Raw genomic sequence first — 121,896 nt, 5'->3', positions numbered from 1 at the left:
CGGTCCTGTCTTTTTTCCAAGATTGATTATACAATGCATGCGTTTCTATTCGTCCTCACGATTGCTGTACACCTTTATAACATGTTAAAGATTGATTATGAAGTTAGTTTGACAAGTTTAATCGACATATAATATGTAAGTTCTACGTTTTGGTGCGCATCCACTTGACTTTTGGCTACATTTCAACCAAAATGTGTCGTGTTTGAGAACCGAAAGACACAGACTGCAAAACTAAACGCTGTTTTTGGTAAGTATAATTCCTTCCAGGTCTTCTGATGGAAGAACAGCAAAGGTAAGGGAATATTTATGTGGTAAATTTGGGTTTATGTGGACTCCAAGATAGAGGAGCCATAATGCTACTTTTTGAGCGCCGACTCATAGTATAGCCTACTGAACGAAACCTGTAACGTTAAAAATAAATGTAACACAGCGATTGCATTCAGAAGAAGTGTATCTAACTATATATATGTAGAACATGCATATTTAGTCAAAGTTTATGATGTGTATTCCTTGTTAGCTGACGTTATCTGCCGGAGCTATCGTCATTTCTCAGGACATTTGAGTAGCATTTTTTGAACGATGCATCATTGTAAACAGAGATTTATGGATATATATAGCATATTATTGAAAAAAACATAAATGTACTGTGTAACATGTTATATTACTGTCATCTGATGAAGATTTCAAAAGGTTAGTGCATTATTTTTCTTTTAATCCTGCGTTTGTTGATTGCATATTTTTTTCAACTTGGCTATGCAAATTAATATAATAATATATATAATAATAATATATGCCATTTAGCAGACGCTTTTATCCAAAGCGACTTACAGTCATGTGTGCATACATTCTACGTACGTAAATTAGCTGTGTCTTCGGTGGTGGTTTGACATAAATATGTGCTATGTTTTCGCCGTAAAACATTTTAGAAATCTGACTTGCTGGGTAGATAAACAAGGTGTTTATCTTTCATTTGAGCCATTGGACTTGTTAATGTGTGGAGGTTAAATATTTTTAGGAATATTTTTGCGTTCCATGCGCCACCTTCCAGCTGAACGTGGGGGGGGGGTGTTCCAAAATTGGAACCCTGGTCAAAGTAATTTAGCATTTTATTTGTGGGGAAAGATGACTGATGGCTGCATACTGATTGTATGGAGTTAAATCCCTTATGTGCTTGCAGCAAGATAGGCAACTGCCATTTCTGAGGTTGAATATAAGCCAAATCCCCAAAGAGATGATTTTATGTAATGGGTCAATCAAATGATCCATTGTGAGAGCAATGAGCTCCTTATTGGCCAACATTCATGCCCTGGGAACCCATTGTCAACGACATGCAGCAGAATGCTGACCTACTTGGGTTCATTATTATGTTCAAAATGTGTTTACGTATTACAGTATTCAATTAATCTTTGAATCAATAATAACTGACTATCATTAATGAATAACTACAAAATGGAACATTTCTTTTTACATCATATGAAAAAGTTATACACACACATTAGTTACAGTTGATGATACTGTAATGCCCCCATGTGGCAACAATCACTGATCCAATTAAGAATACTATGCTGATGCACACCCATTTTTTTGAAGAGGTGCTGACTAAAGTAACTAAACTGTATTGAAATAATTATAAATCTGAAGGAGGCACTGCGTGGTTATACCCATTAAATCGTTAGGAACATATTTAGAGTGTGCAACTTTATTATTTTTACAATCATTTTTTGCTGAGTTTATATGTTTTTATATATGTTTCAATACGACTTTTAGTAACACTGCTAGTATATTTTAGGTTAACTGTTTTGAACTCCAAGCACAGATAGGACACATGAAAATGAGTCTGCTTAAGCATTAAACATGCAAAAATAAATAATATATATATATATATATATATATAGCCACAGCATCAGTTTGAGTCAAACCTACGATCTGTTTTCTATCATTTGGAATTAGTCCACTGCACCAAAGCTGTTCATTTTAGTCTATTCAAATAGACCCCATTTCAAAGGAAACAAGCACTCATTAAGATCAGATGTGGCCAATTAGTAGGCACGGTTTTGTTGACGCTGAGAACAGAATGTATGTTTTTAAATAACATTCATAGAATGTTCTTTGAACCTTACTGTTTTCTTGTGGTCTTTATGGAAAGTTCTCTTAATGTTCTGAGAATATGACTTTAAATATAACCATGATGAAACCTGTAAAAAACGTTATGCTGAAGTACTGACATCCCCATCTAAGAAACATGGTTCTCAGAACATTGTGCTAGCTGGGAATTTGTTTATTTTTGACTGCGAACAATCGCAGTAAATGACTTGATTGTTACCCAGAAATGATTTGATACTGAGATAATGTCTGCATTGGGCCTTTATATAATCCACTAAATAATGCTAATATTAGCTTTTGCATTTTAACTTTTAATGTGGGAGATCTTTTTTTTAAAACTCAAAATATGTCACTAAACCAAGACTCAGGTACAAGCCAGTTTCATGGTACAGATAATGTTCTACAATATATTAAACCCATGACATTTTTGTAGAATGACCCATTTACAGAAGTTCTAGTAGCCTAATTTTCTCCAAAAGTTGGGTTTATAACGTTGGTCTCAAAATGTAAAATAGACAAGCATCAAAATTATCTAAATGACTTTTGATTCTGTAGCCTAAACCTGAATTGCAGAAGTTTGTTTACAACCCGAGTTCAAGTGAGTACAAGCTTAACTGAATGACAACAGAGACAGAAAACAATACGTCATTTTATTGAATAGTTTGGGGTAGGCCTTGTCTCCAAGAAATGCCCCTCAAAGCCAGCATTCCTCGAGGATGAGGCTTACCCCAAACTATTCAATCAAATTCCATATTCTATTCTGTTTTACCTCAATAAGCAATTAAATAAATATTTTGAAAGCGACTGTTTTCTGGATGATGTAAGATAAACAGTACCAGTCAAAAGTTTGGATACACCAACTCATTTAAGGGTTTTTCTTTATTTGTACTATTTTCTACATTGTAAAATAATAGTGAAGACATCAAAACTATGAAATAAAACATATGGAATCTAAAAACGTGTTAAACAAATACAAATATTGTTGCCCTGGGGCTTCATGCTGGCAAACCACCTGGTTTTTAAGAAGGTTCACTGGGCCATGGGCCTGGACTGCTGCAGGAACTGCTTAACAGGGGCCGCACCCATCACCAGGGAGACCCTGGAGTATTTCATGAGCCTTCGCCTCCCCTTGTATGAGCTGTATGGGATGAGTGAAAGCACCGGCCCTCACACCATCTCCTGGGAGAATAACTTCAAGATCATGAGGTCAGCAACTGGAAAACTAGGATGTCCACTGACAATTTTTAATGACTGTTTACATTCATTAATTTGTAGTTGACAAAGCTAGCACTGTGATAGCAAAACATGAATTGATACCAATAAGCCATCAGATATAAAAGTGACATTTAATACATTCTTGCTTTACGGTCTCACCGTAGAAAGAGTAGACAGCAAACTGTCAACAACAAATAATATCTTGATGTTGTCCTCAGCTGTGGAAAGGTGGTGAATGGCTGCCAAACAAAGTTGGACAAGCCAGACGAGGATAGGAATGGTGAGATCTGTTTCTGGGGGCGTCATGAGGCCTTGGACCTGGAGGGCTGGCTGCACTCTGGAGCAAGCACGAAAAGGACAACATCCTGTTCATCACAGGGAGGATAGAGGGTATAGTACTTATTTCTAGTTTGTTTTCTAGATGTACAGTACTGTATATAGCCATTACACAACATGGCTGCCAGTGTTGGGTGTTGATGTGAGAAAGATGCTGTTTCCTTTGTGTACCTTCCCCTAATCCTAAGTCTGTGCCTAAGGGTAACTCCTACCTTGAGCCTGGATATACAAGATAATCATCATTGAACATCATGTAGATCTATGATCTAAATATCTTGCTGAGTATAACATATCTTGTCCTGCAGAGCTGATCATAACAACAGGTGGAGAGAATATTCCACCTGTGCCCATTGAGGATGCAGTGAAAGCAGAGACCGCCATCATCAGCAACGCCATGTTGCTCGGAGACAAGCTCAAATTCCTCTCTATGATGCTCACACTCAAAGTAAGACCTCAAACATTAGTTGTGGACTGTATTGCCAACTCCTATGTTCATTGGCATACTTTAGAATTATTGCTTTAGAATTATTAAGCAATTCAAATAGAATTACACCGCACAAACAGATCTGGAACCAGGCTCTGTTCAGAAAGACTCCTGGATCACTCCTAACCTTGGGCCCCACTCTCCCTCCGTAGTGTGTAGTCGACGACAACGGTTATATGACGGACGAGCTGACCCCAGAGGCCTTGGCATTCTGCCAGCAGCGTGGTGTCATGGAAACCAAGGCCTCTGAGATTATAGCCAGTAAGGAGCCAGCTGTTTACAAGGCCATCCAGGAGGGCATAGAGCTAAGGCCAGGGCTCCGGAAGGCCGAGCGGAAATGGAGGAAAACTCGCCTCCCTGTGGACCTGGCATCCTTTCACTCCCTCCTCTCTACATTTTCCCCCTCTGTCTCTGCTGCTAAAGCCACTTTCTACCACTCTAAATTCCAAGCATCTGCCTCTAACCCTAGGAAGCTCTTTGCCACATTCTCCTCCCTCCTGAATCCTCCTCCCTCCCCCTCCTCCCTCTCTGCAGATGACTTCGTCAACCATTTTGAAAAGAAGATCGACGACATCCGATCCTCGTTTGCTAAGTCAAACAACACCGCTGGTTCTGCTCACTGCCCTACCCTGTGCTCTGACCTCTTTCTCCCCTCTCTCTCCAGATGAAATCTCGCGTCTTGTGACGGCCGGCCGCCCAACAACCTGCCCGCTCGACCCTATCCCCTCCTCTCTTCTCCAGACCATTTCCGGAGACCTTCTCCCTTACCTCACCTCGCTCATCAACTTATCCCTGACCGCTGGCTACGTCCCTTCCGTCTTCAAGAGAGCGAGAGTTGCACCCCTTCTGAAAAACCTACACTCGATCCCTCCGATGTCAACAACTACAGACCAGTATCCCTTCTTTCTTTTCTCTCCAAAACTCTTGAACGTGCCGTCCTTGGTCAGCTCTCCCGCTATCTCTCTCAGAATGACCTTCTTGATCCAAATCAAAGACTAGTCATTCAACTGAGACTGCTCTTCTCTGTATCACGGAGGCGCTCCGCACCGCTAAAGCTAACTCTCTCTCCTCTGCTCTCATCCTTCTAGACCTATCGGCTGCCTTCGATACTGTGAACCATCAGATCCTCCTCTCCACCCTCTCCGAGTGGGCATCTCCGGCGCGGCCCACGCTTGGATTGCGTCCTACCTGACAGGTCGCTCCTACCAGGTGGCGTGGCGAGAATCTGTCTCCTCACCACGCGCTCTCACCACTGGTGTCCCCCAGGGCTCTGTTCTAGGCCCTCTCCTATTCTCGCTATACACCAAGTCACTTGGCTCTGTCATAACCTCACATGGTCTCTCCTATCATTGCTATGCAGACGACACACAATTAATCTTCCTTTCCCCCTCTGATGACCAGGTGGCGATGCGCATCTCTGCATGTCTGGCAGACATATCAGTGTGGATGACGGATCACCACCTCAAGCTGAACTTCGGCAAGACGGAGCTGCTCTTCCTCCCGGGGAAGGACTGCCCGTATGATCTCGCCATCACGGTTGACAACTCCATTGTGTCCTCCTCCCAGAGCGCTAAGAACCTTGGCGTGATCCTGGACAACAAACTGTCGTTCTCAACTAACATCAAGGCGGTGGCCCGTTCCTGTAGGTTCATGCTCTACAACATCCGCAGAGTACGACCTTGCCTCACACAGGAAGCGGCGCAGGTCCTAATCCAGGCACTTGTCATCTCCCGTCTGGATTACTGCAACTCGCTGTTGGCTGGGCTCCCTGCCTGTGCCATTAAACCCCTACAACTCATCCAGAACGCCGCAGCCCGTCTAGTGTTCAACCTTCCCAAGTTCTCTCACGTCACCCCGCTCCTCCGCTCTCTCCACTGGCTTCCAGTTGAAGCTCGCATCCGCTACAAGACCATGGTGCTTGCCTACGGAGCTGTGAGGGGAACGGCACCTCAGTACCTCCAGGCTCTGATCAGGCCCTACACCCAAATAAGGGCACTTCCACCTCTGGCCTTCTGCCTCCCTACCACTGAGGAAGTACAGTTCCCGCTCAGCTCAGTCAAAACTGTTCGCTGTCTGGCTCCCCAATGGTGGAACAAACTCCCTCACGACGCCAGGACAGCGGAGTCAATCACCACCTTCCGGAGACACCTGAAACCCCACCTCTTTAAGGAATACCTAGGATAGGATAAAGTAATCCTTCTCACCCCTCCCCCTTAAAATATTTAGATGCACTATTGTAAAGTGGTTGTTCCACTGGATGTCATAAGGTGAATGCACCAATTTGTAAGTCGCTCTGGATAAGAGCGTCTGCTAAATGACTTAAATGTAATGTAAATGTAAACTCCAACGCCCAGAGGGTCCAGAAGTGGGTCATTTTGGACAGAGACTTCTCCATATCCGGGGGAGAACTGGGTGAGTCAGTCAGTGTGAGAAATATATACAGTACCAGTCAACAGTTTGGACACACCCACTCAATCAATGAATTTTTCTTCATTTGGGCTTTTTCTACATTATAGAATAATAGTGAAGACATCAAAACTATGAAATCACACATATGGAATTATGTAGTAACCAAAAAAGTGTCAAACAAATCACTTTATATTTTAGATTCTTGAAAGTAGCCACCCTTTGCCTTGATGACGGCTTTGCACACTCGTCTGAAGCTGTGAGCATATACTGGAAAATAGGACATAGCAAGTAGCTTAGTGGAGAGATTAAACATTGTGTTGCAATGAACAGTTGTGCTGATTGGATATAACGGGAAAAGATGGCACATGAGGATGCAACTCAGCATAGTAGTGCCTGACTCATGTGATTTGCCTAGTGTGTTACATGCTGACGCTAGGTCTATGAGGTGGAGGCCCACTAAAGATTCACCAATCATTATCCGTAAAGTAAAAAAACTATGAACTGTGGACTACTAGTCCGACAGTCTCCCCAAAGGTATAGGTAGCGTCTGTAGTAAACCCGTACTCAGAGCCAACTGTCTAACCCAAAATGAGATCTGAAATCAGGCACTATTGCAACACTACCATAGAAACTGTAGGAAGTGGCACTTGAATAAAAACATGTATGAAAAACTGAGTGCTACCAAACCCGTGCAGGTTCCAGATGAACCTTGCGTGCTAGCAGTAAAGGAAACAGCATGGTAAACCCATTGCTGGGTAGCCTTCATTTGCAACCAGAAGGTAGGAGTTTGCCAAAAGGCACCTAAAGCACAATATTCTCTGGTCTGATGAAACCAAGATTGAACACTTTGGCCTGAATGCCAAGCGTCACATCTGGAAGAAACCTGACACTGTACCTACGATGAAGCATGGTGGTAGCAGCATCATGCTGTGGGGATTGGGAGACCAGTCAGGATCAAGGGAAATATGAACGGATCAAAGTACAGAGAGATCGATGAAATCCTGCTCCAGAGTGCTCATGACCTCAGACTGGGGGCGAAGGTTCACCTTCCAACAGGACAACGACCCTAAGCACACAATGTCCTGAATGTCCTTGAGTGGCCCAGCCAGAACCCGGACTTGAACCCGGCCGAACATCTCTGGCGAGACCAGAAAATAGCTGTGCAGCGACGCTCCCCATCCAACCTGACAGAGCTTGAGAGGAATTGCAGAGAAGAATGGGAGAAATTCCCCAAATACAGGTGTGCCAAACATGTAGCTTCATAACCAAGAAGACGCAAGGCTGTAATCGCTGCCAAACGTGCTTCAACAAAGTACTGAGTAAAGGGCCTAAAATCTTATGTAAATGTTATATATCCGTTTTTATATTTGGAATACATTTGAAACAATGTCTAAAAACCTGTTTTTGCTTTGTCATTGTAGGGTATTGTGTGTAGATTGATGAGGGGGAAAAACGATTTAATCAGTTTTAGAATAAGGCTGCAACGTAACAAAATGTAGAAAGAATCAAGGGGTCTGAATACTTTCTGCACTGTATTTAGGTACATGAAGGATCCAACCTTACACAGGATAAAATACTTTTTACACAATATAATGAAGCTATTTTGACACAACCACAATGATGCTTTGCATGTCAGCCCCAATAACTATACAATAAAGTAGGTCTATTCCATGAATAATAATATGGTGATTATAGTTATAAGAAATCCCCAAAAACTTGATCAGCAACAACAGACATTAAAAGTAACACCTCATTCAAAGTAACCCTATGTTTTCATTTGCAACGTCAGTTATGTGAGCAGGACCATACACAATGAAGTAGGTCCTATTTACAGAACATTTACATACCATAGTATTGAATACTTGGAGAATGGACATGTTTGGTAAGTAGGGTAATGGTGGTTGATCTGTGGTGTCCAGCTGTAGTCCTGGGTCAGATACACAGAGGAGATGACTAGTGTGTTGAAGTCATCCAGGTAAAACCTGGCACCAGTTATCGGGATGCAGGTTTGCAGCAGGAAACCTAAAAAAAGGAAAGGTCACTGAACTGTAAGTAACCATCAGATCACAGTTTGAAAAGTTAACAAACATATTCAATCTCTCCATTTCCCACTCTGTTGTTCCAACTTGCTTTAAGTTATCCACCATTGTTCCTTAACCCAAGAAAGCGAAGGTAACTGAACTAAATTACTATCGCCCCGTAGTACTCAGGGCCCTGGCTCTGAACCCCTCCCTGTGAACATGTAGTTTAAGAGGTATGTGACAATACACAGCTTTACTGTTGCTGTCCAGTGTTGTCTGAGTCAGAGGACTTTCAACCTTAGCCTCTCCCGAGCCCGTACGGGAGTTGTAGCGATGAGACAAGATAGTAGCTACTAAACAATTGATACCACGAAATTGGGGAGAAAAAGGGGTAAAATTCACACAAAAGTTTTATTTTTATTTTTATGAATGTGTCGACTTTCCAAGATACAGATGCCAACCGAATTAAGTACCAACGCATGGTTGGATTACCTTAAAAATGGTTCAGTTTCCCACCTTTTGATGTCCCCAGAATCTCTGTTAACCAAGGGCTTTTCAATAGTCACATCGGTAGAGTAGAGGGAAAATTTGGAAAAGTATTTATGGGGGACATTGGCCTGTCTGGAGGTTTATGTCCCCCATAAATACTTTTCCAAATTTTCCCTCACTTTTGTGTGTATTTTACCCCTTTTTTCTCCCCAATTTCGTGGTATCAATTGTTATCAGATTCACATGGAATTGTTGTGCAATTTAAATGTTTAAATATGAAACTATTTGTGGAAAGAGGAAATTTAATTTTAGCTTCTTAAATGAGAACAATTTATCGTAGAGAAACTCTACTCTGCTCACGCAGACGTGAACAGACATGGGTTGTATAAGCTATGAAACGCACCCTTATTTCACCACTATATAAACCCGTTGACAAATGTAACTTCCTGTTCCAAGGATGTACAGACTGGCAGTCCCCACGTTGAAAGGACAAAGGCCACCTACAGAACATCGATGAATTTCGATTATGCCAGCCAGAATATAGCATGAGCTTAAAGTATGGCAACTTGGGGTATGAACTTTGAACTCTTATTCACTAAAGAAGTGCTACCCCCTCCAACCCTGCTAAACGTGGGCTAGGAGAGGACGGACAGAGTATGCATTCTACCACGCTCCAGTTCACCACTAGACAGTGACCAGAGATCCATGCTGGACCACCCTGCCTGCCACCTACGAACAAGCTACTGAAGAGCAGCTCAGAGTAAGTATTTATTGCATTCTCCTTTTTCAAATGGGCAGTTATTTAGAATGCATAAAAACCTTTTTTGCTCCTCAGTCTTCCCGCTCTTTCATTCTAACCCAACCCCCTCTCTTTGTGTAACCAGTCGTCTTATCTGTTCCGTCCGCTAGGGCCATTTTCCTTTATGACATTTGTAATCAATGTATGATACATTCTGTGTGTATGTGATTATTTAGTAAATAAGTAATTAAACAAAATGTTGTATTGCTGATTCAACTTGTTAGCCAGGGTTCGTGAAGATAACCAAGAATTTACAACACTCAGATGAGACTAAATAAAGTGACGGTTAAATATGAACTGCTACTGATGTAAAAGATTACTAGGTCTTTAAGAGTTTATTCGGAAGACAACAGCTCTATAAACATACCTTTCGTGGTGCCCTGACTTTCTAGTTAATAATTTACCTGATTAGCTTAATCAGGTAATATTAATTACAGAGAAATGATTTTATAGAATAGCATGTCATATCACTTAATCCGGCATAGCCAAAGACACAACACTGTGTTGGGTTGCGAACACAGCTGTCCACTTCTCCATCGGTGAGGCCAGTCCAGCCCCCTCCATCCGAGGCTCTCTTTGCAGGTTCAGACCCCCCACAGGAACTGCTTTGTCTAAAAGTGGTTCCCATCGGCACCTGCAACAAGTGAATAAGGGGACCATTACTCCTTAGATTTTTTTCATGCAGTGGCCTACATGACATTCCCCAATGGGCACAGACGTCAATTAAACTATTCATCTATTTCACGTTGATTCAACGTAATTTAATTGAAATTATGAAATTGATTTAACCAGTGTGTGCCCAGTGAATCAACTTTACTGTGCAGAAAAGGGCAACAATTGTCCCTCATGCTTTCCACTACTCTGAAGCTATGCATCTAATATTTGAGTGTGACATTGAAAACCATAATAAAACCATTAATATAAGCTTAGGATATCTGAAAGCAGTATTCTGTGTTCAGTGTGCTTGGAACAGGATGATATGGATATGTCTTTAACATGGGTAAACATCTGATCTCTACAGCTACAATAACACACTGCTATTTTCTCTGCTCAAAACATCATTGCCTGATTACACCAGCATGTCAGTTTTAAAGTACATTGCAATGGGAGAAACAAATCAACCTAACTATACCATCTGCATCTTTAAAGTAGCTTATTCATATCTTTATATTTGAAACTAGTAACTCCAGATCATTTCATTAATCAAAAACATAGCATGCATTCATTGTGAATTTGAGGTGACATTGACTGCTAATGTTCAGTGATGTACCACCATTTATTAATGATACAAAAGAAACTGGTAGTCACACAACATTTGTCCAACAACCTGCTGAGAACAACTATCCTCATTTTTTATACTCATATCTTTGATTATGACTTATTGAGAGTATCTATTCCAGGTGTGTCTCACCAGTTCCGAATGATGACTGGAGCAGAGACGGTTGGAATTATTTTTTGGGTTCCTACTCTGAGGATTATAGAATGAAAGTTTCTGCCAGGGAACAGCTGGAGAGCTAGAACCATTCGATATCGCAAGATAATCATCTTTCTCTGCTGACAGATTGACATCCAAGTCAGAATCCAATCAAATATTTGGTGTGGTTCTTGTAGCCCTATTCAGAGAGGCAAAGGGTCTGTTGACTGTTTTAAGATGTGTTTGAGTGAAGTGATGCTCGATGGTCAGATCATTATGAATTGTGTGGATGACAAGTGACCTTTTCCCCGTCAGTGATTTAGCAGACTACGTTTTGACATTCAACAGTCATGAATTGGAGACATTCATTAGAACAACATGTTTTACATAGCAATAAAGCCAGCTGGCTACCAAGTAGTGCCACACGAGAGTTGGGTTCAACAGGGTCTGGCTCCAGCGGATAAGTGGACTAGCTAGCTAGTGTTCTACTAGCAAGGGTGTACTAGCTAGCTAGTGTGCATGTAGTAATGCCAATGGGTGTCGTACTGTTACAAGTACCAGCGGGAACGGCATGTAGTTGGTGTGGTGTGTGCGGTTCTGTGTTATGAACTATAGCCCGTTACCATATCATATGTGATTGAATATTATCTGCTGTTGTCCTGTGTGGGTGTATGTGACTTGAGACATAGCTGACTTGAGACATTGTCAACAGTTTCAGGGCCATGGGCCTTTCTCGTGATGGAAAAATACAGAATAACATAAGAACAGGAACTGTACGGTCTTTTGTTAGATAACAGGAGCCAGGTGTGTGATAACTGTATCGAGAGTATGAGCGCATGGATATTCTACACAACTACAACGACTGACCACCGAAGCGCCTAGGGGGCTGCTCGTGTGCCAACAATCAACGATAGGCTGAGGGAGTTTAAACCACGCCCAGTCTCTACTCTGACAGGCCGGCTCGGAAGCAGGAACTACTACTGTCAGAGTATTGTCAGAAGATATCTTTAGGGTGTTGGCCAGTTCTCGGTTCTACCCTGCGTGGCGTTACAGCGGACCCGTATATAAGAAAATTGCATTTACCACTTATTGCTTAGCTAATAAAAAATACATAGTATACAATCGGTGACTCAGTGTCATATTTATCCTGATACCTGATTCGATTGACGCAAGCAACCCTTAACAGTAGTTACTGCAGTCCTCGGATATATATTATTGGGCTAGCGAGCCCAAATAACAAGATCAGTTACTATGGTGGCTAGCATCAGCAAAACGATTACTACTAGCTAGCATGCTAGCAACATTAGCTGAGTAAACAACACATTTTGCAACAATCACAAGTTCATCACAGTTTTGATTATATAGCTTCACATGTTTGTCTTTTTTAACATGTCATTTGTGGGGGATACTTGCCGATACAGACCAGAATTCAATTGACAGGAAAGCTTGATCAGATTAGTGTTTTGTTTTTTACTGCATTGGCTTCATGAGTAGTGAGGCCAGGAGGCTTAGCTTCACCTCATTGGATTCCTGGAGTAGCTGCACCCTCTACTGGACACTTAGTGACCCTAGCCAGACCTGTCAATTCACACTTTGTAACATCATTAACAAATCATACAAGCATAGCTAATTGCCTTCAACACACTATACATAATAATGAATACTCTATGCATCACATTGAAGAAATGTATAATTAGTGTGTGTATTTTGAAATAAACATTCACTCAGTAGCCTTCAAATTAGCAATAAAAAAGCCCCAGCCATAATCTTTGTAAAATAAACTGGTTTTGATAGTGTGTGGAACACAAGCATAACAAATACAATACCACACAGAGGTTATATCATAAAACCACAGCTAATTGCCTTCTGAGGTCAAGTGTTAAAAATAAAAAATATTTCAAAGAAAATTCCACCACTTTATAAGGTAACCAGTTATACTTTTACTCCCAGACTGTCAGAATAATTGTGTTTGCAACAATAACATCAAATATCTTAAACAGTCCAAAACAACTGTCAGTGGCATGTATTCATGGATGCCAAGGGAAGCCAGGCTTCCCCAAAACATTTACCAAGAAAAAAACTAAATCATTTATCATTCGTCTCTGTGTTTCATAATTTTCCTTCAATTCACAAGTCTGAATGTACAGTCGTGGCCAAAAGTTTTGAGAATGACACAAATATACATTTTCACAAAGTCTGCTGCCTCAGGTTCTTTAGATATTTTTGTCAGATGTTACTATGGAATACTGAAGTATAATTACAAGCATTTCATACGTGTCAAAGGCTTTTATGGACAAATACATTAAGTTGATGCAAAGAGTCAATATTTTCAGTGTTGACCCTTCTTTTCAAGACCTCTGCAATCCGCCCTGGCATGCTGTCAATTAACTTCTGGGCAACATCCTGACTGATGGCAGCCCATTCTTGCATAGTCAATGCTTGGAGTTTGTCAGAATTTGTGGGGTTGTGTTTGTCCACCTGCCTCTTGAGGATTGACTACAAGTTCTCAATGGGATTAAGGTCTGGGGAGTTTCCTGGCCATGGACCCAAAATATCGATGTTTTGTTCCCTGAACCACTTAGTTATTACTTTTGCCTTATGGCAAGGTGCTCCATCATGCTGGAAAAGGCATTGTTCGTCACCAAACTTTTCCTGGATGGTTGGGAGAAGTCGCTCTCGGAGGATGTGTTGGTACCATTCTTTATTCATGGCTGTGTTCTTAGGCAAAATTGTGAGTGAGCCCACTCCCTTGGCTGAGAAGCAACCCCACACATGAATAGTTTCAGGATGCTTTACTGTTGGCATGACACAGGACTGATGGTAGAGCTCACCTTGTCTTCTCCAGACAAACTTTTTTCCTGCTGCCCCAAACAATCGGAAAGAGAAAATCATCAGAGAAAATGACTTTACCCCAGTCCTCAGCAGTCCAATCCCTGTACCTTTTGCAGAATATCAGCCTGTCCCTGATGTTTTTCCTGGAAAGAAGTGGCTACTTTGCTCCCCTTCTTGACACCAGGCCATCCTCCAAAATTCTTCACCTCAATGTGCGTGCAGATGCACTCACACTTGCCTGCTGCCATTCCTGAGAAAGCTCTGTACTGGTGATGCCCCAATACCGCAGCTGAATCAACTTTAGGAGACGGTCCTGGTGCTTGCTAGACTTTCTTGGGCGCCCTGAAGCCTTCTTCACAACAATTGAACCACTCTCCTTGAAATTATTTTTGTGCAAAGCAATGATGATGGCACATGTTTCCTTGAAGGTAACCATGGTTGACAGAAGAAGAACAATGATTCCAAGCACCACCCTCCTTTTGAAGCTTTCAGTCTGTTATTCGACCTCAATCAGCATGACGGTGATCTCCAGCTTTGTCCTCGTCAACACTCACACTTGTTAACGAGAGAATCACTGACATGATGTCAGCTGGTCCTTTTGTGGCAGGGCTGAAATGCAGTGGATTTTCTTTTTGGGGAGGGGGGGGGATTCAGTTCATTTGCATGGCGGACTTTGCAATTAATTGCAATTCATCTGATCACTCATCATAACATTCTGGAGTATATGCAAATTGCCATCATACAAACTGAGACAGCAGACTTTGAAAATTAATATTTGTGTCATCTCAACTTTTGGCCACGACTGTATCTCACAAGGAGAAAGCATTTGAGTGAGCGAAACACTGCCCCTCTGTCTCTCTATGCGTAGCTCACCTATCCGATGCTGTCTGGTCAAAAAGAGTATGGAATTGTCGCCACCCTTAGCATTGAATGCAAGGAAAGCGAGTGAACACAGTGAACCTCCCTTGAAAAAAAAAATAGCCAATCAGCGTTGAGCTAAACTGTGAATGGTCCTGGCGCACCAAAAAAAGTGTAAAGGAAACCAGTTTAACATCAAGAGCCAAACATCATTGAGAGAATTTGTTTTGATTGCTGCATCTCGTGTTGTTATCCTTCGGTGGCTACTGTTAGCTAGCAAAAATTGGACGTTTTATGAATTAGCCATGGATGGAGATAGGGATTTGGACTCTGTACTGGCCGACGATCACAATGGTGATTCTGATCCAACCATAAATTCACACATTGTGCCCCTGGCTTGAGAGGATGGAAGTTCAAGTTCAAGTTTAACTAGCTGGCTCATCGTTGCCCATGAAAGGAAGTTAGGCTAGCGAGCAGACGTTTTAGCCAGGTAGCCTAGGACAACAAAAACTAGAAGTGAGTACTGTATGACAGTCCGCTTTACACACTCTTGGCATTCTCTCAACCAGCTTCATGAGGTAGTCACCTGGAATGCATTTCAATTAACAGGTGTGCCTTGTTAAAAGTTCATTTGTGGAATTTCCTTCCCTGTTTGAGCCAATCAGTTGTGTTGTGAGAAGTTTGGTGTGGTATACAGAAGATAGCCCTATTTGGTAAAAGACCAAGTCCGTAATATGGCAAGAACCACTGAATTAAGCAAAGAGAAACAACAGTCCATTATTACTTTAAGACATGAAGGTCAGTCAATCTGGAACATTTCAAGAACATTGAAAGGATGAGTTAACTGCACCTCAGATTGCAGCCCAAATAAATGCTTCACAGAGTTCAAGTAACATATATATCAACTGTTCAGAGGAGACTGAGCGAATCAGGCATTCACAGTCAAATTGCTACAAAGAAACCACTACTAAAGGACACCAGTAAGAAGAAAAGACTTGCTTGGGCCTAAAAACACGAGCACTGGATATTAGACCGGTGGAAATCTGTCCTTTGGTCTGATGAGTCCAGATTTGCGATTCTTTGTTTCAACCGCCGTGTCTTTGTGAGACACAGAGTAGGTGAACGGATGATCTCCGCATGTGTGGTTCCCACCGTGAAGCATGGAGGAGGAGGTGTGATGGTGCTGTGCTGGTGACACTGTCTATGATTTATTTAGAATTCAAGGCACACTTAACCAGCATGGCTACCACAGAATTCTGTAGCGATACGCCACCCCATCTGGTTTGCGCTTAGTGGGACTATCATTTGTTTTTCAAAAGGACAACGAGCCATAACACACCTCCAGGCTGTGTAAGAGTTATTTGACAAAGAAGCAGAGTGATGGAGTGCTGCATCAGATGACCTGGCCTCCACAATCACCCGACCTCAACCCAATTGAGATGGTTTGGGATGAGTTGGACCGCAGTGTGAAGGAAAAGCAGCCAACAAGTGCTCAGCATATGTGGGAACTCCTTCAAGACTTCAACTCCTTCAAGCTTAACTGGGTGGGGGATGTTGTTAAACCATGGGGGCTGTTTGAATTTCAAATTTGGGAGGTGTTAAACAATGGAGTGTTAATTAATTTACCTGCAAAAGTTATTACACAGTTGCACTTTGTGCTGGAGACAATAAAAGACCACTAAAATGTGCAGTTTTATGCGACAGATGTCTCAAGTTTTGAGGGAGCGTGTGCCGCTTCTCATACAAATGCTGTTTTATCTAAAATATCAGGTGTACGCCGACCCCAGCTAAGTAACTCATGCAAAGAGTTAAAGCGCAATTATATGTTTTATCTCCAGTACTTTGCCATGATTGTCAGTTATGTAGCTGCTCTACTTATAATCTCAGTGCGTCCTTGCTGGGATGACACAAATCTACTGCAGGAGAAGATCAACACCAAACACATTGGTTCACCGTTCCACGGGGGCGAACAGCACACAGCATACCATAATGTTCTGAATAATGGCCTCGTCCACTGACTGACTCTTCAAACATACCCAAGTCGCTATATGTGATCCCTGACTCTGCTTCTGGTACGCAAGCTGTTTTAATTAGTTCCCCGCATCCAGTGCAGGCAGGAGGGATTGTTCATTGCGCTACCGAACTGACCCTAACCAAAACAGCTTAACACATAAAATTAAACTTTTTTTTTTATTCAATCACTCTCGAGTCACCTGGGACCCAGGATAGACTGACTCTTCAAACATACCCAAGTCGCTATATGTGATCCCTGACTCTGCTTCTGGTACGCAAGCTGTTTTAATTAGTTCCCCGCATCCAGTGCAGGCAGGAGGGATTGTTCATTGCGCTACCGAACTGACCCTAATCAAAACAGCTTATCACATAAAATTAAACATTTTTTTATTCAATCACTCTCGAGTCACCTGGGACCCACAAGCTAAGCCTAAGGGACTACTAGGGGGGGGGGGCACTTCAACATTTGTAGTGTCATTCCAAAAAGTGATCAAATTCAACATCTACTCAGACTCCAACCTTGACTTCCTCTGCCTCTCAGAGACATGGCTCCATATGCTGCTTTGATTGTGATTGGCTACAATGTCTTCAGGAGAGACAGGATGGAAGGAAGAGGAGGAGGTGTGGTGATTTACATTAAAGAACATATCCGATGTAAACAAATTGAGTGGTCATGTGATAATGAACTAAAATGTATTGGCCTGAACGTTACACTGTCTCCCCAAATGTCTTTTACCCTTATTGGAATATATTGGCCACCTTCCATCAAAAGTGTGTTTTTTGATCAGTTTAAGGTTTAACCTCTCTACTGTTAGAAAGCCGGATCAACTAAGAATACTTAAGAGTGAATTCAACTATTTTGAAAACGCAATTAAGGGAATTAACTGGAATGATCTCTTGTCCTATACAGACGTGGAAGCTGGTAGTCAGGTTTTTCTATCCACAACCCAGACTACAATAAATGGTTTCCTAAAGAAAATCAAATCCAAACCTGGCCAAAAGAGCACTCTTCATTGGCTTAATGGAGAAATCTGGATATTGATGAAAGAACGAAAAAAAATAGCCCTAAAATCCAAATTAGAGCATGACAAACAGTAGGTTTACCATGTTGAGAAATAAGGTGATGAAATAAATCAGACAGGCCAAGGCAAACTTTTTTTATTAACATAATTGGTGAAGCAAAGGGAAATTCTAAATTGATCTGGGAGAATCTAAAAAAAGTTAACAGGGAAAGACCATAGTAACACTGTAAAAAGACTAGAAATCATGGTGTATAACAATCTAACACAGGATGCAGTCGAAATAGCAATAGCCTTCAATTCCTACTTTATTGACTCTGTCAGGGTACCGACACATAACCCCTCCACTCGTTTCATGGGCTCGGTGCTAGTGAATGACGCTTAACCTGTCTTCATCATAAGGGAGGTTTCTGAGTCAAAGGTGATTAGCTCACTAAAGAACTCTAAAGCCAAAGATGTGTTTGGGCTGGACTCTACCTTTCTTAAAAACTACAAAGAGTCACTCATTGGCCCCATTACTAAGGTCACTGTTAGATTAATTTAGTTCTTATGTGTTCATTAACCAATTCAATTAAAACACTCTGTCCGTTTCTAAGAATTTGTAAGGTTCTTATTTGCATAAAATGGACAGAGACCAGCCACCAAAATGAGCCAATAGCGTTTATTCTCGAGAGCTCTGGTCATAATACCATTGGTTTATATACCTCACATTTCATCATAAATGTCCCTCCTCTCAGATACAATAGTTCACAAGCCTTCTCACATTGTCTACCACCTGTTAAACAATCTACTACAAGCCCAAGGTCTCGCCCCTCCCTGGGTGGGGACAGAATGTCCTGTCAGGAACACAGTATTCCAGCCGTTCTGACGATAGCTCCATTTGTTTCCAACAAGGAACAGAAAGTCCTTGTTCTAATTCTTGACTAAAACTACACACATTATATTCAGTATTATGATTATATTAAGATTTATACATTCATACAGTAACATAGTAGTATTCTGTTTAGTTAAAGTTAAAAGTTAAATGTATACATAATTTCGTCATTATTCATAAAAATCCCATAACAGTCACCAACACATCTATTGGCCTCGGGGTGTTTCCAAGGGTATGGAAGTCGGTCATAATAAAGGCCATTTTTAAATCAGGCGACCCTGCTGACGTGAGTAACTACAGGCCCATTAGTATGCTACCTGTGGTGTCAAAGGTTGTTGAAAAGTGTGTAGCAGAACAACTGATTGCCCACCTCAACAACAGCCCCTTCACATTACACTCCATGCAGGAGTGTAACACTGTGGAGTGTTACAGAGCGAAACACTCCACAGAAACGACCAACTGCTTCCTTCTGGAAAATGTGAAGTCCAAGATGGACAAAGGCGTTGTTGGGGCTATATTTCTGGACCTAAGGAAGGCATTTGATACTGTTAACCATGAGATTCTCATCACAAAATTGTCCAAGTTCAACTTTTCCCCCCCGATGCCTTGAGATGGATGAAATCATACCTAGAAGGCAGAACTCAGTGTGTCAGATTGAGCAATGAACTGTCGCCCACTTAGCTATGATGTGGGCGTGCCCCAAGGGTAAATACTGGGGCCCCTCCTGTTCAGCCTGTACATTAATGATCTGCCTTCTGTCTGTACTGGGTCTGAAGTTCAAATGTATGCAGATGATAGTGATATATGTGCATGCAAAGAGCAAACCACAAGCTGCACAAGAACTCACTACTGTAGTGGTCCAGGTTACAAAGTGGCTCAGTGACTCGTGTTTGCATCTCAATGTGAATAAAACTGCATGTTCTTCACAAAGAGGGCAACGGATGCTACTGAGCCAGATGTCATTGTGTCAGGGAAGAATCTCCAGGTGGTATCTGATTTTTAAGTACATTGGCATCATACTTGATTCCAACCTCTCTTTTAAAAAGCATGTGAAAAAGGTAATTCAAATAACCAAATTCAACCTAGCTAATTTCGGATTTATACAAAATTGTTTCACTACATAGGTAGCAAAACTGTACTTAAAATCTATGATACTCCCCCACTTAACATACTGCTTGACTAGTTGGGCCCAAGCTTGCTGTACAACATTAAAATCTATTCAGTCTGTCTACAAACAGGCTCTCAAAGTGCTTGATAGGAAGCCAAATAGCCATCATCACTGTTACATCCTCAGAAAGCATGAGCTCGAGTTGGGAAAATCGTGTGCAATACACCGACACAGGTCTTGTATTCAAGATCCTAAATGGCCTGACTCCCCCTCCACTCAGTATTTTTGTTAAACAGAAAACACAAACATATGGCAGCAGATCCACAAGGTCTGCCATGAGAGGTGACTGTATAGTTCCCTTTTAGTAAATCCGCTTTCTCTGTGAGAGTTTCCCATGTCTGGAAATCCCTGCCATCAGACACACAACTGCACCACATGTCACACGTTCACAAAATGCATGAAGACATGGCTAAAGGTCAATCAGATTGGTGAACATAATCCCTAGCTGTGTATTGCTGCTTTCCATGTTGTCTGTTGTCTGTAGCTTGTGAGGTGTGGAAACACTTTGTTGCTTTTATGAATTTTTGTCTTGCTGCTTTTTGTTGTTCTATGTTGCTCTGTCTGTATGCTACGTCTTGCTTGTCCTATGTTGCGACCAGCCACCCAGATAGCTGATGAAACTGTGGGTTTGCACAACCAAAGAATTTCTGCACAAACTGTCAGGGAAGATCACCTGCGTGCTCGCTGTCCTCGCCAGGGTCTTGACCTGACTGAGCATTAAGATGCAAAGGAGATGCGTCATGCTGCATGAGGAACATTATGGTCACACCAGACTGGTTTTCTGATCCACGCCCCTACCTTTTTTCTTTCTTTAAAAGGTATCTGTGTCCTACAGATGCATATCTGTATTCCCAATCATGTGAACTCCATAGATTTGACTGATTTCCTTTCATGAACTGTAACTCAGTAAAATCTTTGAAATTGTTGCATGTAGCGTTTATATTGTTTTTGTTCAGTGTGGCTAGCCAGCTCATATAATTCCCAGAACATATCTGCCAACGTTATTGCGTTTAACTCTAGCCTACTTTTTATTCAACATATAATTAAAAAATGAACACATCACAAGTTAATCATTTACAAATGATTTACAAGAATGGCAAACTGATAGGTTTTTAAGTTAACTTTCCTGTTGGAGGAATTAGCTGTTACCCCTACCTCTTTCAGATATACCAAGAAACAGGCAAAAAGAAGCAGGCGTGGTACATTCATGGGATCTTGGTCTGTGTATGAAAGGGATTTTACAGTACAAGAGTTAGTCGACTGAATCCGCCAATAGTGTTTTCAGAGTTCAGTATATTCTCATATGATATATCAAATCAAATGTAATTTGTCACATACATGGTTAGCAGGTGTTATTGCGAGTGTAGCGAAATGCTTGTGCTTCTAGTTCCGACCGTGCAGTAATCTCTAACAAGTCATCTAACAATTTCACAACTACCTTATAGACACAAGTGTAAAGGGACGAATAAGAATATGTACGTAAAAATATATGGATGAGCGATGGCCGAACGGCATAGGCAAGGTGTAGTAGACGGTATAGAGTACAGTATATACATATGAGATGAGTAATGTAGGGTATGTAAACATAAAAAGTGGCATTGTTTAAAGTGACTAGTGATACATTTATTACATCCAATTTTGTATTATTAAAGTGGCTAGAGATGAGTGAGTTTGTTGGCAGCAGCCACTCAATGTTAGTGATGGCTGTTTAACAGTCTGATGGCCTTAATATAGAAGCTGTTTTTCAGTCTCGGTCCTCGCTTTGATGCACCTGTACTGACCTCTCCTTCTGGATGATTGCGGGGTGAACAGGCAGTGGCTCGGGTGGTTGTTGTCCTTGATGATCTTTTTGGCCTTCCTGTGACATCGGGTGGTGTAGGTGTCCTGGAGGGCAGGTAGTTTGCCCCCGGTGATGCGTTGTGCAGACCTCACTACCCTCTGGAGAGCCTTACGGTTGTGGGCTGAGCAGATGTTCTCGATTGTGCATCTGTAAAAGTTTGAGTATTTTTGGTGACAAGCCAAATTTCTTCAGCCTCCTGAGGTTGAAGAGGCACTGCTGCGGCGCCTTCTTCATCACGCTGTCTGTGTGGGTGGGCCAAATCAGTTTGTCCGTGATGTGTATGCCGAGGAACTTAAAACTTTCCACCTTCACCCCTACTGTCCCGTTGATGTGGATAGGGTATAAGCATTGGCTAAAACTAGTGCACTATTTAGGGAATAGAGTGCCATTTGAGATGCAGACATGGTCTTCTCTATATCCCCTTATATCCATATAACAGTCATTTGTTTAATGTTGTATTTGTTTTTCTTATAATTCCCTATTGTAAAGTCTTTGGATCTGAAAAAATGCTGCTAAAAATATGCTGTATTATTTCTGTGATTAGATCCTGGACCTGCTGTGGAGTGACCCCATGCCTCAGAATGGCTGCGTGCCCAGCGAGGTGTGGGGAGGAGGCTGCTCCTGGGGGCCAGATGTCACCCAGGTCTTCCTCAACAGACACAACATGCAGCTCATCAGCCGCTCCCATGAGTGCAAGCAGGATGGCCTGCCACAACCGCAGGGTGAGAACAGTCAGGCTACAGATGTCTAAGGGTTTACACAGGATGGGTAAGACCATGGCCCATTTTCAAAAAGTGTCTCTTCCAGGATGGGTAAGATCCAAAAGAGAGTTTGGATCTTGTATCTCTTCCCACCTGTCAAAATAATCTTTATTCGTTATGATCTAAAAGGCACAACTGATATCAGATCAGCACTACTCTGAGCCGAGCCCAAGAGTTTTTCCTGACCATGTGACCGGATCATGAAAGATTCTAGACCCTCGTTATAAGCTATAACATTGGCTCAGAGTTTGTCCTGGGTCGGTATCCAGAAAGCATCTCAGAGTAGGAGCGCTGATCTAGGATCTGTCCATATAATATTACTCACTATGATCGAAAAGGCAAAACTGATCCAAGATCAACACTCCTACTCTGAGAAACTGTGGATATGGGCCCTGGTCAGGTTACAGTATGTAGCCAGGAAGAACCTCCTGGCCTTGGTAATGGGTATTTTTAACACACTGAGCTAAATCTCTTTATGCACATAATGCTAATACGCCCACTGACTTGTCATGGCATAGGCCCACACTACGGTATTATCTCACTTGGCAGACGGGAGGAGTTGCAGAGTTAAGAGTTGCAAAGCTTATCACTTACCTGAGTCAACTTAAATGTGTCTGCTTTGGAAGTGCAGTAAGAGAGGTTTCTGGTACATGTGCAACAAACTAAAACACTGCTTTACACTGTATGGTAATTATGTATTGTTTACTTCTGAACAACATGTCCTCACCCCGTTCTCTGCCTCCAACTAGTATGAAGTGGGCAGCAACAGGGGGGGCCTACATGAAACTGGGACCAGGCCTTGTGCCTTAGTTGATTCAGTATCAGGCTAGCAGTATGACTTTGAGAACCCTGAGGAAACAGTAAGATGCAACAGACAATGGAAAACCACATTATCTAATAGTTTCCCTGAGAATGTTGCACTGTGATATTTCACATCCAAGACTGTAATTATATAGATATTGATATGGCACTACACGAGATAAAGCTTTGGTCTCTTTGTATTAAGGATTAGACAATAGCTTGTACACAACTACGCATTCATACATACAAAGTATTTAGATTATTCAATTGACAAGGAAAAAGTTTGACTGCTCTCCCTGTCTGGCTTACAGTGTGCGGAAGGTGGAAACATTCAGCCCTCAATGTCCCGCTGGAACAGTTGTTTTCACACAAGTCGGACCTCGTCAGTGCCTTTCAAGAGTTTGACAAAGACAAAAAAGGTGTCATAACCTCAGTATAGCCATGATCAAATATTATTCCAAAGGATTAAGAGTTTGTGGGTTATTCCAACCAACACCGGATTGTGCTCCTATTTCATAAGAAATAAACAGACTGTTCGTGACTTGTTTTGTACTGCTCCCATCTCTGTTATACACTCTATTGGCAGGATAGAACAGCAACCTCTGGTAAAACACGGGGTGGGGGCCTATGCATATATGTAAACAACAGCTGGTGCACGATATCTATAGAATTCTTGAGGTTTTGCTGCTCGCCTGAGGTAGAGTATCTCATGATAAGCTGTAGACCATTTATTTTTATTTACCCGTTATTTTACCAGGTAAGTTGACTGAGAACACGTTCTCATTTGCAGCAACGACCTGGGGAATCGTTACAGGGGAGAGGAGGGGGATTAATGAGTCAATTGTAAACTGGGGATTATTAGGTGACCGTGATGGTTTGTGGGCCAGATTGGGAATTTAGTCAGGACACCGGGGTTAACACCCCTACTCTTACGGTAAGTGTCATGGGATCTTTAATGACCTCAGAGAGGCTCAATGAGATGTATACCGCCATAAGCAAACAGGAAAACGCTCATCCAGAGGCGCCACTCCTAGTGGCCGGGAACTTTCATGCAGGTAAACTTAAATCAATTTTACCTAATTTATTTAAAAAATGTATTGTTTTTTTTTACCCCTTTTTCCTCCCCAATTTCGTGGTATCCAATTGTTTTAGTAGCTACTATCTTGTCTCATCGCTACAACTCCGGTACGGGCTCGGGAGAGGCTAAAGTTGAAAGTCATGCGTCCTCTGATACACAACCCAACCACACTGCTTCTTAACACAGCGCCATCCAACCCGGAAGCCAACCACACTAATGTGTCGGAGGAAACACAGTGCACCTGGCAAACTTGGTTAGCGCGCACTGCGCCCGGCCTGTCACAGGAGTCGCTAGAGTCTGGTGGCACAGCTGGCGCTGCAATACAGCGCCCTTAACCTTTGCGCCACCCAGGAGGCCCCAATTTTACCTAATTTCATTCAGCATATCAAATGTGCAACCAGAGGTAAAAATTCTAGACCACCTTTACTCCACACACAGAGACGCATACAAAGCTCGCCCTCCATTTGGCAAATCTGACCATAATTCTATCCTCCTGATTCCTGCTTACAAGCAAAAATTAAAGCAGGAAGCACCAGTGACCCGGTCAATAAAAAAGTGGTCAGATTAAGCAGATGCTAAACTACAGGACTGTTTTGCTAGCACAGACTGGAATATGTACCGGGATTCTTCAGATGGCATCAGTCACTGGCTTTATCAATAAGTGCATCGAGGACGTCGTCCCCACAGTGACTGCCCCCCCACCCTCTTCTACGCTGCTGCTACTTGCTGTTATTATCTACGCATAGTCACTTTAATAACTCTACCTACATGTACATATTACCTCAATTACCTCGACACCGGTGCCCCCACACATTGACTCTGTACCGGTACCCCCTGTATATCGCCCTGCTATTGTTATTTACTGCTGCTCTTTAATTATTTGTTATTCTTAGCTCTTACTTTTTTGGGGGTTATTTTTCTTAACTGCATTGTTGGTTAAGGGCTTGTAAGTAAGCATTTCACTGTTGTATTCGGCACGTGTGACAAATCAAATTTGATTAAATCCTAATGAATGCCCATACTCTCCCAGGCTAATTGTGTTTGTGTCCTGTCCAAGCATACTATGGTTATATAGCATTGAGGGAGCCCACCTATTATGTCATGACACACCTCTGTTTCAAAAACCTGATGCCATAGAAAATAGTGTGTCAGACATTTCTCCCCTTGTCTGCCCATTCAGCACGTCAAGCAGGGTTTGCTGGAGTCCCTGTACCGCCAACGTGCAACCTTGGAGACCATCTTCAGAATAGTAGACTTAAACAACTTTGGTAACAATAATGTTTTACTCCACTTTCAGTCCATGTATTGTTTCTTCAGGTGAACGTTTTGATCCCACAAGATGTGACGTCAACCACTTGTTACCTGTGTTGCCTCTGTTATTTGATTGGGATGTGTGGTTTGCATGCGTACACTCAGATGCCGTAGTTAGAAGACAATCACCCTGTAATCCGTCTGTGAGGTGTCAAAGCTAATGTCAGCAGCATGTGGTGGCTAACTCTCCAAGTTGAGAATTAACCCACTGATCTCCTAGTGTCACATCCAGCCAACCAAAACCATTCCTACTACCAATCTCTCCCCTCCTCCCACTGACTCTCCCTCTCTCCTCCCCCTCTCATATTCTCCCCCTTTCTCCTGCTTCTCCCTCCCTTCCTCCTCAACTCTGCCCCTCTTCCCTCCAGGGTTTATCACGATGGAGGGCTTCCGTCAGATGTGGGAGCTGCTGAGTGCCTACTTAAAGATGGAGATCACTGACGAGGCCATCTCGGACCTGTCCATCACCATAGACACCAATCGGGAAGGCAACACTGATGAGTTCAAGGAGGCCTTCCTGCTGACCGACAATAAGAGCCGGCTGGATAGGGTAACTTCATGGGGACCGCCACTGACCTGACAAAACTGGAGGGTGACCCCAATATGAGGGAGCAGTGGGGCTGGAGGGGGACCCCAATATATGAGGGAGCAGTGGGGCTGGAGGGGGACCCCAATAATGAGGGAGCAGTGGGGCTGGAGTGGGACCCCAATAATGAGGGAGCAGTGGGGCTGGAGGGGGACCCCAATATGAGGGAGCAGTGGGGCTGGAGGGGTGCACTAATATGAGGGAGTAGTGGGAATAAGTGAAAAAAAGCAGACACTCAAGACCCAATACACCCCAGACCAGGAACTACTACTAATGGGAGTAGTTCAGTATGGAGAGAGCGAGAGGATGGAAGAGACTGCTTGTTCATTACGTCAGGGACTAGGAATCGAGAACAAACAAAATCAACCAACAAGCTGCTTTGATCATTGACGCACATTGAGAGACTGACACTATGGAGTGTTACAGGCTAGAAGGTGAATAGAAGCCCATTCATCTCCTTGGTGGTGAGAGAGAAGACACCACAGAGGGATGTGGTTTGCATTCATTTAGTCCACATGCAGAGGCCAATGAGCAATGTACACGTCGTCATTCCAAGCAGAGTAACTTACGCATCATTTTAAACTTTCAAAAATCCAATTGATGCCAGACTCTCATAAAAACATCTGGACTAACTTATTGGTGCTTTAGTGATAACGCGGGGAAAGCCATCAATTTAGTGACTCTTATTAGTGTACGGACTGTACTGTCATTACCAACGGACACCGGTTCACTGGATGTTGCAGAAGGATTATATCTCCATGGGGACATCGGTCCTTTCTCACAAGAGCGGAACTCCAGCTCAGTGTCACCCTCTGGTTTACTGTGTTAACAAGTACAGGAGGATGACACAGAACCTGCCTCTCCAAATGTTTGCACCCATCACTGTAATTGTAACTGTAATCCTAACTTTTACTAAAGACCCATAATTCCTTCCATCATAAAGAAACTATTTTTAAAAATGCAATTGTTGGGCAACCTTTAACTTTGCCAGATGTTTGATTCACTTGTAATTACTGTAAGTTGCTGTTGATGCTGGAATGTTATTTGACATATCAGAAGGTAACATTGGGAATGCATTGGATGTAAACACAAGTGTCATTACTTTGAATTCATATTTTTAACCAAACATGTTAAGCTTGTGTGCGTATGGGTAATGAATCCAAGAATATCAGAGTGTTTCTGTATTTTATTTGTGTGTGTCACACAAAATCTTGATGACATGATAGCAAACTTGGTAATGTAACAGTGGAAGTTCTGGAAATCATTTTTAAAAAGTATGTTTGAAGCAACAATGAGTTTCTTTTTAGAGGTACAATAGAATACAGGCACTGGAGATCAATAGTTGCAAGTATTTGATCATAATATCGTATAATACATTCAAATAAAAATGTCAAATATCCAAAAGGAAAACATTGGTATTAGTAAATAATTAACACTGCAAGCCGCTCAATGCATTTACATTTAATTTTTTTAAAGATGTGAATACTGAGCTCTTTATACTAATAACCACCAGATGGCGCACATACACTACTTGTTCACGCAGATATATCCAATCAGACAGACAGTTCAGTACTCTTCCTTCATTTCCTTAATTATTACTGATAGGCCACACCTCTCACCTGTCATGTTCATTCATATCAGCCGCCAGGAAGGAAAGGGGACCATAAGACTTCAGATACAACCATGGGTAGAAGTGCACAATTTGCCCTACACTCCTCCTGCATGAGCCTTTCGTGATGAATCAATAGTTATATTGCTTGCATGTATGATTTCTGAAGAAAAAATATTAATGTTCATTGAATTCCTACATTTGAATTAAACTCAACAGGAATAAAAAAAGGACATGAGAACACTAAAAAAAGATAAGCTTACACCCAGGCATTGCAGACAATGTCCAAACATGCCTGAAATTCAGCATGGTGGTATGTCCATTTTCAAAACAACTATGGTAGAGGATATGGAAAAACATGCCATAAGTGTCCATTTTCAATGTATGTAGGAAGAATAGAATGGCCTATAGAAATTCTGAGCCTGAGGTCATGTTAGAAGAGGGACAAACAGCATTATTCTATGCTGGAAGCAAGGCAAGGTTTTTATGTTTTGAAACTGTGTTCCTTTGTTTCCCAGAATCCATATAAGGGCCTGTGGGGGTGGTGGCTGACTTCTACAGAGGTAACACACATGACACAGCCTGCCCGCCGACCCTATTCTCTGTCACAACCCCACAAAATTCTGCTATCTTTCCCTAAATTCCCTGGTTTTCCAGAAATCCTGATTGAAGGATATCAGATTTCCTGCTTATTTGCTCCCAATTCCAGGAATATTTTAACTGGGATTTCTGGAAAACCCAACATTTTTGGGAAAGCTAGAACAGTTTTGCAAGGTGTTACTAAGGAGGAAAACCGTACTATTTTGATAAGTTAAAGCTATAGTTTGTGACCATTTCTTATAGTTAGGATAAGCTGCACAAAGCTCTCCTAAATCCTCAATAACTGAAAGCAGATTCTAAACATACTATGTGAAGGCACCAATTAATACCATGAGCAGAACATAAAGTTTAACAACTAGTCTTAATTCAAAGTCTTAATTCATCAGGATGGTAAGTTGGTGGTTGAAGATTTCCCTCTAGTGGTGTGGGGGCTGTGCTTTGGCAAAGTGGGTGGGGTTATATCCTTCCTGTTTGGCCCTGTCCGGGGGTGTCCTCGGAAGTTAAAACAGTATTTCATGGTAATGTTGGTATCGTGTTAAAAGCAAAACACAGCCATCAACTGTATTCTTTGCTACTTTATTCTTTTTTGGCAAATACACTAAAAATGTTTACAAAAGCATTGTATAAACATTTGTGCAGTGTAAATTATCAAAACTAATGTATATTACATTTGAAATAGTTTTTCACCCAACATGACGATTGTCATTTTCAGCAGCAAAAAACTTAAACTCAGAAGTAACATTAAAATGTCTGTTAGATGGTGACTGAGACCTTTAGAAATGTACACAAAATGAAATGTGAAAATATATATACAGTTGCCACACTGCGTAACTAAATTGGTTACTTGAAAGCAATTTAAGGAAATAAAAGGATGGTATTACCATTTTTCCATGAAGGAGGGCTTCATTCATCTATGGGTTAGATTGCTTGTACACGACCCTTGTACCCATCCAGGCACTCTGGCAATCTACCTCCACATGCATACACATTATCAGCCTTCCAATTAAAAATCACTCCAGTTTGACAAAACAGTACATTGGCTGTACAAAAATGTCTACATAAGCTTATCATCCAACACACGCACGACCAACTAGGAATTCTCTCTAAGAACATTTGTGAGACAGAAAAATTCAATGTTCAACTGAAATGTGCTTGATGACCAAGTTGAATATTACTAAACAGAAGAAAAAAATTGAAGGAAATGAAAACGGGACCAAACAACAAAAAAACATACAAATTCAGAAAAACAAAGACAACATGGAACATATGGATACATAAATTGTGTCAGATTAAAAAAACATTTAATAAAATGTATTTTTACATAACATTATATTGTTGTGTCAATACATAAAACGTATTTTTTTATCCCGCACATTAGAGCAGCATTTGTGCATAACAAGCAATACAGATCGCCCCAGTCTCTTGATATTAACAATAGTTATGGAATTCTTGTCTTGTTGGGAAAAGACAACTCAAAACACTGTTGTAAATACACTGCAATTGGATCCTGGCACTGTTTTAGATGGCTTGCATCTGAAATGGCACCCTATTCCCTAAACCGTGCACTGCTTTTGGGCCCTGGCCTAAAATAGTGCACTGTATAAAAGGTATATGGTGCAATTACTATTAGGTAGGCGGTGGCACAACCGTTATCTCAGAGGAGAGTAGACAAGCTAGAACAGATCCATGTAGGTTATCTTTGGTCACGCACAGAGGAGCGAATGGACATGAATGATTGGGTACAAAGGTGAATGGGACTAGTCAGTCAGATAGTGTCTCAGGTAGGTGTGTGTGTGCGCGTGCATGCGCACTGTTAAGCATACAACACACATGGCTCTGGTTCAAGGTCTTATATGTTAAAGTTTTAAAAAAGGATAGTATGATATACTGTGATGATTATACAAGTACAGCCATGCTTGCACAATGCAATAATTGCCTGATAAGTACAGTAGGTTTCAAACTGAAAAGGCCTATTGTGAATTGGTTCTTGATATATAAAAGTCAGGACCAGTTTATCATAGTACAGCCCAAAGCCATGTCGGACAGACGTCCTTACTGGCACAACCAAACAAACTAATACTTGAACAACTCTCCTTCATTTGTTTACTAGAGTATCCATCTAGACCTCCAGAAATAGTTTCCAGTTTTAACAACCCAAGCCATCACCCACATAAACAAAATTCTCAATATGGACAATTCTTCAGCCACTGTCTGCCACAATGACAAGTGAGGTCAAGTCCTCATCAGTTAACATAAGTGGGGTTAAAAACCATTATACTTGATGTTACAATTTTGCTATCTATAGTTATCTGCTAATTCCAGTAAATGACAGCAAGTTTTGGCCATTGTATCCTGTGCTCAAATATTCTTAAACATTTAAGGAGTTCACAGACCAGACTTAACAATTCAGAAGAGTTGATCTCAGTTTGTTGGGACAACCCTAAACAGAATATGAGCATGGATGGTTTCTCCACAGAAAAATACAAGCCCATAGGTTATGGTAATTAATTGCAGCAATAATAGATAAAGAATAAAAATATTCTATCTACCTAAAAGCAAGTAACAAAGGCAAAGTGTCCATCTAGAATTACACCTCAGGAACCAATGAAAAACAACCCTGGGTCAAACCGCTGAAATACACCGAAGGACCATTGCACTTTACATAAGCCCAAAAAATACAGGGCAAGTTCTTTTTTTGGAAAGTGCAGGAATCACATTTTGAAGTTGACAGTATTATGGACTTAGTACATTTTTTCCAGAAGCGACTGCCAAAAGCCTTGACACGACAGAGACTAGTGACCGACGACAGCAACAACAAAAACACCACATCAAAACATACAGTAAGACAAATAGTGATTCAAGTGTCATGTTTGTCTGAATACCTGAAGCGCCTTGGCTAGCCAGTTGACTCTGTTCGACATAACATGCACAGCAGAAGCAGTGGGCAGGGCCTGACCGTTTATTCTAGAACTTAGTTGTTTTCTTTACAGGGCACCCATCGGTCTTCAAATCAAATCGTATACAAGCCCATTTGGCACATGTGACATGCGCCAAATACAACAGGTGTTGTATTACAGTGAAACGCCTACTTACGAGCCCTTTCCCAACAATGCAGTGTTAAAACACAAAACTCTAAATATAAGTACTATAATATGCTTCTAGCAGGGTACAGTCTATGTGAAGACCTGTTACCTTATAGAGGACTGTATTAGCAATCCAAATTGTGCTTATTCTAAGTATCAGTGCAGACCCACAACGTGGGTCGACACTCAAAATTAAAAAGTGTTTTAGGCACACCTTTGACTACTTGCTGGATGAGGTCAGAGGTAGCCTAACATTTCCCCATTACGCATGTACAACTAAGATATCCAGCTTTTTACCATATCCACATGAAGAATCAACACACTGAACAATTGTAAGGCAGAAAGTAGGTTCAAGTCTCCCTTGTAATGTAGGTTTTTCTTCCATTTTGAATATTAGATGAAGGTTTATGGTATATCTACTTCGGCTATAGGTACAATCCCCGAACACCACATAATGGGGAAAGCAGCTATCTACTAATGTCTTATCTTCTGAAGACTTTGACATGTCTTCAAAAAGGCTTCCAAAAATGTCAATGTAAAAAAAAAGAAAAGAAAAAAAAAGCTAAATCTCTCGGTTGTCATACTACACAGTGCCTGCATCAAGAAAAAGTAACGTATAGTCCAATCAAAACTGGACACTACAGTGTAAGACATGCACACACAGTCACAAATTCTGTTTGATGACAACTTGGGTATGATTGCTCAACATAATGAATAGTTTGGCTCAGTTCATTTCTTTTTTTCTTCTTTCCCTTCTATAGTTTTTTTTTCTACAAAACAGATATGGTAAGGAAGTACACAGTTTTGTTAGCAAACCCACATTCTGAGTCACTGAAAACCCAGTTACAGGGAGGGAGGGAATAGTACTGGTCATACTATTTAACTTAAGGAGCAAAGGTTTTAATCTGTTGGCTTGTTTCGGAGGTAACCTCACAAACACCGTTACAAAGAAATGTTAGAGGACCTTCTGATCTTCATTGTTCAGGTAAATACTACGGTCAGTCAGTGCTCTTTGCGCCCTGTTGGAAGGCTGATAGTGGTGCCTCAGTGGTTGTTAATCATTGAGAATACGGACTAATATTCTACTTCAAAGTGCAGAAAATACTCACAAAACCTATTGTCCTGGCTGAGATAACTAGTGTTGTGTCATGAAATCAGCGGTGAGCTCGACAGAAAAAAGACAAGTGACATTAGTAGTAGACCGGAGATGTTGTTTTGCACTATGGCAGGAAGAAAGGCCATGCTCAGCAGGAGAGTAGGACAGTCCCCAAAAGTGAAATCCCATGTCCGCACTGCAAAACCCTCCCTTGGTTATAATTCCGCGCCCAGGCTGCTCCACCTGCCCCTCCACACACTGCAGCCTCCATCAACACTTCTGGGCCTCCACAGGAGACATGGCGATGTAGGAGCCGTTCCTCATTGGCTGGTTGGTGTGGTTGTTTTCTGATGGTTCAACCTCTGGTTTGTCGCTGACTTGAGTGTAGGCAGTGTCGTCTTTTGCCGTCTGAAGAGGGAAAAACATTTTGTAAAGGTCATAATAATCCCACCATGAAAACAACAACCAGTTATATACTTATAACTAAATTGGAAATATTTTACACATGAAAATGAAATGTTTAATGCAATGTTATAGAATAAACTAATTGTGGATATATCATGAATTAATGTCACTGTACAAACCAACAAACCCAAAATATTTTTCAACTTAAAAGAACAAATATAATATGAAGCAGGAATGAGATAGATAGATATACACTGAACAAAAACAAATGCAACATGTAAAGTGTTGGTCCCATGTTTCATGAGCTGAAATAAAAGATCCCAGAAATGTTCCATACGCACAAAAAGCTTTTCTCTCAAATGTTGTGCTCAAATTTGTTTACGTCGCTGTTAATTAGCATTTCTCCTTCGCCAAGATAATCCATCCACCTGACAGGTGTGGCATATCAAGAAGCTGATTAAACAGCATCATTACACAGGTGCAGCTTGTGCTGGGGACAATAAAAGGCAGCTCTAAAATGTGCAGTTGTCACACAACACAATGCCACAGGTGACTGAAGTTGAGGGAGTGTGCAATTGGCATGCTGACTGCAGGAATGTCCACCAGGCTGTTGCCAGAGAATTGAATGTACATTTTTCTATCATAAACCACCTCCAATGTCATTTTAGAGAATTTGGCAGTATGTCCAACCAGCCTCACAACCATAGACCACATGTATGTTGTTGTGTGGGTGAGCGGTTTAATGATGTCAACGTTGTGAACAGAGTGGCCCATAGTGGTGTTATGGTACGAACACAACTGCATTTAATCAATGGCAATTTGAATGCACAGCGATACCATGACGAGATCCTGAGGCTCATTGTCATGCCATTCATCCACCACCATCACATGTTTCAGCATGATAATGCACGGCCCCATGTTGCAAGGATCTGTAGACAATTCCTGGAAACTGAAACCATCACAGTCCTTCCATGGCCAACATACACGTCAACTTGGCACAGCCATTGAAGAGGAGTGGGACAATATTCCACAGACCACAATTAGCAGCCTGAGCAACTCTATGCGAAGGAGATGTCGCGCTGCATGAAACAAAATTGTGGTCATCCCAGACAATGACTGGTTTTCTGATCCACACCCCTAACTTTTTAATTTTTTAAGTACTCTGATCAACAGATGCATCTGTAGACCGTCATGTGAAATCCATATTAAGGCATTATGTAATCATTTAAATTGACTGATTTCCTTATATGATCTGTAACAACTTGAAATTGTTGCAATTACTTAACAAAATTATAAATGCTAAATATAAACCATTTCTGTCATCTTTTATTTCAGCTCATGAAAAATGGGACCAACGCTTTACATTGTGTTGAGTTTATATTTTTGTTCAGTATATACACACACAAAGCATGTGGACACCCCCTCAAATTTGTGGATTGAGCTAAAATCAGCCACACCCGTTGCTGACAGGTATATAAAAATTGAGCACACAGCCATGCAAACCTCCATAGGCAAACATTAGCATAGAATGGGCTAACTAAAGAGCTCAGTGACTTTCAACGTGGCACCATCATAGGATGCCACCTTTCCAACAAGTCAAATTTCTGCCCTGCTGGAGCTGCCCCGGTCAACTGTAAGTGCGGTTATTGTGAAGTGGAAACATAGCGCACAAAAATAGTCTGTCCTCGATTGCAACACTCACTACACAGTTCCTAACTGCCTTCGGAAGCAACGTCAGCACAAGAACTGTTAGTCGGGAGCTTCAAATTAGTTTCCATGGCCGAGCAGCCTCACACAAGCCTACGATCACCATGAGCAATGCCAAGTGCTGGCTGGCGTGGTGTAAAGCTCACCGCCATTGGACTCTGGAGCAGAGGAAACACGTTCTCTGGAGTGATGAATCACACTTCACCATCTGGCAGTCCAACGGACAAATCTGGGTTCGGCAGATGCCAGGAAAACACTAGCTTCACGTGCTTCTACACCTGCATTGCTTGCTGTTTGGGGTTTTAGGCTGGGTTTCTGTACAGCACTTTGAGATATCAGCTGATGTACGAAGGGCTATATAAATACATTTGATTTGATTTAGCTGCCCCAATGCATAGTGCCAACTGTAAAGTTTGATGGAGGAGGAATAATGGTCTGGGACTGTCAGGGTTCGGGCCCCTTAGTTCCAGTGAAGGGAAATCTTAATGCTACAATGACATTCTAGACGATTCTGTGCGTCCAACTTTGTGGTAACAGTTTGGGGAAGGCCCTTTCCTGTTTCAGCATGACAACGCCCCCGTGCACAAAGCGATGTCCATTCAGAAATGGTTTGTCGAGATCGGTGTGGAATAACTTGACTGGCCTGCAGAGCCCTGACCTCAACCCCATGGAACACTTTTGGGATGAATTTTAATGCCGAATGTGAGCCAGGCCTAATCACCCAACATCAGTGCTCGACCTCACTAATGCTCGTGGCTGAATGGAAGTCCCCGCAGCAATGTTCCAACAGTGAAAAGGCTTCCCAGAAGAATGGAGGCTGTTTTATGGCAGCAAATGGGGGGGGGGGCCAACTCCATATAAATGACCATGATTTTGTAATGAGATGTTCGACGAACAGGTGTCCACATACTTGTGTGTAAAAATAATCCCTGAAGATAAGTTATAAGCAACAAGCAAGAATTGCTAACAACTCAAAGAAAATAGCAAACGAAGCAAAATTAAGACTTACAGTAAAAGAATGAAAAGCTTCAGTAAAATCAATACGTTTTACTTCATTCTAAAACAGAAAGGAAAAAAAGGGGGGGGGGTTACAGAAACGTTTTATCATAATACGTTAACTATACAGTTCTTTACAAAAGCTTTAATTGATAAAACAAGATTCATCTGAATACTTTAAAATACCAATTATGTCTGTTATGTGAACTCCTACTTTGTTCCTCAGCATGAACATGCCGGCAGGCCGATATCTGTTTTGTTGAACCACGTGGGGAAGATACTAAGATAACTCTTATCCGAGTCATGACTGATGGGTGGGGAATGGGGTCATGCACAAGGGGTCAGAACGACTAACCAAGACAAACACAGATAAGTGTTTAAAGTACACTGGCTAACCTACAGGATTACTAGAGTTCAGTGCCTGTACGTCACTGTAGACTGTCATCATTGTGACTTGTCTGCCAATGAGGAACTGCTCAATTCAGATGTATACTTCCTGTTCTGACCTCAGTGGTTTCAATTGTCAGAAAGGCCAGCCGGAATAACATTTGATACAGACATTACAGGAGGTAGGACATGCTGACCATGTGAGATTTATCATGTAAGTAGTTGGAGGTTACCCCCAGTCACCAGACCAGTGATGTTAATATAGAAGTATAAATGGTCTATAAACAGATAAACATTGAACAAAGCTAACATTAAACCTTTGTTGTGACATTACACCACTATAGACTAATAACCACTTATGGAATCCTTCACCACAACTGACATTGTGAGTGAAGTGCCCAATTGTAAATTAAAAATGTACAATTGACACTATATTTCAGAAGAAGCTAATGAATATTCTTGTTTGGGGTGTACTGGGAGTAAGTGCAGGGGTAGAGGGGAGGTCTTACCTTCTTCTGGCGAGACCTGCAGACCAGGAGGACGAAGACTACGAGCAGGATGGCGCCCATGCTCACGATGAGCAGAGGGAAGTTGGACACCAGGGTCACGATGAGCAGCAGGGTCCTCATCTGGGTAGCAGAGTCATCGTCGATAGTGGCCGTCTGGGGGAGGTCACTACGGTTATCAACCCGTCTTTACTATTTAATTAACTGGTGTGAGATGCTGCAAACCAGTTATTAACTACTCTTAATAATAGACCAGTAATAAAGGATTTTCTCAGGCAAAATTTTGAAACTTCATTTGACATTCCTAGGCTGCACGTGAGGCAGACTGAATTTCACAACATAATGGAGAGAGAGAGAGAGAGAGGGGAGGAGATATGTCTTACCTCATTGACAAACATGATAGGGAAAATTGTAACGTTTAGATGTTTGGTTTTGCTGAGGAAGAGAAAATGTAATGAGGACAAGGTTCAACAATGGGTCTTCTCATCCTTCATACGAATCGAGTGGGAAAAGAGCAGGCTTCAAAGTGTGTAAAACTGTTCTGGTCTTTACTTACGGAAAGCCTGGAACTCTGTTCAAAATTATATTGAGCTGGGCTCTCTTGCAGGCACGGATGGGGACCCCAGTGGTCTAGAAATACAAAATAAAATATTTAAAATGCAGTTACATCTTGTCCTTTCCGATATGGAGACAGCTTATTTTAATAATCCACGGGTACTTCATAAAACACACAAATGCAAAAAATGTCACATGGCTATTAAATACGGTCTATTTATAAATCCGATTGAGACCATGTAAACAGTATACACTCAGTGGCCAGTTTATTAGGTACACCAACCCGTTCATGAAAATGGTTCGCTCCTACACAGTGAGTCACATGGCCGTGGTTTGCTATGTAAAGCAGGCAGACAAGCATTCAGTTACTGTTTCGATTGAACGTTAGACTGGACAAAACGAGTAACCTAGGTGACTGAGCGTGGTATGGTCGTCGGTGCCAGGTGCACCAGTTCCAGTATCTCAGAAACGGACGGCCTCTTGGGGTTCTCACACACACGACAGTGTCTTGGGTTTACCGAGAATGGTGCAACAAGCAAAACACATCCAGTCAGCAGCAGTCCTGTGGGCAAAAACAGCTTGTTGATGAGAGAGGTCGAAGGAGAATGGCAAGAATCGTGTAAGCTAACAGGCGGGCCAAACAGGAACACAAATCCCAGTTCCTGTTGATGGTAAAGTCAGGATTTGGCGTAAGCAGCATGAGTCCATGGCCCCTTCCTGCCTAGTGTCAACGGTACAGACTGGTGGGAGTTGATGTGGGGAGTGTTCTCCTGGCACATGTTCGGTCCCTTGATACCAATTGAGCAAAGTTTGAACGCCACAGTGCATCTGAATATTGTTGCTGACCAGGTGCATCCCTTCATGGCTAAAAATGGGTCCGACCAGATACTAGATGGGTGTACCTAATAAACTGGCCACTGAGTTTAGGGACCATAACAAATCCCACATATTGGCCTTATGACATACATACATGTTAGATAAAATGTTTGACATACTGGATTAAGGTCAAGGTAAGTCTCATGCTCCTCCTTGTTGGGGCTCAGTCCTTCAACAGCATTAATGTACATGGCATCGGCCTGATAGAAGTGAGGGAATGACACCACGATAGGGGCACCTATGGAGAAGAGGAAGGAGATGGGGGAAAAACATGATTTAAAGGCCCAGTGCAGTCAAAAATGGTCTGTGTTTTATATACATCTCCACTCTGAGGTTGGAATAATACTATGAAATTGTGAAAATTATGATAATGCCCTTTAGTGTAAGAGCTGTCTGAAAAGAGCACCTGAAATTTCAGCCTGTTTTTGTTGGATGGAATTTTGGCCTGCCTGGTGACATCACCAGGTGCTAAATTTGTTAACAGACCAATAAGAGAGTTCCAAACCTCTCTACCAATAACAGCACCTTTTTTTTTCTTCTCCCCACTCAGACCACGACCAGACGGTCCTAGCAAAGAGGCTTTGCCAAGAGGCTATTTGTTTATTTTTTACCATTTTAATTTTTTTTTTAATCACAGTTATGTACTTAATTGTTACCCAGAAATGATTTGACATTGAGAAACTGCTGTATTGGACCTTAGAGTCAAAAATAAAACACGAGCAACCAATATGATAAAATAACCAATATCCTTCTCCTGGACTGCCATCAGGGAGGATTAAGCAAGTCAAATGTTTGAAAATTGGGGGTCTTAAAAGGAAATATCATGGACAGATGTGAGATATTGCTAATGTGTGCTATCTGGTATTATAACCCATGCATAGAGACAGCGGAACAGATAGCAAAAATATGTGTAGAGTTCTTCCTTGCCATTGGAAAGGCAGCCCATACCCGACAGGTTCTGATAAGCCATTGGAAAGGCAGCCCATACCCGACAGGTTCTGATAAGCCATTGGAAAGGCAGCCCATACCCGACAGGTTCTGATAAGCCATTGGAAAGGCAGCCCATACCCGACAGGTTCTGATAAGCCATTGGAAAGGCAGCCCATACCCGACAGGTTCTGATAAGCCATTGGAAAGACAGCCCATACCCGACAGGTTCTGATAAGCCATTGGAAAGGCAATGGCCACCCTCACTAAGGAATATGGAAACGACTCAAAACTGCAATATCTGACAAACTGAATTCAAACTGACAAAAGGAATTAACAAGGGCCGTAGTTCACTTCTAGGCCCGGAGATGACTCAGTCATAACAGCATCCAGGCTGTTGAACTTTCTCTGCTGCACCACACCGTGAATGCGGATGTTTAACACGCATACAGTACAGGACTTAAAAAGGCATCTACCCACGAGAATTAAGGGTTACAGCAGGGCATTTATATGCCATGTGTTTGTACATGGATTGTTTTAGGAGAGGAAATCATTTAGAGATTAGCCGTATCCTAACCCTGAAGTCCACAGCTATGCAGGCAATTCAAGTGTTTTATAGCCCTCATCCAGAGTTAATCATTCACCATCTACACCATTGTAAAATCTGGATAGTCAAACATGGGAAATTTCTGATATTTACTGCAGCTGGAAGCGCAGCTAGAACTGGACAGACTGGGGTATTCTTTTCAGTCCAAAACAATAGGTTATGTTGTTAGTCAACTCAAACAGTGGGTAAGTGGGGGGGGGGGGCGCACATGCTTTGTTATGCAAACCAGGGTTGCAACAGGGTGACGAATCGTCTCGTACCTTCTCGGCAAACACTGACTTTAAGCACCCCGGTGCCAAGGCAGTCCCCAGCTGGCACACAGAAGCCGGCGTTGGTAGGGTTCTCCTTAGGACTCTGCAGGACATCACGTGGAGGGGCGAAGCGGTAGGCTGGGATGCCCTTCACTTCCACATCCTCAACATAAGCCAGATGGATAGACCTAGAACACAGGGAGAAGTGGGGATAAGGATATGGACACAAGACGTGTAGTAGGACTTTCTCATTATGTCAAAATTATGGCAGGATTTTGAAACTCTTCATTCAGTTCTACATGTCATTTCCAGAGAAGAGTGTGAGGTCTCTGTGCTGAGCATTCGCTAACTATGAGAAGATAAAGTGCAACTGTTTTGACTGAGTCAAAGCTTCCTTTTCATATCATGTGCCGTTTTCCCAGTTTCTCCTCACGCATCGTGGTGTTGGTTGGGCCATGCTCAGCTCACACTTGTCACGCCCTGATCATGGGAAACGTCTTCTACAGTGGTTTATCAGTTTGATAGGGATACGAGTCTGTCGTTTCCAAGAATTCCTGGTTGTCACCTAAACCACAACCCCTCTTTGTACTTGCTACTTTGACTGTAAACAAAAAAATCATAGACTACCGATAATACAAGATTTGGAGATATGACTGTGACGTACCTGCAGAGGTCAGCAGCGAAGATGTACAGCAGCTCTTTCCTGGACAACAGAGGGTGGAACACACTGCCATCCGTGCCGTTTATCATGTTGCTCTGGTTAGAGGACCACCACGACATTTCACTGTTGATAGGGGAAAGGTAGGGGAAATGTTAGACATCAAGAGGACGCATTTGTCTACATAAGGTTATTCTAACATAACGGAACCAAATATTGATTCCATTTAAACTGCCTGGAAGCCATTAAACATTACATTTTGCAATCGGCTCTGTCATGACAGGGAGCAATTGGGAATAACCTTGGACTTTGAATACTTGAATTGGACAGATACCAAGTCATCCCTGTTCAATGAGTAAACCCAATGGCCGGGGCAAGGATCAAAAAAGCTAAATTATGACATGAGAAACTTTCTTGTTATCCATTAATCACAAGAGAAAAACAGAGGAAAAGGGTCCCTACGTCAGCCCGTTCCATGTGTCTATTCTGCCATATTCCATATAGTCCCGTTCGCCAGTCAGGAACACAAACTCTCCTTCGTCAGTTCCATTTTTCTGGGAGGATAGAGAGAGCAACAGTAGTTCAGTGAGACTGTCATATCAAAACAAATCCAACATCCAACAAACAGGGGGACAGCGGACAGGTACAGAATTAGAAACAGACAAACAAGCAGCGTTAAATTTAGAACATCTTCCTTTATTGCTGTTAAGTGAATTGGGAAGTCATTCCTGTGTTTAAAGTGGCTGGTTGTCGTTGTTGGAAATGTACTGATGAGGAATATTGTGCTCTAGAGGCTCAAATAAAAATGCCACTACTACTGTAGCCTGCCCATCCAGTTCTGTTTTCTCATAATACAGTTTTCTAGGGAGTAGGTTTGGGCGATGTACCGTTTATACCGGGGTATTTCTAAATACAGATGCTTTTCAATACCATTTTTAAAAAACGGGGCCGGGGGTGCTACGCCACTGCTTATAACTAGAATTATAACTATAAGAAATCTAAGATTTCTAAGTATGGAATGATTCACACCCGCATGTCAAATAAAATATATTCAGCTCAGGGCTCCAGTTTTGCATTTGATTTGCTAACTTGCTAGCTAAGTGGCTAGATGTCAAGATCAAGCTTCTTGGTTACAGCAGAGGCATTCTATCCCCTCCTGGATCAAGATCCCCATTGCCTAAATTGTTGTGTGCACTTCCAGTAATACCCCGGTATGGTAGAGAAACGATATGATAGTATGAAAATATGGATAGCGCCCAACCCTAATGGGCAACATTAAGACTCCGTAAGAGTGCCAAACTAATAAGAAGAAGTCCCTTCCAGATAAACGCGTTGAGATTTGAAAGTTTAGGTACAGGTCAAATTCTACTTGTCTACTTCTTTCTGGGATTTTCCAAATAATGCACTGAACTTGTTTATTAAATCGGACTGTTTGCTTTTTATTGCGTGAGGCAGAATAGCAGACAAGTCTCCAAAGCCCCAGAAAAAAAGAGGAACTAAGCAAGCTTCCTCAGCATATTGTCATTTTCACTCTCATCATGTGATGACCCCACAATACCTCATCCCCGTCTCTCAATCTCTACCAACAGCCGTCAGGTCCGATGACTACAGGATTTATCGAGCAATGTCAACACTTATATTAAAACCACAATTTCAAGACCGGCCATTAGCTAAGGCTATACCTTTAGTGAATGACTGGATTAACAAGGACCAGCTCTGAACTGTAATCTGAGTGAGCATATGGTTCATTACAGTATTTCAAGGTTTTTACTGAATACAAACAGTGCTTTACCTTCCACATCAGTCCAAACATCTCGTCCACCTCTGGCTTCATGGCGTGGATTTTGGAGAGCAGGGGATCCTTGAAGCCCCATAGCACCTCGTGAACGGTGCGGGTCATGAAGATTTCCACACCGATGGAGTTCATCCACATGGAGACGAAGGTGCGCAGCAGGAAAGAGTAGGAGTTCAGCTCGTTCATCACCGCCTGTCCAGGGAGAGGGGAGGAAACAGAGAAGGAGAGGGGGTTAGAGATCATAGGCACTATGCAACACAACCATCAGCAACATTTGTAAGTCCATAGCTTTTGTTGCCATCAGGTCTGGTCCTTGTCATTGGAAATTGGATGAAGTCCACAAAAATGTCTGTGATAAAGTAACAAGCTTATAGGAACAAGGAATACCTAGGATAGGATAAGTAATCCTTCTCACCCCCCCCCCCTTTTAAGATTTAGATGCACTATTGTAAAGTGACTGTTCCACTGGATGCCATAAGGTGAATGCACCAATTTGTAAGTCGCTCTGGATAAGAGCGTCTGCTAAATGACTTAAATGTAAATGTAGAATGTAAACAAGTCACCATGTCATAATACGGCGTTTAGCATAATGCTTGGAAAGTCTACTGGAATGATGCAGTAAAGCAGGGTTATCAAAATTTCATGGAGGCCCGAGTGTCTGGTTTTTGTTTTTTCCTTTAAATTAAGCCCTACACATCCTGGTGAGGGGAGTTCCTTTCTAATTAGTGACCTTAAGTCACCAATTAAGTACAAGGGAGGAGCGAAAACCCGCAAACACTCGGCCCTCAGTGGAATGAGTTTGATACTTCAGCAGTAAAGGAATGTCAGTACATTGTTATAGTGGCTATACTGAAACTCTCGAAAGGTTCAAGTTGACCAAAACAGCTGTGGAATGATTCACACCCTCATGTTTCTATGTGTTCTTAGAAAGGCGCTGCACCATAGTTTATAATAATGATTAGGTGGGTGTTTACATTTGTCCTATTTCACATACATACATGTGTGAATTGGAAATGTGTTTTTTGCATATCCCACTCTCCCCTTGAAGACCCTCTCGGAGAGTGGGGTCATGGCCAGGGATCAGCTATTATTGAATGCATCCCCAGAGACTTGCTCAAGGGCACACCGGCAGATTTGTTTTACCCAGTTGGCTCGGGATTCGAACCAGCAACCTTTCAGTTACTGACCCAGTGCTCTTAACCCCTAGTTAATCTGCGGCCCAACACACTGTATTGCGGATATACGATGTCAATGGCAGCTAAGATAAAGTGCATATGTGAAGACTACAAGTATGTAGAGGTAACAAGCAGAGACCAAGAGACACACACACTAACTCACCACAGCTGGGATGTTGACTGTCCTCAGAATGTCGACCTCTGGATTACCCCGGGACTTCTCTGGGACGAAGACAAAGCTTTTGGGGTTCAGGGCATAAACCTTGGTTCCGTTTTCGAGGAAAGTTACATTTTCCCTGGGTCTGTATTCCCTGTTATGGAAAGGTGTGAGTAGAAAGGTTGTCATTCCAAACAAATATCGTCCCCCCTCCCCCATATGACATTCCCAAGACTTGCGTCGCCAGCTTCCCATGATCAAACAAACCGATCATAAAACAAATACATAGTGGACCGAATCTGAACTTGAGATATACACACGAAAAACAAATATTAGCAATAACCTTTCATTGGTATCGATATAGGAGTTCCACTGAAGTCTGAGTTACGAGTGTTGATCTCAAGCCCTTTGTGAACTGAGGCCATCTCATTTGAAAGGAGAGCAGTGAGTGTGTTGTCAACCTACCTGTAAGTGTAAGGTCCAATCTGGGTGACAGCTGCTTTGCCCCCTGCTAAGAACACTTCAGGGTTGGTCACGTTGAAGAAGTAATACTCCATGTAGACTGGAGGCGGTGGGTTCTTCCACGACTCAAATACTCGGCTCGCCTCAGTCAAGGTCAATTCCTACAACAACAACAAAAAAAAAAAGAGAGCGAAATACAGTTAATGATGGAGGACAGACCAAAACAATGATATCTCCAAGCATAATTTGTTTACAGTAGTACATTCCAGAGGGATAGAAAGCTTTTTAGCCTAAAAATGCAATTTAAAACCATTTCATTTATTTCTAAACTAAGGATATTTCAAGCAATTACATTTTTGATTGCGGCAGCATCATCCACCAACAATCCTTCTCAGGTTATGCCAGGAGAGAGCACACACTGCAATTAATGTAGTGTACACCCTCTGCCAGCACACCAAAACAGGGTAAGGGGGGGGGGGTCCTTCACAGCTGAATAACTGTCAGTACAAGCAGAAAACCTGAGTGAAAACTGCCCAGGGGGAGTCTCTGTCGACTTCAGCAGGATGAGAAAGATTTGCATTTTGCTCAGGACAATCTTCAAAAAGCCTAAATTACTACCCACCATAGTGGCAGCATGACAGTTTGAATAGACAATATGGACTAGCATCACTGTCCTATTAGTCATCATCTGAATACAGGAAAGTGGTTAAAGTTAGCCATCATGCCTGGACTAGAAAAGACAGTAGCTTCAACAAGGTAATTCGACTGTAATTAAAACTAACGCAGTGACATTCAACACCTTGAATGAATGAAGCGTGTTGAAACATGGTTGTCAAATCTGAAAAGCAAATTACTGTTAAGCTGTCTGTTGATCCATAAAATACTGGTAAGTACTCGACGCCAAGAGCCTACCGTAAAGAGATATCTGTATTACTAACTTCAAGTGAGAAATTTCTCACTTCCCCCGTCCTTTATGTAAGGGGTTCCTGATTGCTTTCTCTGTCCTCTGAGTAAAGTGAGGTGTACTTGGGAAAGGCCTTTACCATTCACACAGCTCACTCAGCTGAAGTCTCAGAGAAGCTCAGCGAAGCTCGGTGATTGAAAGAGGATGTTTATTTTAAGGTGTGGCCCAACAGGGATGCACAAAAACTCTTGTTTCCTGTCAAGACTTTTGTGCAACCATGATATAAGATGGTAGAATGACTCATTACAATGGAGGTGCATACTCCCTATGGAGTCTTAAATGTTAGAACAGTATTTTGGCTCATACACACACATTCTGAGAAACACACACTATACAACTGGGCCAAAGGTCAGAACACCCTAGCTAGAGCATTGAACTGGGGGGCTTACTCCTCAGGGGCAAAACAGAAGCCTATTGCTTAATTTAGACTCCAGCCAGTTTTTAAACATGATCATAACTTCGAGCGGGCATATTGCAGCAGTGTAATAAGCTAGTTTCCAGCACAAGTCTTGTAAACGGGGTTCTAATAAAAAGTTAGGAGCACAACTAAGTATGCACGATATATTGGTGAACATATCGGAATCGGCTGATACGAGCTAAAAATGCCAACATCGGTATCGGCGCATCTAGTTTAACGCCGATGTTAAAAAACGATGTTAAAGCAACTGTGCATTCCTATATAAAGTAGGTACATGACGTAATGACGACGCGTAAAATGTTGCACTACATGTGCAGCACAGCATTCTTAACCGAGCCCACAATGTCTGCTGTGTGGATCAAGCAGTCAACAGTCATTTGAAAGAGTAATACTTTTTCAGCGAGACAACTTAAAGGTGAAATCCATTAATGCCAAGATAATGGAATTCATTGCCCTTGACAATCAACCGTTCTCTGTCGTGGGTGATGTTGGCTTTCACCGACTGGTCAAGCACCGGTAGTGTACACACACTACCAAGTGCTCTATTTTTCAGATGTTGCCCTACCGGAGTTACACAGTGAAAGCGTCACTGCTATTAGCTTCAAGACATACATACTATGGAACGCCATTTGGGTCTTTGGTGTCAAAAAGATACAGTGGCAGTCAAAGCTGTGCAAAAAAGTCGGCAATCAAGCAAACACCGGCTACGAATTATGAGTTTACAATACCGCGCTGGTAATAAAACATAATTTGTTTGACCACAACTTCTGTCGTAGCTATCTTTAGCTTGGTACCTAGCTAGCACCAATACAACCAGCCTGAAAACAAATGATCAGTAGAAACTGCAGTCATTTTCACTATTCTTATCAATGATTTAGGAATCATTGTGAGTAAGCATTAGCTAGGTTGTCACTTGTTGTTCGCCTATTGAAATTTAACTTAATTTAATTAAAAGAAATAGCCAGCTACTTAACCCTGTTGCCCAAAGCTAACGTTATAATCAGCCAGCTACCTTCATCTGGCTAGTGAAGCTCGACCGGACTGGGTTGTGTTGTGAAGCTAGCCACAATAAGGATTAGGCACAATAATGGAATTTGCGGTTTGCCTTCAAACTAAAAGTATGTCAATGACAGGTTTGCAAAAGAATACAAATAGTAGAATTATGTCATACATTTATTTTGAAGGCTAACTGCAAAGTCTACTATTGCGGCTAATACTTATTGTGGCTAGCTTCACATAGATAGGTCAGACCACCATTAATCAAATAAGAATAGTCTTATAAATTAGGGTTATTTTAGATGACGACACCTAGCTATAGAGTTAACTAGCTAATTTTTTTTAAATGAAATATTATATTTATATAAGTATTCAGACCCTTTACTCAGTACTTTGTTGATGCCTTTGGCAGCGATTACAGACTCAAGTCCTATTGGGTATGACGCTACAAGCTTGACACACCTGTATTTGAAGAGTTTCCTCCATTCTTCTCTGCAGATCCTCTCCAGCTCTGTCAGGTTGGTTGGGGAGCGTCGCTGCACAGCCATTTTCTGTTCTCTCCAGACAAGTTTGATCGGGTTCAAATCTGGGCTCTGGCTGGGCCACTCAAGGACATTCAGAGACTTGTCACGAAGCCACTTTTGTGTTGTCTTGGCTGTGTGCTTAGGGTCATTGTCCTGTTGGAAGGTGAACCTTCACCCCAGTCTGAGGTCCTGAGCGCTCTGGAGAAGGTTTTCGTCAAGGATCTCCTGACTAGTCTCCCCGTCCTTGCTGCTGAAAAACAGCCCCACAGCATGATGCTGCCACCACCATGCTTCACCGTAGGGATGGTGCCAGGTTTCTTTCAGAAGTGATTTAAACCAACAAGTTCAATCTTGGTTTCATCAGACCAGAGAATCTTGTTTCTCGTGGTCTGGGAGTCCTTTAGGTGCCTTTTGGCAAACTCCAAGCGGGCTGTCATGTGCCTTTTACTGAGGAGTGGCTTCCGTTTGGCCACTCACTGTACCATAAAATGCCTGATTGGTGGAGTGGTGGAGTGCTGCAGAGCTGGTTGTCCTTCTGGAAGGTTTTCCCCATCTCCACAGAGGAACTCTGGAGCTCTGTCAGAGTGACCATCAGGTTCTTGGTCACCTCGCTGACCAAGGCTCTTCCCCCCGATTGCCCAGTTTGGCCGGGCGGTCAGCTCTAGGAAGACTCTTGGTGGTTCTAAACTTCTTCAATTTAAGAATGATGGAGGTCACTGTGTGCTTGGTGACCTATACTGGAGACATTTTTTGGTACCCTTCCCTAGATCTGTGCCTCGACACAATCCTGTCTCGGCGCTCTACGGACAATTCTTTTGAACTCATGGCTTGGTTTTTCCTCTGACATGTAGTGTCAACTGTGAGACCTTATATGGATAGGTGTGTGCCTTTCCAAATCATGTCCAATCAATTAAATTTACCACAGGTGGACTCCAATCAAGTTGTAGTAACATCTCAAAGATGATCCATATAAACAGGTTGCACCCAAGCTCAATTTCAAATCTCATAGCAAAGGGTCTGAATACTTACGAAATTAAGTATTTGCAAAAAAAAATCTGAATCCGTTTTCGCTTAGTCATTATGGGGTATTGTGTGTAGATTGATTAGGGGGAAAAACTATAACCCATTTTAAAATAAGGCTGTATCATAACAAAATGTGTAAAAGGTCAAGGGGTCTGAATACTTCCCAAATGCACTGTATGTAGCATATTGGGTCTATATAAATTCTAGCTACTTTTTAAGCAAACGTTGTACTCTAGAAACTAATATTTAACCCTGTAGAAAAATTAGTTTACTATAAAAAGCTAAAATGTTGATACAAAAACAGGTCATTAAAATTAAAGTCATTTGTGGAATATCACATTTCTACATGGTGTAAAAGAGCAACCTATTGAGATTGATTACATTGAAAATTCTACACTGATGTTAACAGGGTAAAGTTTGAGTGACGACATGAGCTCTGTCATTCATTCAATGGTATTGTCATTAATCTTCTAAAGAAGCTATCCTTTTTGCTTTCCTTCTGTGCTGCCAAATGTTCAGATATACTGGTAAAGTAACCAGGTTGTTAGCTACAAAAGCTAGCTAATGAGGTAACATTACTGGACAAGTTGTAAACAAATGCCCATGAAGAACACTTGAGGTCTAGGGAAGAAAAAAAAAATCATATTTTGGAGGGTATTGTTGCCCTTTAAATTTCAATTGCACACCTCAAGAGGCTGGTGTTTGGCTGGCAGTGTTTCTGTACTGCATGCGCAATAGCAGAGTTTGTCAAACAAAAGACGACCCGATTGATACAGATCTTTATGATATAATCATTCAAAAAGGTAAGCCAACTTTGAAATTAACATTTAATTTGTTATGTTTTATGAGAAAGCCTTTAGAAATGACTGTTTCAGCATTGCTGAGGGGCTACACAAAGTGGCCAACAGAGGCATTCCCAAGCCATTACCCTCTTCAGAAAGTTACAAGAAATACAGTCAGTCTTTAATATCGAGGCTTTTGACTGAACAAATCTGCACTCACGTTTTTTTTTTCTCTCTAGGTCACTCAGAAACAACTGCACAGTGAAGCCTATCATTACAATAACTTTTATCTGGGGGGGTGGGGGGTCTTTCACTGGTACTCCCAAAATAAAACATCTCTGAGCATATATAACCAACATGGTCGCACTTTAGAGCCTTGAATGTGAATCAACTCTAATTGAATAATCAATGCTGTACAGCAAATTATGATTGCTATAGAGTCAAATATCACGTCGCATTAAGAAAAAATATCCAAGTTATTTAGGAACAAGCAACAAAGCCTATTTGATACTTTGAAGACATTTCCTTTTATTTTACAAGATCATTTGAGTCACCTGAATGGTGTGAATTAAAAAGTAAAGCCAAAGTAAGCTAGCTATTCCAATGCTGTGTGTTGATTGAATGCGTTTAAAGCCAAACACTGATTGCGTACAGGATATGAGAGAGTGAGGGAAACACTAACACCCAATTCAGTCATCAGCAGTGTTCTACCAAGTTTCCAAATTTCGCAATCAGTGAAGTTTGTTCTGTTTTCTAGATTAAACTGAGTCCCTTTCAAACAGATACAATTCAAGTGTGACAGTTTCTGTGTATACAACATTTGAACTAAAACCAAGGTCTAGATTAGAAGAATTCTTGTGTTTACCAACCTTGAAAAAGGAAGGCCACCTAAAGGCTTCCATAGACATCATGTCTACATCATTTATCTCTTAGAAATGCTTAAAGCCTTGATCTCACAAGCAAGCAGGGACAGAGGGTTGCGGTTGATCAATCTTATCATAAATCAAACTCACTATGTGCATGTAGTTGGTGGGTGGGTCACATGATGAGTGGTAAGGACATGAAAGCATAACAACTGTTAGGGTCACTCACAAATAAATTAAAATTTAAGCCAAAATATATGCAGGAGTTGTGGTTAGATAACTGTTCAAGATAATATAAAATTACATTCAGTGCCATATTTCTCTGGTTTTCCCCACCTATGAATTATGAAAGAAACCTGTTTGAATTAAAGTAAACAGGTTTGTCACCCATGAATTTGTTGTGAAGTTTTTTTTACTCTACCCTCCAAAATAGTTTGAGGAGCGGCAGAGGGTTTCTTCCTGGAAGAGCAGTCCTCTAGAAGAGCAGTCCTCTAGACCTAGATCAGGCCAGGGCTGAAACAACAAGTTAACAGATGACTGCTGTTTGACCAAAAAAATATCCAACCTCCAGGCCAAGGAGTCCGTCAGATTCCATACGTGAATTAAACACTCCTCTCCCATCCACGCCCTTTTACCAGAAGTCCTCTAGGTATGATACTGGGAAGTTGTTCTAAAAGTGCACCATGACATGAAACAACATCAGATCAGTTTTAGAAAAAGTACAGTTGTGGATGGACAGAACTTCTTTATTTCTTATTTCTCATTTATCTTTTCAGTCACCGGCAATGTCCACATACGACTCGGGCACTCTATTGAACGTAAAGCGCATGGTAGGCTGATATTTGATCATTTTTTGTTTGTTTCATTTCTTGATGTTATGTATTCTAGGTCTAGCATGCCACGACCATATCCGAAATAAACACAGAAGCGAATTTAACAACAGCAATTAAACTGTGGCAGGGAACATTGGGCTGTTTGTGTCTGTATACTCTCCCTGCCAGTTTGACATTTCTGCTGAGGTTCGCAGTTTCAGAAAAAGAAATTGAACCTGTTCAGATCTCCAGGACATTTTTGGGGGAGATTATTTTATAGTGTGGTATTCAACCTTGTCAGCAAATACGGGGAAGAATGAAATGCAAAGTATTCCAAAAGGAAGCTTGACTCCGAGCCTTCACGAGCTCTCTCCCTTCCCCCCACCAATGCGCACGCACGCACACGCCTCCCTGCCCTCCTCTGACGGGATTCCTACCCTACTACAACCCCTGACTGATAAACCCAATAAGCCACTTGGGAAGCTCATATAAAACTTTAAATCCCAAATCAATTATATTGTGAGACACACATGTAGATAAGATGAATACACTGCAGTTGAAGGTGCAGCAGTTCTAATTAAAATCGTCTGTATCGTGTATAATAAAGCTTGGCTAAGTATGATTTAAAAATGTTATTTATAGTGGGTTTATTGTACTGATGGAATAAAGCAGGTTGCTTGCTCTGAGAGCACCCATCCATGGTGATGGTCTTACCGCGACGCACTGTGACATGAGCATACCCCGCATTGTAAATCTGCCAGAGATTCCATCCCATATGCTACTACAATACACTGAGTTTACATGCAGAGCTGTTCAAGAGGTTTGAATCAATGTTGCGGATTATGAATGATAAAATGTTGCGATCCTACCACAAAAACCATCACTGGTTGGTGGTTAAAAAAATAATAATGCAGCACATAAATTGGCGACCTTGGAATGCATGGTGTTGCACTGACCCATGTTGGGTGGGCTAATGACTGGAGATGGGGATTGAGTGAACTCAATGCTGTAGCTAGCTAGCAAACATCACATTTAAAGTTCCAGCCTGGTCTCAGACTATACGTAACATAGTAAACCGGGACTCTGAAATTTGTATGATGTGTTACATTTGGTATGGTTACATAAGACAGAAGGTATAACTTCAATGTCTAGCAACCCAAAGGTTGCGTGTTCATATCTTATCACGAACAACTTTCCTACTACTTTTTAGCTACGTTGCAACTACTTGGAATGGGAGCAACCAAACTCCTAACCCCTAGCCTAGTTAACGTTAACCACCTTGACACCTAGCGAACATTAACCACAACAAACTAGAATTTGTAACATATACATTTTTGTACGAATTGTACGAATTGCAGTGTACCATATTGTACGAATTGCAATCCGTAACATATCGTACAAATTGTAATTCATAACATATCGTACAAATTGTAATTCATAACATATCGTACAAATTGTAATTCATAACATATCACACGAAATAATGATAAACTTCCATAAAGGCACGTTTACTATGTTACGTCTACTTCTGAGCCCAGGTTGAAAACTAGTAACGAGAAGGGATGGGAAATGTGACTCACCGTCTGCTGTTCAGTGCAAAGACAACAGACGTTAACAAGTTAAAGCCACCAGACAACAAAAAAAACTATAAAATGCATGTTTGAAGTGGGAAAAAGTTACAACTCACCTTTTTAAGCCGATTGTAAATCATTGTTTGGAAGACTTGAGCCACGACCAATGCGATGCCCACTATCAGTAGATGGGCGCAGAGAATTCCAGTAGCGTAAATTGCACATGATCTCCGAGTCATGATGCTGGCCAGCTATCAAACTAGCTAATTTGGCAAATTTGAAATTATTTATAACACTAACGATAATACTGTCTGTAGGTTCTGATCTTTATTTTGACTTTCTTTCCTCGAAGATAGCTGCTACTTCTCACTTTGCCTCATACTCACTACAGACAACGCTTGAAATTAATATAAAATTGCTCGTTGATATGTAGCTATCTACTCGCAAACTGTCTTCGATAATAAGAAATACTTCTACTTAGTGCTGTCAAAAAAACTGTTATTCTGCCCATACAGTCGGTGCCTAACGGAAATCGACTGTGTTGTTCTGAGGCAGCGGGAGAAATAGCAGCTCACAGTGCAGAGGACGGGCAGGAAGACCTCCACTCCCTCCTTACCAGATTCAAATTAACTCGAACAAGGCGTCGTTTTGGTCTCTGGTGGGTGTGTTAAAATCAATGACGGTATATGATGTTAAAATGTAGCGTGCTTTCCGTGTGGCTGAGGTCAGTGTTTTACTTTAAAGCACCATAATAAGACAGCACAAACTAAAACACGTTCGATATGTTTGCCGTTGGTTTTCTCTACATAGTTGGCTAATGATTTGTATTTGGATACGTTTCAACCATGCAATGATTTTAAAGTAAATTTAAGATTCTGACAACCAGTTCACTTTCATATGAAACTGCAAGTAATATTATGAAGTAGTGAGGCTAACAACGTGAATGTGCTGAAGGGAGCTTGTGAATGAATTGGCGTCGCATGCTAATTCACATATCACCAGCTAACTTTATAAACTGAGTGTTGAGTGTAGCCTAGGCCTACTAAAGCCACTGCTTAGCAGGGTGGCATATACTATTGCGACACTATGAAACATTTAAATAAATAAAAACAGTGCATCTGAATTGAGGAGTTACCCAAATGAATGTATACACGATACTGCCTTCATACATGTTTATGAGTAACCGACTGTTCCTTCTCAAAATTAAATTCCGCTATATCACCTCATCGTGTCTCTTTAAATAACTACAACATAAACATGAATAATGTGTTGTTCAGAGAACCAACGATAGTTGACGTGAACCGTTAGTTCACTGAGCAGTCAATACTATTGGCTAACAACCTCCCGGACCACCATCCTAAGACCACCCCCAGTGGGTTATGATTGGACAGACGAGGTTGAGTTGTTGCAGAATTTGATCGACTGATTTCGGGGCGGGGCTCGTTTAAAGGGGGAATGCAAAGTGAATCAGATGTGCTCAGAGAGCTGACTGGAAAGTCTCCAGACTACTCAGTCAAGCTAATGTCGAGAGGGAAAGAGAAAATGCTAAATAAGTACAGACACATATCTTGCAATAATTCCTACCTTCAGCAAATAGTTATCATCTGGTTCTCCCTTGTTAAATGTTATACAATTTCCCCCATCTGTACAATCTGTACTATGCTTCCCATTGATTATTGCCTCTGCACTAATGACAAAATGCAGATACATTTACACTACCGTTAAAAAGTTTGGGGTCACTTAGAAATGCCCTTGTATTTGAAAGATAAGCACATTTTCTATCCATTAAAATAAAATAAAATAGATCTGAAATACAGTGTAGACATTGTTAATGTTGTAAATGACTGTTGTAGCTGGAAACTTTTTGATTTGATTAGATTTTTTAAATGGAATATCTACATAGTTGCTGATAATTGGCCTCTGTAGCCTATCACTCCTGTGTTCCAAAGGCACGTTGTGTTAGCTAATCCAAGTTTATCATTTTAAAAGGCTAATTGATCATTAGAAAACACTTTTTCAATCATGTTCGCACAGCTGAAAACTGTTGTGCTTATTAAAGAAGCAATAAAACTGGCCTTTAGTTGAGTATCTGGAGCATCAGCGGGTTCAATTACAGGCTCAAAATGGTCAGAAACAAATACCTTTTTTCTGAAACTCATCAGTCTATTCTCGTTCTGAGAAATGATGGCTACTCCATGTGAGAAATTGCCAAGAAACAGAAGATCTCGTACAATGCTGTGTACTACTCCCTTCACAGAACAGTGCAAATTTGCTCTAACCAGAATAGAAAGAGGATTGGGAGGTCCCGGTGCACAACTGAGGAAGAGGACAAGTACATTAGTGTCTAGTTTGAGAAACAGACACTTCACAAGTCCTCAACTGGCAGCTTCATTAAATAGTACCCACAAAACACCTGTCTCAACGTCAACGGTGAAGAGACGACTCTGGGATGCTGGCCTTCTAGGCAGAGTTCCTTTGTCCAGTGTCTGTGTTCTTTTGCCCATCTTAGTCTTATTTTTATTGGCCAGTCTGAGATATGGCTTTTTCTTTGCAACTCTGCCTAGAAGGCCAGCATTCCGGAGTTGCACCTTCACTGTTGACGTTGAGACTGGTGTTTTGCGGGCACTATTTAATGAAGTTGAGGACTTGTGAGCTGTCTGTTTTTCCAGCTGCAATAGTAATTTACAACATTAATAATGTCTACACTGTATTTCGGATCAATTTGATATGATTTTAAGGGACAAAAAATGCTTTTCTTTAAAAAACAAGGACATTTCTAAGTAACCCCAAACTTTTGAACGGTAGTGTATGTCTATACTGTATAGTGCACTCCTCCCCAATGTAAACAATATTTTCACATGACCCTTCCCTTGTTCTGTAAAATAAATTGCATACCCTCTCCCCTCATGGAATTATATCAACATAGTGTTTATGACAAAAAAATAACAGTAACTGTAGAAGCCCTGTGTTTATAAATGGGGATATCGACTTTGCCAGTTCAGCATGTTTTTGTAGAAAAGTCAATGCCACGCAGGGTTACGAGCCAGAAGGTTGAGGGTTCACCTACCACCATGGACGAGCTCACTCTCCCTGCCTGTTTCATTACACTACGGTCAGAGCCAGCTGCAGACAATGATTCGCAAGGGGGGAAATCAAATTTTCAACATTTTGATTCCATATTTATGAATATATAAAAAAAACATGCAACAAATTTTCCACCAACAGCTTTCTGTGCCAATGCATCACACACCCAATAAACAAAGCATACCTACTTCAGGCACTTCAATATCATGGTTTGCGTTTTCAACACCACTATATAAAGACTATGTCAATCTTGACAAACATAAAATACATCCCTCCCTACCTTGTAGGCCTACCCAGCATCAAAGGCTTGGCATGACAATGTCTGAATGTCATTCAACTGTTTGGTGTTTTGCAATGATGTGTCCTTCCATTCATCAAATGGCCTTCTGCACAGTCTGGATTGATTTATTAATTTTATTTGCTGGATTGCATTGTGGTCCATATTTTCTTTACATAAATACATATACAATTACATACAGTTGAACTCAGAAGTTTACATACACCTTAGCCAAATACATTTACACTCAGTTTTTCACAATTCCTGACATTTAATCCAAGTAAAAATTCCCTGTTTTAGGTCACTTAAAATAAAGTGGTGATGAGTGTGAAAGAAGAAGAATGTGAAATGTCAGAATAATAATAGAGAGAATGATTTTTTCTGAGGTCTTGTCTGATTTCTTTTGATTTCCCCATGATGTCAAGCAAAGAGGCACTGAGTTTGTAGGTAGGCCTTGAAATACATCCACAGGTGCACCTCCAATTGACTCAAATTTCGTCAATTAGCCTATCAGAAGCTTCTAAAGCCATGACATAATTTTCTGGAATTTTCCAAGCTGTTACAAGGCAAAGTCAACTTAGTGTATGTAAACTTCTGACCCACTGGAATTGTGATACAGTTCATTATAAGTGATATAATCTGTCTGTAAACAATTGGAAAAATGACTTCCCAAAACTATAGTTTTTTAAACAAGAAATGTGTGGAGTAGTTGAAAAACAAGTTTTAATGACTCCAACCTAAGTGTATGTAAACTTCCGACTTCAAGTGTAGATAGATATAGACACATTACAGAGACAACAAATGCTTGACCTCCAGATGAGTGTGAGGGGGGAGTTTAAACACAATTTTTACAAGCTTGTTTGGCTGGTAGCTTATTCATTAGATGTTTGGGGCTGCTGGTGAACCATGATGTGCAGGTATAATCACAGTGAAACTGGACTAATGCACTTGCGAGAGTCTTTAGGATGTCTATAGCTAGGTTTTCATCCCATTGACTACAGATTTTCATGTGAATATTCTAAAATCTGAATTAAAAACAACATGCACATTTTCCCATAAGAGTTGTGTTTCCATCTAATTGACTTTTTTCAACTCTAGGCTTACAATTGATTTTGTCACGACAAATGTTGTAGCAAATGTGCCCACTTCCATATTGAGCGAGTCACTAGTACTTCCTGCTTTAGTTTTTGCGTAGGAAGCAGGAATCAGGAAGATCGAATTATGGTCAGATTTGCCAAATGGAGGGCGAGGTAGAGCTTTTTATGTGTCTCTGTGTGTGGAGTAAAGGTGGTCTCAAGTTTTTTTCCTCTGGTTGCACATGTGACATGCTGGTAGAAATGAGGTAAAATGGTAAAAAGTTTGCCTCCATTAAAGTGACCCGGCCACTAGGGGCGCCACTTCTGGATGAGCATTTTCTTGCTTGCTTATGGCCTTAAACAGCTCGTTCAGTATGATCTTAGTGCCAGCATCGGTTTTTATATCCTTCACGTCGGACTCATTAAAGAAAGAACTTTGTCCAGTTAGAGGTGAGTAATCGCTGTTCTTATATCCAGAAGCTCTTTTCGGTCATAAGAGATGGTAGCAGCAACATTATTTACAAAATAAGTTAAGAACAATGTGAAAAAACACACAAAATAGCACAGTTGGTTAGGAGCTCATAAACTGGCAGCCACCCCCTCCAGCGCCATTGTAAGAATGCATCTGGCCTCTCCGCTGCCTCTCAGCTATTGCTATTTGTTCTTGTGGATTCATATTGAAAATGTATGCAGCTTTGAATGATTTTATGTGTGATATGATTGCTAGTTAGCCTACTGCAGATCTGGACAAATGAGATGGAAGGATAGACAGTTAGACTGGTAGACTATATTGACCTGTGGTATAGTAAAAAAATTTGCGGAGAAAAGCGTAGTGCATAAGGAAAGTAACAAAACAGCTTGATATAGGGGAGGGGCAAGCAAGCAGATTAGGAAATTTGGCTAGGATGGAAGCAATTATATAGTACCTACGGAGTGAATTTAAACCAGGGAAAAAACGCACTACCCTCCCCTGTGCCCCCCCCCCACCAAAAAACATACAACCCTCTCCAAAGCAACAAAAAAAAAGTTTGACAACACTCCCCAATTTTGGAACCCTTGCATATGAGGGCCTTGCATAGCAGATAACCAGTATTCTATAGGGGACAGTTATCAAGCTTTTAGGTTCATTTGTTTCACAGTCACACAAGTTAACCTTCAGAAACGGATCACGCCATGTTGAGACTGGATGCCAGGGTGTCATAGCTCAAGCTCATTGCCACCATATGTGGTTTCAGGGACATTTTTTCAAACAACCTTTTGGATTATGTGTCATTCACAACTTGTGATGGACAGTTGGGTGAAATAGAACACGGGTGCTTTTCGAGCACATTGTGAGCATCCATCCTTATTTACAGATAACACCTGCTGCTTGACTCAAGGACATGTATTTACACAGAACTTCCATGGAGTGAATTAGCGGTCAGATAACAGGTTATGCATAGGGAAATGGATAAGTCGGCCAATAAAGTCTCTTATTTTCGTGGCCTGGAAAATTAGGCAAATATTTATAAAGAACAGTCATTGGGTGTTGGCCCTAAAGACTGCCAACACTTTGCATATCCGCCCTGAAATTATTGTTGGCAAAACAGTCAGCCACTCTTATTTTACTTATTTTACCGGCTCCTAAAATGTCATCTGTTTCCCATTGACTATTTAAAAATATATATATTTATATCTCGGGAAATCAGTTAACAACAAATTCTTATTTACAAAGACGGCCTACCCCGGCCAAACCTGTGCCAATTGTGTACCGTCCTGTGGGACTCCCAGTCACGGACGGTTGTTTTACAGCCTGGAATTGAACCGGGGTCTGTAGTGACACCTCTAGCACTGAGCTGCTGTGCCATGACTTCATTGTAATTTGGTTTGCCAATAGGTTACATCCTGCTAAAATGCTGTTTGAACAGTATTGGAGGCTACAGACTGAGCTAATATGATGTATAACTTTTCCCATGGACTATAATCAATGGGCATCTTTTGTCTGAATACAGGGAATGGCATGCAACAACCTTTTTCATATCATTCCCTGTATTCAGACAAAAGATGCCCATTGATTATAGTCCATGGGAAAAGTTATACATCATATTATTAGATGTTGCTTGTTAACAAAAAGGAACTTACTTGGGTGTACTCTAAAATGTTACAAAAAGTGTTAATTCAATGTACTAATAAGTAAGTACTATAACAATCGGGCCATGCTGGAGGGGGGTGGCATCTGTTCAAACAAGAGAAGCGAAAAAATACTGAAGCAAATCATCAGGGAAGAATGATAATAGGCAAGTAATGCAGCAACATTGTTTCTGGGGGGAAAAACCGGTTTGGTTTGTGAAGCGAAAACTGATTTTATTTGTATATGCTCCTAAGAGGGGATCCCGAGTAGCGCAGTGGTCTAAGGCACTGCACCTCAGTGCTAGAGGCGTAACTACAGACCCTGGTTTGATTCCTGGCTGTATCACAACCGGCCGTGATTGGGAGTCGCACAATTGGCCCAGCGTCATCTGGATTAGGGTTTGGCCGGGGTAGGCCGTCAATTGTAAATAAGAATTTGTTCTTAACTGACTTGGCTAGTTAAATAAATAAAAATTGACAGCCCATACACACAACACTATTTGATCATATTGGGAACAAAAACTTTTGGGTGCAAGGGACATATCCTTTGTGCACTCTAAAAGGGTCCAGTGTGCAAATAAGGCAACCATTCATACATACCAGGACAAGGAGACTTTTAATTAGAAGGTAAATCATTTTGAATCAATTCTTCTAATCTAACCTGTCTGGGTATCTGTTTTCCCCACATATCATTCATTGTTTTCTCACAAGTTCCTGTCCTAGAAGCAAGAAAGTGTGCCCATAGCGCTTGGTTTGCACTTTGGAGGCAGTACCTGTAGCACAACAGTGAAGTTTTTCTCAGACAAAACATGAGATGTCAAATGCAATTGAATGATAATGTCCCAGCAATTCTACAGTTGAAGTCGGAAGTTTACATACACCTTAGCCAAATACATTTAAACTCAGTTTTTCACAATTCCTGACATTTAATCAGAGTAAAAATTCCCTTTCTTAGGTCAGTTAGGATCACCACTTTCATTTTAAGAATGTGAAATGTCAGAATGATAGAGAGAATGATCTATTTCAAAATGTTTGGCTAAGGTGTATGTAAACTTCAGACTTCAACTGTAGATGTGGTCCTCGTATTCCCAACTTTGAGTGGAAACTTTGCAACAAGACTAAGAGGATGCAATGCAACTTTTTGAAGTGTAAACAGAAATGAAAATCCACTAATTGCAGATTATAACAATGTAAATAAAATACAAAACAGAAATGTCTTATATCTTCATCTTGTTGCACACAATTTGAGGAAAAGCCTGACAGTACCTCACCTTTTTAAAAATTGTTTTACTTCTCTGCAGATTTCTGAAATCTACGAATTGCAGATGATTATAAAGAAAAAAACGAATGTTGTCCTGTTGCTTTGGTTCCCAAGTTGTTGGGACATTTTTGGAAATGCACACTCGATTGTCAACACACAACATCAAATGGAACAAGATATACAATGGAATATATTACAAAATATGATTAGCCATAGAATAATAATTCCACACACACCCACTTAAGTTAGTTACAGAGTTTACATCATGCAAGGAGTACTAATGTTAAAGTACACTGACAACTCACTGACTTTGAAGTTCAAGTATGTCACGTGTCACAGTGCCAAAGTTTGTACGTGTAAAGAGTGTTTGTTTTTTGGGAGTATGTCGGACAAATAATCCTGAGATCCTTTTCGATTCCAAATATTTACTTCTCTTACGGATCTGCCAAATGGCAAGGCTCCAGGGAGAGTCGGACCATGGTCAACGCAACTATTTGGAGGCATCATCCAGGTGATCACAACTTCCAAACGTGTCATATTTCAGTCAATATAAATCCATGACACAAGTGATGAAATCGTTTCCCAACTAGAAATGCTTGAGATTACAACATAGGGAGAATTTATTTTATGCCTCTTCAAAACCTTAAAATCTGACAGTGACGGTTAACAAACCTCAGGGTTCAAACAAGCTCATTTCAAACTTATTTTCATATTTTGAATACATTAATACTTTTTCTAGTCCTTTCATATAATGTATACAGTACAGTCTTGGTAAGGTCTATTTATTATCAAGTGTTCTGAACCACATACCACATTTTCCAGAGGACAGTAACATGATGGTATGCTGGAAGATGGTAGAATAACCTAAAGATGGTACAATAACCTAAAGATGTCAAGGAAAGTAGGCAGGCTTTGTCAAAGGGAAAACTCCTTGTGAGATGGTCCTGGAGCCAAGAGGACATATTTGCCAAAGAAGTTAAAATATGTCAAATAAAATAAAATAAAATAAAATTGTATTGGTCACATAAACACGGTTAGCAAATGTTATTTTTATTGCAGCGAAATGCTTGTGCTCCTAGTTCCGACAGTGCAGCAATATCTAACAAGTAATATCTAACAATTCCACAACAAATACCTAATACACACAAATCTAAGTGAAGGAATGGAATAAAAATATATAAATATATGGATGAGCAATGTCAGAGCGGCATAGGATAAAATGCAATAGATAGTATATAATACCTATACATATGAGATGAGTAATGCAAGGTATGTAAACATTATTAAAGTGACTGGTGTTCCATTTATTCAAGTGGCCAATGATTTCAAGTTTGTACATAGGCAGCAGCCTCTCTGTGCTAGTGATGGCTGTTTAACAGTCTGATGGCCTTGAGATAGAAGCTGTTTTTCAGTCTCACGGTCCCAGCTTTGATGCACCTGTACTGATCTCACCTTCTGGATGGTAGAGGGGTGAACAGTCAGTGGTTCGGGTGGTTGTTGTCCCTGATGTTCTTTTTGGTCTTCCTGTGACATCAGGTGCTGTAGCTATCCTGGAGGGCAGGTAGTTTGCCCCCGGTGATGCGTTGTGCAGACCGCACCACCCTCTATTCTGGTAGTCTGGCTGAAACAAAGTTCATAACCTTTCTGTGACTGCTCCAACAGGCCTAAGCTGTTTCACAGTTGGCCGACAAGGTCAAAATGCTGTCAGAGGCATTTACTAAAGGCTGGGTCTTCCACGGTCCATAAATCCATGAAGTGGAATTTCACTGGCCTAACAAATGGTGCCTTGTTGATGTAATCGGATGCTGATGACACTGAGGATTTGTCATTCAAGAGGCTGTGATGTCGTTCAACAGTGTTGACCTCAGTCCTGTGACACAGCAGGAGGAATACATGGCGCAAGAAGGAATGAAAACTCTGAAGACCCAAAGTACACGACAGGCCAAACTTACAATGTTATACAATCCTTTCTTTTCCCACTGGGCACACAGTGGTTGTACAAACGTTGTTTCAACATAATGTCAATGAAATTACGTTGAACCAACGTGGAATAATGTTGAATTGACATCTGTGCCCAGTAAGTAAGCACTCTTTTGTCAGAATAATAAAAAATAAAAATAAATACCACAATCTAGTGGTCAAAACAGTAAGGCTGTATGTGATGACTTATTTTGTATGTGTTAAGGTTTAATTTGTCAATCCTGGTGTACAACATTGGAGTGCACAGTCCATATTTAAATATGGGCTAAATAAACAATGTACATATGTAAATATAACTAAATAACCAAATTAAGGGTCTCTGGATTTATATTTGTGACATCGCATAAGAACTGCCCGATTTAGCGCCAAAACACCGTTACCTTAGTATCCACATAACGAACAAACTTTCGATACTGGAATTATTAAAGGGTCGAAGGGCAAGACTCGTTTTACTGTTCAATACATGGACAAAACAAGGATACGTAAAGACTGAGAGAACATTTTTTTAAATGGACCAATGGAGATCAGAAAGATGATGCCTGCCTACCCTTGGTAATGTGGATGTGCTGCTAGCTTGCCGGTTACATCTCTCACACAAACATTAGCTAAAGATTGTCGGTCGACCATTAGAGTTAACGGTAGCCCTTAGACCGGCAGATGGCGACATTGCGTCGTTTCATTTGACCAATATGACTGACAATCTGACTCAATATCGCCAGCTGCCGGCCTTAGGGCTAAATTTACGGTTAAGTCCTTAGCCAATCCCACTTTAGCTAGCTAACGTTAAAAGACAGTACTGTGTTGCATTTGTTATAGTGATTACAGTCATACAGTCATATCTGGCTGACATATTTTGTCAGAAGTTTAATTGACTTAGTTGGCCCAGCGTTGTACGGGTTAGGGGAGGGTTTGACCGGGGTAGGCCGTAAATAAATTTACAAATAAAAATGTGTTTAATTGACAAATAATTGAAGACCTTCCACAACCCACTCTCGCTGGACCTTCCAAATGTGGGCAATGTGAAAGTAATCACCGTTTAGCTTTTACCCTACAGGGACAAGGAAAAATGTATTGAGATATTCAATGGGCTATCATCGTTAAGTAACATAGTAGATACAAAGCATTGAAGCGTTTAACTGCAGGGCACTCCCACATATGGAGGAATGTGACTACCTGATGTAGGGACACAGTGAACAGTTGGGAGATGGGGCCAATTTAATCGTAAAACGTTTCCTTGGTGTTAAATACAGTCTGTGAACAAATGTAAAAGTTATAGATTGATGGTTCGGATTACGGATGCCATATTCTGTTCCAGTTAAAGGGTTGTACAGATTTAGTTAGATCTGCGGACCATACTTTAATGGCTAGCTCAGAATTTGAGCATTCTAAAAGTTATTTCTGGAGATCAGTTATTTTGTGAGCCCAGATAATTAATTTATAAATCCCATCATTGGATGGTTCTGTAGTTGGGATGTCCTTACATCTCTCTCTGATAAAACACAAAAGGAAGTGCTTCTCAAAATAGCAGGCTTGCTTCTCTAAGCAGAATGCTCTGCAGCAGTGGAGCACAAACTCAAACAGCACCCTCTGGCTCTGTACCCACATTAAGAGCATGGCAAGCCCCCAGAGGTGAGTGGCAGGTAGATAACAAGACTAATTAGCCATGTCATCACATTGAAGATAAAAAGATGCCTCCTCCTTTTTGAAATAAGACATATTGAACACATTGAAAGGGTTTTAGTCCAACAGAATGCTTCATCTGTGTCCGAGAAACCAGACCCTAAAATATACATCAGATGGTCCACGCACACACAATTCTGAATGATAAAAGTAATCAACTCTTACGCTGTTGTTACGGCATGACTTTGTTTTGCTTACTTGTAACAACACAATTGAATGTACTACTTACGGTTTGTCCTTCGTCTGATAGTTGTTTGATCAGGTTGTCCTGGGGCCGGATGTGTGTGAACAGAGCTTCTAATTGACTTCACCAGACGACTGCACTGAGCTGTGTGAAACCATCATACAGGAATCCGAGTCAGAGGAGGAAGTGAGAGAGGGACCATCTGTCACTGCAATGTCATTTCCAGTGAAGTTTGTTTTGGGGCAAACTCTTCATTACTAGGGTATAAACTGTACATCTAGTGCAGGACCGGTTCCTGGCATAAGCGATTGCTTAGGGCGCCCGGCCACAAGGGGACCGGTCATGCCAAATAGTGTCCACCTGCCAAAGTGTCCCCCCTGCGTCACAGTGGGAATCCCATTGTGATGCAGTGGGGGACACTCTTTGGCAGGTATTATTTAGCATGACAGGCCCCTGACCAAAAATAACTCAGTCGGGATCTCGACTTACTATTGAGAGTAAGATTAGTCTTGCCAGCTATCTTAATGTGTAGACCAATATAGCAGTCTATTTTTTTTTCTTGTTTCCTGCCTATGTAAAAAATATAATATATATATATATATATATATATATATATATAATAATAATAATAATAATAATAATAATAATAATAATAATGCTCATGTTCAACAGAACAAACCAGGAACTAAAAGCCCCAAATATGGAGCATGATTCCTAGATGCTAAAACATGGAAGTAAAGAGATGCTGATGAACCATTACGAGACCCCAATATCATCCCTGAGGACATTGAGTTTCCACCAGAACCAAGTGAAATGGTGAGTCTTTGGTATAACTCGTCCTTGTTCTTTGTGGGTATTTATGAGACAATTGATTTTGAGAGACCATCAATCCCCCTTGACGTTTCAGGTAAAATGATCTGAAATTATATTAGATGCATGGGACTCAAGCGTTCATCATCAGCACGGGGCTGAGGGTAGGGTATGACAACATTGCTTCACGTTTACGTAGTGAGTGCTTCCCAGCACAGGCGCAATGCTTTTCCTGGGAAGATAGAGACCATATTAAATGGCAGATTATTATTAGATTCAAAAATATATATATTATATACAGATTTCTTGACTTTTTAACTTGGGACTTTTCTTCTATTATTCATTTTCTGAGTCTTCTCTTTGCAGAAGAGGAGCGAGACAATTGATCAAGGCCAGATGCAGCAGGCTCTGCTTCAACACGGAAAGGGAAATTGGTCCTTCAAGGCATGTTTCAATAGGCATTATGTAGGTCAGTTTCACAATAGTACACAAGAATAAGACACTATGCTGGTAAAAAAGAAAAAGTAGATCTTAATTTCACGTGTTTCCAGATCATGTTTAGAAAACATTGAGTCTGTCAATGCATGTACATCACAGATCATCCTCAGTTACCTTGAATAAATGACATATTTTATGAACAACAAGAGATCGTTTATCCTTCTGTCATCATATTTAGTGCCAATCTTGCTGTGTTGAAAGTAACATGCCATGGACATTGGCAATTTCAATTAATAATAAAAGACCATTCACAATCAGAGTGCCTTCATTTAAATACAAGTTTATTTTTGTTACACATGTAGACATTCACCCAGAGCCTTGCTTGTTATAAAGCCTCCCTTTGTCTTTGAACATCAACCTCCTCTCCTGACCCTTTATCATAGAGGACATGTCTGTAGAAAAAAAAGAGAAAAAAAAAGTTTCTCACAGAAAGTGAGTTTTATGTCAAATATCAAGAATAAGATGAAACAAGCCAATTGTGATTCCCCACATGGCAGTTTCTTGTCATTGTTGGTAGCCATCTGGCCATCCAGAATCAAAACAAGTCACGGACTTCTGCCCCATTGAAGCGTGTGCAACGTTTGTGACGTTGTCAGCATATAAACCATCTATTTATACAATCATGAAATTGACCTACCCAAGCCAATATCCTATTTTTTTCTGATTACATTCCTATTAAATATTTGTCTGCTACACGAGGCAGGGAAGGACAGACATAAGTCTGGATTCTCACAACTGTAGAGTGTGGACAACATTGGTATCTAGGCTAATTCAACACTAAATACAGATTCAGTTCTTTAGCACGGATGTCAGTCACCGACCACTGCACAACAGTCATATGAACTCAAAATGAACTCAAAAACCAGTGGCTTGGCTCAACAAACCTTGGTTCTTCATCTGCAAGTCCTCCACCATGTTTTGAAGGCTGTCCAGTTTTCCTTGCAAGTGCTTGCATGTTCGTCCTGTCAACTCAGCCTGCGGATTGGCCACTGGACAAACATTTCAAGTGAAACCACAAGTAACTCACTCAAAAAGGTCAACAGATTAGAGTTCAGAAATGCAAACATTATTATGACGACATACTGTAGTAACAGAGGAACTTCAAGCCCATTTAACTGGTGCAAAGAAGGCCTCGGTCATCTCCCACATTGGTTACACAACAGAGGTGTAATAACACTGAAGGCAGTTGGACTTACATGTGCACATGTCTGCAAGAGGGCTTTCTGCCTGAGGCAGAGGCCTGCTCGGTTGTAGATGCGTGGGGCTGTGATCAGTAGTCAGGAGTGAGTGTACAGGGGACGTGTGGCCCAGTGCCGTGGCTCGAGGTGACGATGTGTAGCAAGGCAGAGATGCAAGAAAAGAGAAGTCCCGGCCTGTAGAAATAGCAAACGATGTCTAAAGTGGAGGAAAGATTAACTGATCAAAATAGTGTGTTCCTTAATCATATTACGTTTGAGGGGACCACAGGGATGATAAAGGAGACTCGAAGAGTGATACGAAACGTGTGAAATAAGGGAAATTAAGCACATGCTTTGTTAACTGTGTATATGTGGTTGGTCGTACCAACAAAGACAAACTCACTCTCGCTTGAGAAGGTGCTGTTTAAATTCCGCTCATCCAGATCAGTTGTCCTAAGGAGGTGAGGCACACCACTACACATATTGCATACACAAACATGCATTAGAACGATCCCACAGACACTGCACATGCATGTGGCCTGAGTAGTAGACACAGGTAGGGGCTGGTTGCCAACTGCCATGCTCAGGCAGTCAGACACAAGAGGTTCAAGGATACATGCTCTTACCTGCTGTAGGTCCCCTTTGTCGTTTTGCCATCGTTTGTAAAACAATTGGTGACTTCATTGCTGTAAGATAAATATTGTATTGTCTTACATTTGAATAAGAGGCTGCACATTATTTTAGTTAATGGGTTGATTGAGAACCAAATAGAACACAATCTTTGTAAACATTTGCGTAAAAGGTCACTAGTGGTTGTGAAATAAACAGATTGGTGCACTATAAAATGTGGGGTGAAAACTAGTAACATCATGACCTCTAATGGTCACGTGATCTCTAATAGATGAGGCCATACTTACAGGGTGGTCCTGTGCACTCTCTCTGGAGCAGACGTCCTTTTGATAATGCTGGTGTGTGGTCCGGGGTTCTCAGAAATCACACGTCGCAGCTCTTTGACTAGAGAACGCAGCTCCATAGTGGGGCTTTCCAGCAGCCTCTGCGACTTCAACTGCAAGAGGGGTGAAGAGGTGCTGTGTAAAATACCATTATGGCCAATACCAATAAGGATTACAGTATATTCAACACATACATCTTTTGTTTACTATCTGGAATCCCTCCATGCTTTGAATAAATTGGCTTAAATCCGTCCGAGTCAAACGGTTGATGAGCGAGTCTGTCGTGCTACCACAGGAATGCAATCAGGGTGTGTTTTTAATTTTGGGGAAGTCAGATGTGCTGAGCTTGTATCTTTGTTTTCCACAGCTGAATAAACAGCGATAAAGCCAGGCCCTGGGAGGATTGGAGCCATTTTGTAGGAGATTTCTGTATTGATTTACCTCTAGCAGGCAGTTAGAGCAGTGCTGGGTTGAGGTTAGTGCATTCCAGGCTGTTGGGCTTGTAGGGGAAGAACGCTGAGCATTCCCTGTGTCTCGCAGGTTTTGACCCTGCAGCTCCTGCTGAAAAGACACAGCACTTGAAAATGCACACAGTAGAAAAGGTAGGGACAGAAACAACAAGACATAATATGCATTAGAGGCAAATGGACACCAGTCTTACTGAACTGTACCTGAGCATGCTGCAGCTTCAGCCGCACAAACGCCTGCTCTTGCAACTGGATGAAGTCTTGACAGTCAATAACACTCCCAGACATCTGAGGAACGTAGCAAGGGGATCAGTCAAAGCATATATATATATTCATACTGTGTGATGAAGTGAATTTACATACAAGGTAGTGCCACACCACCTTGTGTAGGGTCGCCTCCAGTTTGGCCACTTTCTCCCTGAGCAGTCTCTCCATGGAACGGACGGTCTCCAACTCAGTTGCCATCTGTCTCTTCTCCTCTGTGACTGAGGCCAGCTCCTGGAGCTGACGCTTACTCTCCAGACTCTGGTAATGCTTTTCCTGTGAAGAGAGAGACCACATTGAATGGCAGATTATTATACATTTAAGTAAACACTAGAATCCCTTGTTGTTTAAAACCCCTACATAATTAAGGACACGGGCCTTTTTTCTGTTGGAAGTCAGGGCACTTGTAATAGTGAGAGAATGGGGATTAACTCAGAATTTTGAGTTTTGCATCATAGAGCCCTAAAGCAGACTGTCAGGTGTTCCTACCTGGCTCAGTTTGTCCATGGTTTCCTCCAGTAGTTGGATTCGGCCCTGGAGAGAGTGAATCTGGTCTCGCTTAGTTTTTATCTGCTTCTGCATTCCCATGGCAACCTTCAGGCCTGGACAGAAAAGGTGATGCAGGGCAGAGAGGATGAGTCAATCAAGGTTCATCTACTCTCATCTCTTTCTGTCTCAATGGAGGGGGAGAATTAATTAAAGCCTACATTATACTGAAATTTTATTTACATCCAAATTGTCACACAAGCTATTAACAAAAGGTGTATGCCCAATACAAAAGTATAACAAACTCGTTGCAGCTCTGCCACAAAAATGGAAGAGGCAATTGCTAAAAAGAGACAGGAATGAATTTGTTGGCCTGCCTCCAAAGAAAATCCATGCATGGCTTAAAATGACTAGTATAAATTGTAAAATGTATCAGTTTTACTTAAGGTCGAGAGGTTTGACAACTATATCAAGGCATCGTGTTTATGAACTGATAGAGAACTTATTGACACATCAAAATACGTTCTTTTCAATTAAAACCATTATATAAAATTCTCGCCACAAAAATAAGGCTCAATATATTGGGGCATTGAACAGACTCTGCCACTAGGAAACAGAACCAATAGATCATCTCTTTTGGTTCTGTCCTTCGGGGGCTCACTTTTGGTGTCAGGTCCAGGACTGGTTGTTAAGTCACGATGTCTGTGTGGACCTACAAACAGTACTGTTAGAAGATCTGAAGAACCACGATCAAACAATGGAAAATATGATTATACTCTTAGGTAAACAATTTATTTTGGGGGGGGGCAATCTCGATAGAAATGGTACAAATAGAGAGGTTTAGACCTTCGTTAAGACACCACAGTAAAACAGATGCATATATTGCAAATCAAATAGTAAAATGGTAGTGTACTGGGAAAGATGGGTTAGTCTGGAAATATGTTGGTGGGATAAAAAAATAATTAAAAAATGTATTTCTTCCAGAGCTCTTTACTCATCCATTGCAATAGTCAGTTCTCTCAACTAAAAACCTCATGCCTAAACACAAGAGTATATTTCCCATAATCATACAAACACAAAATTCTCTACTATACTATAAATGTTTTCTGTGATGTTTGTCAGATGTGCAGTGCTGACCGTGTCCGTCCACCCCCTCTAGGGTCCTCCTGGCCTGGTCCATCTCAGCCCGGGTGGTCTTCAGCTGGGCTTTGAGACTCACCACCACACCCTCCTGCTCCTCACTCTTACTGCTGTGGAGCTTCTTCAACTCCTCATGCTCCTCTGGACAACAGACAGATGGACACACACACACAAACACACACAAAGCACAATGAAGGCTTGATGAACATGAAACGCATGCTGAAGTGTTTTTCCAACACAGTTTAGCAACTTCATCATTATTCTTGCCTTTTGCCACTAAAGACCTGTATTACCCCAAAGACTGGAGAAATGGAGGCCGTTATATCTAATCATTGAAAGGTCTTCAATATTACAGAATTAATAAAGATCATAATTCATAGAGAAACGTTAACAAATAACAGTTTGGTCACAGGAGTAAAACATTTAATTGGCTAAATCAAGGACACGACGTCAACACAATCGTTTATGTTGATTAGAAGGCCGGCCTCAAGACCGATAACCACAACATTATCCTGCTGATGAAAGAACGGACAGAGTGCACTGGGAATATTCTCATATGAAAGCCATCTATAATGACAGCTAGTGTACCTGTGAGGGTGACCAGTTGCATGCGTTGCATCTCTAGCTTAGCGGTGAGCTTCTGTTTCTCCAGCTTTAGCTCCTTGTCACAGTAGCTCTGTTCGGACAGGCCAGCCTGCTGCACTCGCCTCTCCTTCTCCAGCACTGCCAAACACTCCTCACGCTGCTCCAAGTCTGTCTGTACAGGGTCGGACACAGCAGGGTTTGAACATTATTGGTAGGATAGCTTTGAAAACACACCCAAAATGAAAACATTGGAGTATTATAATCCAAGACAAGGAACAATTCTTGGTGTTAACTGAGGATTCCCTTTAGCAGCATGTATGACCTCTGACCCAGAGGTGGAGGAAACGACCATCCATGAAATTAAAGTAGCATGATGCAAATAAACTATGATCAAAACTAAGTAGTCAACTAACTCTAGCTAGCTAACTAACAAACCAACCCTTAGCTGTTGGATCTCCAGCTTGTGCTCACTGAGCTGGTTGCTGAGGCGGCTCTTCTCGTCATGCAGGGAGTCAATGCTACGTCCATGCTGTACGGTCATCTGGGTGGTGCTCTCCAGCTGCAGCCGCAGCAGGTTCACCATCTTCTCCCGGTCCTCCAGCTTGAGCCTCAGCACCTCAGTCTCTGCCCTGAGGGCCTGGCAGTGGCCCTGGGCCTCCTCCAGCCTGGCCCGGCCCTGCTGCGCCTCCTGTTGCCTCAGCTGCAACTCCCTGTCCCGCTCCTCCAGCAGCGCCTGGACCCTCTTCAGCGCCTCATCCCGGTCCCCCTGTAGGGCCTGCAGTCTCAGCTCCTCGTCCCTGGCCCTGTTTAGCTGGTCTGTGGTCAGTTTCAGCTCCCCTCGCAGCACAGCCAGCTCCTCCTGCTGCTCCGATTGATGCTTCTCGCCCAACAACTGGCAGAGGAGATACAAAACCATAAGTGTTTGACAACTAAGGCCTTGGTGTCATTTTTTATTTATAAAAACTACAACATTTAAACAAACAGCTCAAGGCTTTTAATTTAATTCTCACCTGAGCCTCCATCTGTGCCTGGCAGTCGTCTTTGAGAGATCCCACCAGAACCTCCAGCTGCTGCACCCCCAGGCGTCGCTCCTCCAGCTCCCTGCGCAGCCCGTCGCTGTTCACACTGTGGCCCGTGTCCCGCTTCCGCAGCTGTTTGGTCTCCTCCTTCTCAAGGGCCAACTCCTCACGGACCTGCCGGAGCTCTGACTGACCCCACACGTAACGCAGTACCCACTCTTACTCATCGCAGTTTGTGTTCATACGTTTGGATGTATTCAAAATATTTTTTTGTCAAAGCCACTTTACCATTTATATATCAAATACATTGATAGATGTAGGCTTTCTGGAATCTAAAAAATGTGCAATGTGCTTTTTCCACAGCAGCAGGGAGCACACTATGGCTGTATCCTCCCTGTTTATGTCTGAGGCTGGGCTGTCTTACCGTGAGCTGGCAGAGCTGAGAGTCCAGCTCCTCTGCCTGCTGGAGAGATCCGTCTCTCCCTCTCTGGGCCTCCTCCACCTGGGACTGGGCCTCAGCCAACTGCTTCTCCAGAGCACTCACCTGGCACACAACATCATGACAACCCAAACCTTCAGAACCTTCACATAGAATATTGCAATGCAGTGGAGGCTGCAGAGGGGAGGACAGCTCATAATAATGGCTGGAATGCCACTAATGGAATGGCATCAAACACATAGAAACCATGTGTTTGATACCACTCCACTTATTCCGCTCTAGCCATTACCTACGAGCCCTTCCACCCCAGTTAAGGTGCCACCAACCTCCTGTGTTACAATGTCTACCCCCTAAACTTCTGTTTGAATAGGCCAAGGCCACTATCATTATTCTAATCATTTAAAACACAATAGAGATATGTAGCCATTACCTTGTCTTCATGGATCCGCTGGCCATCCAGTAGATCGGAGCGCAGGATGGAGAAAGCTGACTCCAAGTCCTTGACCTGACACTGGTGCACTGAAGCCTGACTCTCACCTTGTTTTCTGGTCAGAAGGAAATAATGCATGTTTTTGGACACTTTCTGAAAGATAAGACTGATGTTTTACAACTAAATTAAAATATAGGTGATTTAAATTGAAAGCAAATGAATTATTTCAACTCAGGAAATGTGTAGATATTGTATTGCGAGTTAATTAACGTCTCTCACTGTAGCAATTCCACCTGGACAGACAAACTGGAGGCACTGCTTCTGGAGCTGCTCAATTTCTCAGTCAATATCGCCACCTCCTGGTCATGACTGGTAATAAGCTGCTCCAGTCTAGAAGAGAGCAAAGCAAGCCAAGCAAGGCAACTTGACATGTCGCCTCAAGGAACTTGTCGTAAACATACTTACAGTTTTTTTTTAATCAGAGAAGTGAATGAATGACTAATCCCAGGTAACCCAAGTGACTGAGGCAAGAATTGTCAAAAGTTAATGAAAAAGTACCTTTCCCTTTGCTCCTTCAACTGTATCTCTGCTTTATCTTGGCATTTCTGTTCTTGAGTCTCCATCTGCTCTTCCACCTGGCACAATGAGTTTGGAATAGAAAGATACAATATCAAGAACAACACGTCAAACCTTTGACAAAAGTGTTTAGAGTGGCATAAAACATAAGACTGACTGTATTACCAGCAGGAATCTTTCTCTCAGATTGTGATTCTCATGCTCCAAGTCCTGTAATACTTTCTGCACCGCAACTCCCAGTGCGTCATGGCTGGAGTACAAATAGTTTCTACACCGTTTCTCATAAGCCAACAGTGTGGAGTGAACCTCCTGTAGTGTACGCTCCATTGACTCTGCTTTACTGCTTTGTGACTTTGCTTCCTCCTCAGCCTCCAGTAGCCTCTGGTCCCCTGTCTGTTTATTGATTTGCAGCGCTCTGATTATTGCATGCATTTTCCCCATTACATCTGCCTGTTTTCTGCTCTCTTTCATTCTGAGGGACAAGACAATTAACATTCACGCAACTTATATCCTTTACTTCCTTACTTTTACAGTTAAAATGAGCTGAGATCTGTCTAAAGGTATACAGTACAAATGGCCTACATTGCAAGGGTTTTAGCATGAATTACCTTAGATCAGTCAGGGCATCTTTCTCAGTCTGGACCTCGTGCAACTTTGTCTGCAGCTTGATGATGGACTGACGCAATTTGAACTTCTGCTGTTCATGAAAAGCACACATCTGAAAAAGTATTAGCAAATGTGCTGCAATCAATGGCAACTCCGTGGCACAGAATTGCATGGCTTTTGAATCGAATAACTTAGTCCAGGAGGCCTCCTTCAACCAGATTATATCAACAACTCTCAGCAGGAAAGGGAAATAAATAGTCCTCCATCTCAGACTAACCTCACTCAGCTGCTTTTGGAGCTCCGACACCTGCTGAGAGTAGTCCTCTATTACATTTTCCAAAACATCTTTCCCGGGGAAGGTTACACCACTTCTGACCACCATCAGATCTAGGCCATCATGGTCATATGTAAGAGGCTGGATCAAAGACGGTCGGTATGGAGACAGCACTTCTGAGTTCTCCTCCGATGAACCATCTGTAAAAAATAAAAATAAATACAAAAGGGGGCAATAGGTAAAACGTATCACAGCAAAGTACCACAGGTAAGCTCCAGAATTCAAAATAGGTTAGTGTCCTATTTTGACGTGTTACTGTATAGAGCTAGTACTAGCTAGCTAGTGTATACGCTTTTGCAATGACTATATTTTTATTAATGACACAAGAAAACCTCATACTCACCCATAAAAATGGGAAAGTAATTTATTTGTGAGGGCGAGCTGCTGGGAAATGTGCGTCCCATTTTCTCCATGGTAATTTTAGTTGCATGTTCCACCTCTTCTTGAAGCATTTGGGTCTCCTTGGTTCGTCTGTTGAGCTCCTCACTGTAAAGAAAGCCAACCTAACAAATTCGCTTCCAAATGGATGACGGTTCATGGTGCAAAAGGCAGACTGGTTTCAAATAGAGGTGGGTAGCGAACGTCAGTGTTTTGAAAAAGGAGGTAGGGCAGTTAACAGGTAACGTGTTATCCAGCTAGAGAAACTTAAAGTGGAAAAATTACCTCAACTCATCCAGATTCTTGTACCTTTTAGGGACAGTACTGGTGTCATTTGTACCTGTAAGGTAGGGGTAGTTATCTTAATAAGATAGCCAAAGAGGGTGGCTCAGTGCTGCCACTGCGGATGGCGCTAGGGACCAACACTATGACAAATAAGCGTTGCTAGCTAACGACGTTATAACTAGCTAGTCAGGTTAATTGACTTACTTGTTGTTGTTGGAATCTCGTGCAATAATCCATCATCAAAAAATTCAGACGATATATGGATCGATAAATCACTATTTTTAGGTATGGAATTTTGAGATACAGATGACATTTTATCAGTTGGTTAGCTATCTAGCCTTGTGAGATAGCATGTGCAAATCCACAAGCGCCTGCAGCTACAAGTAACTACTAACGTTATAACGTTAGGGAAGCTTAATCGCTCGCCATGGAAACCGTTGATTTCGTGCTTTCTTCAGAGTTGGTGGATTTTAGAAACGTTAGCTAGCTAACTCCACAAACTTGTTCCTGACTTTATAGATACTATGTCAAGAACGAACAGAAAGATGTTTACTTTACTGTTAAATACAAAATATTAAAGGGTAGTAGAACCTGTTGTCATCCACCGGTGCCCGATGGATGTTGTAGTTTACGAGACAACGACAGTCGTTGAATCCGCAAAGATGTTATAATTAACCCAAGATTAGACCACAGCCTATTGTTTCCAATGGGGACAAATGAGTCATAGTGGGCAGAACAAGCAAGGAGGTGGGCAGTGCCAAGCCAAAGCTAGCGAGATCCTATTGGTAAGTTCTAGCAAGTATTTTGCATGTTTCGTTCGGAAACGCCTACTCCGTGCAGTGCGCGTGTACAATACCGACATACGCCTTTGCACTCCTTCTAAACAACGCGATTTATTTTTATTTGGCAAAGGGTAACGTCTACAAAACTTAGTCCACTCTGATCATAACATATTATAGTTTTAAGAACAGAACACATTTTTGAGATCAAATGTGTAATCGATGAGAAAATGTGCAGAATGTCGGACAAAATCTATCTCGGTCCATCTTCTCCCACTACCGGCCACTGGGCTTCCTCTCACTATCATATTTGGTAGTGATTGGAAACGCCAAGCGGAAGCTTCACATTTATACATTCGTCGAAATATCTCTCATTGTTCTGTGGTTCAAGCGTTGTTGTATTTATTTCAAGACGGACATTATCAACACCAACATTACATTAGATTACCATTTAGGAAACATAGTGTTAATTTACGTTATAGCAAACATAATCGAAATGGAAATGTGAATACTGATTTGATATGTGCACAAATTCGTCTTGTTCCAAGCGTTTGGCAAGGTACGAAATGACTCTGTCTTGTTAGCTAATTTAGCTCACATTAGTTAGCCTAGCTTGTTGACACTTTTTTTTCTTTGCAGCTGGCATACTGTATACTCTTAAGCATGTAATTTTGACATACATGGGATCGTTTTTCATTAAATATTATTAACGTTAATTAATTGCGTCAAAAATAATGTCCCAATATGAGCTTGATACGTGACCTATATACGACCGTTTTTTTCCCCAGCTAACGTTAGCAGCAAGCTAAATAATATAGTAATCATTCAATGTTTTTTATTTAACCTTTATTTAACTAGGCAAGTCAGTTAAGAACAAATTCTTATTTACAATCACGGCCTACCCCGGCCAAACCAACCCAGACGACGCTGGGCCAATTGTGCCCCGCCTATGAGACGAGACTGCTTGCTTTTCAATACATCCATTCTACTATCAGTAACATTTTGTTGGATAACTTTTAAGAAATAATGTTAAAGATGGCAGGCAAAGGTCTCCATGTAAACCATAAAACATAATAATAATAATGTTGATTTATGTTTAATTAAATAAGCCTTATCAGCAGTTTTGTCTATCACTGCATTTGGCTGTTATTTCTACATTTTGGTGAATATGTAATTTCTGTCCATAACATTATTTACTGACATAATTTCAGGTCTAAATGAAATTAATAATACTGCAAGCAACACAAGTTACAGATTTGGCTTTTGTTAGCTGATTATAACTCCAGCATTTACAATAGAGTTGAGTGGCAACTTCACTTTTTTTTTAAACTAGCTACTGATTTCAGCACCCAAAGAATAGCCCACAATTACACACAAGATTGTTCTGTGTAATTGTGTGCTATTCTTTGGTTGCTGAAATAAGTATATTTTTTTATGACATTTTATGTGACATTGGTGCTCCAGTCCACCCACACTAGACACTGCTCAACTCCATTTCAAATTGAGGAGTTGAGTTTAGTCTGCTAAGATTTGTGAGTCCTTTTCTGGATCAGAAATTAAAACTAATGATACTGACGTGAGAATATGTGGGGAATAAACCTTTGTCAATAATGATCACTCATATGCAGATAATGAGATATGATGTAGTTGTTAGTTAGCCAGCCTATCAACTTGATGAGGCTGCCATTTTAAACAGCTAATACTGCAGTCAGCTAGCCAACTAACATTAGCTAACCACCAAAACGTGACTAACTACAACATGAAAATAATATCGCTATTGTATTTCTGATCAAATATTACCATATAGCTAGACCCTTTCTGCTAAATGTGCTCTGAAAAATAAATAATTATATATGTATTCTGAACAAACCGTTACCTAGCAAACATTAGCTAGCCCTATTGTGTCTAAGCTAGCTAACCAAGGATATCCATGTGACTTCTGGCAAAATTCCTTTGAAAATCTTTTTCTCAATCTCAAATACTCTTACCACTGTTCCTAAATAAAGATAATTGTAGACAGCAGTGAAGTTTGAAGTGATTTTATTACGGTTAGCTAGTTAAATGAAAAACATTGAGAGCAATCGTAATGGCGTCTTTTTGTAGGCACTAACGGAGCCTTTAACGGCAGTAGAGCGCACCACCGCTAACTAGCTAGCCATTTCACATCGGCGACACCTGCGCAAGAGTCTCACTGGAGATGGGCCTGGCCTGAGTGCAATGGCAACTCTGTACTGTGGAAATACGATGAATTAAACTTGTTAAACTGGAACCTAATCGTTGTGTCATTTTTAGTTAACAGCAACCGTCTGTGCTCGCATAATTCCTTCACTTGAAATATTTGAAAAAGCATCAATATAATTTTCTGTTCATCTTGACCCACCCTAGCAACAACATAGTCAGAAACACTTTCTCAAAATAATAAGAATTAATCAAAGATATATCAAGAAATCTCATTCATTTGGAAGTTTTTGCCGAAGAGGTCTTAGTCACGCAATTTTACATCTATCTAAAATGTTTGGTGCATGAAAACTAGCCGTCTCTCGTCGAATGATAACAAATTCTTCATGTTCCCACACCTACTAGGAGTAGTACTGTTGACCAATCACCGAAGAAGGGGTGTAGGCTTCGGCTACAGAATATGAGAAGAGTGCAACTGCGTCCCGCAATTTGGGACATTCCTGCATCTCCTGTACATTTATTTATTTATTTACCTTTATTTAACCAGGTAGGCAAGTTGAGTTACAATTGCGACCTGGCCAAGATAAAGCAAAGCAGTTCGACAGATACAACGACACAGAGTTACACAGGGAGTAAAACAAACATACAGTCAATAATACAGTATAAACAAGTCTATATACAATGTGAGCAAATGAGGTGAGAAGGGAGGTAAAGGCAAAAAAGGTCATGGTGGCAAAGTAAATACAATATAGCAAATAAAACACTGGAATGGTAGTTTTGCAATGGAAGAATGTGCAAAGTAGAAATAAAAATAATGGGGAGCTAAATTAATTAATTAATTAAATACAGTTGGGAAAGAGGTAGTTGTTTGGGCGAAATTATAGGTGGGCTATGTACAGGTGCAGTAATCTGTGAGCTGCTCTGACAGTTGGTGCTTAAAGCTAGTGAGGGAGATAAGTGTTTCCAGTTTCAGAGATTTTTGTAGTTCGTTCCAGTCATTGGCAGCAGAGAACTGGAAGGAGAGGCGGCCAAAGAAAGAATTGGTTTTGGGGGTGACTAGAGAGATATACCTGCTGGAGCGTGTGCTACAGGCAGGAGATGCTATGGTGACCAGCGAGCTGAGATAAGGGGGGACTTTACCTAGCAGGGTCTTGTAGATGACATGGAGCCAGTGGGTTTGGCGACGAGTATGAAGCGAGGGCCAGCCAACGAGAGCGTACAGGTCGCAATGGTGGGTAGTATATGGGGCTTTGGTGACAAAACGGATTGCACTGTGATAGACTGCATCCAATTTGTTGAGTAGGGTATTGGAGGCTATTTTGTAAATGACATCGCCAAAGTCGAGGATTGGTAGGATGGTCAGTTTTACAAGGGTATGTTTGGCAGCATGAGTGAAGGATGCTTTGTTGCGAAATAGGAAGCCAATTCTAGATTTAACTTTAGATTGGAGATGTTTGATATGGGTCTGGAAGGAGAGTTTACAGTCTAACCAGACACCTAAGTATTTGTAGTTGTCCACGTATTCTAAGTCAGAGCCGTCCAGAGTAGTGATGTTGGACAGGCGGGTAGGTGCAGGTAGCGATCGGTTGAAGAGCATGCATTTAGTTTTACTTGTATTTAAGAGCAATTGGAGGCCACGGAAGGAGAGTTGTATGGCATTGAAGCTTGCCTGGAGGGTTGTTAACACAGTGGTGATTGACAGAGTCGAAAGCCTTGACCAGATCAATGAATACGGCTGCACAGTAATGTTTCTTATCGATGGCGGTTAAGATATCGTTTAGGACCTTGAGCGTGGCTGAGGTGCACCCATGACCAGCTCTGAAACCAGATTGCATAGCAGAGAAGGTATGGTGAGATTCAAAATGGTCGGTAATCTGTTTGTTGACTTGGCTTTTGAAGACCTTAGAAAGGCATGGTAGGATAGATATAGGTCTGTAGCAGTTTGGGTCAAGAGTGTCCCCCCCTTTGAAGAGGGGGATGACCGCAGCTGCTTTCCAATCTTTGGGAATCTCAGACGACACGAAAGAGAGGTTGAACAGGCTAGTAATAGAGGTGGCAACAATTTTGGCAGATAATTTTAGAAAGAAAGGGTCCAGATTGTCTAGTCCGGCTGATTTGTAGGGGTCCAGATTTTGCAGCTCTTTCAGAACATCAGCTGAAAGGATTTGGGAGAAGGAGAAATGGGGAAGGCTTGGGCGAGTTGCTTTTGGGGGTGCAGTGCTGTTGACCGGGTTAGGAGTAGCCAGGTGGAAAGCATGGCCAGCCGTAGAAAAATGCTTATTGAAATTCTCAATTATGGTGGATTTATCATCGGTGACAGTAGACCACTACATAGACGGTGAGGGGCAGGAACACAGTAGGTGGCAGTAATGCACTATGACGTTGGATTCCGACCGCTGATAAAACCCACAGAAGAGACGCGGCCGACAATTATAAAAACGTTAGGGCATCTAGCCTCAGGGGATGCCTTGCTTGACCACACCTTCCTTCCTTCCTTGCTCCTGCCCTGCTCTGCCTATTCCACCAATCCATTTGTTTCTTATGGACAGAAAAGAGCAGAAGCTCTGAGCTGTCCGATCAGGTCCATTGTTTACTGAGCGGTCGACAATGGTAGCTAGCTATAGCTAGTACACACGGGCAGATGGCGTCTTTCGCCCCAGGTGTCGCTAATTAGCAAGTTAGCTAGCACACGGTGCTGTCCAAGCCTCTCGCCCGCTGTGCTAGCGGGAGGCGGGGGCGACTGGTAGACAGTTGCAGTTGCACACTATTGCCAAACTTCAACTTGCCTCAATAGGAAAATGTGTGCGCTCGAACAGCCGGAAAAAAACTGTTTTGACTGGGAAGCATGCAACAGACTTAACTTTAGCTTGTTAGCTAAAAGCTGTGGTAAATAAGGTCTGTGGTAAACACAGGCTTCAGAGATCTTATACGTTTTGTTCTACGTGATCATCTTCATCATCTAATGTAACTTTTTGTGAATTTTGAAACATTTATGTAATCAAAATTATTCTTCATAATTCATTAAGGTCATGTTAACTGACTGATGTTATCTCATAGAACAAAACGTATAAGATCTTCTAAGCCTGTGTTAACCTCAGACCTTATTTTTGGCGTTTATCCCCAAAACCCAGTCTTTCCCCATAAATTTCCCCCATAGGAATGGCTGAACGAACCAGAGATTTAATTTCAGTTTTTCAGGACTACAAACTGGTGAGCTCTATTCTGCAGCATAAATCTGACCTACTGCCGACAGCTTCATGGCACAGGGCAAGTGAAAAGGGAAAAATACTTTAAAATCCCAGCAACAGAAGATGTCCTGACTGAAATAGCTGGATCAAATGTAAAATGTGAAATTGAGTTCTGATTGCGTTCTCAACTGTACAATATCGAGCATGTGAGCTCAGAGATGTGTGAAATTGTGACTTAAATCAGATAACTGAACCTTTTCAGATGATGGCATTTTCACATTGACCTGAAATGACCAATTCCAAGCATTTCAAAGGCACATGTTGACAGGTGGTTATGCTTAAGTGTTATATCAAGGATCTAAAATCTGATCTGAACAAAATATTATTGCTGATTATTTTCTCTTGTGTTTAGCTGTTGTTTTTATTTTTACAACTGAGAAACCTTTGCCTGTCACTGTTTTAATTATCAATAATGCTATGCTTTTCGTTTTCAAGAATTGTATTGGGCCTATTGTAAATCATAGCTAGCAATCTAGCTAGCTATGATCATGGGTGGCTGCCATTGACATTTTGACACCCTGTGCGTGGGGTAAAACAGTCCCCCTTTCTCTGAGGGAAATGTTACAGTTTATTTGTTTTGGATCTAATCACATAAAACAAAATGTTTTTTTCAGGATGCAGGATCTTCAAGACCTTGACAATGAAACATGTTGGCTTGTCAAAGAGCTAAAGTCATACATTGCTCAAGAAGCAGACTTTTTACCAAGGGAAACTGGCCTCAATATAATGGAGTCTGCAGCAGAGGTAGGTATTGCTATCCCAGTGACTCAGTTCTATATACTGTACTTACCTTTCAGTAGTGTTTTGATGTGCTATTTTGATGTTTTGTTGTGGTGTTTAACATTCATTTTTCAGAATCACAATGGAGTCTCTGCAAAATGCAGAAATGCCAAAGTTGAAGACCTGTGGAGCCTGGCCAGTTTCTTTGGTTTCAGCACCCAGACATTTGTCCTAGCTGTCAATCTACTGGATAGGTTCTTAGCCATTATGAAGGTGTGTCTTTTAAAGATATTTGTTTTGTGATGTGGTCACACTGAATATTCTACATAATTGCATATTGTATGCATTTTGTTTATTGTTTGATACCTGTCTTGTTGTTTACTTTGTGTAAATTTGCATGCTTTTTATTTAGTTTTTAATTATAATCGAACTCTGCAGAAGTAGCCCATTAATGCTGACTAGTGTATCACTATAATGGCATGTTCACAGGTCCAAACTAAGCATGTGCCCTGCATTGGAGTCTCCTGTCTCCATATTGCTGCCAAAATGGTTGAGGACGAGTGCAACATCTCACCCACCCATGAACTCATCCGCATCAGCCAAAGCAAGTTCACTGTGTCTGACCTCAGCCGAATGGAGAAGATCATCTCTGAAAAACTCAACTTGGAGCTCAAAGCCATCACAGCCTTAACTTTTTTACACTTATACCATGCTGTCATTGTATCACTTACATCAGAAAGGTGAGCACTTTGTTTCTCAATTGATCACTTTTCACATTATGCCATCAGTGATGTATTTTTCCAATGGCTAGAAGCTGTAAAGTTGATATCCTAATGATCAGTTGACATGAGGATCACATGAGAGTTCCCTTTATTTTAAGGGGGGAGATCCCAAGCATTGAAAGACTGGAAGCCCAGCTAAAAGCCTGCTTATGCCAGCTTATTTTCTCTAAAGCAAAAGTAAGAATTATTCTCAGGCCAATACACTTTTAAATGACAAGAATGTTAACTTTGAGTTGTAGGACTGATACGTTTTTTTCATTTTTTTTTCTTCAGCCATCGGTGCTGGCACTGTCTGTCATTACTCAGGAATTTGATGCCCTCCAGTCTCTTGCCATGTTGGAAATTGTCCAAGAACTCCAAAGGCACTTAAAGGTATTATACAGTTTACTTACATAGCCCTCAGTTTAATATGACGGTGTTGTGACCAATGACAGTTATTATATTGTTAGAATACAAAGACCCACTGAGGCTGACACTGGCATTATACTTTACCCTGGCACTGAACAAGTACCTTCTGGCTTGGATGACTACTCTATTTATTGATATTTATTTATTATATTTATATCTTCCGCCAGCTTCTCAAATGTTTCCTGTTCCCTTCACAGATTGTTGACAGTGAGTTACTCTACTGGAGGGGACTCGTGGCCAAATGCATGACTGAGTACAGCTCAAGTGAATGTAACAAACCAGACAACAAAAAACTGGTGTGGATCGTGTCCAGACGAACCGCCCAAAATTTGCACGCTAATCACTTCAGTGTCCCTGAACTGCCGACTATTCCAGAGGGCAGCTGGGATGAAAGTGAGAGGTAAACAAACAGCCCCTTTTAATGCACTTCACTGTTTAATAATATAATAACATTTGACTACATTAGAGCTACTGTATGTGAACATAAAGGCTCATTATTGAATTGTACTGCAGCGCAATGCACCACATCACTTCTACATTTCTATGATGTTTCAGGGAAGAAAGAAAAGTTAACTCACTAATCTGAAGATGGTAATGATTACATCTGTTCTCCCCTGCATATATTTAGTGAGGATTCCTGTGAGGATATGAGCTGTGAAGAGGACAGCCTGTGCGGCTCTCCTGGCAGTGATGCAGAGGGAGCCTTCTTCCCCTCAGAGTTTTGCAACCAGGGCAGAAAATGATACTCCTCTCTTTTTGATGAGCTTAAATTCTCGATAGGGATTGTATGTGTAACCAGGGTGCTAACTGTAACTTTTCCCTAAATGTAACTTTTCTTGTCGTTCGTAAAACATTTGTGTTAATTACTATACAGTATGTGTGGCAGATGGGTATCTAACTCAAGCTGCCTGCGCGACTTGTTAGACCTCTGAGCTAAAGCCTCGGTGTGGAAGCTAACAAATCTTCCGGTCCAAAGTAAGTTTACTGATCACGGGAGCGTATTCAACAAACCACCTCTGCTACATACGTATGTATTCTGGAAATACTGAATGACAGGACCTACCAAGTGCCTGTGTTAATCCATGTGCAGTTTTAAAAATGTTGTTATGATCTTATGATTTTAGATAGATCTTAGTGGAATTTAAATTGCAATATCTTGGCAGCTGACTGGCAATAAGATCTTAAAATGCCTTTTTAAATATGTTACTGGTGTCAATCTATGTCAAAACTTGACACATTCCAGTTGTCATTAAAGGGATTGTTCATCCAAATTTAAAATGAGACATATGTTTCCTTACCTGTCGTGTAATAAGCAGTCTATGCACAAGGTATGACAGCAATCCATGCTTTGGTTTAGTTTCCCTGGCACTGTTTCCACATGCTAACATTTTAGCATTTGTGGCACAAATCCCATTCAAGTCATTGGTATTAGCTGTTTTTGCACATCTACACCAAATCATACAAAAGTATCTCAAATTGATTATGAAGCTCAACAAAGTCACTTTTGAACATTTTGCATGAAAAATACAACATTAGATTTGTTCCACAAATGCTAAAACTTTAGCATGTGCTAGGGATGCTAAACCAAATAATGGATTGCTGTCAAACCTTGTCCATAGACAGGGTAAGGAAACCAATACAGTATGTAATTTGGGTGTACTATCCCTTTAAGCACAATGGCAAAATTATTTTCTACCTAGGATGTCCGTCCCGCACACTTTTAACTGTTCAATCAATGGGAAATACCCAACATCCCAACATCGGTACATTGTGCAAGTTTTACCGGTTTTATAGAATAGTATTAATGTAGTATTTGCCAATTCACCATGTTATTGTAATGTGTTTGTGAGATTATATGCAGGATGATACTGTATTCTATTAATGTTGGCTTGTATGGAAGTATGTCAATGGGATTCTGTTAGAGAATGATGGTGATTGTTGACTCAGTACACGTGCAAAATATTTATATGTAAATGAATAAAACATTTACATAACTTGTATAAGAAATTATTTTAAAAAAGTGAATGTGTTATAATTCTTTGTGAATAAGCCATTTTATGTTACTGTATGTATGTTACATGTTGCTATAAACAAACCATGTTTGCTTGGAAAAAAGAACCCTGCAAATAAAAGGATTTCAATTTTTAAACCCTGTTGTGTTTTCCCTATTATTGTTAAGGCCCAGTGCAGTCAATGATTTTCCTGTACTTTATACAGTGCATTCGGAAAGTATTCAGACCCCTTGACCTTTTCCACATTTTCTTACGTGACAGCCTTATTCTAAAATGGATTGAGTCTTTTTCCCCCCCCCTTATCAATCTAGACACAATACCCCATAATGACAAAGGTAAATGTTTTTAAAATTTGTTTTGCACATTTATAAATAAATATAATTAAATATCACATTTACGTAAGTAATCAGACCCTTTACTTTATACTTTTTTGAATCTCCTTTGCAGCGATTACAGCTTTGAGTCTTCTTGGGCACACCTGTATTTAGGGAGTTTCTCCCATTCTTCTCGGCAGATTCTCTCATGCTCTGTCAGGTTGGATGGGGAGCGTCGCTCCACAGCTATTTTCAGGTCCCTCCAGAGATGTTCGCTTGGGTTCTAGTCCGGGATCTGGCTTGGCTACTCAAGGAAATTCAGAGACTTGTCCTGAAGCCACTCCTGCGTTGTCTTGGATGTGTGCTTAGTGTCCTTGTCCTTTTTGGACGGTGAACCTTCTCCCTAGTCTGAGGTCCTCAGCGCTCCGGAGCAGGTTTTCATCAAGGATCTCTCTGTACTTTGCTCCGTTCATCTTTCCTTCGATCCTGACTAGTCTCCCAGTCCATGCCACTGAAAAACATCCCCCCCAGCATGATGTTGCCACCATCATGCTTCACCGTAGGGATGGTGCTAGGTTTCCTCCAGACGTGACACTTGACATTCAGGCCAAAGAGTTCAATCTTGGTTTCATCAGACCAGAGAATTTTGTTTCTCATGGTCTGAGATTCCTTTAGGTGCCTTTTGGCAAACTCCAAGCAGGCTGCCGTGTGCCTTTTACTGAGGAGTGGCTTCCATCTGGCCACTCTACCATAAAGGCCTGATCGGTGGAGTGCTAAAGAGATGGTTGTCCTGGATGTTTCTCCCATCTCCACAAAGGAACTCTGGAGCTATGTCAGTGTCATGTTTTGTCATTAATTATCATGTCTTGTCCCTGTGCTTCCCCTTCTATTCGTTTCCCTCTGCTGGTCTTATTAGGTTCTTTCCCTCTTTCTATCCCTCTCTCTCCCCCCTCCCTCTCTCACTCTCTCGCTCTCTCTTCTCTCTATCGTTCCGTTCCTGCTCCCAGCTGTTCCTATTCCCCCTAATCATCATTTAGTCTTCCCACACCTGTTCCCGATCCTTTTCCCTGATTAGAGTCCCTATTTCTCTCCTTGTTTTCCGTACCTGCCCTGTCGGATCCTCATCTATAATTCACCGTGCTGTGTCTATGTTTTGCCCTGTCGTGTCGTGTTTCCCTCAGATGCTGCGTGGTGAGCAGGTGTCTGAGTCTGCTAGGTTCAAGTGCCTTCCCGAGGCAACCTGCAGTTCTCGATCAAGTCTCCTGTCTGTTCTCGTCTTTACGAGTAGTATTATGCTTTTTGTTTTGTAAAGTTTCTTACTGGATTAAAAACTCTGTTTTCGCCAAGTCGCTTTTGGGTCCTCATTCACCGGCATGACAGAAGGATCCGACCGAGGAATGGACCCAGCGACTACAGACGCTCGTAACACTGCCGTCGAGATCCAAGGAGCCATGCTCGGCAGACACGAGCAGGAATTGTCTGCTGCTCGCCATGCCGTGGAGAACCTGGCCGCTCAGGTTTCCGACCTCTGGACAGTTCCAGAGTCTTCGTCTCGTGCCACCTGTTACTTCCTGGCCTGCCGAGCCTCCAGAACCTAGGGTTAATAACCCACCTTGCTACTCCGGGCAGCCCACTGAGTGCCGCTCCTTTCTCACCCAGTGTGAGATTGTGTTCTCTCTCCAACCCAACACATACTCTAGAGAGAGAGCTCGGGTTGCTTACGTCATTTCACTCCTTACTGGCCGGGCCCGAGAGTGGGGCACAGCTATCTGGGAGGCAAGGGCTGATTGTTCTAACAATTACCAGAACTTTAAAGAGGAGATGATTCGGTTTTTGACCGTTCAGTTTTTGGTGGGGAGGCTTCTAGGGCCCTGGCTTCCCTATGCCAAGGTGATCGATCCATAACGGATTACTCTATAGAGTTTCGTACTCTTGCTGCCTCTAGTGACTGGAACGAGCCGGGCGCTGCTCGCTCGTTTTCTGGAGGGACTCCACACAGTGGTCAAAGATGAGATTCTCTCTCGGGAGGTTCCTTCCAGTGTGGACTCTTTGATTGCTCTCGCCATCCGCATAGAACGACGGGTAGATCTTCGTCACCAGGCTCGTGGAAGAGAGCTCGCATCAACGGTGTTTCCCTGCTCCGCATCGCAACCATCTCCCTCCTCTGGCTCTGAGACTGAGCCCATGCAGCTGGGAGGGATTCGCATCTCGACTAAGGAGAGGGAACGGAGGATCACCAACCGCCTGTGCCTCTATTGCGGATTTGATGGACATTTTGTTAATTCATGTCCAGTAAGAGGCCAGAGCCCATCAGTAAGCGGAGGGCTACTGGTGAGCGCTACTACTCAGGTCTCTTCATCTAGATCCTGTACTACTATGTCGGTCCATCTACGCTGGACCGGTTCTTTACATGCAGTGCCTTGATTGACTCTGGGGCTGAGGGTTGTTTCATGGACGAAGCATGGGTTCGAAACATAACATTCCTTTCAGACAGTTAGACAAGCCTACGCCCATGTTTGCCTTAGATGGTAGTCATCTTCCCAGTATCAGATTTGAGACACTACCTTTAACTCTCACAGTATCTGGTAACCACAGTGAGACTATTTCTTTTTTGATTTTTCGTTCACCTTTCACACCTGTTGTTTTGGGTCATCCCTGGCTAGTATGTCATAATCCTTCTATTAATTGGTCTTGTAATTCTATCCTATCCTGGAACGTATCTTGTCATGTGAAGTGCTTAATGTCTGCCATCCCTCCCATTTCTTCTGTCCCCACTTCTCAGGAGGAACCTGGCGATTTGACAGGAGTGCCGGAGGAATATCATGATCTGCGCACGGTCTTCAGTCGGTCCCGAGCCAACTCCCTTCCTCCTCACCGGTCGTATGATTGTAGTATTGATCTCCTTCCGGGGACCACTCCTCCTCGGGGTAGACTATACTCTCTGTCGGCTCCCGAACGTAAGGCTCTCGAGGATTATTTATCTGTGTCTCTTGACGCCGGTACCATAGTGCCTTCTTCCTCTCCGGCCGGGGCGGGGTTCTTTTTGTTAAGAAGAAGGACGGTACTCTGCCCCCTGCGTGGATTATCGAGGGCTGAATGACATAACGGTTAAGAATCGTTATCCGCTTCCCCTTATGTCATCAGCCTTCGAGATTCTGCAGGGAGCCAGGTGCTTTACTAAGTTGGACCTTCGTAACGCTTACCATCTCGTGCGCATCAGAGAGGGGGACGAGTGGAAAACGGCGTTTAACACTCCGTTAGGGCATTTTGAGTACCGGGTTCTGCCGTTTGGTCTCGCCAATGCGCCAGCTGTTTTTCAGGCATTAGTTAATGATGTTCTGAGAGACATGCTGAACATCTTTGTTTTTGTCTATCTTGACGATATCCTGATTTTTTCACCGTCACTCGAGATTCATGTTCAGCACGTTCGACGTGTTCTACAGCGCCTTTTAGAGAATTGTCTCTACGTAAAGGCTGAGAAGTGCTCTTTTCATGTCTCCTCCGTTACTTTTCTCGGTTCCGTTATTTCCGCTGAAGGCATTCAGATGGATTCCGCTAAGGTCCAAGCTGTCAGTGATTGGCCCGTTCCAAGGTCACGTGTCGAGTTGCAGCGCTTTTTAGGTTTCGCTAATTTCTATCGGCGTTTCATTCGTAATTTCGGTCAAGTTGCTGCCCCTCTCACAGCTCTTACTTCTGTCAAGACGTGTTTTAAGTGGTCCGGTTCCGCCCAGGGAGCTTTTGATCTTCTAAAAGAACGTTTTACGTCCGCTCCTATCCTCGTTACTCCTGACGTCACTAGACAATTCATTGTCGAGGTTGACGCTTCAGAGGTAGGCGTGGGAGCCATTCTATCCCAGCGCTTCCAGTCTGACGATAAGGTTCATCCTTGCGCTTATTTTTCTCATCGCCTGTCGCCATCTGAGCGCAACTATGATGTGGGTAACCGTGAACTGCTCTCGCCATCCGCTCCCTAGGCGAATGGCGACAGTGGTTGGAGGGGGCGACCGTTCCTTTTGTCGTTTGGACAGACCATAAGAACCTTGAGTACATCCGTTCTGCCAAACGACTTAATGCCCGTCAAGCTCGTTGGGCGTTGTTTTTCGCTCGTTTCGAGTTTGTGATTTCTTACCGTCCGGGTAGCAAGAACACCAAGCCTGATGCCTTATCCCGTCTGTTTAGTTCTTCTGTGGCTTCTACTGGATCCCGAGGGGATTCTTCCTTATGGGCGTGTTGTCGGGTTGACAGTCTGGGGAATTGAAAGACAGGTTAAGCAAGCACTCACGCACACTGCGCGCGCGCTTGTCCTAGTAACCTCCTTTTCGTTCCTGTTTCCACTCGTCTGGCTGTTCTTCAGTGGGCTCACTCTGCCAAGTTAGCTGGTCATCCCGGTGTTCGAGGCACTCTTGCGTCTATTCGCCAGCGCTTTTGGTGGCCGACTCAGGAGCGTGACACGCGCCGTTTCGTGGCTGCTTGTTCGGACTGCGCGCAGACTAAGTCGGGTAACTCTCCTCCTGCCGGTCGTCTCAGACCGCTCCCCATTCCTTCTCGACCATGGTCTCACATCGCCCTAGACTTCATTACCGGTCTGCCTTTGTCTGCGGGGAAGACTGTGATTCTTACGGTTGTCGATAGGTTCTCTAAGGCGGCACATTTCATTCCCCTGCTAAACTTCCTTCCGCTAAGGAGACGGCACAAATCATTATCGAGAATGTGTTCAGAATTCATGGCCTCCCGTTAGACGCCGTTTCAGACAGAGGCCCGCAATTCACGTCACAGTTTTGGAGGGAGTTCTGTCGTTTGATTGGTGCGTCCGTCAGTCTCTCTTCCGGGTTTCATCCCCAGTCTAACGGTCAAGCAGAGAGGGCCAATCAGACGATTGGTCGCATACTACGCAGCCTTTCTTTCAGAAACCCTGCGTCTTGGGCAGAACAGCTCCCCTGGGCAGAATACGCTCACAACTCGCTTCCTTCGTCTTCTACCGGGTTATCTCCGTTTCAGAGTAGTCTGGGTTACCAGCCTCCTCTGTTCTCATCCCAGCTTGCCGAGTCCAGCGTTCCCTCCGCTCAAGCGTTTGTCCAATGTTGTGAGCGCACCTGGAGGAGGGTGAGGTCTGCACTTTGCCGCTTTAAACGCAGGATTAAGAGTCCAAGGTATTGTTGCGGCCAGAGAGTGTGGCTTTCCACTCGCAACCTTCCTCTTACGACAGCTTCTCGTAAGTTGACTCCGCGGTTCATTGGTCCGTTCCGTGTCTCCCAGGTCGTCAATCCTGTGCTGTTTCTTCCGCGACATCTTCGTCGCGTCCATCCTGTCTTCCATGTCTCCTGTGTCAAGCCCTTTCTTCGCACCCCGTTCGTCTTCCTCCCCCTCCCGTCCTTGTCGAGAGCGCACCTTTTACAAGGTACATAAGATCATGGACATGCGTTCTCGGGGACGGGGTCACCAATACTTAGTGGATTGGGAGGGTTACGGTCCTGAGGAGAGGAGTTGGGTTCCGTCTCGGGACGTGCTGGACCGTTCACTCATTGATGATTTCCTCCGTTGCCGCCAGGATTCCTCCTCGAGTGCGCCAGGAGGCGCTCGGTGAGTGGGGGGTACTGTCATGTTTTGTCATTAATTATCATGTCTTGTCCCTGTGCTTCCCCTTCTATTCGTTTCCCTCTGCTGGTCTTATTAGGTTCTTTCCTCTTTCTATCCCTCTCTCTCCCCCTCCCTCTCTCACTCTCTCGCTCTCTTTCTCTCTATCGTTCCGTTCCTGCTCCCAGCTGTTCCTATTCCCCTAATCATCATTTAGTCTTCCCACACCTGTTCCCGATCCTTTTCCCTGATTAGAGTCCCTATTTCTCTCCTTGTTTTCCGTACCTGCCCTGTCGGATCCTCATCTATAATTCACCGTGCTGTGTCTATGTTTTGCCCTGTCGTGTCGTGTTTCCCTCAGATGCTGCGTGGTGAGCAGGTGTCTGAGTCTGCTAGGTTCAAGTGCCTTCCCGAGGCAACCTGCAGTTCTCGATCAAGTCTCCTGTCTGTTCTCGTCTTTACGAGTAGTATTATGCTTTTTGTTTTGTAAAGTTTCTTACTGGATTAAAAACTCTGTTTTCGCCAAGTCGCTTTTGGGTCCTCATTCACCGGCATGACAGTCAGAGTGACCATTGGGTTCTTGGTCACCTCCCTGACCAAGGCCCTTCTCTACCAATTGCTCATTTTGGCCAGGCGGCCAGCCCTAGGAAGAGTTTTGGTGCCTCCAAACTTCTTCCATTTAAGAATGATGGAGGCCACTGTGTTCTTGGGGACCTTCAATGCGGCAGAAATGTTTTGGTACCCTTCTATAGATCTGTGTCTCGGAGTTCTAGGGCCAATTCCTTCGACCTCATGGCTTGGTTTTCGTTCTGGCTGTATCGTAATAAAATTTGGAAAAAGTATATATATACTTTCCGAATGCACTGTATATATTTCTACAACATGAAGTTGGAATAATACTGTGAACATGATAATGCCCTCTCAGTGTAAGAGCTGTTTGAAAATGTCAGCCTGTTTTGGTGCATGGAGTTTTGGCCTGCCTGCAGTAAATTAGTTAAAGACCAATAAGAAATTAGTTCCAAACCTCTCTGCCAATAACAGCTATTTCCCCCCTTCCCTCTCAGACCATGCTCAGACAGTTGTAGGAAATTATTGCTTGAGAAATTGCACTTTGCTGAGAAGCTATTTTTGTTTATTTTTGACCATTTCAATTGAAAACAATCACAGTAATGTACTTAATTTTTACCCAGAAATGATTTGTTGTCGTAAAAAAACGGTTGCATTGGAACTTTAAACTGATATGCTACTGTTAATGAGATGTACTTTAGTATTCGTAGGGACATCCCTTATTCAGATGCTGATCAGGTTTCCACATTTGCAAAATATGATGTGATTCAGTATTTTGTACAGTCAGCAAGTAATATTCGATGGTATGCATAACACATTAAGTTTATTGCTCCCATCTCTAAACCACGGAGGTGTAATACAGTCATGACACTTTTAGTCGTATTTTCATCTGGGCTCAACAAACACTTCTCCATTTGCACCGGAATATGTGAAATTATTTAATGGGGAGAGGTTGCGTAGCCGAGACCGGAGAGAATTTTGCTGGATTGATACATTGACGTGAATTTCAGATGCATCGCCCTAATGGTATTAATCTGGCTGCCTGGAGAGAATTCAGTTCAGCGCGAAAGCAAGGCAAGGCAGCAGGGATGATGTGAGTGCACGAAGACAAATCGCTAACTGCCATTTCAACCACATTGCATATTTGCCGTCCATTTTACATTGGAAAGCATGTTTATTTTGTGTCATAATACGAATATGTATAGACAAAATCAACATCTAGAATCGAGGTGATGAAGGCTGGCACATTTCCATCGCTATTCTTCAAGGAATGAAAACGCTCCAAGATGGTCCGCATCGCAAACGCTCTGGGTCTGGTCATATTGATGGTTGCTCTTCTCATTTTATCCTTAATAAGTTATGTGTCCATTAGAAAGGACAGCATCTTCTCTTCCACAAAAAATGACAATATGGGAGGACCACGGATAATGTTCCACGCAGGATTTCGGTGAGTAAGCTAAACCAAGATTTGGAAGCTCATAATTTTTTATTTTGATATGACGCATGTAAAAATCATGAAATGGTCCTATAATGTGTGATTTATTTCATTCTGACAAGGCGCACGCGGTACAATTTTTTCCAACGAAATCTTTATGATTGATTATGTCTACATTGTTCTGTAGGCTATGGCATTATATGGCCAACTGTATTAGAGGAATCAGGGCCTGAATAAATAATCAAAATAAATAAGAATTCCTCTGCAAGCGGAAGTAGCCTAACTCTAATGCAAACCCCTGCCTCAATTAATTAGCCTTACATTAAATGTTTAATGACATTTCAACTGTAGAATCATCGATTCTACAGTTTTTGCCCCCCCCCCCCACCCCAAATATATATATATTGTTTATTGTTATGTGGTTATTGTGACGCGCCAGGCTATGTTTCCATGTTCCGTGCTTTTGCTCGTATGTTCATTTGGTACATTAGCTTTGGTGAGTGTTTTTTTCGCGCGTTGCACTTTTGCCTTTTTGCAGGAGGTTTTGACGCAGTTTGCGTCCGTCTGTTTGTTCACTCCAGCCTGAATAAAGTGTGCGCCTGTTCACAACACTCTGCCCTCCTGCATCTGACTTCGCCACCAGTATACACACCCTTGACAGTCCAAGGTGCTGCTAGATGTTATTGTGCCTATACTGTTACAAGCCCACACGTGAATGCATGCTATGAGTTGGCTTGGACATGCTGACAATAATGCTGACAATATTAATAGCTCTTTACTAAGGAAAACCCTTTTCTTCTCAGGTCACAGTTTGCCATGAATTTCCTGGACCCATCCTTCATCCCGTTAACCAATGCTCTGAACGAGGAGCTGCAAGGCAAACCTTCCAAATGGAAATTCAATAGGACAGCTTTTTATCAGCAAAGGTATTATTATTATTATTATTATTCGGTTTAAACAGAATACTGTTTATGTGTTTAGTAGAACATTTCCGTTTTTTTGTCGTTTGCAGTTGGCTACATTGCAACATTGCATTTTGTTGAAACAGCAGCTGTGAGCTGATATTTTGATCTGTTTACAACTTTTCAGGAAAGAGATCTTCCATTACATTGATGTGGCCAACAACTTCTCCCTCACCAAGAACGGTGTGCGCGTCGGCCAGCTGATGCACTTCGACTACTCCAGTCACAAGTATGTCTTCTCTATAAGCAACAACCTGAAGTCACTGCTTCCTGATGCTTCACCCATCCAGAACAAGCACTACAACGTGTGTGCCGTGGTGGGTAACAGTGGGATCCTGACTGGTAGCCATTGTGGGCCAGAGATCGACAGCGCCGACTTTATCTTCCGCTGCAACTTCGCCCCTACCGACTCCTACTACAAGGATGTGGGCCGGAAGACCAACCTCACCACCTTTAACCCCAGCATCCTGGAGAGGTACTACAACAACCTTTTGACCATCCAGGACCGCAACAACTTCTTCCTCAACCTGAAGAAGCTGGAAGGGGCCATTTTGTGGATCCCTGCGTTTTTCCTCCACACCTCAGCCACCGTCACACGGACCCTGGTGGACTTCTTTGTTGAGCACAAGGGGCAGCTGAAAATCGAGCTGGCCTGGCCTGGAAACATCATGCAGGATGTCAACAAGTGAGTATGGAGAGACTGAGTTTATTGTGCCAGAGTTCTGGGAATCAGAACTGTCATTGGTGGTTTTGTTCTCACTTTCAGACACCATTGTTCCTACATAATGTACACCAAAAAAATGACCCAACTGCTGGGTTGTAGGCATTGGGTAACTTAGGTTGTTTTCTTTTAAAAGAGCAAGGTTGGGTTTTAATGCTGGGTTATTGATGCTGGGTTATTGAAATAGACTGCAGGCGTGGCTTAGTAGGGGCGTGGCTTTCAGATTAGCCACCTGTGAAAGTAAATGTCATTCCTGTTAATCTGTTCTGTTGTATTATTACTGCATGTTAAGGTTGAACACTGGCAGTTTGAAGCTTTTATGAGGCTCACAGAAGGCTTACAAAGGTTTTGTGTTCCTTAAAGTCCCAGTGCAATCAAAAAAGTGATATTTCCTGTATTTTATATAAATTTCCACACTATGAGTTAAGAATAATACTGTGAAACTGTTGAAAAATATGATCATTTCCTTTTTGTGCAAGAGCACTTTGCAAAGAGCGCCTGGTGGGATGGAGTTTTGGCCTGCCTGGTCACATCACCAGGCAGGAAATTAGTTAATAGACCAATAAGAAAGAGAGTATCAAACCTTTCGGCCAATAACAGCTAGTTTTGTGTAGAGGTCGACCGATTAATCGGAATGGCCGATTAAATAGGGCCGATTTCGAGTTTTCATAACAATCGGAAATCGGTATTTTTGGGCGCCGATTTGCCGACTTTTGTATTACATTTTTTCACATTTTTTTTATATACCTTTATTTAACTAGGCAAGTCAGTTAAGAACACATTCTTATTTTCAATGACGGCCTAGGAACAGTGGGTTAACTGCCTTGTTCAGAGACAGAACGACAGATTTTCACCTTGTCAGCTCGGGGGATCCAATCTTGCAACCTTACAGTTAACTAGTCCAACGTAGTAATGACCTGCCTTTCTCTCGTTGCACTCCACAAGGAGACTGCCTGTTACGTGAATGCAGTAAGCCAAGGTAAGTTGCTAGCTAGCATTAAACTTGTCTAAAAAAAAAAACAATCAATCATAATCACTAGTTAACTACACCTGGTTGATGATATTACTAGATATTATCTAGCGTGTAGACTTTATGTCCGTCCCCTCGCCCCGACCTGGGCGCGAACCAGGGACGCTCTGCACACATCAACAGTCACCCTCGAAGCATCGTTACCCATCGCTCCACAAAAGCTGCGTCCCTTGCAGAGCAAGGGGAACCACTACTTCAAGGTCTCAGAGCAAGTGACGTCACCGATTGAAACGCCACTGGCGCGCACCACCGCTAACTAGCTAGCCATTTCACATCGGCTCCATAAACATGAATTCAAACAGCACTTTTGTGTGTTTTGCCAGCAGCTCTTCGTTGTGCGTCAAGCATTGCGCTGTTTATGACTTCAAGCCTATCAACTCCCGAGATGAGGCTTGTGTAAACCAAAGTGAAATGGCTAGCTAGTTAGCGCATGCTAATTGTCCAGAGCCCAGAGAGGAGCGAGGAGAGGGACGGAAGCTATACTGTTACACTGGCAATACTAAAGTGCCTATAAGAACATCCAATAGTCAAAGTTTAATGAAATACAAATGGTATAGAGGGCAATAGTCCTATAATTCCTATAATAACTACAGCCTAAAACTTCTTACCTGGGAATATTGAAGACTCGTGTTAAAAGGAACCACCAGCTTTCATATGTTCTCATGTTCTGAGGAAGGAACTGAAACGTTAGCTTTCTTACATAGCACATAGTGCACTTTTACTTTCTTCTCCAACACTTTGTTTTTGCATTATTTAAACCAAATTGAACATGTTTCATTATTTACTTGAGGCTAAATTGATTTTATTGATTTATTATATTAAGTTAAAATAAGTGGTCATTCAGTATTGTTGTAATTGTCATTATTACAAATAAATAAACAAAAAAATTGTCCGATTAATCGGTATCGGCTTTTTTGGTCCTCCAAATAATCGGTATCGGTGTTGAAAAATCATAATCGGTTGACCTCTAGTTTTGTGTTTTACCCTCCCAACTCAGACCACTCCCAGACAGTCCGAGCACAATTCTTGCTAGAGTCTTTGCTAGGAAGCTTTTATTTGTATTTGATTTTTTTATTGAAAACAATCACAGTAAGGTACTTAACTGACACTTAGAAATGATTAGATATTGAGATAAAAATGTCTGCATTGGACCTTTAAAGCTGGAGTCCTTAATGGTGAAACAGCCAAATTTGTTTGTGATATTACAACAGCAAATACGTTTTTTTTTTTTGGATGCGAGATAGAAGAGCACAATATGATTTTTGTTTTATCATGCTGTGCAACACTCCTCCAATCTAAAAAAAAAAAAAAAAAAAAACATTGGTGATGGGGTGGCCACTGGCGCTGTTTCCCACTACTGCAGATTCCATCTTGAAGAACCCATGTAAGTTCCAGTGTTGAGATAGCTACCACTTTATTACAATATGTAATTAATAATGTTAATATCCAAAAATATTTAAGGAACATTTAAAATTACACTGTACAATCTTAACATGTAATACAATAGAACAGAACAAATGAACAGGCATGATATTTACTCTCATGGGTGACCAAAAATAACTATCTGAAAGCTATACCCTTAATAAGCCATACCTCCTGAAAAGAATAAGGATTACATTAAAAAAAGACCTGCTGCCCAAAAAGACCTTCAACCCATCATGAAAGTGAATAAAACCCAACTGATGGTTAAATTAACCCATGTTTGGGTAATCCTAACAACCCAACATGTTGGGTTATTCACACAAACCAACTGGCTGGGTCAAAATAACCCACCGTGGGTTCTGTCCAATATTTACCCAGTGCTGAGTTAACCAAAAAAACAAATTGGGTTATTTTTAAGAGTCTATCTAAGTAACATAATAAAAAAACACCATCAAAATCTGTCAGTTTAAGCTAGACATATCCGGAAAGTGGCCGAGCTACAGCTGTGTTTGTCAGCTCATGAGACATACCGAATATCGATATTTTCATGAAAACATCTGTAGCGTCCAAACAGTTTGGCTTACAAAACTAATAGGACGCCACTATGGAAAGGGGGGACTTTCTGTTTTGCTCTATGACACACACAAGTGTCATGGGAATTGTCTGAAGGTAACACAAATGGAAGTATGGAGGTAGTTTTGTGCCAAAAAAAAGCTAACATATTTCCTAAGCTTTATTATATCACTTAGATATAGGACAGACACTTCAAAACTTTATTCCTTATGATTTTTTTCTGACTGTCTTTTTTGCCATCTGTCGAACACTTCATTGTCTAAAAAAGTGTTTACTTTTCCCCCATAGATATTGGAAGACCAAAAACCTGTCCCCGAAGCGACTCAGCACTGGTATCCTCATGTACACTCTGGCCTCGGCCATGTGTGAGGAGATCCATCTCTATGGCTTCTGGCCCTTCGGCTGGGATCCCAACACAGGCAAGGAGCTGCCCTACCACTACTACGACAAGAAAGGAACCAAGTTCACCACCAAGTGGCAGGAGACCCACCAGCTGCCCAGTGAGTTTAAGCTGCTCTACAAGATGCATGGAGAAGGTGTGACCAAGCTGAGCCTTTCACACTGTTCCTAGACATTCCAGCCTGGGTGACAGTGCGTCAAGAGATTCATTTGGTGGAGCTCCAACACAGCAGCTGACCTTGCGCTCACGTAACATATTTTGCGACTCGAAGCAGACAATGCATGATTTAGTAGTAAGATGTATTACTCTTTCACTCCAGAAACACACCATCATACCACCACTGCATCTTGCCTTTCAGCTTCGTCATAGGGTATGTAATTCACACTTTAGGTTGCGGGGAACATGGCACAGTATTTCAAATGTGGATTATTGGTTGATGTCATTATGATGCTGAATATATTATGTCACACTATCATAGTACTTATCATACAATATTTCACATCACATTATTTGCATTGCTATCTTAATTATTGGGTTAAATAGATCAATACAACACACATACATTTTATGAAAAATAATCACTATTTCCAAACAAAAGTTTTTTCCAGAATGTAGGGGTGAGTTGGGGGGCATAAATATTATTAGGCTATAGCCTTATTTCAAAGGGATTTGATTGTTCTTTTGATATCACTGCTTAGTCTCAGGGAAGGATTTAAGAGAAGGAATGTTTGTTTTTTTTTTATCAGATGCAAATGCTCCCAATGAGGTGCAAGCAGACACACTGTCTATTTTCCATCCCTTTTCAGCATACAGTGAAGTACCACAGGTGCCAGCAGACAGCCAATGGGCCCCAGCCAGCACACTGCACTGCTAACTACTGTAGCAGTAAGATTTGTTTACAATGCCCCTTAATGTATATAATTGCTGCCCTATTTAGATAAAGATACTGTAGCGATAGCCACAGTCCCACTATTTTACTGAGATTCTGGTGATCGCTCTGGTAATATTTAAATTTGCGAATGAATAATCTACATTCCAACACCAAGCCATAGACTGAGCTTAGTTACAGTACACTTTAAAGTATATATATTGTTGTTATCATCCCGCTTTAAGAATTGTTCTTGAGGAATTGAACAAAACATTCAGAAAAAGTGTCAGAATTCTGTTTTTAGTTTCATACGACTTCAGCTCTTATCTATTTTCAAAATACCATTGAACACCATGGTGCTAAAGGGAAAAGGAATTTCACCAACCAGTCTTTATGTTGTGGGGTGCATACCGTAACAGCATTTTTTTGGTTTTAGTCAGACACTGAACACAGAACTCATGTTATGACCCATGTATCAGCACAGGGTTTTGCTTCCCACCACATTCACTGTGTGTACAAAACTTTAAGAGCGCTTTCCTAATATTGTCTCAAGGCTTACAAATCTTTCTTTAACCTGTCTCCTCCCCTTCCTCTACACTGATCTGATTGAAGTGGATTTAACAAGTGAAATCCATAAAGGATCGTAGCTTTCACCTGTTCAGTCTATGTCGTGGAAAGAGAAGGTATTCATAATGTTTTGTACACTCGGTGTATACATTACTTTGACTTATGAGACATAATCCAGAGAAATTAAGTTTTGTTTAATAATTGTAGCACCTTGTACAAAGAGCATGATACACTATTGAATGACACTGCATGTACGAAACTAACAAATTATTTGTGCTGATATTCTAATTTAAACAGCACCAGAAACATTGTATGAAAGCTGTTTTAAGGCAGAAATTCCTATCAAACCACTGGGACCAAAATTCTTTGTTTTACCTTTCTGACAATTAAAGAACTAATGTAACTTTATTTTTATATCTCTAGATTATATTTACTCTCCTCAACAAAGTGTTACATGAAACATATAATGTATCAAGTCAAGCTCCACTATGTTAGAGAATTGGGTATGGATTGGTACTGTAGCTTTCAGGATTTAACCATTGATGTCTGTACATTGACTTTGCTCAAACGGTACCATATGATAGCCACATGATGACTCACAGCACATGCTCACATTGGGAAGGAGGTGAGGTTGGTGAAAACACCACAAGTTGGCTGTATTTATTAGACAGAGGGTTGCGTGATAGTGTACATGTCATGCACAAGATATGGGATTGCCCTTATGAGCAGGGGTAGAAAATCTTAGTAATTTACCTTAAAACATTTTTTCTTATGAGTTCAGATTTACTATGCTCATGAACCAGATTATGGGTACTTTTAAAAGACAAGTTAGTCAGTATTACATCGACCATGGGTGTCATGCTCACAGAAGTATTTTAGAATAGACCGTTTTTTCCCCCATCATATTACTGTCTGTCATTATTATGACACAAATATATGATCCGAATGTGCCATTAATTTGTTAGGTAGTAGTTTACTCTTAGTCCATACCCTGGTCATGTAGATTCGATTTTAGATTAAATTAGATTTATATTTTCACTCATGTTTATTTCGTAAAAGTAAATACACCAAAGAAAGCTCATTAAACAAGAGATACTCATTTATCTGAATGTGGTGTGATTTAGAATGTTGGCTTAAGTATGGCAACCAATGTACAACAATATATTTCATTCAATTTATGTTTTTTATTTGATGTGTTGTCAAATGATTTCCTGACATAGAAAAGACTTGGGTAGTTGTGTGGTATATTTGCTTTTATGTCTTGTCTAATGGGTTCTGTTGTTGAATTATAATGCCTCTATGAATGTCCTCCTTTAAATGCTTCCATGTACTGATCATCTCCAAAGAAAACTACAGTACTACTCACATAAATGAAGAGAATGTATGCTCCCCCACATATCCTTAGAGCAAAATGTCCAATGTGTGTGCAGACGTGTTTGTGTTCAAAAGGAAAGGTACTAACAGAATGCCGGATTGCAAATCACCCCAAGTTTGTGCTTGCATGTATTTATTTGACAAGAACAAACTGATAAGTCATCAAAGCAGCCAGCCATTTTCATGTCAAAAGGCAATTATTGGTCAAACCAACATTAATTGTGTTTAAAATGACAGCATTTATTCTTAAGACTTGGGTTTTAATACAATTTCATATTTTTTTCTGTCAGTACTTATGACCTCTAAACATGTTCTATACTTTCTTAAATGTGCATGACAATTTTGTTCCAGTAATAATCAAGCTTAAGTACCAAATGTGCTCTTTGTCGTATACAGTAGAACTCATGGATCCTGTAATGCACTTTGCATTATTGTATCACAATAATAGATTTTCTCATTCATATATAAGAAATGTAACCATGACTGTGAATGAGTTGTTGCATAATCAGTTTTGGATTATATATTGTCAATTATAAATGTATGTGCCTGCATTTTCCTTCCATCGATGCCTCAATGTGTCAAATAAAAAAAGAAACATACTTTTTACATACGACTCTTCTTCAAACATGAGTATTTAACCATTTAGAATCACACAAAGCCTCGTCATATTACAAATATTGGCTTGAGATCTACACATGGTGCTTTCATTTACTTTTTAATCATTTTACAATGTTATAAAACTGGATTGTGTGTTATGTTGCTTGTTTCTGGTCAATAACATACATCACAAGTACAGACTTAAGATAATACTGACCAGGTTGGGAATAAATAGCCAGTGCAGCAGTTATCAATCCAAAAATAAACACATTATTACATAAGAGGATAATACACATCCTTAAAATACTGTATGGGATAATTGAACTTTTCCAATATAATAAAACTCCTATGATGCAATAGTTACACATTTGAATGAATGGTCCTTCATTCTGAATGTAGCCAACCACATGTTCATGAAATGTGGCTGACATCCTAACAGGCACACTTCCTGCTGGTGGAGGTTTCGGCCACTTTGTTAAGGACTGCGCTCCCATTGGCAGCCTCTGACACAGGCCCCTCTGTGTTCTGCTCCATGCGCCTCATCACCAGGTCCAGCAGAGTGGTCACTGCCTGGTCTACCTCATCCCCTGTGGCACTGCTCGTCTCAAAATAGGGTACACTAGGGAGAAAGGGAGGGACTTATTAACCTGAACACTATACTGATTATAGTGATTATTAATGAAGGGATGAAGGCCACAACGTTCAGTTGAATTGTGATTTATTTCTAATAGGGTCATTTTTATTTTAAAGGTCTAATGCAGCCATTTGTAATCTTAATATCAAATCAATTCTGGGTAACAATTAAGTACCTTACTGTGATTGTTTTTAATATAAATGGTAAGAAATAAGCAAAAATATCTTCTTAGCAAAGAGAACTCTGGGAGTTGTATGAGTGGGGAGGGGGGGAAATTTCACTAGCTGTTATTGGCAGAGAGGTTTGGAACTCTCTTTCTTATTGGTCTATTAATTAATTTACCACCTAGTGAATTAAAAAGGCAAGCCAAATCTCCATCCCACCTGAACAGGCTGAAATTTCAGCCAGTATTTTCAAACAGCTTTTACACTAAAAGGCCATTATAATAATTTTCACAATTATTCTAACCTCTGTGTGGAAATATATATAAAACACAGGAAACAAATGTTTGATTGCACTGGGCCTTTAAAGATGCTGAATAGGCTCTATAGAGTGGATAGTAGTAGCTAACTGACTCAACCTCCTGGTGAATTAACAGGAGTACAATAGTACTCCTTCTGTTTGGAGCATTCGCTCTAGATTGGTACGAATGCTTTACAGTTGTGCTAAAACTATGAACTCAAACACCCTCTGTTCACGGAGGTTCGCTGGAGAAGAGAGCCGTGCCAATGGTCAGATCACATTTCGCAGAGGTAGCAGAACTTTGTCCTGAGCAAGCAGGTATCCATCTCACTTACCAATATCTGTCCGCCAGGTCCCTGGCTTGTTTTCCTTGTACATCTCTCAGGTCTTTGAGGTCTGCTTTGGTGCCAACTAAGACTATGTCTGGACTGTCACAATAGGCATTTGCCTGTAGCTGACCTGAACAATCACAACGAGAGGTAATCAAATTCCAGTTGTTGATGGATATGTAAGATAGTATTTGAATCACAAACAGTAACCTACCCTGCTAGATTGAGATCATTTACTATAATGGCAAATACAACGTCAAATACACTATCAATGTGGTATTGTACTTACATGCTCTACTAAATGGATGATTCAAACTGACTATAGGCTGACATTGATCTAAGTGCTTTGGGAGGTACGTGTGCTGAGACATACTCATCCAGTTCCTGACATTCAGAAAACTCTGCTGATTGGTCAGATCAAACATAAGAAGGAAGCCCATTGCGTCTCTGAAGAAGGCTGTAGTGAGACTTCTGAACCTGGAATTTACACAATTACAACAATGTTCGAACACTGGTAACGTTATGGACATGGATTTTACCATTGAAAATGCTCATCTGACAATGATACAAAATTGCCTTTGAATTTCTAAATACAGTATACTCCCAGAAAAACAGCAAATACCGTGAAATGTGACAGACTTGCAGAGCAGGACAGTTCAGATATCACATGTACTGTCTGCTTGTTGTGACCTACCTCTCTTGCCCTGCTGTGTCCCAGAGCTGTAGATGCACTTTAAAAGTCTTCTCTGTCGTTCCATTAGAGCCAGTCCCCAAATACGTCTGGAGACACAAGACAGTTGTAGAAGAAGTGTCATCTCAAGAGCTGGGACCAAAGGCATGCTCTTTGGCTCTGGAATATGTTTTCAACAAATGTTCTATTTTTTATTGTGAGTTGATCCCCTACTATTCCATCCAACATTCAACATTTTGTATAACCACATTATCATTGGAAGCTGGTGTGGAGCAAGGATGACTGGACATGAATGGTGTATTTGAAAGGAATGTCATGGGCTGCACACAAGTAAAGCAGCACGACTCACCACTCTCTTTTCCCTGAAGTCTATTCCCACTGTGGTGGTGAACTTGCGGTTGAACTTGTTGTCAGTGTACCTGTAGAGGAAAGTGGTTTTCCCCACTCCAGAGTCCCCTAACGACAAGAGCTTGATCAGGTAGTCGTAATCCCAATCAGTCGTCATTGTGCAGCCTCGTGCCAAACCTGCCCTAAAATATGAAACCAAAGTACTGTAGGCTATTATAGTCATATCTTACTCGCAAATATAGCCATAACTGACATTACAGACATTACTATGAATGGTGGTACATTCACCACACTTACAATTAATACAGCAACAATGAATACAGCGGAATTACTGTTACATTGCCAGGACTTCAGAAAATTGAATTACAGGTCTCCCAGAAGACATTGCTGGCTTGATTCGTGCCCTTAACTAATATACTTTGAAACTGTCATATAGATATAGGCTATTGTAAATTTCATTGTAAGTACTGTAAATATAGCCAGTATACTACAAAGTGCCCTACAAAGGATTGAACAAAGAGGCAAATATTGGCCTAACACACAGCTGAAATTCCCAGTCAGTGGGTTCATGATCACAGGGGCTTCGTAGACCGTCACAACTCGAGTCATTAAAAGCCGATCAGAGCAGAGCAGGCACATGACTCGACCCAGCTTTCACATGAGCGGTCAAGTGGCTGTCCTGTGTGAGCTGCAGGAAAGCTCTAAACATGTGGCTTCTATTCATTGTCTACATACAGTACACTCTCAAATGGTGCAGAGACAGAATACAAAGAGGGCAGAAAGACCTTGGGCTCCTGTAGCTCATTCAGTTACACCGGTAACTCTTTGTTTGAGTAATAGCACGACAAAGCATCTTGTGGTATGTGTATGACAATCAAGTGGAAGAAAATATCAAAAGGGATGTTGACATTTTCACATCATTACCGTCGCGGACTTCAATTGATCCATTATTGTGTTGGGAACAGTCTAAAAGCACAACCTTGTAGTTTATTTAAAATGTTTTATTTCCAATCATACTTGGAAATGGCCTGTCTCAGATTCCTTAGGCACTGAAAAAGGAATGAGATGCCAATATGAAATGCTGACTCATTTCCAGTGTGGATTATCAATATGATATTTCTGCTCAGTTGTCTGGTGTCTTTATTGAAAGATGATAAAAAGTAGGCCTGATTCAATTCTTTCAATGGCATGTGTCTGTGATGCCCGAAATATTTAAGACATTGGACAATATTTATTTTGTATGCAGAGAATGTGCAAGTTATCCATAGAACAAACTAATCTGTATGCAGATTCTCTTGAAGATAAATGGCCAATGTGCACATAAGGAACGTCTCAAAATGCGTTTTCAGAAAATGTAGGCCAACTATAATGCCCCCAACAATACAGTGTGACAGACAATACAATGCCCGATGAAATGCCTGGAGATGAGTATACCAATATGCCACTCAATGATGCTGCTACAAAATGCATGAACTTCACTCTACCAAGACTGGAGAAAAACGATAAATAAATTCAATCTTACCGATTTAGCCAGAGGTGCTGCCAACTTCCATTCAGGGAGCTCAACCAGTCCTTGGCAAACACATAGCTATTGCCTGAACCTTTCCCCCGCTCACATGCTATAAGGGAGGAGTTTCCAGCTAAAAAAAATAACCACAGAGTGCGATGTTCACAGACCTTGTGTTTTCTGGTATTTCTCAGGGGGAAAGAAAGCTCTTTAATAACTGGATTGCGGCCCTGTCTACAAATAATGTGTGCTTATGTGGATTTCAATGGAACTCGGGAAACTGGGAGCTTTGTAAACACCCCTAAAAGTCATTTCTCCCTCTTATTCCTCTGGAATCTCAACAAGTTGGCTAATACTCTAAACAGAGTTTTTGTCCCTTTCTAATGCATTAGGACATCATCTTGAGGTCAACTTGTGGGGAGGCATGTGGGGGTAACTTGTATTGTGTCACCCACCGTTTGTACATCATTTTTATACCAGGTCTAGATTACATACCAAAAGTCATGGGCAGTAATATGGAGTTAATATGGAGTTGGTCCCCCCTTTACAGCTATAACAGCCTCCACTCTTTTGGGAAGGCTTTCCACTAGATGTTGGAGCATTTCTGTGGGGACTTCCATTCAGCCACAAGATGTTGGAGCCATAATTCGCAAATAAATTCATTAAAAATCCTACAATGTGATTTTCTGGATTTTTTTTCCTTCTCATTTTGTCTGTCATAGTTGAAGTGTACCTATAATGAAAATTACAGGCCTCTCTCATCTTTTTAAGTGGGAGAACTTGCACAATTGGTGGCTGACTAAATACTTTTTTGCCCCACTGTATGTATTGATTACGTACCATATTGATTGATTATTTATTGGACGACAGGGAAGGAGCTGTAGGATAACAACTGACAATCCTCTTTGAAATATGTTTCAACTGTAGGACTGTTTTGTATGAACACATAACAGGAATAGGTTTGGTTGTCTGTCCATTCAAGTATTTATCCATCTTTAAAAGAGGATTCCATTGACACCATGCAACCATTTTTACTGATGTAACAGAAAGTGCCGATCCAGTAAGTCAAGAGTACAGCTGCTCCCTGTGTGTTTGTACTGGTCCATTCTGGATCCCCTAGTCTAGTAAAGCCCTTGTTCCCTCTCAATGGGCCAGTAATGGCCATCCCTCTGATTGTCCACTACAAACACCCTGACCACCGTGTGGACACAGAGACAACCCCTGACCTCTGAACCCTTATCTAGTGTCTGAAGGCAGAAGAACGGGAAGAACGAGTTTCCACTGCTCCAGAGTCCAATGGCGGTAAGCTTTACATCACTCTAGCCGATGCGTAGCCGATGCATTGCGAATGTTGATCATAGGCTTGTGTGTGGCTGCTCGGACATGGAAACCCATCAATCTCCTGACGAAAAGTTATTGTGCTAACGTTGCTTCTAGAGATAGTTTGGAACTGAGTGTTGCAACCAAGGACAGATGATTTTTACATGCTTCAGCCCTCGGGGGTCCCGTTCTGTGAGCTTGTGTGGCCTACCACTTCACGGCCCACCCGTTGTTGCTCCTAGATGTTTCTACTTCACAATAACAGCACTTACAGTTTACCGGGGCAGCTCAAGCAGGGCAAACATTTGACGAACTGACTAGTTGGAAAGGTGACATCCTATGACGTGGCAGCATCATGTTGTGGGGATGTTTTTCAGCGGCAGGGAATGGGAGACTAGTCAGGATGGATGGAAAGATGAAAGGAGCAAAGTACAGAGAGATCCTTGATGAAAACCTGCTCCAGAGCGCTCAGGTCCTCAGACTGGGGGCGAAGGTTCACTTTCCAACAGGACAACAACCCTAAGCACACAGCCAAGCTTGTAGCGTCATACCCAAGAAGACTCATGGCTGTGATTGCTGCCAAAGGTGCTTCAACAAAGTATTGAGTAAAGGGTCCGAATACTTATGTAAATGTGATATTTCAGTTTTGTATTTTTTATACATTTGCTTTGTTGACATGGGGTATTGTGTGTAGATTGATGAGGGTAAAAAACTATTTAATCCATTTTAGACTATGAATAATGAACTGTATAGTGTATCTGTATGAATATCCACGTTTACTGGAAATCCACAGTCAGCCGACTGCCTTTGCGACACAAGGCCTGTAGAGGAGTTTCCCTCAGCTGTGCCAAGGCATCACTGTCGCCTGATGAACAACACAGCAGATTTAAGTGGGATAAGTTGCTAAATGTAACTGATCTACCATTTAAGATCTGTGAAATCCAGCCTTAGAAATTAATGTACTATTAAAATGTAGATTTACAGCAGGTTCTAATCAATAGTTACTGCATATTTGCCAAAGCCATTGGTAGTCCATTTTCAAATCGTAATGACGTACAGACAAAATATACTCCTTATTTGTGTGAGAATTATTTCCCAATACCAGAGCTGATCTTCTGCTCAATGTGGTTGGGGATGGTCACTGCCTGCTCTCCCGGCTGAACCACTTGTTGGTTGCTGAGTAGCGCCTGATGGTGAGTCGAAGTGTCAGAGCCTGCCTGCCATCTTTATGCATCCTAAAACCAAGACAGCATTCTGAAGTTAAACTTAATGCAGAAACACTACTTACAGACTTAACTGTTTCCGCACCTTGCAGTTCAAACCTTATGAATAACTGTGTAGAAGGCTACTCAACAAATCTTTGGTTGAGGACCTTTTCATGAAGGGAGTCTTCATCGCTAAAAGACTGGGATATTACGAAGATATGAAGACAAAAGACAGAAAGCATATCAATATGTGCACTGTATCAGTGTTAGCTGAAAACGGTTTAAATCACAAGGTCCTTTCATTTATCAGTTTTTAGTTTTCAGCGGGGTGACTGGAGTGTCATCTATGTCCAAGGCTAGATTCTGGAGATGATGAGCGTTGGAGGCTCTGAACTCCCTCACCAGCTCAGCCGGTGGGAAGAGCTGCAAGTCCTGCACACTAATCAATCCCAGGCCCTGAAATTGCTTAGCAGTCTGGTGGCCTAGTGAATATATAGTACAAAATCAACCATCCAATGTTTATACAGCGGGAATTAAATTCACTCCATTACTCCCGACAATCTTAGATAAGTATTTTTGTGATGATAGAAAGCATTTGTTGTGATTTTTGACATAATATAGGGAAATCAGATCCAGTCAACATGGCCGAGTGCATGGAGGCTGACACATCAAGCAGCATCAAGGAAAATGGTAAAGAAAAGGAGGCTTGGAGTACATTTGCCGGGTGCAACACGTCAAGGGAAACTGTTCTTCCTATCTTCATTTTGGAGAGAGAATTCCTAACAAGGGAGGAGGCCATAGCTAACCCTCTGAAAGAAGAAGAGTTTTACCATAGCCTCACCCAGGAAATCCACCCAGGCCACCTTAGGTCAGTACAGAGAGCTAGAGCACTCTGGTGTATCCATCTACATAAAAGGAAGCAAGGGCAAATCTCCAATTAGAGGAATATCTGTCTGTGGAAGTGTTGTAGTGTTCAAGGAAAACATGTAGTGTTCAAGGAAACCAACCATTTCAGTCTGAAGTCATGCCTGGCCAATCAGAACTCAGTCCAAGTTATCTTTATTTATTTAACTAGGCAAGTCGGTTAAGAACAAATTCTTATTTACAATGACGGCCTACCAGAAGGCAAAAAGCCTCCTGCGTGGACACGTGCTGGGATTAAATATGTAAAATAAAATATAGTACAAAAACACACATCACGACAAGAGAGACACCACAACATAAAGAGAGACCTAAGACAACCAAAGAGCTGGCTGAATTAGTTTCTAACTAAAGCAGGCTGAAAAACTGTGGGGAAAGTGATGAAACGCATGATTCTATATAGAGGAGATATACAGCCAGTATGATGACATAGGAGATATACAGCCAGTATGATGACATAGGAGATATACAGCCAGTATGATGACATAGAGGAGATATACAGCCAGTATGATGACATAGGAGATATACAGCCAGTATGATGACATAGAGGAGATATACAGCCAGTATGATGACATAGGAGATATACAGCCAGTATGATGACATAGAGGAGATATACAGCCAGTATGATGACATAGAGGAGATATAGAGCCAGTATGATGACATAGGAGATATACAGCCAGTATGATGAAATAGAGGAGATATACAGCCAGTATGATGACAGAGAGGAGATATACAGCCAGTATGATGACAGAGAGGAGATATACAGCCAGTATGATGACATAGAGGAGATATACAGCCAGTATGATGAAATAGAGGAGATATACAGCCAGTATGATGACATAGGAGATATACAGCCAGTATGATGACATAGGAGATATACAGCCAGTATGATGACAGAGAGGAGATATACAGCCAGTATGATGCCAGAGAGGAGATATACAGCCAGTATGATGACATAGGAGATATACAGCCAGTATGATGACATAGAGGAGATATACAGCCAGTATGATGACATAGAGGAGATATACAGCCAGTATGATAACAGAGGAGATATACAGCCAGTATGATGACATAGAGGAGATATACAGCCAGTATGATAACAGAGGAGATATACAGCCAGTATGATGAAATAGAGGAGATATACAGCCAGTATGATAACAGAGGAGATATAGAGCCAGTATGATGACATAGAGCCAGTAAGTGCCGGCCTTCAAATGTACGCTGATGACACTGTTGTCTATGTGTCTGATAAAACCTGTGCTGATGTCAATAAACAGTTGACAAAACACCTGGATTCAGTGGCCACCTGGTTGAACTCTGTCTGACTGAATGTAAAGTAAACGGTCTCAATCTGTTTCTCAACAAGGAAGCTGCCAGTGACAAAGTCGCTCTCTGTCCGCATCAAAGAAAAGACAAACAAGTCACAGAGGTAAAATATGAAGTTTGACAAACATGCTAAAAAGATCAGTAGGACTATCAAAGCAAGCTTCTACTGTTTCAGACTAATAAAGACCTTGTCTGTGTCTTGACAGTGCCTCCTTCTTACATGCAATGGGGTTCTCTCACATGTCACACTGTATAACATCCTTGTTCCAGGCCAGCCAGTGCTGAGACCCTGAGAGTCACTGTAGAAGTGTGCGCTGAAAATATTGGTCCAAAAACATGTACAGGTACCATCACTGTTACATCCTGAAAAAGTACAATGTACTGAGCTGTTAAAAACGTAATCAGATTTGCAAATGTGAAGCTTGTATTTAAGTGTCTCAATGGTATTGCCACTGAATCCCTGACCAAACACATGCAGAAGCTGCAATGATCTAGAATGTCCACCAGGGGGTGCACCAAGGGAAACTGCAAGGTCCATGTATATAAAACGTCTGTAGGGCAGTCCTCTTACGGAGGAGACACATGCATGGAACACTTTATCAGAAGAACATAAACTGCTGGAACATGTCAATACATTCAAAAGAAACAGTACAGAGAGCTAGAGCACTCTGGTGTATCCATCTACATAAAAGGAAGCAAGGGCAAATCTCCAATTAGAGGAATATCTGTCTGTGGAAGTGTTGTAGTTTTCAAGGAAAACATGTAGTGTTCAAGGAAAACAACCCTTTCAGTCTGAAGTCATGCCTGGCCAATCAGAACTCAGTCCAAGTTATCTTTATTTATTTAACTAGGCAAGTCAGTTAAGAACAAATTCTTATTTACAATGACGGCCTACCAGAAGGCAAAAAGCCTCCTGCGTGGACACGTGCTGGGATTAAAAATATAAAATAAAATATAGTACAAAAACACACATCACGACAAGAGAGACACCACAACATAAAGAGAGACCTAAGACAACCAAAGAGCTGGCTGAATTAGTTTCTAACTAAAGCAGGCTGAAAAACTGTGGGGAAAGTGATGAAACGCATGATTCTATATAGAGGAGATATACAGCCAGTATGATGACATAGGAGATATACAGCCAGTATGATGACATAGGAGATATACAGCCAGTATGATGACATAGGAGATATACAGCCAGTATGATGACATAGAGAGATATACAGCCAGTATGATGACATAGAGGAGATATACAGCCAGTATGATGACATAGAGGAGATATACAGCCAGTATGATGACATAGGAGATATACAGCCAGTATGATGACATAGAGGAGATATACAGCCAGTATGATGACATAGGAGATATACAGCCAGTATGATGACATAGGAGATATACAGCCAGTATGATGACATAGAGGAGATATAGAGCCAGTATGATGACATAGGAGATATACAGCCAGTATGATGACAGAGAGGAGATATACAGCCAGTATGATGACATAGAGGAGATATACAGCCAGTATGATGACAGAGAGGAGATATACAGCCAGTATGATGACATAGGAGATATACAGCCAGTATGATGACATAGGAGATATACAGCCAGTATGATGACAGAGAGGAGATATACAGCCAGTATGATGACATAGGAGATATACAGCCAGTATGAGGACATAGGAGATATACAGCCAGTATGATGAAATAGAGGAGATATACAGCCAGTATGATAACAGAGGAGATATAGAGCCAGTATGATGACATAGAGGCAGTAAGTGCCGGCCTTCAAATGTACGCTGATGACACTGTTGTCTATGTGTCTGATAAAACCTGTGCTGATGTCAATAAACAGTTGACAAAACACCTGGATTCAGTGGCCACCTGGTTGAACTCTGTCTGACTGAATGTAAAGTAAACGGTCTCAATCTGTTTCTCAACAAGGAAGCTGCCAGTGACAAAGTCGCTCTCTGTCCGCATCAAAGAAAAGACAAACAAGTCACAGAGGTAAAATATGAAGTTTGACAAACATGCTAAAAAGATCAGTAGGACTATCAAAGCAAGCTTCTACTGTTTCAGACTAATAAAGACCTTGTCTGTGTCTTGACAGTGCCTCCTTCTTACATGCAATGGGGTTCTCTCACATGTCACACTGTATAACATCCTTGTTCCAGGCCAGCCAGTGCTGAGATCCTGAGAGTCACTGTAGAAGTGTGCGCTGAAAATATTGGTCCAAAAACATGTACAGGTACCATCACTGTTACATCCTGAAAAAGTACAATGTACGGAGCTGTTAAAAACGTAATCAGATTTGCAAATGTGAAGCTTGTATTTAAGTGTCTCAATGGTATTGCCACTGAATCCCTGACCAAACACATGCAGAAGCTGCAATGGTCTGGAATGTCCACCAGGGGGTGCACCAAGGGAAACTGCAAGGTCCATGTATATACAACTTCTGTAGGGCAGTCCTCTTACGGAGGAGACACATGCATGGAACACTTTATCAGAAGAACATAAACTGCTGGAACATGTCAATACATTCAAAAGAAACAATAACAACTAGTTGCTACAGTTTCAATATTGCAATCATGTATGAACTGTATGAAGTGCTTCCATTAAAAGCGCAGTACATCCAAGTTGTAAATATTAGGGGTATATACTGGATGTATGAGATTTGCTTTGTGCGTCTAATTGTTGACTGACATCTGCTTTGTGATATAATTATGATAATGTACAGATGTGTTTTTTTAAATGTAATTATTAAACATTTAAACATTGATTATGCACTTGTTTCTTAGCTTTGGCTTCCATTCAAGTCCAACTAGAGATAGGTGTTGAAAATGAAGCGTGAGTTAGGAAACACTACAGGGCAATGCATAGGACAATTGTTTGTTCAATGTGTTTGTGCTTGTTCCTATCCAAATATACTAAACTAACTCCTGAAATCGGCCAGAATGGGTTAAGGTAAAGACCTGAATGGCTTGACAACAGCTACAGAGGCGATAACTGCTATGGGTTACATTGAGCATCAATAAGCTCTACTCTACACACTTAATATGTTGTGAAATCTGTTGTGAATGTACTGTAATGTTTTTACAAATGTATAACTGCCTTCATTTTGCTAGAGCCCTAATGGGGATCCATAATAAATACAAATACTTCATGTAGTGATTTGGATGAATTAAATTGAGTCAAGTGAGATAGAAAACGTATATCTAAACCTGGTACTTTATCTAAACCACTTAGACTACCCGTGATTTCTCTGACACTCTCTGGCAAAAGTGTGGTTTGTTGATTTGGCTTGAAGGTGCCTGACACCAGTGAGGCCCAGCTTGCTTTGGATGGCTGTTCTCCGTTCCGCTGTGATGTGAGAGCCCACCACAACCCAGTCCACGGTGGTCCATGACTTTGGCATCTGAGGCTGAGTAAGCAAAACAATAACATATATAATCCTTGGTTGCATTTCACATCATCGTAAACCGATTGCTAGTATGAAGACATTTCCTTTCTTCAAACTAAAATCAAATCAAATCAAATTGTATTTGTCACATGCGCAGAATACAATGCTTACTTACAGGCCCTAAACCAACAATGCAGTTCAAGAAATAGAGTTAAGAAAATATTCACTGAGGAACTAAAGGCTAAGGTTAAGAATCCAAACCCTTTCCGAAACGTATATCCTGGCAGGTTGTTTCACAACCCATATCCTGTTTTCATTAAGCCAAATGGAGACCTAGAACCATATTAACAGTAAGTACCCAGTCTGAATGCTGCTAGACAGCCTACTCACTGTCATGATGAATAGCGAGCAGACTCTGGAGTCAGTTCCTTCCTCCTCTCAACCATCTCTGTGATGTCCATGAAATTCTTAACATATCCCAGACATTTTACCAACTTGTAAGTCGCTCTGGATAAGAGCGTCTGCTAAATGACTTAAATGTAAATGTAAAATTTTACTAAATGGACAGAATGACATCAGCGACTCTGAATGGGGGAAAACACAGAGACAGGTGAGAGTTATTCCATAAAATCAAATTGTATTGGTCGCATACACATATTTAGCAGATGTTATTGCGGATGTAGCTGTCACGTCCTGGGCGTGAGTTGGGGTGGGCATTCTATGTTTTGTGTTCTATGTTTTCTATTTCTATGTGTTTGGCCTGGTATGGTTCCCAATCAGAGGCAGCTGTCTATCGTTGTCTCTGATTGAATACCATACTTAGGTAGGCTTTTCCCACATGGTGTTTGTGGGTAGTTGTTTCCTGTTTTCACCTTTCAGGACTGTTTCGATTTTCATTTCTTACATTCACTTTGTTATTTTGTATTTTCGTGTAATAAATAATCATGGACACTTACCACGCTGCATTTTGGCCCGATCCTTCCTACTCCTCATCCGATGAAGACGAAGATCGTTACAGCCCCACAGGTCAATGAGGACAAAGACCCTTGCCTTTTGGAGTTGGAGAGGATTGACAAGGAAAGAGAGACTGTGAATAAGGTAGAGAAGGAGCAGAGGAGATGATCCCTTTACCAAACTGTGCAGATTAACAGTAAAAGCATAGAGTCCAAGAAAGTCTCGATTCCCAAATCTGAAACGGCAGGTGAAGATTTGAATGGAAATAGTGCCAAATCTTCACACAGGCAGCCCACTACAGTCTATCCTCCTTCTAGGAGGAAGTACGTGTTTGACAGCTCCAAACAGAAGATTGATTTGGAATAATAGCCCTTGTCCAACTTCTCAGCTTCTTTGTTATCTAGTTGTTGTTTTAAGTAAAGGGATAAGTGGGCAAGGTGTTAACAGGACGAGAGAGAATGTTTGTAAGGGGAACCAAACTAAGCCGCCTTCTCAAGAGCCCACTCCCTCACAAGCTAGTAGAAGCAAGCTAGTTGATGACCCTGATAAAGAAGGGGTCCTCATCATTGATATTCCACCTCTGGAGAGCGACAGGAAGAAGAGTCGAGCTCAGAAAGACCACCACAAACCTTCCACAGGAAGTCAAAGCGGAAGTCCACCCTGTTCCTGTTGCTGTTCCTGCTGTGGCTGATGCTCCACTTGCTATTCCACTTCCCGTGTCCACTCCTAGTCCTTAAGTAGTCAAAGTCATATCCCCACCTGCAGTGTCTGAGATTGTGAAAGATAAGGTTAAGTGTTGTCATATCTAGTGTTTCTGCTAGTCAAGGAATTGACGGTAAACCCAGTGCTGAGTGTGTTTGATGACCTGTCAAAATGCTTAGAAAACCCAAGGAGTGAAAGTGAGAGAATAGTTTGTTACCAAGAGGCTGGGACCACTGCGGAAAGTAACTGAGGCAGATCTTGAATGTCCCAAAAGGGATGCTTCATCTTTACAGACACCTCACCATAATGATCCAGTTGGTTATGCGGATGTCGACTTACTGATGGCAGTGCCTGAATTGCTTGAACGTGAGCTTGCCTTCAACTGTGCTGAGAACAGTAACCCTCTTCAACCCAATGAAGTCTTTATATGGGCATGTATATTCACTACCTCACAAGGTTTTAGTCCCTCCCTCGATCTCCTCCCCCCATAAACTCGTCATTGAGACCCCAGAGAGATTAAGCAGCCAGCAACACAGAGCTTCTGGTCACTTGTACAAAGCGTATCATCAGTGCCATGTCTTCAGAAAATACCAGGCCAAACTCCAGGGCATGATTTTGCTTTGCCTAGTCCAGTTCCGGCAACAAACTTTGTAGAGCAAGCAGCCACTACGGGCTAACTAATGGAATAGAATTAGAATCTGCTCATTTTGAACCACTTACCATAGATGAAGTGAATGAACAAGTTATTGAGTTCTGAGGAGCTTGAGTATTGAGTTATCTGATAGTGATGCAATGGAGGAATGCTACCGTATCCTCTTGGAGGAAGCCAACAAGCTTGAAGAGGGATCAACAGAACAGGCTGATACTCCCACACTCTCACACACTGGGCAGGATACTTGGACAGTTGGAGATTGGAACATGTTGATATTGTGTGTACAAAGTCATTGCTTGTGTTTTCCCCCTGCTAGCCTGTGTGAACATCATACCTGTGGGAACAACCATCCAGGTGGGCAACAACCTGCACTTCATCCTCCCAGAGGGAAGCTATACTCTGCCCATCACTTCAGTTAGTTCTCCAGTCACTCCAGTCCATACCCAGTCACAGTTTTACCCATTTCCCCTGTTCCTGTAGAACCTCAGCCTACTGCCTTCATTCCTGCTAAGGTGAGTGCAAACGTAAAGATGTAGAGGTGGACTAAAATGGCTTCAGTGATGTTCACTGACCGCGAGTACAGTATGAAGCAAAGCATTGTTCAGTTGTATATTTTGCCTTTGGCTGACCAAATGTAAAAATGCACCTCTTGAAGTGTGACAGATTTAGTCATAAGCATGCCTTTTACATGCTTGGTATAGGCAATATATCCTATAGGCTGTGGTATGATTCATTTCCCTAGGACTGGCCTACTTTGGGTATTGTAGTCAACAGGGGGCTGTTCTTCGTGCTCTGTTCATCATTCCCCATTATGCCAGAATAGGGCATACTTCAGCTTTATGATGTATTTGCATTCAGGGCTAGTCCTGTTTTACTTCCAAATTGGCAACTTGTGTGTTATTGTTTCTGGGTAAAGAAGCTTTAAAGAGGGTTTTCTGTCGGTGTGGGGCCACTTACTCTATGAACCAAGTGGGAAAGCACACTCGCAAGGAGGAGTGCAACTACCAGAATGGGAAGGGAGTTGAGAAAAAGGGTGAGAGGACATGATGTTATGTTCCACATTTCTGAATTTAGAAATGTAATCCTGTTTGAGTAACTTGTTACTACAGTTCCAGGTGGAGTGGAAACACGCCATAGCTGCTGTGAGGGTGTCATTCCTGGATGCCACGTTTTCAAGGTAATAAGAAGACAAAAAGGGCATAGCACCTATTTTCCGCAAGACTTTTCAAAGATGTCAGGAAACATAGTATCCCCCACATACTTCTCCCCCTCAGCCGCATGTCCATGACACAGTTAGCCTAGATGCCTTTGTCAGTACCCTTCCTAGACCTGCCTCTGATACGGGCTGCCTGGAGGTGTTCCTAGTCGACTGTGAAATGGTGAGATTCAACAGTCGGATTATGGAAATCCTAGGCAACCTTTTGCATGACATGCCAATTTAAAGTTAGGTCAGTGTGTTTTGAACATCAATGTCCCCACTGCCGTGCTAGTGATCTGGTCAAGTTATTGTCTTTACTGTATGACTAATAGATTTAGTCTTTCTTCCTTCAGACCTTCCTCATGGTCTGGAGCTGGCTAGAGTGACTTCTGTCAACTCCAGTTTGCAGGTAACCTATGACGCCTTTTGTGAAAGCTGATAATGAAGTCATTGACTACAACACCAGGAAGGGCCACATAACACTCCAGAATTCATATAGAATCTCGACAGACTGCTTCATTTTATCCAGCATTTTAAACAAAGATGGCATCGCAGTCACCAATGCTCTCTTCTGCTCAGGTTTTCAGGCACCAGTGAAGTTCATGTGAAAGGAACACGCTCGTCCACACGGGATGTTCAGGAGACTCTTCTGAGCTTTGTAAGCGCAGAGGCTATACTGATTGACCAACGCTTAGAAACGGACCTCTGTGCACTTAAGGTGAGTTCAGCTGCAATAGTTATTAATAGTAACTATGTATTAGTGAATACGCACCGATATGGAAAGTCTATCAATACCAGTTGCTTTTTGTCTCTCGATACAGTATAGATTAATATTGAAATAAAAAACATTACAACTGCCAATGAGAATTGTCTTTGAGCACATTTTTTTTAGTCCAGGACAAGGCCTAATCTCAGCCTTATGAATAAGATTTACGCTCCACAACCTGACAGCAGACTACCCGAGGAGGATCATCGAGGAGAGTGGAGGGTCAAACAAACAAGTCTCTGGCAATGGGAATAATACCCATCACCTGTGTGTCATTACATTTCTAAACAGTCAAACTGATCATGGTGTAAGCAGGGAAAGATGTTGCATGAATCTTTTAATGAAGTGTCTCACAATCCCATCTCGGTCCATTCACTGCTTACTGTTAAATGTGTTCTTAGAACACTTGTAAAAGCAGTTGAGACAATCTGAGAGATGATCATATTTTGTGTTTTGTAGTAGGCAAAAGTCCTAAACATGATCCACTAATTTGAGAATCATTCCTCATCCAAGGTTTTCAGATTTTGTGCATGTGCGCTATAGGTTTATAGTAACTGTGTGTATGGTATTGCTCTGCTCCCTTCCAGTGGGTGGCCATGACTCTGCAGAAGCTGCTGCCTGCTCATGTAACGAGTACGCTAAGAGTCGGGAAGCTAGTACAGGGAGTGAATTTAATAATAAATGGAACAAAACAAATAAAATCAAATCAAATTTTATTTGTCACATACACATGGTTTGCAGATGTTAGTGCGAGTGTAGCGAAATGCTTGTGCTTCTAGTTCCAACAATGCAGTAATAACCAACAAGTAATCTAACAATTCCAAAACTACTGTCTTATACACAGTGTAAGGGGATAAAGAATATGTACATAAAGATATATGAATGAGTGATGGTACAAAGCAGCATAGGCAAGATACAGTTGATGGTATCGAGTACAGTATATACATATGAGATGAGTATGTAAACAAAGTGGCATAGTTAAAGTGGCTAGTGATACATGTATTACATAAGGATGCAGTCGATGATATAGAGTACAGGATATACGTATGCATATGAGATTAATAATGTAGGTTATTCATCTCATATGCATACGTATATACTGTACTCTATATCATCGACTGCATCCTTATGTAATACAACAAGAAACACGACTACCGTACAGACATAAAACACAGAAACAGAATCAATAACGCCTGGGGGGGAAAACCAAAGGGAGTGAAAGATATAGGGGAGGTAATCAGGGAGGTGACAGAGTCCAGGTGAGGCGCATGTGTGCGTAACGGTTGTGGCAGGTGTGCGTAATAATGAATAAACGGGCGATATCGAGTGCCAGAGAGATGGAGCGGGAGTAGACGTGACCGCTCACGTTGTGGAAGGTCAAAGATGGAAAAACTAAAAGATGGTGACCTGAATAAACCGGTCATCGCCCACCTACGTTTTTCATGAAATCACAAATATTGATGTTCAAATGTCACTTATTTGTATAAAGGTGAAGTGTTATTTGTTGGGTCTTCTCTTCGAATGGTGTGGGTAGGCTTGGAGAGGGACTGAAATGATCATTTTTATGATGTTGACACGAGTAAAAGTTACTGTAGATATAATGTGATTCGACCTAATTCTATCTGTGGTCAATGACCTTGAGCCTTCTTGGATGGGCACTTCTAATGTAACTGTATGGCAGCACCTAAGGGGCTTAAATGTTCGAGCTCTACCCTTAGATTTGTCAGTGACGTAGTGTCCCCATGAGTGACAGAACACTGAGCCGATCACAGCGCGACTGGAGAACATTAGCAACCCCTACACTCTGTATTTTCCGCTGGCTGCCCCACCACCACAGAAAGCACTGAGCTAGACTGAAACACCTGCATTTTGGAGCTGCCGTACTCAAGAAAACAAAGAGACCATGTTTGAATGCGTCTTTATTAACTCAATGATTGTTTTTTAAACATTTTTTACTTTGTTTGCAAAGTGATATGTGACACGTATTAACACCAAAATAACATGCAAAACAGGCAACCCCCAGAAAATAGGGATAGTGTGGTAATGTGGTATTAACGTCATTACACATACTCGCCACCAGGGAATGTAGCACTTGAGTACCTATTGGTATCATTGTTAAGAGTAATGGAATTCACCTTCTAGCTATATTTGCGTATTTCCATTAAGGAACGCCTTGTGTGAGAAGTGCACGTGTGCATTAACTCAATTCGCCTTTGCACTCCTTCTAAACAGTGCAATTTTAAAACTTTGGCAAAGGGTAAAGTCTACTAAACTTAGTCCACACTGTTCGTAACAGATTGTAGTTTTTGGAGCAGAAAACTGTAGTGAGATCAAACGTTTAATTGATGAGAAAATTCGCAGACTGTCAGAATATCATTTGGTAGTGAGTGGAAATGCCAATCAGATGCTTCACATTTATACATCTAGTGAAATAGCTATCTCATTGTTCTATCTGTGTAGGTATCTCCCTTTTATCATCAGACACATTGTTCTATCTGTGTAGGTATCTCCCTTTTATCATCAGACACAATTGAGGGAGGAATACTGTGAAGTACTTGGTCATTTTTTAAAGGCAAATTAAATTGTAGATTATGACAAGAAAAGAGCCATTCCGTTGAGCGAAACCTACAATTTTATGACAAATCTGCATCCTGGTAAACCTGGGGATAAACACTTTGAAGAGATAGTGGAGTTTGCGAAAAGCACATTTCAACCGGAAGCCGAGTGAGATTGCGCAATGGTTTAAATTTCATTCAAGCAACAGGAATACAGATGAGAGTGTTGTGGACTGTGTTGCTGTCTTGCGTATACTGGCACAGGATTGCAATTATGGGGACAATCTGAATGAAATTCTGAGAGAGGCTAGTTTGCGGCATAAATAATGACTGGATCCAACTGAAGTTATTATCCGAGACTGGATTTACATTTGATTATAGCATTGTTCCTTGCGCAAACAAATGGAGACTGTCAACGAGGGTGAAGAAATCCAGGGAAAATGTGTGGACAGTGCTAATGTGACCTGGAAACAAGGGACATACCAGGGAAGTGTGCACAAGCTAAGAATAATGCCTCAGGAAGACGAACCAGCACGAGCTAGGTGAGCACGTGAAAGTATGTTACAGATGCGTTGGTGATCACATGGGAAGTTAGTGCCATTTCCAGGACGAAGTGCCATAAGTGTGGTAAACAAGGGTCTATAAAATGCGCATGCAGGGATGAATCCCCATGCAGAGAGTTCCAATCCAAAAGTGTGAGGAAAGCAAAAACTAAGAAACATTTGTACAACAGTATGGGACACATTACATCAGTGGGGAAGCTGAACAAAAAACAAAGAGGTAGAAGCAGCGTACAACATGTCGGAGATGACATTCCAAAAGTGGATCCTATCACATTGACATTGAAAGTCATTGAATCAGATGTGAAGTTTGAAGTGGATTCAGGGTGCAGTGTAAACATACTGAACAGATCGGAGTACTCGAAGTTGTAGGACAGTGCAACATTTTCCAAACTTAAAGACTTGTTCTCTGCATCTCAAAATGTACACAGGTGAGAGACACATTAGGCGCAGCTCATGTAACTGTGCAGCACAGAGACACAGTGACTCAGCTACCCGTAGGAGTCTTATCAGAATCTGCTCGGGTCGAGACAGGATAAAAGCACTGAAGTTAGAATGGGGAGCATTAAATCAGATTGATGAGGGTCAATGGTGCACATTGGAAGAGGTGTTTACAAAGCATGAGGATGTGTTCCAATAGGAACATTGAAAGGTTTCCCAACTAAAATCTATGTAGACGAGGAGGACACACCAAGGTTTTACAAACCAAGACCTGTGCCTTATACCATGAAGTCAAAGGTAGAGGCAGAGATTGACCGTCTCTTGAGAGACGACACTATGGAACCAGTCAAATTTTTGGAATTGGCAGCTCCCATAGTGCCTGTTTTAAAACCTAACAATAGTGTGGGAATTACAAATGGACTGTTAAGAGAGTATCCAAATTAGATCAGTATCCTATTCCAAAAACAGAGGATCTATTTGCAAATCTGACTGGTGGACAGAAGTTCACAAAGTTAGACATGAGCCATGCATAGCAACATGATGAGGAATCTATTGTAGGAAAGTAGGAAAGTATTGTACAGTAAACACACACAAGGGATTGTTTATGTATAAACGTTTACCTTCTGGTGTCTCCAGCAGTCCTGCTATTTTTCAGAGGACCATCAAGGGCGTACGTCAAGGGATTCCACATGTCACCATTTACTTGGATGACGTCCTGGTGACGGGGAGGAGAGATGACGTGCTGGTGACGGGGAGGAGAGATGACGTGCTGGTGACGGGGAGGAGAGATGACGTGCTGGTGACTGGGAGGAGAGATGACGTGCTGGTGACTGGGAGGAGAGATGACGTGCTGGTGACGGGGAGGAGAGATGACGTGCTGGTGACGGGGAGGAGAGATGACGTGCTGGTGACGGGGAGGAGAGATGACGTCCTGGTGATGGGGAGAAGAGATGACGTGCTGGTGACGGGGAGGAGAGATGACGTCCTGGTGACGGGGAGGAGAGATGACGTGCTGGTGAGGTAGGTCGGGGACAGCCGAGAGTTCATAAACCGGGTCAGAGTCCAAAACAGTACCAGACGAAG

The 121,896-nt window shown here is 41.7% G+C and overlaps 7 protein-coding genes and 1 long non-coding RNA gene across 17 annotated transcripts in view; 5 read left to right on the top strand and 3 right to left on the bottom strand.

Moving 5' to 3' along the window:
- The first annotated feature begins 2,028 nt into the window (after positions 1-2,028).
- LOC124036114 lies at positions 2,029-4,446 on the top strand. Its single transcript, XR_006838852.1, has 4 exons — positions 2,029-3,309; positions 3,537-3,708; positions 3,960-4,099; positions 4,291-4,446. It is a non-coding gene; the product is annotated as an uncharacterized LOC124036114 (long non-coding RNA).
- A 3,234-nt stretch (positions 4,447-7,680) lies between these two features.
- On the top strand, positions 7,681-28,766 carry LOC124036113 (serine/threonine-protein phosphatase with EF-hands 1-like). Of its 3 annotated transcripts, XM_046350266.1 has the most exons (4): positions 7,683-9,817; positions 22,419-22,596; positions 25,695-25,782; positions 26,194-28,765. In XM_046350266.1, the coding sequence occupies exons 2-4, from the start codon at positions 22,456-22,458 to the stop codon at positions 26,403-26,405; spliced, it is 441 nt and encodes a 146-aa protein (XP_046206222.1). In that variant the 5' UTR covers positions 7,683-9,817; positions 22,419-22,455; the 3' UTR covers positions 26,406-28,765. The 3 variants fall into 3 exon arrangements, with proteins under 3 accessions (XP_046206223.1, XP_046206222.1, XP_046206221.1); XM_046350267.1 differs by lacking the exon at positions 25,695-25,782 and having other exon boundaries at positions 7,681-9,817; positions 26,194-28,766; XM_046350265.1 differs by lacking the exon at positions 7,683-9,817 and having other exon boundaries at positions 22,164-22,596; positions 26,194-28,766.
- A 414-nt stretch (positions 28,767-29,180) lies between these two features.
- Positions 29,181-52,894, bottom strand: LOC124036112 (lysosome membrane protein 2-like). The gene is made up of 13 exons (XM_046350264.1): positions 52,333-52,894; positions 44,267-44,424; positions 43,808-43,955; positions 42,467-42,661; positions 41,137-41,228; positions 40,681-40,800; positions 40,026-40,204; positions 38,351-38,469; positions 37,357-37,430; positions 37,184-37,235; positions 36,804-36,956; positions 35,921-35,968; positions 29,181-33,207 (listed from the first exon to the last, which is right to left on the bottom strand). Exons 1-13 carry the CDS (start codon positions 52,453-52,455, stop codon positions 33,070-33,072), a joined length of 1,599 nt encoding a protein of 532 aa, XP_046206220.1. The 5' UTR covers positions 52,456-52,894; the 3' UTR covers positions 29,181-33,069.
- An 8,633-nt stretch (positions 52,895-61,527) lies between these two features.
- LOC124036110 (coiled-coil domain-containing protein 158-like) lies at positions 61,528-74,963 on the bottom strand. Of its 5 annotated transcripts, none has more exons than XM_046350256.1 (25): positions 74,520-74,963; positions 74,316-74,370; positions 73,996-74,138; positions 73,596-73,792; positions 73,321-73,430; positions 72,878-73,184; positions 72,695-72,771; positions 72,416-72,526; positions 72,137-72,251; positions 71,692-71,811; positions 71,259-71,456; positions 70,688-71,140; positions 70,252-70,420; positions 69,661-69,804; positions 68,527-68,639; positions 68,155-68,313; positions 67,978-68,061; positions 67,748-67,867; positions 67,271-67,419; positions 66,980-67,039; positions 66,757-66,827; positions 66,372-66,548; positions 66,060-66,164; positions 63,913-64,011; positions 61,528-61,893 (listed from the first exon to the last, which is right to left on the bottom strand). In XM_046350256.1, the coding sequence occupies exons 1-25, from the start codon at positions 74,626-74,628 to the stop codon at positions 61,853-61,855; spliced, it is 3,486 nt and encodes a 1,161-aa protein (XP_046206212.1). In that variant the 5' UTR covers positions 74,629-74,963; the 3' UTR covers positions 61,528-61,852. The 5 variants fall into 5 exon arrangements, 4 of the variants coding, with proteins under 4 accessions (XP_046206212.1, XP_046206213.1, XP_046206215.1 ...); XM_046350257.1 differs by having other exon boundaries at positions 61,529-61,893; positions 67,748-67,864; positions 74,520-74,962; XM_046350258.1 differs by lacking the exons at positions 61,528-61,893; positions 63,913-64,011 and adding an exon at positions 65,436-65,567 and having other exon boundaries at positions 74,520-74,962.
- On the top strand, positions 73,759-84,579 carry LOC124036111 (cyclin-G2-like). 3 transcript variants are annotated; one of them, XM_046350263.1, is made up of 8 exons: positions 73,759-73,859; positions 81,135-81,264; positions 81,376-81,513; positions 81,730-81,980; positions 82,121-82,199; positions 82,296-82,394; positions 82,628-82,830; positions 83,059-84,579. In XM_046350263.1, exons 2-8 carry the CDS (start codon positions 81,136-81,138, stop codon positions 83,171-83,173), a joined length of 1,014 nt encoding a protein of 337 aa, XP_046206219.1. In that variant the 5' UTR covers positions 73,759-73,859; position 81,135; the 3' UTR covers positions 83,174-84,579. The 3 variants fall into 3 exon arrangements, with proteins under 3 accessions (XP_046206219.1, XP_046206218.1, XP_046206217.1); XM_046350262.1 differs by lacking the exon at positions 73,759-73,859 and adding an exon at positions 74,108-74,221; XM_046350261.1 differs by lacking the exon at positions 73,759-73,859 and adding an exon at positions 75,477-75,653.
- Positions 84,580-91,610: 7,031 nt separating this feature from the next.
- On the top strand, positions 91,611-100,855 carry LOC124036108 (sia-alpha-2,3-Gal-beta-1,4-GlcNAc-R:alpha 2,8-sialyltransferase-like). Its single transcript, XM_046350253.1, has 4 exons — positions 91,611-92,344; positions 93,136-93,258; positions 93,422-93,979; positions 97,329-100,855. The coding sequence occupies exons 1-4, from the start codon at positions 92,184-92,186 to the stop codon at positions 97,609-97,611; spliced, it is 1,125 nt and encodes a 374-aa protein (XP_046206209.1). The 5' UTR covers positions 91,611-92,183; the 3' UTR covers positions 97,612-100,855.
- A 92-nt stretch (positions 100,856-100,947) lies between these two features.
- On the bottom strand, positions 100,948-104,937 carry LOC124036109 (ras-related protein Rab-27B-like). Of its 2 annotated transcripts, none has more exons than XM_046350254.1 (6): positions 104,833-104,937; positions 103,312-103,492; positions 102,966-103,051; positions 102,645-102,748; positions 102,278-102,401; positions 100,948-101,465 (listed from the first exon to the last, which is right to left on the bottom strand). In XM_046350254.1, the coding sequence occupies exons 2-6, from the start codon at positions 103,465-103,467 to the stop codon at positions 101,279-101,281; spliced, it is 657 nt and encodes a 218-aa protein (XP_046206210.1). In that variant the 5' UTR covers positions 103,468-103,492; positions 104,833-104,937; the 3' UTR covers positions 100,948-101,278. The 2 variants fall into 2 exon arrangements, with proteins under 2 accessions (XP_046206210.1, XP_046206211.1); XM_046350255.1 differs by having other exon boundaries at positions 103,312-103,513; positions 104,833-104,925.
- Positions 104,938-120,039: 15,102 nt separating this feature from the next.
- LOC124034904 overlaps positions 120,040-121,896 on the top strand; it is a 6,766-nt gene continuing 4,909 nt past the window's right edge. Inside the window, exons 1-2 of the mRNA XM_046348304.1 lie at positions 120,040-120,354; positions 121,450-121,833. Coding sequence (XP_046204260.1) covers positions 120,215-120,354; positions 121,450-121,833 — 524 coding nt within the window. The 5' untranslated portion in view covers positions 120,040-120,214. The remainder of the gene's footprint in view (positions 120,355-121,449; positions 121,834-121,896) is intronic.

Source organism: Oncorhynchus gorbuscha, linkage group LG05, assembly GCF_021184085.1.
Source record: "Oncorhynchus gorbuscha isolate QuinsamMale2020 ecotype Even-year linkage group LG05, OgorEven_v1.0, whole genome shotgun sequence".
Classification (NCBI taxonomy): domain Eukaryota; kingdom Metazoa; phylum Chordata; class Actinopteri; order Salmoniformes; family Salmonidae; genus Oncorhynchus; species Oncorhynchus gorbuscha.
Note: the sequence above shows the minus strand (reverse complement) of the source record. Positions and strands in the feature narration are given on the sequence as shown.

Coding starts and splice junctions, on each gene's coding strand:
- LOC124036113 (XM_046350265.1), top strand. CDS start 22,381: ATGCTGCTAAAAATATGCTGTATTATTTCTGTGATTAGATCCTGGACC. Junction 22,597..25,694: donor TGGCCTGCCACAACCGCAGG/GTGAGAACAGTC, acceptor CTGCCCATTCAG/CACGTCAAGCAGGGTTTGCT. Junction 25,783..26,193: donor AGTAGACTTAAACAACTTTG/GTAACAATAATG, acceptor TCTTCCCTCCAG/GGTTTATCACGATGGAGGGC.
- LOC124036112 (XM_046350264.1), bottom strand. CDS start 52,455: ATGACTCGGAGATCATGTGCAATTTACGCTACTGGAATTCTCTGCGCC. Junction 42,662..43,807: donor CAGTCAACATCCCAGCTGTG/GTGAGTTAGTGT, acceptor CTCCCTGGACAG/GCGGTGATGAACGAGCTGAA. Junction 41,229..42,466: donor TGTTTGGACTGATGTGGAAG/GTAAAGCACTGT, acceptor CTATCCTCCCAG/AAAAATGGAACTGACGAAGG.
- LOC124036108 (XM_046350253.1), top strand. CDS start 92,184: ATGGTCCGCATCGCAAACGCTCTGGGTCTGGTCATATTGATGGTTGCT. Junction 92,345..93,135: donor ATGTTCCACGCAGGATTTCG/GTGAGTAAGCTA, acceptor TTTTCTTCTCAG/GTCACAGTTTGCCATGAATT. Junction 93,980..97,328: donor ATCATGCAGGATGTCAACAA/GTGAGTATGGAG, acceptor TTTCCCCCATAG/ATATTGGAAGACCAAAAACC.
- LOC124036111 (XM_046350261.1), top strand. CDS start 75,616: ATGTGCACAAATTCGTCTTGTTCCAAGCGTTTGGCAAG. Junction 81,265..81,375: donor TAATGGAGTCTGCAGCAGAG/GTAGGTATTGCT, acceptor TTCATTTTTCAG/AATCACAATGGAGTCTCTGC. Junction 81,981..82,120: donor GTATCACTTACATCAGAAAG/GTGAGCACTTTG, acceptor CTTTATTTTAAG/GGGGGAGATCCCAAGCATTG.
- LOC124036109 (XM_046350254.1), bottom strand. CDS start 103,467: ATGACGACTGATTGGGATTACGACTACCTGATCAAGCTCTTGTCGTTA. Junction 102,402..102,644: donor GAATGTCAGGAACTGGATGA/GTATGTCTCAGC, acceptor GTGATTGTTCAG/GTCAGCTACAGGCAAATGCC. Junction 101,466..102,277: donor GACCTGGCGGACAGATATTG/GTAAGTGAGATG, acceptor CTTTCTCCCTAG/TGTACCCTATTTTGAGACGA.
- LOC124036110 (XM_046350256.1), bottom strand. CDS start 74,628: ATGTCATCTGTATCTCAAAATTCCATACCTAAAAATAGTGATTTATCG. Junction 68,640..69,660: donor AGAGGGGGTGGACGGACACG/GTCAGCACTGCA, acceptor TTTTCTGTCCAG/GCCTGAAGGTTGCCATGGGA. Junction 64,012..66,059: donor CTTGCAGATGAAGAACCAAG/GTTTGTTGAGCC, acceptor GGTTTCACACAG/CTCAGTGCAGTCGTCTGGTG.